At 39.9% G+C, this 123,922-nt stretch overlaps 8 protein-coding genes across 9 annotated transcripts; 6 read left to right on the plus strand and 2 right to left on the minus strand.

The window, feature by feature from the left end:
• Nucleotides 1-6,694: 6,694 nt before the first annotated feature.
• On the plus strand, nucleotides 6,695-7,894 carry chst6 (carbohydrate sulfotransferase 6). The gene has a single exon (XM_053319538.1). The coding sequence runs from the start codon at nucleotides 6,695-6,697 to the stop codon at nucleotides 7,892-7,894; it is 1,200 nt and encodes a 399-aa protein (XP_053175513.1).
• Nucleotides 7,895-15,431: 7,537 nt separating this feature from the next.
• Nucleotides 15,432-42,298, plus strand: spire2 (spire-type actin nucleation factor 2). The gene is made up of 15 exons (XM_053319961.1): nucleotides 15,432-15,795; nucleotides 23,858-23,901; nucleotides 24,254-24,640; nucleotides 26,679-26,759; nucleotides 26,870-27,034; nucleotides 27,997-28,083; nucleotides 28,979-29,096; nucleotides 30,530-30,696; nucleotides 32,590-32,812; nucleotides 35,670-35,797; nucleotides 37,380-37,517; nucleotides 37,661-37,728; nucleotides 38,493-38,520; nucleotides 39,073-39,170; nucleotides 41,905-42,298. The coding sequence occupies exons 1-15, from the start codon at nucleotides 15,498-15,500 to the stop codon at nucleotides 42,296-42,298; spliced, it is 2,424 nt and encodes an 807-aa protein (XP_053175936.1). The 5' UTR covers nucleotides 15,432-15,497.
• Nucleotides 42,299-46,841: 4,543 nt separating this feature from the next.
• sntb2 (syntrophin, beta 2) lies at nucleotides 46,842-77,578 on the plus strand. 2 transcript variants are annotated; one of them, XM_053318617.1, is made up of 7 exons: nucleotides 46,842-47,780; nucleotides 66,277-66,499; nucleotides 67,169-67,373; nucleotides 70,776-70,918; nucleotides 71,433-71,635; nucleotides 73,907-74,097; nucleotides 74,843-77,578. In XM_053318617.1, exons 1-7 carry the CDS (start codon nucleotides 47,048-47,050, stop codon nucleotides 74,933-74,935), a joined length of 1,791 nt encoding a protein of 596 aa, XP_053174592.1. In that variant the 5' UTR covers nucleotides 46,842-47,047; the 3' UTR covers nucleotides 74,936-77,578. The 2 variants fall into 2 exon arrangements, with proteins under 2 accessions (XP_053174592.1, XP_053174593.1); XM_053318618.1 differs by having other exon boundaries at nucleotides 71,433-71,629.
• A 533-nt stretch (nucleotides 77,579-78,111) lies between these two features.
• Nucleotides 78,112-84,829, plus strand: vps4a (vacuolar protein sorting 4 homolog A). The gene is made up of 11 exons (XM_053318619.1): nucleotides 78,112-78,308; nucleotides 78,815-78,926; nucleotides 79,025-79,169; nucleotides 79,270-79,331; nucleotides 79,450-79,569; nucleotides 80,031-80,187; nucleotides 80,335-80,483; nucleotides 80,608-80,689; nucleotides 82,275-82,494; nucleotides 82,602-82,742; nucleotides 83,809-84,829. Exons 1-11 carry the CDS (start codon nucleotides 78,288-78,290, stop codon nucleotides 83,908-83,910), a joined length of 1,311 nt encoding a protein of 436 aa, XP_053174594.1. The 5' UTR covers nucleotides 78,112-78,287; the 3' UTR covers nucleotides 83,911-84,829.
• A 2,170-nt stretch (nucleotides 84,830-86,999) lies between these two features.
• Nucleotides 87,000-92,848, minus strand: cdk10 (cyclin-dependent kinase 10). The gene is made up of 13 exons (XM_053318633.1): nucleotides 92,696-92,848; nucleotides 91,785-91,857; nucleotides 91,612-91,683; nucleotides 91,313-91,415; nucleotides 90,903-90,984; nucleotides 90,639-90,706; nucleotides 89,562-89,614; nucleotides 89,075-89,144; nucleotides 88,742-88,801; nucleotides 88,500-88,623; nucleotides 87,888-88,027; nucleotides 87,737-87,789; nucleotides 87,000-87,638 (listed from the first exon to the last, which is right to left on the minus strand). Exons 1-13 carry the CDS (start codon nucleotides 92,783-92,785, stop codon nucleotides 87,544-87,546), a joined length of 1,083 nt encoding a protein of 360 aa, XP_053174608.1. The 5' UTR covers nucleotides 92,786-92,848; the 3' UTR covers nucleotides 87,000-87,543.
• Nucleotides 92,849-97,691: 4,843 nt separating this feature from the next.
• Nucleotides 97,692-100,000, minus strand: LOC128359469 (charged multivesicular body protein 4b-like). Its single transcript, XM_053319962.1, has 5 exons — nucleotides 99,817-100,000; nucleotides 98,450-98,546; nucleotides 98,143-98,260; nucleotides 97,927-98,053; nucleotides 97,692-97,762 (listed from the first exon to the last, which is right to left on the minus strand). The coding sequence occupies exons 1-5, from the start codon at nucleotides 99,998-100,000 to the stop codon at nucleotides 97,692-97,694; spliced, it is 597 nt and encodes a 198-aa protein (XP_053175937.1).
• An 861-nt stretch (nucleotides 100,001-100,861) lies between these two features.
• chmp1a (charged multivesicular body protein 1A) lies at nucleotides 100,862-110,214 on the plus strand. The gene is made up of 7 exons (XM_053318637.1): nucleotides 100,862-100,977; nucleotides 102,337-102,356; nucleotides 102,451-102,528; nucleotides 106,339-106,485; nucleotides 106,670-106,798; nucleotides 106,992-107,185; nucleotides 109,996-110,214. The coding sequence occupies exons 1-7, from the start codon at nucleotides 100,971-100,973 to the stop codon at nucleotides 110,015-110,017; spliced, it is 597 nt and encodes a 198-aa protein (XP_053174612.1). The 5' UTR covers nucleotides 100,862-100,970; the 3' UTR covers nucleotides 110,018-110,214.
• A 5,877-nt stretch (nucleotides 110,215-116,091) lies between these two features.
• On the plus strand, nucleotides 116,092-118,235 carry slc10a3 (solute carrier family 10 member 3). The gene has a single exon (XM_053318630.1). It carries the CDS (start codon nucleotides 116,446-116,448, stop codon nucleotides 117,859-117,861), a length of 1,416 nt encoding a protein of 471 aa, XP_053174605.1. The 5' UTR covers nucleotides 116,092-116,445; the 3' UTR covers nucleotides 117,862-118,235.
• The last annotated feature ends 5,687 nt before the right edge of the window (nucleotides 118,236-123,922 follow it).

The raw sequence follows: 123,922 nt of genomic DNA on the forward strand, positions 1-123,922 counted from the left end.
GGGACACTGTCAGCCCGCCCACCAGCCTCCTCTCTGTCTCTGACCACCAGCCCCCGCCCAGCCCACTGCATACACTGCCATTCAGCAAGCAGAGCCTCTGGCCACGTCTCAAAACTCCGCACCGCCGGGCAGACTGTGGAGGTAACCGAGCAGCTGCGGACCGACGGCAGAGGAGCACCGCCGGGTGTGGGAGGATAGAGAGCACCGCGCACCGGCTCCGTGCCAGCCAGCACGACCCGAAGGTAAGATATTCCTGCTACATGTTTTGGAAAGAAAATAAACTCCTAAACAATCACCACAGTGTTCAGGCTTTTCCTCTTCGGCCAGGACCGTTTTTCTTCTGTTCACGTTGGTTGGTGATTCGTGTTGTTAGTTTCCGTGGGGCCGGTGGAGAGGAGCCAGCGGGCACATTTTGGGACAACGCATCAATAAATTCGTCTACAAAAAAAAAAATACAGACATGCAAGTGAATTAGTGTGCTGTTTTGGTACTACAACCTCGCCTAAGCCCAAGTTTCATTCGGTTTCAAATAGTTTAACAGCACTGAGCCCCCCATGTAGACACAGGGGGCTTCAAAACCCCTCATGAATCCCGTTTAGTACGGTTTCAGACGGTAAAAATGAACCCAATAAATAGTTTTCTATAGCTATATTTCCCAACTGAAATTATTTTTAATCATTACACAATTCAATGATAGCCTACCAAGTACTCCTGGAGTGTGCCAGTGTGAAGCTGGAATAGAGCCTGTAAAGGAGGACAGGGTCATGCAGGTAATGTCAGCAGACGGCTCAGGATCAAGATATTGTTATATTGTATCATAATACATCAAATTCATGTAAAATCACATTTAATACTCACATTGATACTGAATGCATTATATTCCACTGTTAAGTATTTTTGTACATCAGGCAAGATTTTGTCATCAAAATTGAAATAAGTGCATTGCTCAGCCCCAGTGACATATACCTGGCCTATAGATAACACTGTAGTTACATGTTACTGACATGAAATGACTACATGATTCTAGAGCTGCAACATTAGTCCATTAATTAATTAGTTGTGCCAACTGTTTTTATTATTGATTATCATCATTTTCTAAAATAAAAATATCCAAATTCTCTAATTCTAGTTTCTCAAATGTGATTATTTTCAGATTTCTTTAGTCCTCTGTTTCTTTTTGTGTAGTGTACTTTTGGTGGGAACAGGAGAGGACATTAGAGGGCGTCTCCTTGAGCTTTAGGAACAACATTTTTCACCATTTTCTGACATTTTCTGGACCAAACAACTAATCTAATCAACTTACCTTTAGCTGAAAATAAGTAATTCCCTGTCAAAAGGGCTTGTTGTACCATGATTTCATATAATCAGTACGCTTTTTTATTACTACACTGTGAGATGTTTAGCACACTTAAATAAAGACAGCTTTCAATCAGTTTGAGGATTCAGCTGTTGGAGGTTGTTGTTGAAGAAGACTGCCTGGCTGAGTGGTTTATTTATCCTCTGACACACTGCTGACACGCATGGCTGCTCCACACAGCTGCACAAAATCCTTAAACAACCCTGAGAAGCTTGTTGGGTTAAAATATTCCTTTATGCAGACAGCTGAGCACAACAATCAGTTTTTTTGGTATCTGCATCTCAAAATAAGCAGAACAACAAAAGCTTGGATGATAAACTTTATACAGATGCAACATGCTCTTCTATCCTCCAGGGTGATATTTGTAACCTCACTATTTTTTTACCTTGAAATTTTTTTACCCCCATTGACTCAAATAGACATTTTTTTCACCGCCAATTTGAAAGTTGCTCATTGCTGCTAACCACAACTATTGTCATAATGTAGATAGCCACTTATCTCACCACATGGACGTTCTGTTACCAGATTAAAACATCACAATGTGGAGACACCCCAACCGTCAGATATGGACAGTGTGCAGTCTGTACATGTAGTACAGTCATAAATTTCAGGCTGCATAGAAAAGCACATGGTCCCATAAAGCATAGAGCACATGGTAACAACAGCACAAATCTATGGAGGCTTCAGGTGAAATACCAGAGCTGGTTTTTATTTATTTTCATTAGGCACAATTAAAAACCAGTGGAGACAGCAGGAGGGTTAAAAGCTAGGGAGTAGAAGTTGGTTCTTAGATGATTCTTTAAAGTCTTGATAGTGGAGGAGAATTGGATAGGGAAGAGAATTCATACATTTCATGAACTTCCTTCTACCTTCATGGTGGATTTAAAGGTACTCTTGTTAATGATAAAGAGGACCCATATACTGCGTGCTACATTTGCATTCTTTATGACACTATAGGTTTTAGAGGATGTTGGTATTCATTTATATTTGGCCATGCTGGCAGTTTTACATGTCAGTGATCACAGTCATGCTCATGTTCGTACACACAGATGTGTACTGTGTCCCATTTGTAACAATGGACAACAGTGGGACCAAAGGGGGAAACTGCAGGCTGTCATGGGCAAATAGAGTTAATTTAACAGCAGCAGCATTAGTGAGAATGGGAGGCGCTCCTCTGCTGCAGCCCAACATGTCACATGTATATGAAGCTGATGTAACTGTTCAGTTCTGCTGTGTTGTGCAACATTAATCCTGGAGTGTATTTTGATTTACTTTAATTTCCTCCTGCTGGGCAGACTGTTAAACAATCCAACATGGTTTAGATTTAAGGGAAAGAAAAAAGTAATTTCAAACCGCCTATTACCTGAATCCAGTCCCAGTGGATTACAGCCACACCCTCGTAAAGAAATCCACTGATGAGGACTAGAACTGTCCCGCTGTAGACCAGAGACAGAGCCAGAAGTCTGAGATGCCGACTGGCTGGAGCACTTTAAAATATAACAGCATCAGTGTATTGAAAGCCAAGAAATCAGTAATTCAGGATGCTTTTTTTTGTGTGGATACTTTTGACCTGATTTTGAGTGTGTTGTAATCTCTGCCTCCTAAAGCTATGATGTGAGATGCAGTAAAGTTAAACAACTGTGACTGAGTGAAAAAAACCACTCCGTTGGTCCAAGCAGGAAAGTTAGAAAGTCGTTCCAAAAAGTAAGTGCAGGCCTCAGGATTCACTGAATTTGCCTCTTTGTTTGCGTCTTTCTTTTCCATAATTTTAATGTGATATAAAGCTTTATGAGATTTGGTATAAATGGTAGAAATTGTTTAGGTATGTAATAAGACTGGAAGATTTATTACAAAATGACCCCCAGCTTTAGAAGGTATAGTAAGGGTGGATCATATACAGTAAAATTGCCAGTGGATCATCTGTTTGGAGATGAGAGGATGTGATAAGATGAAACCTTAATGACGACCTAACAGTATGTGTTTTATTCTGCATAGGAGAGGCAGGACTCAATGATGGGGGAGAGGCGAGTAAAGAGAGAGGAGGAGGGATCTGTCATGAAGTCTGTTGTTTACCTTTGTTTCCTGAGGGTCTGAAGGTGAGGAGCTCATGTCGGGGCTTGTTTAATAAGCACAACAGATTATGGCTCGCTTGCTTGGATCACTTCAGCAATGATCTCGGTCTCCCACTTGAGGTTTTAGAAGGACAGTCCTCTACAGCACTATGTCACTTTCTTCCTTTTGCAGTGAATTCATTTAGAGGCCAGAGAAGCTTGTTGGGTTAGTATTTCTGTAGATAGACAGCCAAGCACGACAAGAAGCTTCTGCATCTCAAAATAAGAAGAACAATAAAAGCTTTAAGAACAATCTTTATAGAGATGCAATATGCTATCCTGCAGGTAGATATTTGTAAACCCCCCCCCCCCAATTGACCAAAATATACATTTTTTCACCTTTAGTCCTTGTTGCTGCTAACCACCACTATCATGGTGATGTAGACAGCCACTTATCTCCACACATTTGCGATGAATTCATGAAGAGGCTGAGATTGACCACTGAGTAGGCATTTTGGGTGTCTCTGCTTCTTATCTAATTCTAAAAGAATTTCTGTTTCAGTAGAGTCATGTCCTCCAGTGATGGTCAAAAAGCTCTTTCCACCCTGAAAAACCTATGGCCTATAAAGTTTGAACTTATAGAAAAAAACACTGAGAATGTAAAGCAGTAACTGCATCACTGCAGACTAGATATGGATAAAACATCAAAGCATGGGAACATCATGATTAGATTATTCTTGACTATAAATTTTCTTTCTGTGACGCACACGCTCAGCTGCATCCACGCTCATGCGCTCGTCTCCTTTCCACATGTGCCACATGTGGATGGAGAGCCTTTGGGTTTAATTCTGTACTTGGGGTTCTTCAGGCTCATTCTCTTCAGCTCACATGCATGTTATGACGTGATCAAGCTCATTCACATAAACTCTGGGGGTAATTAAAAATAAATAAATAAGATAAATTAAAGAATTAAGAATTTAAAAAAAAATACATTGAAATGCTCAAAATATTAATATTTATATATATTATATTAACCATGTTATCTAAACATTTTAAAAGCATAATATGAAAACATATTAAGGGAATAAAAAACAATATATGCACATAAACTTGAAAAGCTCATTTTAAACCCATGCATTCACACTGTCCTGTGTCAGCTCAAAGAGATGATTGAGATAAGAAATGATGTGTATTATTTAAAAAACAATTTCCCAATCTCAGTGCTATCAATCTTCAACTCCTGAAACTCCTCCCCACCTGCATCACTGCCTCCCATCTTTTTGTCAATGCCTCCAAACCATACAACATATAAACCAACATAATGATAGGTATCCATTAATCATTAATACAGATAAAGGAAGCTAATCAAAAGGGCTTTATTTAAACTAATGGACTTTGTTCACATTACAGGATATTACAAATACTCTGTAAGAAGACCGCAACTCCTTTCAGGTATTAGTAAGAAATTAACAGATGAAAACATTCCACATATTGGGAATGTGTTTTATAACCAGAAGAACAAAGTCAAGCCTAAAGCTTAGAGTATTTGCCGTTGCATTGCATTGCACAAGTGTGATAGAGTCAACATGTAGGCTCTATAGTCACCTTTCCCTTTGTCCCATATCCTCCTTCCTTCTCTTAGAGTATCTACTTAGTATTACCTGCAGATGAAGCCCTTTCATGGCTGAAGTGCAATTTCTATACAAACTGAGTGATATATTTCTGCAAAGAATGTCATGTGCCAGGAATTGGTCATATGCAAACATGGACCAAACCTACTTTCGAAAAACGAATGTAATCTATACGTTTGTGTGTGACTGTGTGAGTGTGTTGATGTTTAGGAAGTTCATACAGTAGGTGGCACCTGATGATGGTAGAGAATGAAGAAAGATACTGCTGACAAAAGCTAAGCTCATAACGTATCATCTTAAAGCTGATGTGTAATGTCAGTAAAGCAAATACTGTTGAAAAGGGCCAGGCTGCAGGGTTAGCAGCAATTAAGAGTCAGCAGTGACCTCCAACTGCATTGCTTCTGTCCTATATCTATAGTACTCCACTCACCATTATCCCCCTGGTGTTTTCTGGGAGGACATTACCAAAAATAACACAGTTGACGAGCTGATCACTTTCCCACTGATGCAGCAGAGGTTTCTCTTGTCCCACACGCAGGATGGTGGGCCTGCGTCTCTTAGTATAACATCAGTTAACGGAGGCTTGACTTCAACTGATTTGTGCTTTTTGACTTCCTTTAAAGTCAGAACTTAACTAAAACTTGGCAGCAGACCCACCATTGAACCCAAAGTTGCACTCTTATTGACAGAGGTTTTTGGTAACACATTAGATTAGTGTCTTAATATAGGCTATGGTTCTGGCCAATACTTCTGAAGCATTTTCCCCCTATGTCCTTATCTATCTATATGCTTTCAAAATGTACACCACCAATTTAACATTGCTCTCTTTAATGTTGGACTCACTTCAACAGAACCAGAGATATCTTCTTTTTAATGCATTCTATCTCAAAACCTTAAACCTACATTGCCCACAATGCAACTCAACTGCAGACGGTTGGATAATCAGGTGTGTTACAGTGCATTCACACATATAGATACAAAGTAGTTGGCAGCCTCTTGGCTCTCATAAATATGTAGCTCTGTCTGTTGTATTGAGCACATATTCCACATACTGAAGACAGTTGTCCTCTGATGAAGGCAGTGTACAAATGAACCCAACAATGTCGACAATTTCTTTCGTCCTAGATACATTCATGACACCTGACTTTGAATTACTGGGGATGAATATAATTATGAATTTAATTTACTTTAAAACTCAAAGAAAGGGGTAATGGAGATTTTGATTTTGTTGATCTGTAGACGGTCAGCAATGTGGATTGTTTCTTGTACAAACAGCATTTTCATTAATGTTGTGTCTTTTTTTTTTCCTCTGTTTTATCAACTTTTAATCTAATTTGTGAGGCAGGTGCTCTAATGATTTGGATACTACTCTTTTAGGATAAAATTGGTCTCATTTGCTAAGCAGTGCTTTCCAAGGAAGACTGTACATTTTGGAAACAAGAATTTTGTGTTCAACATATCAATGTCTCTCTCTCTCTCTCTCTCTCTCTCTCTCTCTCTCTCTCTCTCTCTCTCTCTCTCTCTCCTTCCAATTAACCCTCTTATTCACATTCACTGTTCTGTCTTTCCTGCAGCAGAGGCAACACAGCTCCACAGGGGACAAAGAAGAGAAAGATACACATCTAGCACCATAGAGCTACCGGTGATCCACAGCCATGATGCCCCGTTGCAGAGTGAACCTCAGCACCATGATCTTCCTGGTGATCCTGCAGGGGGCAGCAGTGGTGCTGTTCTGCGGCTGGTATGTCCAGCTCAGCCCCTGCGGCTCCGCCCCCTCTAATGGCAAAGTTCACGTGCTGTTGTTGTCGTCGTGGCGATCAGGCTCATCGTTCCTGGGTCAGGTGTTCAATCAACACCCATCTGTCTTCTATCTTATGGAGCCCGCTTGGCATGTGTGGACCAAACTGCAGAAGCCCAGTGCGAGAGCAGTCCGAATGGCTGTGAGGGATCTATTACGTAGCGTATTCCAGTGTGATTTCACAGTGATGGAGGCCTACCTGCCAGAGCACCACAACGTGTCTTCCTTGTTCATGTGGAGTCACAGTCGAGCACTGTGCTCACCCCCAGCGTGCCCTCTCACACCACGCATCAAGTTCAGCAACCAGACTCACTGCTTGCTGGCGTGTGACTCTAGGGGCCTCGTGGGGGTGGAGGAGGCGTGTGGTACTTACAGTCACGTGGTGTTGAAAGAAGTTCGATTTTTTGAACTTGAATCTCTTTACCCGCTCTTGCAAGACCCAAGCCTAGACCTTCGTATCATCCATCTGGTTCGAGACCCACGGGCTGTCATGCGGTCCAGAGAGGAGTCAGCCAAAGCTTTCGTCAGTGATAATGCGGTCGTCTTGGAGCAGAGGAGCATTCCAGCAGCTGAGGTCCAGTATCAAGTCATGCAGGAGATCTGCCGTAGCCATGTGCGCATCAATGAGAGGGCCATACTGAAGCCCCCTCCCTTTCTAAAAGGCCGCTACAAAATGGTCCGCTATGAGGATGTGGCGCGAAACCCACTTGGGGAAATAACTGCCATGTATGACTTTGTAGGTCTGGACATGACCAAACAGCTGGAGGAATGGATCTACAAGACGACCCATGGAAAAGGTAAAGGCACCAGGAAAGAGGCCTTCAAAATCACTTCACGAAACGCTGCTGATGTCTCCCAGGCTTGGCGTACCTCGCTGCCATACAACAAAGTTAAGCGTATCCAGGAAGTGTGTAAGGGGGCTATGTCATTGCTCGGGTACAGGACAGTTAACAGTGAAAAAGAGCAAAAGAGACTTGACATAGATCTGCTGGTGCCACGCGAACCTTATCAGTTCAGTTGGTTACCAGCCAAAACAGAACATCCCAGTAAAAGTTAAAACATAAATGACAGAGACAATATCACAGAGACACTACTGTGGGCTGAAGTCTATATTCTATTCAGGCTTTATTGGCTGTATTAGTCTTTAGTGAGTGCTATCACAGGCTGATTCCTCAACTCAGGGAACATTGGCCTGATGTACAGGGTTAAAGCATAGATTCATGACTAATACACACCACACACTCAGTGACAGGGTGTAAGTGTGAAATTGACCATTCTTCACCTGATGTTCAGGGCTGCATATCACACCACTCTTATTGGCAAAACTCAGTCTTTACACCTAACATGCGTTGCAAAGTACCTGTGAATCTACCACAACCTAAATTTGCATGACCACACATTCAATAATTGGATGAAAACATAAGGAAGCTGATGATGACATGGTCCGGACAAACAGACAAAAGCACTGCACAGTTACTTTCTACTTTGTGTGCACAGTTTATGAATTTTGTGGACCTGGGTTTTACAGTGTAAGGAGTCTAGTGCTGACAGGTAGACAGAATATAGTCAGCGCATGCCACAGCACATGTTTCAGTCTGAAACATCAGTGTGTAATGATCAGCTATTACCAGAGAACTGATGCAAATTCCCTCCATTTGAATCCACATTGCTTTAAACCGGGCATCGTGCCAGTGTCCCCTGAAGGCTGGTTTGATCCCAACAGAAGACTGTTGAATAGTGACACGGTATGGCCAGTCTGAGGCCAGTATCGTCACTGAAACAGGATGCTAGTTGATGTTATACGGGGAGGACAGGAAGCATGCTTACATTGTTAGCCAAAATACTGCCGTGGTTTCACTTCTGGCTTTATGTGCGGAATTTGAATCAGTGAAACAACACTTGTGTATTGCTGAACTAGGCAGAAATACACAAAGTGGATCCACAACTAGAAACTACAACCACCAAGGCTGCGCCGATATATCTTATGTTCCCAAATTAATTTCAGCTGTCTGTATGGTCACTGTTTAAAATTATATAATGCACCCGACAAGAAGTGACATGAGAACTGAAGGTCAAATGTGATGGTTGCACCTCTATCTCATTACCCTTCTACTTGTGTTTAGGCATCTGAAATACATGATTGCTGTTCAGTGGCCGCATTAAGATGTTTACTTAAACTGGCTAACTATAACTATAACTGCTTCCTGGAATCCCCCATTTATTTATGTTTGTTTACATGAAATGCTCTCTTTTTTATTGATTGATTAATAACTGATTAATTTTATTTTTCGTACACTAAATGGCTAGTGTTTTGAGTAGAATACGTTTGACAGTGATTAAAGATCAAAGCATGTAGTCAATAGTAGAATGTTAAATCATGTTGATTTACATCTTCAGAACCTAATTTATAAAGACAAATTAACTACAGTTAGTAGTTAGTATTCAGAATTTCTTAGTGCTTTCTGTCAATATTGATCAATTATAAGTCTATAGAGAAAATGTCAAGCATCAAGGCAGTTTCCCTTTAATTTGTCACATTATGAGCGTCAATTATTGTTTTTCATGTGGAGCAGAACTGCTTAGACAATATATATTTTCTTTTAGGACATTTTAGGAAACCTGGGCTGTGTCCTAGTTGCACATTACAACAGTATATATGAAGAATACATTACTATGTTGCACTGCAGAATGTTGGGGCCCCATCATTGAGGGTTCTTTCTGCTCAAAGGCCCCTGTATAGTAGATCTGGCCATGCAGTTGGCAATTAGTATACAAACCATTAATGATTTTTATACATTTGTCAGTTTTGTAAAGCTGCTGCAACAATCCATATTTTATAATACCAATGGATCAAACTCTTATGTGTAATATGAAAGGGGCTGTTCATAGAGACAAACCCACAGAGACTTATGCAGATCCCTCAGATTTATGTGGCATTTTAGGATCTTTCAGGTCCTTTAGTTAGATAACACAGGTATGAGAAAGAGAAAGCAAGATGTTTTTTTTCCAAGGAAGAAAATTTGTTTTTGTTTCCACACTTTCCATTTTAATGACTAAATTTATTCCAGTCATCAGTTGCTCCTCAGTTTTTGAGTCCATCGAACCTACACTCATAAAACAAGCAACTTTGGTGGGCACGTATACAGCTACGTGTATGTTCGTGCTATCCCTTTTTTAATAGACAACTGATTTCACATTCAAATCCTTGATAAAACTGGTTTTGTGGTATGGAGCTGGGACACGGTGCCGGTTTAGCTTTAGCGGTGCAGGAAATTAAAAACAGCTTGTCTTTGGGGAGGAGCCACAGAGCAGCTAGCATGGCAAAATGTACAATGTGACTCTAATAAGAAAAGAGCGTCTAAAGGAAAATTCCACCCTAAAGGACTGTTCAAACATAGCTCATCAGAAATATAATACCACCAATATCCTGAAATGAAATGTGTAAGGTGGATTATTCCATTAGTGTCATTGCCGTTTGTTCAATTTAACACCAGCACTTGAATTGACATAGTCAGTTATGGTGATAGGGTCCTGTTGAAGTTAAATTATTAGGTTGACATGTCACAGTATGCTTTAAAAGAGAAACTGTCAGTAAGAGTTAACATTGCAGAAGATGAGAATCTGTGTTGCTGAGCTCTGTGTGTCTGCCAGAGACTTCTGCAGCATGTGGAACAGAGTGTTCACTGAGTACATTATGTTCTGTCAGTGTGTGTGTGTGTGTGTGTGTGTGTGTGTGTGTGTGTGTGTGTGTGTGTGTGTGTGTGTGTATGTGTGTGTGTGCGTGTGTTTGAGGGAAAGTGCATAAATACAAATGTATATGGATTTCCAGACAGAGCATTATATTGCATGCTGTCCTTGTCAGGTATTCCACTCTTTTGCATTAATGTGTGTTTGTAGCTCCCACAAAAGTGTTCAAAAGAGAGAAATGAACTGAGCACTGTGTTCTTCTATCAGTGTCTAACAGCAGTCTTAGAGTTATTTGTTTGATATAAATCATCATAGAGAGGGTTTTCCATCTCTGCTCCTCATCACTCACTTTTTATCCACATTGATATATCACCAGTAATAAAAAGCAAAAATATGAATAAATATTCCTACATTACCTATAAATTGATCAAATAAAAAAAACAACGGAACATTTTTTGATGATTATAATAGATTTCATTCCACATAAAGGACCATACTGGTGTTTTTGCATGTTTGATCCCATTTGCTGCAAATCACACACTTTTCAAATGGAATTTTTAATGTTTTTTTTCTACATTGAAGGCAATTGTCTCCCTATATGTGCTTTGATTGTTTTAAAGTTACATTCTTACAGGATGATCTACCCCACCATTGTCACCATGCAACGATAATGAAAGATAATAATATGATTGTAATATTATTTACAGTATTTCTCTGTTATGGAACAAGTGTTAAGTTCATTTTGATACTGCAGCAGCTGCCCAGAAGGAGACAAAACAGACAATCAGATGTTTTGGAAAATGAGAAGTCTGTGATTTGTAATATAATGGTGTAAAGGAGTTGTCCCCACCCCCAGCTTGAGATCCCTCCAGGGGGTGTTCGACACATATGTGTATGTTTTTGGAGGGGTGGAGGTTTCTTTAATTTCCTCAAACAATCTGAGAAAAAAAAGAGTACTAATTTTTTTCACAACTCAGATATTACACAACAAAATCAACAGTGAATCACTTTAACGGGTACAACTTGTACGAACACCAATATGATCATTTCACTTATGGACTGCGGCACTGAGGAATGATGAAATAACACCAGTGATTAGATTTTTTCTGCTCTGTGATGCTTCAGCCACAATAGGACAAGTTTCCCAAAAGTTGCCACTGATTTCATAAAGTGCCTGAACATGTAACTCTACGTGTCCCTATACAATGTGAACGATAAGAAACACTTTATTGTCGTGTTTAAACAACATTTTGTGCCTTTTCTATTAGACTTGATGCTATTTTAGTTTGTATGCAGAGCCAGCTGACAGTGTCGGTGCCTGACGGAGGGTTAGCTGACAGACCTGTTCTCGTATTTATCTGAAAATGATTTATGAAGCAGAAACTTTATGGTACTAATGACTGCAATAAATATTTACATGAAACCTTTGCCTGTTTTTATTCTGTTGCCCTTAACTGAAATATGTTTTTTTACTGACCCCTCAGTCCTGTAAAGATGACATTAGTTTCTCATGTTAGTATAATTTACATCAGAGCACCATCTGCTGTCTGAATCCAGTAAATACTGCTTACTAGAATCATAACAGGATTGTACTAGTGAGCAGGCACACTGATGAAATAGTTAATACTGGGGATGGATCATTTAAGAAAGCTTTTATATACTAAGTAAGTTATTACATTCTTTATAATTGGATTATATTGAAATATTACATTTAACAGTCGATCATTTCCTTCTAAGTAACTTTTTTAGTTTTAGCTCAGTATGCTTCAGGAGAAAATATTGTACCTTTTTATTCCACTATATTTATCTGACAGATTAAAGTCCCCTTCCACCCTACACTTCCAAAATTTAAAAAACCAAAACACTGATGTGGAAACTTGAAGCCTGAAAATGGAGTTCACAGTGAAGCAGATCTAGCAGTGAATCTTTATAAAAATGAGTAATAATTGCATATTTATAGATTCATAATAACATTGCTATATTAATAATAATACCTCAGTATTTTACACATTTTAAATGCTTGATGTTTACTTGTAACTGTATTATATATTGTGTGGTATTGAAACTTACTCAACGATTCAAGGATGTGAATACCTCTTCCACCACTAAGCACTGCTTGTGTAATATATAGGCTAAGTCATAGTGGTATGCCATAGTTAAAAAAAACCCCTGTGTAGTTATACTTGATGACAATGTAGCTCTCTACTATTCCAAAGAGAAAGACCACTGAACCAAACTGTCTGTGGGTGTGTATGTTAAGCGGGTGTAGCTGATGGATGGTTGGATTGCACACATATGGATGATTAAGACAACGTCAGCAGAAAAGCTCCACAGAGACTGTTGTATCTCAGACAGCTTAACACACACTCTTCCAACAGTTTCACTAACAGTACAGTTGCACAGCTGCATATTGTCACTCTGAACCACCGCACACCACTTTGCATGACAATGAGGCAGTTCCAATCATAACTCATCTATCCCACCCTGTTCACCATCCATTTCCAGCTGTGCCCCCTGGGTGGCGCTTTTCTACTGCTGACAAAACAGCTGTGAATTCTGCCTCTTGATTCGTTGTCCTTGCATCTTACACTGTGACACATGCAGCTCCTCAGAATATTGTAATTATAATTCACTGTGTCAGTAGGCCTATGTTATGTCTGCCTATATGTTGACCAGCTGACACAATGCAGTGAGCATTTTCCCCATGCTATACTGAAAACAATATCCCCTATTATTATTATTACAAAATGTGCAACTGAACTTGGGATATATTATTTAAAAACAAATAACTGCAGGTGAAACTGGAGCAAACAGACACTCAGAACAAAACAGGAAATTAGTTGTTTGTTCCTTCAAAATAGAATCTCTCATTAACAATTGGACTATGAAGGGTTTTGGACTTTTACATGATGTCGAAATGGTCTCTGAGATTTCTATGGGGTCTTGGCAGATGCAAAAAAAATTGGTAATATTCACTTTATTAAAATGTTCATTCTAAAAATTCGATGAGAAAACTTGTCAATTCCTGAACTGATCACATAAAACCATTTTTTTTTGTTTTCCTTGCTTGTGTTTTGCAGCTTCAGGAATCCAATGCATGTGCATTCTCTAAGACTGTGAGTATGTGCTCTTGTTCATCAGTGGTGGTTGCGCCATAACTTGCCCATTATGCAGATGTAATGTACACACAGACAATGATGCTGTTGAATGCAGAGCAGAACATCTGGGACTAATGGCGGATCTCCCAGCAGCTCACATTTATGAGAAAGAAGCTGAATGCTAAATGTCTTCTTTCTCTACAAGGCCAGACCTTCTTTTTTTCTTTTTGCCTAAAGCAGTGACATTTAAAGATAAAGAATGTCAGATTCCACATTAAACACAGTGTGAAATTGCCTGTAATTAAATTGAATAGATTCCTAAAATCCCTGAAACAACACTGAGCCTCCTCATCTTGTAGGGACCACTTAGCTAGTGATGCATTCAGGGACACTGTCATCCAGGATTTGGCAGTTTATAGCTAATAAACATTCAGACAGAAAATAAACTGACCAGATGATAAGCAATAAGAGAACATGGATATTGTGAAAAGAATAACATGAATTTTGTAATTTCTTTTAATAAACTCTTGACTGCTGACGGCTTACTGTCAGAGTGTCAATGAATTCTCAGAGGAAGCAACAAATAAACCTAAGGCAACCTTAAAGGAAACAGTTTATTTTGGGAAATGGCCAGCAGTAATGTAAATGCTATTTGTAGATAATAAGCTATAACATGCAGAAGTGTTGGTGTGGCTAATAACTGATGAGGTACATGTGTTTTTAAAGCACTTTATACATAAACTATTAATGTTAATATGAAATGTTTGGAGAGCCTGGTAGTATACAGGCTCTCAGGTGTGTTAAATGTACTCTGTGTAAATGCATTTTATTACATGTTGCAAACATGCTGCTTCAGCAAATACGTTTTTATTTTGAAAGATGTGTAAGGAAATGTCTCTTTATTCTTGTTTGACATTGATATCCAAGCCTGTGAGGAGGAGAAAAGTAAGATAACTGTAGGCTTACACTCATCTCTCACCACCAACACTGCCTTTAAACACTGAAATGAGTCTATAACATGCCATTACATTACATAGTTGGAAGAAGCTCCTCTCCTCCTCTCTCACCGGCCGCTCTATAACATTTAACCGCAGAGCCAATCCGCGCCTTCATTTGCTGATGGAGCTCCACGCTGACTCAAGTTAGCCAGAATTAACCACACCGTGGCCGGAAGTTAAGTAATTTAATTTCAAGATAAAGCCCAAGAAGGCCAGTTGAAACCAAATGTTCAGTCTTTGGGAATACAACATATTGAAGAAGAATATAAATGATGAGACTGTTCAGAAATAATACATGCATATTGCAGTCCAACATTTTCTCTTAGACGTATTTAACACAGAAAACATACAAATGACCCAAAGATGTAAGATGTTACAAGATGTGTGAATAATAAGAGCGATGTAGGCTGGTATAAAGACGCAAATGGAGGTAAAAACTGCAACAAAATGAAACCTAGCAGTCCTCTGCTGCTGGGCTGCTGGGCTCCAGCAGCAGGGAGATCAACGCCTTGCTCAGGAGCACCTCGGTAATTAATGGAGAGAAACATTCAGTCACATTAAAACAGATGGTTTTATTGATTGGTTTATAGAACATCCTGGAAAATGATCACAAGGCGTTTTAGCTGTCGGGCAGTTTAATTATTCACATTGCGTTAAAAAGCTGCCATATGTTGGTTAATAGTTTTATTGTTGCGAGCTCAGACCGGATGTGGTGTGTTCACTGTGGCCGCTTTGCCGCTGTTGTGGTAACGAGGTGCAGCTGCGGCAGCTGAGTCGAGGTGTGCGGACAGGAGACTGGGCCGGACAGCAGACAGCGGATAGCATCAATGGCCCCGGTGCCTACGGAGTGAAGAATGGGCTCCACGGCGTCGCAGCCATGGCCAGATCCACCAACAGAAGCGCCGAGGAAGGGGAATCACGGGTGAGCGCTCCCGCGGACCGCGGAGAGGCGCGGGACCTGGCGGAGCCCCGGGAACTGTCTCTAGAGGAGGTGCTGAAGTCCTACGAGCAGCCCATCAACGAGGAGCAGGCATGGGCGGTGTGCTACCAGTGCTGCAGGGGGCTGAGGGTGCCCCGCCCGCCGGCCGGGACGTCCAGTTGGGTGAAGGACCCGTCCTCCATCCTCCTGCACAGGGACGGGACTGTGTCATTGGAGCCGCAGCGCCGACACAGTGGTAGGACAGCTAACTTCCTCACAGCAGGTCGTTGTTTAGAATCACTCACACAAAACTTCGATGTGAAAAAGTTCAATCTAAAGATATGGCTTTGATATGCGAAGTAAGTAAGCTCATATATCTTACTTAACATTGCGTTTAAAACCTTATGGCCCCCTCTTCCATTCGGCGTTAATTATAGTCAACAAATCGGCACTCAGATTTAAGAGAAATTAGACTTTTTTAATTGCTCCACCTGATTCCCGCCGTCTCCTTGTAGCAGGAGACTCTACAGTGTGCGGGCCGTGTGAACCACTGAAAATGTTAATTGTTCCTAAAATACACCCTGCTCGGCTGATAATGTGATAACGAAATGTAAGGATATCTCTTTATTCCTGTTTTATAAAGCAGACACATTGAACAATAAACAGTGGCACTTTAAATTGTATGAATTCCAGGCGGAGTTTGGTGCACAGAATCATCCTATTTACAGCAGAGAAAAAGGACGCATCTGTCCCGCACAGCACAATATTCCTGGCTAGTCGACGGAGTCAGATTCAGACTGCTAGTTGCTGTTTTGTCCCACTCTCGATGCCAACAAGGATGACTTGTATTATGCCGGTAACTGATTAATTATTCATAGAAGCACAGCTTCACCCAAGCATCCCTCTTGCAAACACTCTTTTTTGGAGACTTCAAAGAGTGGAGAGAAACTCAAAGGATTTTATGCAGTCCTCTGGTTGATTCACACCCCCCCAGCCCTCTTCCGAAATTAGCGTGTACCTGCATAATGTCCTCCTAATATAGCTATAAACAGTGTTTATGTGTTCACTGCAGGCTGGGCTAAACAAACCTGCTCCAGGAGTCTGACAAAGACCAAACTTAATTTAAGAAAAAAGTTGATCTGTATGTAGTAGCCAGTGATGATCATACATGGCTGCTTTGCCACTTCACATTTCTTCATAAATCCTATATTCCACGTTTTAATTTAAAGCTCTTAAGTCATGTTTTGTAGGCTACTATGGGTTGCTGCACCTTTTCCAGGAAGTCTCATATATTGTACTGCCAGAATATTGGAATTCAGGGGGATTTCCTTGTGTTGAATCTCTGCCAAGTGTTATCAAAGCTCTGCAATAAAAGAGGAAGTCCCAGCTCTTTTTGTCACAACACTTGTAACACTTGTGAAGCACCTGTCAAGGAATCTAACAGGAAAAGTTTATGGTTTGTTTCCAGGATACGTTGACGCATGTCGCTTAGCAACAGAATGGCATCTATCTTAAAACATTATTAGTTTGTTATTAGGTAATGCTCTGTTAAACCCTAGACTCACACTTTAAAATGATCCCCAGGGAGTTGATGTTTGAAGTGCTCCACCATGTGCAGCAAAGATTAAAATAATGGATAAACTGCAACGTTCAACCATTCAACAGTTGCAAATACAAACGCATCATCATTAATTCTCAGTTGTTGTTGAGGAGATGTTCAGCTTTCATTAACAGAGATGTCTCTCGTCACAGCCTGCGTTGGTTTACACTCAGCTTATCCATCAGTAAACATAGTCAAAATCCCTTAACCAGCATGAAGTGAGTCTAGTAAAGTGAGTCTGCCAACAATATTAACACAGCTACTCGACTAGAGGGCCATTCATCATTAAGTGGGTAAATTCACCCCCAGAAACAGCATGCTAGTTTTAGAAAACAGGAATCAGACGATTGATACTGAACAATAATATGTGGCACTTTTCCAAGCTCGTATCAATATGAATTCCAGTGCACAGAAATAGCATTAAAAAGCAGTCACGGATAAGTTATAAAAAGTCACACAAATTTAAAATAAAAGGCAGTTACAAATCAAACCATATATATAGTAAAATCAAATAAAACACTATATGAAATAGTACAGAGATGATTATTTCAGTTTGAACATAAGCTTAGAAATGTACAAAGACTATCGATCATTCAGTCATCACATTGTCGTTGGGATCTGAGACTAATGTTGAGAATTTTCCCCATTTCAATGATTACTTTTTTCCTTTTTAAACAACTGTATACTGAAACAGCAGACAGGGCACAAAATGTAAAGGAAGAGTAAAAAAAAAAAATAGTAAAAAGAAGAATAAAAAGGTTTTAGGCTTAGATCAGTGAGTGAGACTACAGCTGCTCTGTAAACACAATGACAAGCTGATTGTGTGTAGGTGAAAAACACTACTCCATCCTGAGGATATAAACATGTATGGTAACATTAGTATTCACAGCAGGTCGCCCCGACAGTCTGAGGTGACTTTCTGTTTCCTGTCAATCTAAACCTTAACAACCTGCAGAGGAGGGAAGTTAATGCGACTCCAAATATGAGCTGAGACTGAAGCTGCAGCACACAGCATTTTAATGTAAACATACACCCCATGTATCAGTCTGAGTCACTGAGTGCGACTGCAACAGTGAGGAGCATCCTGGATGGAGCCTGGTTACTAAATTGAATTCTGGCGTGTAAAAGCAAAGACTTTAAACCTTGGGTTAGGAGCAGCAGCAACAGCTCTGCTTTCATTTCCCTGCGTCTTTAGTCTCCTCTCAGGTGAAACATGACAGCCCGTCCCTGTTTGTAAACACAACAGCCTATGTGTGCAGTTTACTGACGTCGCTGGTATCAGCTGTTTCAGGTCCACTCCTACTTCACTGAACAAGTCTGACCTGATCCAGCAATAATACTCACACGCAATCATGTACATGCTGGAATAAACTCATTTAATGCAGAAATGTAATTTTCTCACTAGATCAGATGTGTTCAGGAACCAGCTGTAAACTGGTTAACGTGACTTCCTCAGTTAATACTCAGTGATGCACCATGTTGGGTGTAGTTTGACAATTTTGGTGGCAAATCCCTTTTTTTTGACTCAATATGTTTTGGCTGGTTAAATAGCTAAAGCTTGTAAAGTGTTTTTTGTGCAGTATCTATATATTGATGGAAGCTCTGTGGAGATTTCTTATTATAATAATAGGTTGTTTATCCTTGTGATGTACAAATGTGATGAACCCATTTCCTCCCTTGTTAAACATTTGCAAAGCTGATTTTTAAATCCTGCATTGTTTGCATTCACGTTTACTAGCTTGACCTTTTCTTATTCTCTGCCTTTGTTTGTGCATTGCTGCGTTTGTTAAGGCACTTTACCGCCACCTGGAGCTCACAGTGTGAAATGATTGGTTGGACTGTGCATCACGTCCCCGCATGCTTGTCCTGTGCGTATGTGTGTCCTCGTATCCTCCCAAACAAGACAGGGACCCACATATAAAAAAAAAATAATTGTAGTTTTTGAAGCCGCATTAACTTTTTTTTTGGCCACTTGGGGGCAGCAGAACAGGCTGCAAACACAACATTGACATATTGTCAACTTATAAAGTTCTTATGATGAACTTGTTTGCAGATGATTTACTGTTTACAACTCCAGCTATTACCAGAGAGCAACATTAGCTGCTGGTACCAGAAAACAGTGTTTCTCCTGAACACCTAATGATTATTAGTCCAATATTAATCTTTTAGCTGTGAAATGATCCACTATCATCATCACTTAGTTGCTACTTCATCTGTCTTTTGTCAGATGCTGGGTATATAACATACACTTTATTAAGGCTTTTTTTTCTTTAGCTGAAAACAGCTGCCTGCTGTTAGTAAAACAACACTGAAGAAAACATTCAAAGTGAATCAAAACATGAAAGTTGCAGGATGTAAAACCAAAATGATTAGCTAAAAGAGGCTAAAGAGCTTCGTAGAGCTGAGGGGAACTGCAGTTAGATGATAATTCTTTGTAAGTTCATCTTTATAAGTGACTTTTGACATTACACAGTAGTTTAATTGATAGATAACGCAAAAATATTTATTAGCTCCAGAGTTAAGTACAGGAACAACCAACACTTTAATGATATTGAACAATGACTTATAGAATCTGTTCTTAAAACATGTCAAATAAATACCAGGGTAAAACTATTGAGAAAATGTCTGAGAAGCCATCTGCCTTTCAAACAACCTCTGAAACTTCGGCCTATTCCTGCTTTGGTTGAGCTTCAATTCATTCTGTCAAAGTTGGTAACAAGAAAATGTTTTGATCTCGTGTTTGTTGACAAAAATAAGGTCTAGACCTGGTTCTAATTTTTACCCAACTTTCTTCACCAATAACAAATGTCAGCTTTTGGCATTTGTCAATTTTCTTGATACTCTGGGCTGAAGACACATTCCAGTCACTACCAAAAAAAGTGAAGAGGTTCGTACACAGCCCAGATGAAGAGACAACACTTTTTTGTAAACCTGAGGATTGGGACTGTGACGTATGTCATACTGTATTGCAGCACTGTCCTTATGTGAGTCAGAGACGCTTTAATAGCACAGTACCTTCTGCCTCATTAATAGATTTATGACTAAGTGGGTCTAATGGAGATCATATTGTCCCTCGTAAAACCTGATTGTGCTCCCATACTCCAAAGTGCTCAGTTTGAATGTTTGTATGAGCTGCTGAAAAGCTCCTGATTGTTCATGTAAAACACCTGCAGTAACTCAGGCCGAGATGAAGCTCCTCACAGTTCCTGTTTGAAAGCTGCACAGAGCTATAATAGGGTAAGCCTAAAGGGTGATCTACTGAGTGCACGTCAGGCCAGCAGGAAATCAGTCCAGATAAAAAACCTTGCATCATCCCATCACCTCGCTCACTGATATGAAAGATACTCAGAGATTACGCACTGTTGAAACCTGAGACCCCCCCCCCCCGCCCCCCTCCCCGAAAATGTGATTTGCAAGGTTTTCACATGACAGCATCTTTCTGCTCCCCAAGAGATCATTGCACATTTGTACCATGCATAGACGCTTTGAGGCAGTCACAGAGAACACACAGCTCAAAATCTGAATGCTCCTCCTGATTTTATTAAAATATACATGATCTCAGAGAGAGGGTTTTTTTAGTGTTTTCAGTTGACTGTTGCTCTACTGCAATCAATCAATCACAACAAAAGTTATCTCAAGGCACAATAAATGCAGTCATTATAATTCAAAAAGTGACAAAGGTCAACTCTAGCTTGACACGCAGGTGAAAGGTGTGTGTTGACGTGTGTGTTTGGAAGGTAAAAGGTCATTTCAGGTGACAACTGTGGATGTTCTTTCTGTCTCCCTGATTCATTTATAACTGGCCCTGCTCTTACTAGCCCAGTTCTTCCCTCTCTGTCACTTTGTGGTTTCTTTGAGTTTAGTCTCTCAGACCCTATTTCCATGGCAACGGATGGCAAAGTCCATCTTGGGAGAGAATGCGTAGTAGTGTGAGTGTATATCAGGAAATATTTTCCATCATTAGTCAAACTATCAAAGTATGTGTGACTTGAAATAATGAGAAGATACAGTGAAAGGGAGTGTGTGTCTGTGTGTGTGTGTGTGTGTGTGTGTGTGTGTGTGTGTGTGTGTGTGTGTGTGTGTGTGTGTGTGTGCGTGTGTGTGTGTGTGTGTGTGCGTGTGTGTGTGTGTGTGTTTGTGTGTGTGCATGGTGTGAGAAAGATAGCATTAATTCAGTCAAACAATTCACAAAACCGGTTGGCTAGGAGACATCCATAGCAACCACTGCAGCATCAGTCAGCATGCCATGTTGAACAGTTAGTTGGTTGCTTGGTGTAAAAGTATGAAGTTGTTTGCCATGAGATTTTGTGCACACATTTCAAGCTGCAGCGATTAGTCAGTTAATCAGTTAATCAATCTACAAAAAAATTGCCAATAGTTTGATCATGATAAATCATTTTGAGTCATTTCCAAAGAAAAAAATGTCAACATTCTCTGATTGTGACATGAGAATGTGAATATTTTCTGATGTTTTTAGTCCTCTGTGACAGTACACTGAATATTTTTGGGTTGTTGGTTCGGGACAAAAGAGGACATCACTTTCAGCTTTGAATGACATTTTCCACCATTTTCTGACGTTTTCTAGACCAAAGGACATAATGATGAATCAAGAAAATAACAACAAATCAATAGATTATGAACATAATTGTTAGCAGGATAAATCATAGAGACGTTGGTGGTCTCCTGACTTTGTGGGCCTGAGTGAAATGTCTAGATTAATGTGCCCATTAAAATGAACTGTAATAACTGCCATCACCCTGACTTTATCCAGCAACACCAATTGGTTAAAATTTCAAATTTCCCAATACCTTGATTTACCTGCAAAACTTAAAACATTCCCATCAGCCTCTGTTTTACTGTTATTTTTTATTTTTTTAAGTCACAATCCTTTTGTATCCTTGCAGAGAGGTACAGTGTCACCCAACTGTCCTTTTCACATTTAGCTATAAAATACGACACATCCATGAGATTTGCTAGGAAGTTTTGGTTGCATTGTGGGTATTGCAAATTGGTGTAAAGTAGACCCAGTAACCCAAACAATTAAAGGAATTGAGGTGTAATTTGAAAGATATATCCCTAAAAATAATGGTTTATTTGAAACTCTAATGTAACATCCTTTTCCCTGTCCATATGGTTAAATGGGGTGCCTTCCAAGATTTAAGCCTGAGGGCTCTGTGAAGTGTTTTGGAGGCAGATTCCTCTCTTTCTTTTTGTGTTTACTGACTCATATCTTTGGGAAACTGGCGGAGGTATCATTGGTTACACTGTGTGACCCTGGCTGAGCATTATTCCAACCTGTCTGACAGGTTTGCAGAGGTTCATGTTATCATACAACTCCTGTGGGAAGGGCATCATAATAGAGTTTCGTAGCCCTCCGTCAGTGTCAGTTGCTGCCTTTTGTTGCACATTGAAGCAGCAGTCTGTGTTCGCATGGGAAACAGAGTGAAGCCCTGCTGTCTGGCGTTCAGGTCCTGCTCTCAGCACTTTGTTGTTGACAGGAGAGGATGCGGTGGCAGGCTGACCTCCCCCCATCACCACATCCAGACCTGCACTCCCCACTTTTCATCCTTTTTTTTTTCTGCTGACCTCCCTCATCTGTCTCTCTTTTCTCTCTCTTCCCTGATGTTTTCGCCGTTTTCTCTCTCTCTCATCTCCTGCTTCTCCTGTCCGTCCATTGTCCTATTTCTCTGCAGTGAGAGCTGCTGATCGAGGAGTTTCAGGCCTCTCGGGTGTCATTCCTGACATCTGAGCCGGGAGAAAGAGCTTTTTTACTCTCTCTCTCTCTCTCGCTCTCGCTCTCTCTCTCTCTCTCTGTCTCTCTCTCTGTCTCTGTCTCTCTCTCTCTCTCTCTCTCTCTCTCTCTCTCTCTCTCTCTCTCTCACTCACACACACACACACACACACATACACTTACACAGGTCCACAAACCTAGCTGCCACACAATAATACATGATCAAGTTATGACTGCGGAACATGCAGAGGAACACATTAGATTTAATGAGTGGAACATTAAAAACAGGCAGACTTAATCTTTATTATTGCCATTAAGTTCACAGGATGACTATTAGTGAGGGGTTTTTTCAGCTGAATTGATGATTCAACATTCTGTTAAACATGCAGAAATCTTCAGTTGTGTTGAAAAGTGCCCACAGTAACATTAATAAGTCATATCTTTCTATATCTCCAGACACAAGAAGCGACAAATCAAAATGAATGTTGTATAAATCACTCTTTCTAAAATCACTGCAGAGTGTTATATGAAAAATAAGAGAAGCAGAAACCCAGAATAGTACCTGTTGTGGGATGTAAAAATTCACATATTCATATTAAGTTGAACCAATTCTTTTATTTGTCCTTGAAATCTGGGAGTCATTTATGCTTTTAGTAGGCCCAAATTAGGGCAGAGTCCTTTGTTTATAGTTAATGTGATCACATTAGAAATACTCACATTTGGCACAAAATATACTGCTGATCATAAAGTAAGATGTACTATATATAGTTCAATACATATAATTACTTCTGTCTCTTTTCCATTTGTAGGTTTTTCAAATTGTATTTGAAGTTATCTGTAACTACTTTTTATGTAATCATTGTGTGTTTACTTTACTCTGTCTGTGTTTTGATTCAAATGACATGCTGTCTCTAAGAAAGAGTCAATTCATGCAGGTTTAAGTAAAATGTGTCCTGATTGGCTGTGTGTCTTCTCTTGTCTCTTCAGATGACACTGATGGGCATCCTCTTCCATCTCCTCCAGAGTGTCAGGTGAGGACTTTGATGACTTTCAACTAACCTAAAAAAATATATATATTCTTTTTAAATATGGAACATCTTCCTCTTGTCATAGTGATATGTCAAATGAATGCTCCTCTGACAGTGTGTCTTTACTGTTCTCTGGTTTTATGTTGTGTTAAAGTAAACAAGTGAGTTGTTAGAGGGAAATGCTCAAAACAGATCATCTGACCTCTTAAAGCCTAGTGTTCAGGACCATTATTCAGTACTTTTACCTGGTACTGTATGTATGTACCTGCATCCATTTGTGTCTGCAGGTGTAATTCAGGTGAATTTCTACAAGTCTTTTTATTCCTACTTGGTTTTGTTTGTTCTACTCATCCAGCTGGTCCAGTCGCTGGGCGTGGCCATCTACCGAGCACTGGACTGGGGGCTGGACGACACCGAGGAGCGGGAGCTGAGCCCACAGCTGGAGCGCCTCATTGAACGCATGGCTGGGGGGGACCACGGCAGAGATGGAGACAGGACCTCTGGTAACGGCACAAACGATGAAGGCTACAGTGGACAGGAAGAGGAGGAGGAGGAGGAAGACCAGGGGCAGGGGGGAGCGATAAGGCCCGTGTGCACATTCCGACAGGTGATGGCTCTGTGCGCGTCTCGGCTTGCCAACCCAAGGCTGGCTCCGGAGCACTACCAAGCTGTGTGCAGGGCTCTGTTTGTAGAGACTCTGGAGCTGCAGACCTTCCTCATCAAGATCAAAGATGCTAAGGAGGTATGTTGGCTGGTCATGTGACCGTCATGGCAACAGGGCTTCACTTTTATAACTATGTAGCTGGGAATGTTTGTGTAATAAACATGGGAACACATGGCCTGCTTTTTATTTACTTCAGTGGATTCATTGCTTATGCCTCAAGAGGTTTGCACCTAGTTGTCTGCACTCTGAATTTGAAATGCTTATAAACCCACTCCATTAATATTCCTGTTGACAAGCTACAGAGCAGACACTGATAAATGACTGAAGATGCCGCCTCCAGTTTTCTTCCAGTGCTCAACCTCAAATCCTCACTTCTGTTGTGTTGCCACAGTGCTCTAACCCTGTAGCATGGTACATTATGCAGAATCAATGTGGTGCAAAGTGTTCTTGCAGATGGAAGAAACAGCGTCGTCAAACTGATGTAGTTACTAAGATTTGAATGCTCCACGTTAATTCATCTTAATGTGAAAATGAGCTTATTTGAGTTAAAGGAGCAGTCCAGGAGCAATTTGACATCACATTTTAATCAGGTGGGGGACTCACAGGAGGCGGAAAAAAAGAGGACGGTTAAAAAAAGAATAGTCAAAATGGATGCAGCAGGGCCCAAATTATTACAACTTTTAGTCCAAAGGATGTGGCAAGCTCCAGAAACACTAGATCCTTGACTTTTCATTAGACTTCCACTGCGTGGTATTTTTCCCTTTTGTGAAGTTTTCTGTTGAAATTTAAATTCACAAGCATAATGCAAAAAAACTGATGACATCATCAGGGTTATTTTCTCTGAACTCACAGAGTACAGAAGTACACACGATATTACACAGCTGTTTTCATAGATTAAGTAGGACTCTTTGTCACTCTTTGTGATTAGTAAACCAATATTTATGTGTGTGAAATTAGTAGTGTGCACCTAAAGGGTAATTCTGGATTATTATCTGTTTGGTCATGTGTGTCAGTGTATGCGAGCGTGTATCTGTTGGAAGCTAATACTACTGTACCAATCAGCCTAATGTTTTTTGTACACATTTATGACTGTTTGCTCAAGGACCTCTTGTGGTTGCAGTTATTCACAATTGTGAAAAATATACTTTATAAAATAATTTTTTTACCACCACTGACTGCTAACTCCTCATTCCTCTTAACTAGCCAGTAGGGAGCGCTGCGCAAGTGATCAACAACTGCAGCAAAATGCATTTCTGGCTAAAAGCAAGTCTGCTGCAGGTCATATTTTGGCCTTTGTCTTGGCTCAATAACTGACATCCATAAAACAACTTTGGTCTCATCTTGAACTGTAGCATCTGCAGATTAATTCCATTCCTGATATATTATGATCCACTAACATTAGGAGGGATGCAAGATGAATAAATCTGCATTTTTGCTAGTTTCGCCTCCATCTTGACTGTAAGGGAGATGGGAGGGACAACTGAGTGAGAGTCTGGGAAGATAAAGCATGAGCAGTGAGACAGTTTTTTATCAAACTCCCAGTTTAGTCAATTGTATTTGGAAGAGAAAATGAGGGCAAACTTGTTGTAAACATTCATCATAGTTTACAGACCTAATCCCTGGTTTAACACTTTGACCTACTCTACTTAAGAAGGAAAGGCTTATTGTTATTGACAGCTTGTGTTTCTTGTTGTAGCATGATGATGAATGAATGGTTTATTTTGGTCATACATTATAAGAAACCAAACTTAACAATTTGTGTGGGTATGTAACTGTGGAAACATCACTGTACATCCATTTCACACAATCAAATACACACAGTCAATGATCAATAACCAAGAATATCAGCAGTACAAAAAAGGAGAAAAAAAAGAAATGTGCTCCTAATTCTTTTAAACTTTAATCATTTTCTACATCATAATCCTTAATTATTTTACACTTTTTGAAACTCAACAGAGAATTACATGATTTCTGAGACCACTCCATAGTTTGAAACACATTTACATTGATTTTCACTTTACATGTTTAAAGGAATTATAATTTCCTTCTCTTGATTTAAAAAAAAAAAAGTCATTAAAAGACGGTAAAAATGTTCTCCCCCTTTTTTATTGCACAGTTGCTGAAGAAGATCACAACAGAGGAAACAGTGGAGGACAAGTCTACAGCCGAGCTGGACGCCCTGAAACACCGAGACTGGGTGAGACGGCGTGACAGGGAGGACAATACAAACAGTGTGTCTGACCGAAAGCGTTGTGGTGTCTAACCCATACAGATGTGTGTTGTTGTCGTTGTCGTTGTCCATCCCAGGCACGTCTGTGGGTGCAGCTGATGAAGGAGCTCAGGCAGGGAGTGAAGCTGAAGAAGGTGCAGGAGCAGCCGTTCAACCCACTGCCCACCGAGTTCAGCCTCACGCCGTTTGAGATGCTGATGCAGGACATCCGAGCACGCAAGTTCCAGCTACGCAAAGTCATGGTGAGACACAAGACTTAGTAGTACGGTTTTGGTAACAGGAACATTAAGAAGTGAACATTTGAAATCCACAGCATTAAAACTGTCAGCCGTAAACTGGTTTAAGAAAGTCTTAATGTTAATTATTTGCACGTGAAATATTATACGGCAGTGGCAGCTCACGTATAAGCACTTGACATGAAAGTGAGGCGGCATTTGAAGAGTAACAGATGAAAGCAGCTCAAATGAGACAGAGATAAGCAGATGAAAAAACAGCAGAGGTATAAACCGCTGAAAGTAGTTGAATCAAAACACCCAGGATCCTGTAAACCATGAAATCTTCCCTTCTTTTTTCTGAAATCTTAATCCTGCCAAAAACAACACTGTGATCATTGCTCGTCTTGGCATGAGCGACGCCGTGACTCATGTTTGTCTTCTTAAAGACCTTGAATCTCCCATTCTTTTTCCCTGACAATGCACTTCCACCATATATGCGCATAGGCTCTTTTTCCAGGAGAAATGGTATGTAGCGGGTGTGCATGTGGCCTGTGAGTTTCACCTTGAGGCCTTCTCCACAGGCAGATGCATAATTCAGCCTCAGACCACAAATATTAATGAAGGCTTCTCCACGCCGTCTGTTGTTCTGGCAGCAGCCACAAATCATCGCCAGAAATCATCACTTGGATTACAGAGATTGTGTATTCATTATGATTGCGTTTTTACGACTGGACATGTAGTGTTTGAACATCAGAAATATTTTATGTAATTAGGTGTAATATATCTAGTGCTGTATGGTAATCATATCATATTAGGAGTATTGTATAGATTTGTGTGTGGTTTTATTGTTGTTTTCTTTTCTATATTCCATGGAGTCCTGTACTCTAAAATATTCCAAGAGCCAAGAGTTACTATATACTGCACCACCCACAGCAAATGCTTTACAGACACAGTGCTACAGATGGTTTTGTTGCTCCCGTCTTTCCCAGGTGGACGGTGACATTCCTACCCGAGTCAAGAGAAACGCCCACGAACTGATCCTGGATTTCATCAGGTCAAGACCTCCACTCAAACCAGTGAGTGTTGCTTTATCTTGTAAAGTTCACAGCAGCCATGTGGAGGAGGGTATCTACAGGAGTGTCTTTTTTTTTTATTATTTATTTCTGGCTGCTACTAGTTAGAATAAATGTTACGACTTCAGTAAAATAGATACTGTAAAAGTCCATGTCTTGTCTTGTGAAAAACTACATTCTGTATCAATCTTTCTTTTTTTAATGAGCTGATATTTTGAGGGCTAACAGCTAACGTGCCAACATCATTTGAAATGATCAGTCACCTTCAAAATAAAAGCAGTGCAGTTGTACACTTACTTACAAGTACACTTATTTACATTTGATTCCTTATTTCCCATTGACCTCACGCATATGACCCCAATCTCACTGTCTGATCATAGAGCTGTTTCAGGTACCTTTTCATTAACACTTGTCCCGTTGGCGTTTCAACACTACTTTACTTTAGAGCAACACTTTCATACAAGAACTTGAGGCTGAACTAAATGAATTGATCAATTTATTAACAGTACATCAGTAGACGTCCCGAGTGTTATGGGAGTTTAAGGTTTAAAGCTTGTATTAGAAACAAAATCATATCTTTTGCATCAAATCTTAAAAAAGCTAGAAAACATTGTATTGAATCTCTGGAAACGGAAGTTGCTGCACTAGAACAAAGCATGGTAATAATATTTCATCTGAAAGCATTCACAAGCAACAAAATTTATTGGATCAACTTAATGGCCTATTAAGACAGGAAGCAGAATTCATTGTTCAGCGTACTAGGCAGAACCACTATATGAACAATGGGCAACGTGGCCACCTGGATCCTCTTGAGTTAAGGACCAGTTCTAGTTCTCTCTCTCATCTACTTTTTCATAAGTATTAATGAGTTTTGGTGATTCCCCCCCCTCCTTATTAGGTCGCAGAGCGCAGCCTCCCCCCTCCTCCACCGCAGCAGCCGTCCCTCCACGACCGGGTCCTGGCTGAGATCAAGCAGGAGAGGAAGCTCAGGCCCGTGGTCCTGCCCAGCTGCAGACGTAAGGGGACAATCACTCACCACAAGCTGTTTCCTTACTGCTGCATACCTAAATTAAAGCCACACACCACAGGTCACATTGACTCTTGTCTGTCAGTGCTGAGAAATCATAATACTGAATGTAAAATACCGTAATGAAAACAGAAACAATAACCCTCAATATTAACCCTTTTTCATTTAACGCTGACGTAAAATGATGATGTCTGGCATTATGTTGATATTAAGTGAAGTCAAAGATCTACTGACTGCTTAGGACTAAACTGCCTTGAAAGACGCTGCATGGCTCTCAATGTGATCCATGCTACACTGTCACTGCGCTATCCAAAAAATACTGAAGGTGAATGGACGACCCACTCTGCCTAATAATGACTTCAGGGCTGTAGTCTGCACGCTCTGTACCATAGCCTGTGAGGGTCATTCTACAGTTAAGTGATGCGTACAAGTTTGTCAGCTGTAGTGTCTAACAAGAGTATTTTTCCATTGTGAGCTACAGTATATGTGGAGGTGGTGTTGTATTTCATAAATATTGACCAGCTATTTACAGATCAAGGTCAATTCAGCGTGTTACAGGATAAAGGAGCCTCATTTTGTAGACAGGCTGAATGAAAAAATACAGTGATTGTTTTGTTTTAAGCTGCTGCTGGTAAGTTGTGACAATGAGGGGTCTCTGGAAATGGGTTAGTGCCATTATTATAGCAACATGCACAGTACAGTGGTTGGAGGAACTGAAAGTAGACATCCCCTCATTTTAGTTGGCCTTGAATATATGATCTGGTGTGTAGGTCACAGTAGTGGAGCAGGTGGACCCAAATGGGGAGAGCAAAGCAGGCAGGAAAAAAGGTCTTTATTCAGGACAGAACAGACAAGATTACTGGTCAAGGACTTTACTGAAAACTGACCTTAAATACACAAGATGTAATTAGGTGAAACACTTGAGGAAATCAGCTAGTTACAGGAAATAAAGATAACAAAAAGACAAATATAGTTCAATATAAAATGGTAAACTAAGACATCAAACTCAAACAAAGAAAGTGTAAGTAAGTCAATTTAGTGGTATCTAGTAGTGAGGTTGCAGATTACAACCAACTGAATAGCCATTCCCCTTCCAAGTGTGTAGGAGAACCCTAACCCTAACACTTACTAGAGTCACTCTTTGGTTTGTCCATTCTGGGCTACTATAGAAACATGGTGGTGCAATATGGCGGCCTTCATGTAAGAGGACCCACTTCTTATATAAATAAAAAGGGCTCATTGTAAGGTAACGGAAACACAAAGATTCTTATTTTCATGGGATTATACATTAATTAACATACTTCTAAATATTATATTCCATTTGTGACAAGTCGGTCACGTTAAATTCTACACACTAGACCTTTAAGAGGCTAGCCAGCTATTTGTTCCCTGAAAGTGTTTCTTTGATCTCTCTCCCCTCAGCATTTGGCTCTATGCCCTGCCTGGCTCAGACGTGTCCTTGTAATGTCAAATCTACTTCGTGCATTGACCTGTCCATGTCGGAGCCTTGCCCCCGGCCACCGTCCCGCCCTCGCGTCCTGCTCAAGGCCCCAACCCTGGCTGAGATGGAGGAGATGAACATATCTGAGGTGAGGCAAGACACTGAGAGGTTAAGAGGGATGAGAGATAAAAACTGTTGGAGTTACTGTTGCCATCTGTGAGTGCTGTCACAGGAGCACATGTTTTGTTTCACAGCATAAGTAGGTTAAATGCCTGTCTGGTGAAAAGTGAGTCAGTGATTAGGATGAATCTCTTTTGCACAAAGACTCAATAATGTGGGGAAACTGAATTTGTCCCCCTTCCTTTGCTGCTGTGCATTTTTATCAAACATCAAAACTTGACAATGTGTTTCTATTTTACTCTTCAGAGTTTAAAAATATACCCTCACTGGCCCAAAGGGGGTGCTAGCTGCAGGTCAAAACTGACAGTAAAATCTTTACTGTTGCCTTCTCAATGACTTCTATTCTTTTTTTTCACTTCAGTTTTGCAGTCTGTAGTGTTTCTCAGTTGGAAGTGAAATAAGCCAAATTTAGGTGAGAACGGCCACACGTTTATACTTTGCTTTTTCTTTGTTCCCTTTCTTCTACTTTGCTGCTACGTTGCAGCAAATGTTTTTGTAGAAGTCTTACAGAACACACAGTAGTTTAAGCTTCCTTTGTGGTCACATGAAGGCTCTGTGCATCCAGTAGTAATGCCCTGACCTGTGGAGCAGTATGAACCCTCTGTCCAGCAGCACAGATAGTTAATACATACTGTAATGTACTGTATCCCATCTGCCACTTCAAAATGAACACATTTAAAGCTGATTAATTTTTTTCTGCCAGCATTTCTTGGAGGCACAGCTGCCAAATAAGGGATTCTAGATGTTGCTAGTCAAAAGTTTGGACACACTTTCTCATTCAAGTTAAAGAGTGTTTTCTTTTGACTGCTGCTGTATGTACAGTAATCCAACTGTCCTCCTTTGAATTCTTGTGTTTTTGAGGTTTCAGAGGCAAAAAGTGAGTTATTCTTTGTTTAGCAATCCAAGCATTCTTTGGCCTTATGAAGTTGAGTATTTATGTGCCCGCAGTCTAAAGTACCAATATAAAAATACACAGTACAGTTTCAGTCATTCACTAGTTCCAACTTCTCAAATCTCAGGATTCACTGCTTTTATTCATCATCGTGAAAGTTGTGATAAGGATTTTTCAGCATTTTCTGACATAATATCAAAGTTTATAATATAATTATACTTGCAGGAACTGATATTTTTGGCCACTTGAAGCAGTGGAAATAAGCTATAAGCCCAACATTAACATTGTATCACCTTAAAAAGCTGCTATGGTGAATTTGTTAGCAAACAGTTGCTTATTTACACATCCAGTAGTAATTGAGCATTAGCATTAATTTGGAGCTGTGTGGAGTTTTTTCACTGAAAACATCTGACTGCTGTGTCTGGAAACAGGGTTGATGAGAGTGGTGAGAATGAACCAAAACAGTTACATTTCAGGCCATAAAACCAAAATGAATGAGCTTAAAGAAGCTAAAAAAAATGAGGATAATAACCCCTCTTTCACAATACACAGAATCATTTGACCGTTGTTAACATAGCAAACCCTGCTAAATTTATTTTTCACTGCAACTACGTTAATGATATTGATGTTTGAAATCTCCCATGACCTGGTGAGCGGCCCCAAGGAGGGTTCTGACCATAATGTTGGGAAACTTTGAGATGAGCTGAGAACCCAAATTACAACACAATTCAGTTGAAGTCCAGGTGATCGAATCTCACTTACCTTCCAAGTTCAATCTAACTAAACTGTATGAGAGTCAAATATTTAACTCTGATCTTGAGTCGTCTTCTTTTTTTCTCTTCACCATGACTTTATTGTCCTCCTTCACCTTCAATCTCCTCCTAATGTTGCCCTCTTCCCTACCTCTTCATGATCCCGCTTTCCTTTTTCCATTTCCTCCTCCACTCCACCCTCCTCTTCACCTTTCAGGAAGAGGAATCCCCAGACAGCGCGGAGCTGAGGAGGGCAGAGAGCTCCCCTACGCCTCTGAAAAGAGATCGATCCTTCTCGGAGCACGACCTGGCCTTGCTCCGCGGGGAGATGCTTCCTTCATTCTCTGAGTCAGCCCAGCTGGGCGGGGCAGTCAGGCTGAGGGGCGAGAGGCCGCGGTCCAGGACGCTGACAGGCGCCGGGCCACCTCCTTATCACAGAGGTTAGCACATAAATATAGAGTGATAATCCTTGGCCATGATTCTTCAGTTTATTAATGGGCCCTTTGTTCTGTATGATCTTTTGTGACTTTAAGATCAAAAGCTGATTGTGGAATTTTCTTGACACAAAATGTATAGAAATTTAGTCCAAACTGATTCTGATTGCTTCACACATTCATTAAATCTGGAAACTACAGAACTTGCCGCTATCAAGGCTGCACATTCATCAGAATTATGTTTTTACTTTCTTTACTTATCTGCATATACATTTGAGCATCTTTAGACAAATTGCCATCATTTTTTGGAGGGGAATCATTTCGTCCAAATCAGCTAAATTTAGTTGCATTTGCACAATATTGGGGTCAAATTGGGGTCACATTTATGTTGAAGCGCTGAAAGTTTTACAATAAAAATCTGAATGGCAGAAGGTGGGAGTGGAAGTCAGGCTGTATAGATATAGTATAGATTGTATAGTATAGATCATTGAGAAGCAGTCAAGGAAAACCTCTTTTTTTGGTCTATGACAAGGGTGCCCAATTCTTGGATTGCAGTCCACCAGTTGATAACAAAGCCTTATGCTGGTAGATCGCGTGTCATTTAAAAAAACAAAAAACAAAACTGCTGCAACTACAAACTATTTCATGTCTATAAAAGGAATGAGAAAGAACTTTGAGAGACTGCTTATGTGACTAATATTGGTGTTATCTCACGCCTAATTGGCAGATAAGCTATTAAAGCTGTTGTTGTTATATAGCCCCCTCACAGTTGGTAGATCATTTATAGCTGGTCAAAATTCAAAGTAGCTCACAAGCCAAAAATGTCTGGGCACCCCTGCTCTATATGAGCTAATTACATTCATTTGGCATTGATATTTTTGTCTGATGCAGCTTACAGCAAGTGCATTCAACCTCAGAGGGGAACAAATATAAAAAATAAACAAAATCTAATGACTTGTTACTTGACCCCTGACACAACTTTCCACCACATTTATTATTACATTGTTTATTAGTTGTTGGGTCTTTTTAATGAAAAAACATGGAAGGCTAAACAGTCTATTTGAGGAGATAAGCTGTAATCAATACTCAAGTCATTTTTTTAAAGCTTGCTGGATTGCAGCATGTTTTGTTTCATTTTCATTCAACTAGTAACCTGTATATTATAGCATCTTTCTTGCATCTACACGGCTACGTTAACATTCAGGAGTCTGTGAATTACTCATCCTAAACAAACAAATTTCTCCGGTTAGATCCTATTTTTTTCTGACTGAAAGGAAGACGGGTTAATGAGATCAGCTGCTGTAGCATTTGCTTGCAACGAAAAGCCTGCAGACTTTTGGGCCTGCAGCGGCAGATGTTTCCCACCTGCTGCAGTTGTAGCTCTCATCCCAAAGAGGGAGACACAGCGTCAGTCATTCTGCAGGATGTCATATCTACAGTCTATATATTTATCATCATGTATGGATCAGTGGAACCAGAGATTTGTATAACTTACAGACAATCTGCCAAGCTCCTGAAAAGATCAGATCATCAATGCAGCAGCAACTAAAAGTCTCATTTCAAAGTTTCCAACTCTTGTGCTTTGAGGCCTGGAAGGAAAGCAGTTACTAGGAAGTGAAAACAAAACCCAACAACTACTTACCTCTATTGCTAAATATGGAAAATAAGCACTTTCTATTCCCTTTGTAATTATAGAAGTTGATTCAGTGTAATGTTTTCGATGGTTTCGGTTCAACCTTCAAGGCGATGAAATGATTACCTCGGAGTAGAAACTTTATATCCCCACTGCTTCCAATCTGTCCTCAGATATACCTCAAGCATTTAAACTCATTAAATGACCATTACCTCACTGAAATAAGAGCACACTCACATGCCAGCCCCTCGTGGTAAAGTCCTCACAGTCCTTGCTTGACAGAGGCTTGAAGTCCTCACAGTCCTTGCTTGACAGAGGCTTGACAGGGATTACATCTGCTGTGAAACTGCTCAGTAGTGTGATGGATTCTAATCAAATCTGTAGATGTGCTGATAAAGTTAAAGTCAGTGAAGGAGGAGGAGGTGGAGGGAGCTAATGGCTTTGAATAGTGTGGCAGCCCCGAGGAGGATGCTATCCCTTTGATGGTCATGATTCATGCATCAGCCTCGCCATCTATATCCAGAGGTTTGAAAAATGATCGTGACTCCTGCTCCCTCTGTGTCTTGATGGCTTCAAGCCGCCACTGCATGCCACAAGCCTGAGACAAGGCCGAGCAGCAGCCAGATGGAGATTTATTATGTAGTACACAACGCCACCAACAGGGGGGCTCTCCGGCCTCAACAGCCCGAGTGTGAGGATGTAAGCCTGTAAGCCCCCGGCTGTCATGAGCAGCTGATCCAAATTATATGTACTGATGATGTTTACCGGCCATCCTCCCAGCCCGTTTGCTTTCCATTAGAGCCAAATTGACACCTTCCATTTGCAGGATCGAAGAGGCACCCAGTTTCAGCTGTGTGTTTGTAACCCCCCCCCACACACACACACACACACACACACACCCTCCGCGAGCCTCTTCTGAGCTCCTCTTCTAAGCCAGACCTCTCACTGTGATCTAAGTTACAGATGTAGCAGCATGGGCCCAATCACTCCCCTGGAATCAGATTAATAATACATGACAGTGTTGGCGTCAATCAGCAAACATCCTGAAGGACTGAGATCTGAGACGCAACTGAATGAAAGAGGCTGATGTGTAATTTATGGACTTGTTAGACCATGATTTGTGGCTTTCTTTCATTCACTCTCTTCTGTCCTCATTTGATTCAGTTGTATCTAGTTCCCTCCTAAAGAAACTCTCATTCTTTCATTTTTCATCCATGCCACTCTCCCCAGCCTCCTTCCCAGTTCATGGCTGGGTGCCACCCTCTCCCGGCCGCCTGTCTCTGAGTTCAGTTGACGAGACCACGGAGGGATCCGAAACGATATCCAGCTCCAGAGCTGGAGACGAGCACCAGTGGATGGTGAGTGGGACTTACAGCTGGCAGCACAGATGGCCCACCGCTAAAAGACTTCACGTGAAGTCTCAGCGGCCCCACTGTTAATGGAAATGTACTACAAAAAATTCATTGTTGAAATACAATAAATATAAAATTCACTTTAAAATCTACTCTAATCAATATTTTTGTATTAACAGTAGCACAAATGATGATTTGTAATGTGTTAAGATTAGTTACAAACACACAAATCATTCACCTCATCTCTACAGAGAGTTTTAGCATCTTTCAGCTCGTTGTTTTGGTTTTATGACTCGCAACTATCATCATTTCAAGCTAGCAGCTAACTGGTGAATACAGGTCAGCATTTAGCTGCTAAAGACAGACTAAACAAAGCTAACAGGAGAGTGAATATTAGGTCATATTAATCAGTTGGTCATAAACATTGCTCCAAATGAATGCTAATATCGGCGAGTTGTGAAAATAAACAGTTTAGCCATGTCAGCTAAAAGGTGATAAGTACTGTGTGCCAACATTGTTGTTTCTGCTGCCTCCAAAACATTCAGAGCAAAATACTTTATTATGGGGACATTATTTTATTATTATTTTCTTGTAGTGTGGTATGAAAGAGGATTTTTCACTTTGATGGGCTTCAGAGTTGAATCAGATTGTATTAACTGCAAAGAAAATGAAAAAGTGTAGTGTTTTACATGATGAAGAGACGGCAGTGGAGTAATTATAACGATTCTAGATAAAAGCAAGGCAAATGTGCCTCAAGTGATGTTTTCATCCTCTTTGTTGGTTTTTGTTACAGTGAGCAGCAGAGACTCTGAGGATGTGAGGGTTCTACAGGGACATTATATCAACCTAGAAATCACTGGATAGTCCATAAACACATTATTTATACACAAGAACAAAAACCTTAACACGTTTCCTAAAACTACCTGGAAGCCAGAGCACAGATGTGGACTCTTTTCTTATTTCCAGTTCAAACTGTGGCTGCAGCTTTTATGTGTAGGCACTAATTGGTTAATAGAATTTTTTGGGCAGACCTGTGATCAGTACATTGAAGTAGTCGAGCCTACTTTAGATAAAAGCACGCACCGGCTTTTCTACATCTGTGAAAGAAAGAAAAAAGCTGACCTTGGCAATGTTCTTAAAATGATAGAAGGCTGTTTTATACATAATGAATTCAAACCCTCAGCCTTCAGAAGTGAAATCTTCCCTCACGTACATTTATTTCTTTGAGGTGGTAATCAGCAATGAGTTTGGCTTCTGAGCACTGAATACATTTGGTGAATGCATTCACCAAATCAGAAGGAGAGATGTTAAGATGGATTTTGTATTTAATTTTTCTTGTGTTGGCTAGGTGTAAGGCTGACGTTTTTCGAGTCAGAGTTTGATATTGAAGTACAACCAAGCAGCAAATGAAGAATATTTCACCTGTAGTAGATGTGAATGGTACATTAAAGCAGTAATACTGCAAATGTCAGTGATAGCACAAAATGATAACTCGTAATTACCCAGAATGTCAGACTGTTCAGTATTTAGTAATAGTAGTAAGCAGGCGTAGGTTTCACTCTTCTGTTCTGCTGTCGGCTGTGTTCAGGAGGAGTTCAGTCACCCCGTGGAGAGTCTCGCCTTAACGGTGGACGAGGTCATCAACGTGCGCCGAGTCTTGGTCAAAGCAGAGATGGAGAAGTTTCTTCAGAGCAAAGAACTCTACAACAACCTGAAGAGAGGCAAGGTAAAGAAGAGCAAGCTCTTTGTCATGGCTGTTACTGAGCATGAGTGTGGTGTGTTTAAATCAACTCAGTAACTCTGAGTGTGTGTGTGTGTGTGTGTGTGTGTGTGTGTGTGTGTGTGTGTGTGTGTGTGTGTGTGCCTCAGGTTTGCTGCTGCTGCAGAGTGAAATTCCCTCTCTTCTCTTGGCCATCTACCTGCTTACTGTGCAAAAGGTATCAAAGCAAACTTTCGTCTCACTCATTAGGAATCTGTTTACTCCACATGCCATATTTATCTTTCACTTTTACCTTATGTTTGTTGCAGTCTCTTCGAAGTGCCTTCATACATTCATTTATTCAACCAAATGTTTGCTTATTTATTTTCTGTAAATGTTATTTCATAACATATATTGCTGTTATTTATGTATTTGTTAGCCCTAAAGTAGTCACATTTAAATGATGGAATCATGTGTTGGGATGTTACTCCCCCAGCCTCTTCATTTCTTGTTGAATATCTTTTAATACAATCATTAAACATTTGTATATACTTCCAAAACTAGCATTAAAGGAACAGTCCAATTTATTAGAATTTTATTTCATTACAACTTGAAAGATTTTTGTAGTTTTCTCCATTATTTCCAGCAGTTATGAAAATATTGTACAAAGTAATGCAGAGATCTGGGAACATGGCAGCATCACTACATCAAAAAAGGGCACCAAACACGAGCAGGTAGTAAACAAACCAACAGTTTATCCAGATTATCTAAAACCACTGTATTTGTTTGTAAAACTGACAGTGAGTGCCTGAGAAATGTCAGTGATAATCCCTCATCACACAGGAAAACTCTGAGCATTACTACATTATCTGACACAAGACATACTGTATTTACCAACAGTTTATTATAGTTTATCTATAATTTGTAGTTAATTACAGTTAATCTGCCACCACAGATTTGATTGTATTACAGTTTTATCACAGTCATGTCTTCCTCTCACAGGTCCGTCTGCGGCTCCTGCAGTGCAAAGGTAACTAATGTAGTCTTGCTTATATTTTGGAATGCTGCTTATTTGGCTCACTCTTTAATTTATAAGGAATTACTACAATACTAATATATTAAAAACATATGCATTATGTTAACAGTTAATTCAAGTGGCTGCTGTTTCTGTTGACGTTACTTCTTTTGTTGCTTTTGGTTTTTTGTTGCCTCAGTCCCAGGTCGTGTTGGATGTGTGGTTCTGTGCTCTATAGGTTTGAGATTTGGGCTGTTTGGACATTGTTGTGTCTATTTGTGTTGTTTTTTTCATGTGTTTAGCACTGTTGTCTGTTTATTAGTTTAGCGTGACTCCTTCTGTGTTGTGGAACATTACTAATTTGTCTTAAGATTGTGCATTTGTTCCACTTACATCTAGTTCATGTGTAGTAGTGTGTGCTGAGTCTTGGTTATTTGGTGTGTAAATGTGGAGTCTGTAGTGTTTGTGTGTTTGCATCTATCGGCCGTACTTGCACACCCAATAACTCCCCACCAATGCCGTGACAACGGAGTTCATTTTCTCCTCATGTGTCTTGCTGGTCTCCAGATGAAGATCCCTTCAAAGAAGATGGCCCATATTCCTGTGTACACTGTGGGCTTCCACAGCACTCCAAAGAGTCATGGACACAAAAGCCAAGTGTATAAGTGAGTCTGTTTCTGTTTGACTGTAGAGACGCCAGAGACACTGTGATTCATAATATATGAGAAGACAAAGTCTGAATTATAATAACAGATTTTTACACAAACAACCTCATAAACCAAGAATATTATGATAAGATAATCCTTTATTAGTCCCACAGTGGGGAAAATTACAGTATTGCAGCAGTGGATAGCAAAAATAGAAAGAGCATCAATAAAAAGAATAAAGGGCTATAAATAATAAGTAAGTACACAAGCAAGACAAACAGTAGTAAAAGATATAGTCAAAAATATTTCCATTATGAACAAGAGTAATATTGGTGTTGTCAGAATGAGGATATTCCAATGATAATGATATGTCTGTGGTAACCAGTAAGAAGGTTATTATGCAACAGTGATTTAAAAAAAAAAGTTTTAAGTTTGCCTTAAAAAGTTAAAACAGGTATGCAACTGTTGCTCAAATCTCTTTCATGAAGATACAATTACTAAAAACCACATCAAATCATCATGTGTGTTTTAACATGAATCCACCATTGACGCTTTATTAACATATAGACAGCCAAGACACTAAATAATGACTGTTGACGACACTACATAAAATCCCAGGCTGAGAAGAAAAATCAACCTTTTCCTGAACCGTCTACCACCCTGTAATATATATGCAGCCCGTCACAAGATAAAATAGTTGAGAATTAGTCCACAGCTACTGGCCAGATCATGAAATTAGCTATGGATATTCATGCTCTCCAGGAGATTATCTGAATGTTTACAGTGTCCACATGACCATCACTGAATGAAAAATTGCACTTGAAATATCACAAACCCAATTCACTTCAGCCCTACTAACCCTAACCCTCAGCTTTACCTCCAAGTGAGGTAAAGCCGACATTTGGATGGATACTTAGCGTGTGACACAGTGCCAGTTCTTGTGGTTCTTTCAACCAATCACTGCAGAGTTAAACCCAAGGACAAACACACACCTCAGGTTAAGAACACAGGTTAAAGTTATTTAAGTCTGCCCCTCCCTAAAGCCACTGACTGCTAACCTTTTCCAAGCTAAGCAGAAGCAGCCTCTGTGCTTACCTCGACCAATCACAGATTGCCTACTCAATCCAATCACCAGCATCTAGCCCGCCCCTCCCCTCCCCATCCTTTTGTTATATAATCAGTGCAGCGCCTCTTCCGAGGCCTCTAAGCAGCCATTATGTAATAATTACCCAGCTGTCATTAATATCCTCACTCCTTGTGCCTGTGTGGAGACAGACATTCAAGTGAGGGCCAGAGATGGACAGATAGAAGGGTGGAGCGAGAGAGCTTCACAGTAAGAGAAAGAGAGAGACAGAAAGAGAGAGGGAGAGCGTGTGCTGGCATGGTGCTCCACTGTCTCACACCTGTCATCACTACCCGACTGTGCAGTGATAAGGATAGAAATAGTAGGTTTTATAACAGTGAATGTTAGTGTTATTTTAATCAGAAAAGCCGACCTTAATCTTTTCGTTAGTGTCTCCACCCCACTGCTGCTTGTCTTTTTTTTATTGTTACACAATTCATCCTGTCATGTTTATATTTGATTCATTTTAAATGGGTTAGGGTTAGGTTAGCTTAGAAAGACAAACAAGATCAATTCTAGCTTCTTTTTTTTTTTAGACCCTCACTGTTTTACTGCGGGAAATGGGTTATGTGTCTGTTTATGTCTTTGGAATATTAATCAGTTGATAATACATTTTTAAATACTGCCATAACACATTTTTACAAGAATGTTGCATACAAGACACAATTAGCTTAATGAGCTTGTGGGTACAGAAAAAAAAGACAGAACAAAGACGACAGCTGCAAATGAGAAAGAAATAACGTGAAGAAAAGGTTGGTATAATTTGCAGTTTTTTTCAATCTGAATCTAGTGCAGGAATGGTGGACTCCACCACTACCAATAAAAAACATTTTACAGAGACATCATTACTTAATGAAAAATACTGATCATGAATAGCCATTACATACCATTGAATACCATTTCATGAAAATATGAAGGATTTTCACGTATGCTGACAATTATGTCATTATTTGATTAAAGGTTGAGATTTGCAGTACTGTTACAAAAAGCAAGATTGTTCCTTTCTGTAGGTCATAATATAAAATGTTGCTTATGACTAGGCCTATCACAATAATTACATTACCAACTTATTGTACAATAATGTACTTATCAACATCATCATGTCTATATGGACTTATCGTATGACCTTGATCATTTTTTTGACCTCAATATTGCCACACTTCACATTAGCAGCTAAGAGGCTATTCATGTCACATTGGCTAATCCAATCTCATCCTTCCACCACCATTGCATTATTATGCTGTAATATTATCATTATATCAGTGGTATAAAATGATCTTCAAATGACAATAATATTGTTTATCGCAATTATTTCTGTGACAATATATTGTACAACAAAATTAGTTATCATGACTGGTCTACATATAATATGAAATGTAGTGTTTTGAGGAGTAAACAGCGATGAGAATACACTATTTATTTGAACAACAATTTATGCTTTGAGAACTTTGCTGCAGTGATTCTATTAATAATATTAGATCATCAGAAGTTTTTTTCTGAGACTTGAAAAAGCAACTTAGTGAGATTTATGAATTTATACACTGATGTGAATAAAAAAGAAGAGGAAACTTCTTGGTGCATCAACCTGTAACCTCCCATCCCTCCCATCCCTCCCTGTCCCTCCTACAGGTCCCTGCGCACTCTGTCCCGCCGCTCAGTGGAGGAGGAGTTCCCCCACCTGTACGCACATGGCTGCACGCTCCGAGACATCTGCGCCGAATGCAGCAAATTCGTCGCCGATGTCATTTCGTCCAGCCGCCGGAGCCTGGACATCCTCAACAACACTCCCAAGAGGGAGGCCAAAGCTGCTGCCGCCGCCACCGCCACCGCCACCTCCACCGCCGCTCAGAGACCACAGCTGCAACGTCAGTCCAACCTCGAGACTTTCCCTGCACCTCACCCGCAGTCACAGGGTCACCCCCAGCTCCCACCACAGTCCTATCATCAACAGCGGCTTCACATGTCATCACCCTCCCTTTCACCACAGCTTCATGCCAAGGCGATCCACAGTGAGAACCAATGAATCGACTGCCTGACACTGACACACACAAACACACACACACACACACTCCTTATTGAAGCCGTGCTGCTCCTGTGGTGCACTGTCTGCACGCACACAGAAAAAAAGTAGGGTTCTTCAAGGATTCTAATGGTCTAATGTACAGTATTGACTCAAAAAGCCATGTGATAGTTTCAAATAAGACTAGATAGTAAATCAGAATACTAGCAGCTAACCCTAACCATACTTTAACGTTGTTTAAATGTTGCTGGTTTGGAGCATTAAATGCATCATAAAGTGATTATGCTATGATACAGTATATAAATCTTAAACTAAAGCTTTACTGAACCCTTTTTTAGTAAGAATCAAGAGATGCTAAACCACCGCCTCTTCTTCCACCCATCATCCAGATCCCAACCACATCATCTTCCATATGTTACCTGCACACACAACACACACACACACACACACTGTCACTCATGCATAGAGCCCGGCTCCTCCCACTCCACCCTCCAGTCTCTGTTAAGGTTTGAGCAGGATCTGCCTTACCTGCCGCACCATGACTTCACTCCACCTGACACACACATAGCTGGTAGGGAGACAAAACATGGGAGCAGAGGGCAAGACACTATAGAGGAAAGGTGGAGGTGGGCGGTTGTAGTTTTAGGGGTGTAAATGCCACGCAGCAGAGTCAACATATAACCCTTTCATTTTAGCTCTCTGTGGTTGCCTTGTTTTGTTTTCTTTGTTTTTTGTCATGAATGTAACTTAGAGACACAGAAAACAGAATTGTAAAATTATAAAGCTTAATAAAAATGTATTTTTTATCATTTAAAAAAAAGGGGGATTCATAATGAGCGGCTGCTGCATAGCGAGGCCTCATTTGCATTTTTAGACACGCTTGAAAAGTCCCCACGTACAGTCGGACGAGGTACGACAGCGGCGACACTGTGAATGTAACGGGGTGAAGCTGCAGACTGCAACTTTCAAACTGACGCAGCATGATGATGATGACGATGATGATGATGATGTGAAGCGAGCAGATGATACTCCCGCCTCTCTCACACTCCCCATGGACGCTTTGCAATCTGCTCTGGTTTTGTAAACACTAAGTTAAACCTCAACTGCAATAAAATCGAACGACAAACACGACAAGCTACGTCTGTGAGTTTTACTGTCCTGATCTGTTGCTGTGCATCACCACAGAACAGCTTCAGCAGCCACACAGCTTCATAAATATACATAATATGTATATTTCAGGGAGTCAGAGGTTTGTGTATCCTTGGAAGTAAAACCCTGTTTTTTAATATGCATGAGTAATAACAAATAGACCTATTCTAGAAAGCTCATGAATCATTTTTACTGACACAACATTTTAAACTACTAATGCTAACAAGCTATTTCAGGATCAACTTGTGATTGGTTAAACAAAGCAAATGAGTTGACTATAAGTTGACTGTATACATGTCCTTCATTTGAACCAGTATCACATCTTTACATTAATCAGCTTTCCAGTTCTTCATCAGAGAACCAGACAAATTATTGATCTCAAATTCCCAAATTCTGTATGAGGCATTTCCTGGCTGGACCATAACTGTCTGTAAAATCTGTCTGAAAACTGTCCAATTCATTTCTAATTCAAGACAAGAAATCTTAAATCTTTCCAAAGTGAGTTCGGCTTTTTAAGGTCGATGTTTCTACAAGTTATGAGGGGAATACAGAATGGTTGTTGTGGTTTGACATAGTTTGGAAAGTACTTCTTTCTTGAAGGTCATTAAGCACTCCCATGTCTCTTTATTAAGTACAGAGCTGGAGATAGGAGGTGCTTAGCTTAGCTTAGCTTAGCGTAAAGGCTGGAAGTGCCTGGCTCAGTCCAAAGTTCAAAAAATACACCAACAGACACCTCGAAAGCTCACAAATTAACTTGTTATATCTCGTTTGTTTAATGCATGCACAAACAGGAATGTGGTGGGGGCGGGTGGAGCGGGTGGGGGTGGGGGTGGAGGGGTGTTATGCTCAAATTAAGTGGAGAGATGTGGAATGACATGCAACAAAGGTCTACACACAGCCAGATGCTAACCAGAGTTTGTGGTTTAACTGGGAATTACTAGCTGTAACTATCTCTTGATGAACAACAGTGGAGAACAGTGATTTCTCAGTGATGTCGTCATCAGGTGGTTACCAGGCAACCACACGCTGGATTGATCTATAAACCATTAATGGTCTACAACACCATATAACCCTGCAACCCCCCTCCATAAACTATGAACTGTCACTTTTAAACTTCTGTTTGTGTAAAAATTAAATGAGATACAAGTGAGCTTTCAAGTTTGAGTTTGGGATCTCTCTTTTTTTTTATTTAAGTATTGTAACAAGGAAACGAGTCAGGTTCTCCCAAATACACAGAGCAGTTTATTAGGTACATCTATAGCTCAAACTAACACCCTGCATTAATCCTGCCTTTTTAAAGTTCGGTTTTTAGTTGGAAAATGTTTCAGAAAGGTTAGGATTTAACTTCATAATCATTCTAAAAGTTAAAGCTGTTGACGTGTTTCTAATATTTACTCTATATTTTTTTCTTTTCACTCATTTTGGCATCCATCTCTCTGTATTTGGACCAAGTATTTCCAACGTGCAGCTCGCAGAAGGACGAGCTCTTCTCATAGAAGATTAATAGAGGAGAATCGACTGCTTGGTAATAAAGCTCACAGCTGTGTCTCTGCCACAGCTCTGCATGTGGTAAAGAGTAAAGGCAGCAGGGAGCAGGAACCCATGTCATGACTCTGTTGGTGGCACACATGAAGGAGTGGATCTGTGCTAAAAGAGTAGAAATAAGTCAGATATATAACTACTAAACTACATCAAGAAAATCTGAATCAAGAGTTGGTGATACATTTTATTAAATGCAAGAACTTTGCTGTTAAATCAAAAGGATTAAGCCCTGTGCTTTATACTGTATTGACACATATCATTTCAACAAGTCACTTCTTGCAATTTCTATAGGCTGATTTTAAAAGGCCTCAGGCAACACTTCTGTTATTAGCTCTTATGTTTTACTTAGAGATCTTTACATCAGAGGCTTTATTTTTCTGTGACCATAACACAATTGTTCTGTGACTAAATAAATTGGTTGTGATCAGAAGTGAAATAGCCTATAACATGGCACCAACTTGGTTCAGTTCAGAGTTAATAAAGCAGATACTAAATGGGATTGTATACATGGAGTATGGAGCATATTAGTGAGTGTTAGGGTTAGGGTTAGGTAGGGTGCCTGGTGAGACTTTGACTCATCAACAGAGCACTTCTATTAACTGCCTGTTGATGAGAGAGCCATTACAACCCCCAGAAGATGAAAACAAAGTTCATAGTAGGCAGCGGTATCCATTAATAGATTCAACACACTGAGTGAATTTAAGAAGGCTTTGTCTCAGTCAGTGCGTCTATAATGCCTCTGTGAAGACCCGCCTCTGTTATCATCATGAATAAATAATCTACAGGTCTACTTGTCTATTGGCTGACTCTGTCATCCGGCTCTGAATCCACTCTTCACACGGATAAACCGCATTAAGCCAACCGGAATGAGATACACCGAAACAGGAAGTGGAGTGATTGTGCTTCCAAAACGAAAGCATAAAATAATATTAAACTTTCACTTTTTATTTGTTCTGATGCGCACTTTAAATTTCACCAGGCTGCCATTTTCTTTATTACTAATGGTTCCAATATTCTCTTATCTCACCCTCTGCTGAGGATTACAGAGTTGCACATAGAATAGTATATGATGCATCTGAATAGCCCAAGATATTGTAATATAAATGTTGATATGTAATATATAATTATCATTTGAATGTCATATCTTGAATCTCTTCCCTGGTTGAAATCTTATCTCATCTCAAACTTAACTGATGAGTTTTTTGGAAGAATGATGGATTACTCACTGGGTACATTATAACTACCCCTGGGGCCCCAGACCTTCAGGGACAACAGAAGCTCCATGTTCAAATAGTGGTATTTGGTTGGGGAGGGTTAGGGTTTGTTATAATTATAATTGCACATTTTTGAAAACTGCATGCACCACTGAAACATATTTTAAACTCAAGACAACATCTGCTTTGTCTCCTATTCTTAGGGTTTTAGAAGACTTTTATCTTTTTATGTTGTGCTCACATGGTGCATTTTACTGAATAAATCTGTTCTTAACCATGTTACCATAAACTAGGTACTAATAGCCTACATATAATGCATAGAGAGTGAGGATCAATGGGGGCTCACAGCTTATGTTACTCCGGGGGACCTGGCTGAATCACGTCTTTTTACTAATTGGCAGATGATGCAGGTGAAGAAACATAATGCTTTTTACATGTCTCCATTAGTAAGTACATAATCTCTGAGTAATCCATTGTCAGCAGCTGTTATGATTTTGGCTAAAAATACATTTCGTGTTCTTTGATTTTACTCTGAAAGATTTGGCCGGAAGTTTGCCGGTTGTATTCTTGCTAACTTTCCGGTGGAAGTGGGACAGCTTTAGAGCTTGAACTCAACAACAAGCCTCTCTCAGGCTGGCCCATCACTGCCAGGAGTCCTTTTCTTCTCCTCTGCCTCTCTCTGTTTTCCTCTTGCTCTCCCTGCAGCCTCACAGTGAGTGAGTGGGTGTGTCGATGCGGGCCAGTGCAGCCTAGTCGCTGCTTGTGCGCACTCTGAAAAAGAGGAAAAAAGTTGATGATGAGTTTAGTGTGAGAGCGGCCCGCCTCGGAGCAGGCTCACCGTCCAGGAATGGCAGTGTGGACCCGAGCGGACAAAAACGGTCAGTTGGACCTTCTCCTCCGGGACCGATGGATCCGAGTGGCCGCTGAGCTCACCCGAGAAACGCTGACTTTAACGGCAGAGGCGGAGGCAACCGGACAGGGGGGCAACCACTGGGATTACAACAACTCCTCGGCGGGCCTGCGGAATGGCATGTCGAACGGAAACGACCCGGGACCAGGTCCGGGGACCCCTGGCCGGGGTCCGTCTGCGGGTCAGGAGCAACTACAGAACCAGAACCACGGGGGGCGGGGGGGACGCAGCGGAAGCCCGGGGCGAGGTGGTGGCAGTCGGGGTCAATACGACGGCAACTACGGTCTAAACAGCTCCGGAAAGTACCCGAATAACGGCACAAACTCAGACTTTGGAAGCCCCGGCTCCAGCTACGGGAGCCCCGGGTCCAGCTTCAGCTCGAGACAGGGCGACTGTCCGGTTAGTCTGGACGGCTCCTCGGAGGCGGTGAGGAAGGTCCGAGTTGTCAAACAGGAGTCTGGCGGGCTGGGGATAAGTATCAAGGGGGGGCGCGAGAACCGGATGCCCATCCTCATTTCAAAGATCTTCCCCGGGCTCGCCGCGGACCAGAGCCGGGCTCTGCGGGTGGGCGACGCGATTCTGTCGGTGAACGGGAACGACCTCCGGGAGGCGACGCACGACCTGGCGGTGCAGGCGCTAAAGAAGGCGGGCAAAGAAGTGACGCTGGAGGGTAAGTTGGCCGACTCTACAGCGGGGATTTGCATAGGCCGAGATTAGACTCGCGTGTTCCCGCTGCACACCTATGTGAAGCACCTCCGCTGGCGTGGGTTAGGAAAGTTCAAGTTCTTACTTCTTACTTCTTATACTACGTACAAACACACACAGAAACTGAGTCAAACTGAACTTAAAGTATCAAGCAGAGACTAAAACTCTAAGTAGGGTACATTAGGGTAATGTGGGACACTTTTTGCAATTCTGACTTGTTTACCTTATTTACATATGAATCCACTACAATATATTAACACCTTTTATCATTATGAAATCCCTTGTTAAATCAGAAGACAATTTATATATTGCACTCAAAAGGAACATGGCACTTCTATTTCCCTACTGTAGATTTAGTAATGTAGGACACTAGTTTTAAGGCTTAGAAATACTTTGATTTATACAAAGCAACCTGCCAAAACTTTCTGAAATGTGTGTATCCATAGTTTTTAGATTTTAAAAAATCTAGCAGTCTGTATGTTCATTTGTCATTTTAAACAATTTAATTTACCCAGTATGCATATACTAGTTAGCTTTAAAATAATTGAATAGAAAAAGAGATAAATGCACTGGAGCTGCTGTTTGAGCTTGTATTAAACATTAAGTCACCAGTTACGTTGTCCCTACATGAATAAGTACCACATTATATTAAATACAGGAATAGCTTAAAGTGAACTCTTAAGTTAATTGGTGCTGCTGTTACACTAACAGGATAATGCATCCATCAGCACACCACCTTTGGCTCCTTTTAAAGAAGAGCAGCAGGATGCACATTTCCATTCCTAACGCATGGTCAACTTAGTCCACACACGCTCAAATAATCATTTATAAGAGCGGACACACTGACATAAACAAACATGCTCACATTTTCAGTTGATCTATGACCAGAGGCGGAGGAGCGGGGATTAAATGATATCAACAGAACAGAAAGCCTTTGATTAGTATAAACAGGAAAGTAACCACAGACGGGGTTCCATTCAGACTTACATACATTAGCTCTGTATATTTGAGTGAGGGCTGCTAAAGATAAAAGGTCACTGTAAACATGAGCAGATGAGATTTGTCCCTTGATACTATCAAGGAGAGACAGAGTGAAAGAAAAAGTGAAACAAATGATGACAAATTAGCTGTTGGGAAATGACTATGTTGCAACTGCAAATAAGTAGAATATAACCTCTATCTCTATATGATCACATAGTAATAAAAGTTGTATTTACTGCATATTAAGGATGACTATCATACTATGCATCATATATCTACTAGTATATCATCAGTTTATTTGTTATAACCAAAATCAGGTTTAAGAATGAACATATATATTATCCAGTAAGTTACAATTTATGCAGCTTATAGGGCTGACTGGAATTAACATTATAGTGATATTTTTTCTACAAGTTTGTAAAATACAGTATTGTAGTATTTTTTTTCAATAAACCACTCAATGAGCTCAAATTGGTGCTTTCTTAAAAAGTTTAAAGCTGTAGTCATGCTATGTTTTAGTAGAAGTGAATCAAATGACTATGTGTCTAAGTGAAAAGGGTTGATAGTAGAGACAATGTGCTGTTCCACTGAGCTTTGACCTTTTATTAGCTAATGTTTTTGATTCAAAGCACATTTATTCTGGGTCAGTCATAGCACTCCGACCAACCTCGAAACTCCTCAAAAAGACGTTACAAGCTAGCTGCAGAAGAAAGTAGAGCTCGACCGATATATTAAGTCAGCAGATATTATAGGCCGATATTAGCATGGATGTATCGGTATTGGCGTATATATGTTGAACCAAAAGAATTTCAGATTCGTATTTGTCACGCGGACAGAATATCAGCTCTGAATGAACGCTAATGTTACGCTGTGTCTGTCGAACGTGAAAGTAAACTATTGTTTGCTAATTCTTTAGCCATAACAACTTTAGACCTAGTTTTATGGTGGTGGCTGTTATGTTAGCTTGTTTTCATGTTTTTCCCCTCAGTGGTTTAAAATTGATTGATGTGTCTTTAATCAATTTTCCAACTGTGTTTGTGTGGTTGTACACTTACAAAATGCTAAATTGTGCTTTCTGATATGGGTAGGAGAATATCTGACATTGGTTTTTGTCTTCAAGAGTCATTATTGGTGTATCTAAAGTGTGTTGAATTGACATTAGCAGGTCTGTGCAAGGTTATAGAAGGTATGGTGGTGGTGTTAAGGCTACTAAACTTAAGTTGGAGTATACATACACAAAGTGAAAAGCACATAGATTGAGGTAGCATACTGCATATACTGACTCATTGTGGGACTGAATAGATCTCCATGGAGATGAGTTCAGATCCTCAACGGCGCTAATGTAGAACAAGTCAATCTTTGGAAAAGTGGAAAAAAGAGTGAATTGGAGGAAGTGAGGCAACAGAGCCCTTGGGGTTCGGAAACTTCAGGCCAGGAGCAGCTAAATGCAGTGTTTAATGGTTTGGAATGAACGCTGGATGAATACTGACGAGAATAAATTGTAGGAACTAATCAATGTGTGACACATTTTCACTGCTTTAACAAGTCAAAATGAGGCCTGTGTTGCACCTCTCAGAGTAAACTAAGGTAAAACATGACAGACTCTTGTTTAAACTCTGTTTTGGCTAATTGAATGAGAATCAACAATTTTTACCCCAAATATTGCGTTTTCACAGTTGGATGCTTGGCTTATGACTTTTTACAATGTAATACAGTAGAATTGCTTTTGTCCAACAGGGAAATAAGTACAATTTCCAAACCGCTGCTGGAAATCGGCCTATTGCAGCCAACATGAGTATAAAACACATTTCCATCCACCCTGAGGTTCGGCCAAGAGGATGTGCCGCCTGCTGCTACATTATACAGTTCAGACACGGACCTCTGTGTGGAAGAATGTGTCAGCTGCCTGTCACTGTGGCAGTGAGCTGTGTTGTTTGTGGACCGGCTCTTCCTCCTCTGTCTCTGCAGGGCTCCCACCGCTCTGTGAAAGAAACGGCAGTCAGTCAGAACGAGGCTTGAGTTTCCAGACTGCTGTGCCGTGTACACAACACATAAACCCCCAGATATTCTCACAATTAGCTTAGGTGCCCCACATTCCTGACCTCCGCTTACATGTGCGTATTTAGGGCAAAGGTCAACTCCAGCGGCTCCGGCTGGGATGATTCATGCTGGTGCACACTTGCAGCACACTTTCAGTGTTTTTTATTCCTGGTTTGAATGGGGGAAGAGAGCAGACACACATCAGAGAAAGTGATTGATGCAATAGAGGAGAACTAGACTATTAGAAGCATGTTTCCTATCCAGCATGACCACTTAAATAAAAAAAATGCCTTTTGGTTTCTTTAAATCAATAAAATACTAGTATACTCTGCACAAAGGTAATTGAAGAAAATTGAATGTTATTTTAGGCTGATTAAATCTTACTTATTCTTCTCCAAGATAAATAATCTTGTCAAGCCCTGTTTGTACAAGATTAATGAAACTGTTATAAGATATTCAGGCCGTTCTAATAAATCAGAATCTTAGCTTTGTAAATACAAACCTAGATGACATTGCTTATTTCAAGCGGCATTAATCAATATTTTTATATTAACAATTGGCTCAAATTTCTGTATAATGTGAATATAGTTTTTAGCCTATTGTTTGATTGTTTGCAAACTCTTTTCAAATGGAGATTGTATCCAGTTTTCAGCAGATAAACACACTGTGAGTTACACTAAGTACCGAGAATCAAATGACAGACAGAACGTTAGCAACGAGCTAACGTTGGCAACGAGCTAACGTTGGCAACAAGCTTCTTTTTAGTGGATTAAGATTCAGATATTTTTTCGCTAGTTTGCGGAGACCAAAACTGAGCTAAAAGAAGAGTGAATATTGGACTTGGACACCAGGTTGAGAGAAACACAGCTGAAAATAAACTCTAATGTTGCACCATGTCTGCTGGATGTGCAAACATCTGACTTTGCTTCAGCTAATCAAGCTAATTGAATGTTGCCCTCATTGACAGATTATCTTTTCATGGCTAGCTAAATTCTCTACTTTATACAGTATTTTTCATTGATGTCATTAAGTCAGTTATTGAATCCTAGTTAAAATCTTCGAACCAAGTGAAAAAAGAATCAGGATAGCATCACCTGTTTTTAATATGAACTTGTTTCGAGATTTTCTCCTTCTTCTTCTTCAAATGCAGCAATACGCTTCATTCTCTTCTGTTTTATTTCTCTTGGAAGAAAAGTAGTTTGATTTGGGATAAAATCACGTTGTGACAGATAATATTTCTAAAGGTGATCTTGATTTTTCTCGTTTTTTTTTTTGAATGAATAAATGAATTAACTCTTCTCAAACCATCTGATTTTGTCCCAGTAACACATGACATACACCCAGACATGACAAGCTGTTGGTTAATGCCCCTACCACCCTCCCCAGCTGACTGACAGACATAATATCCCATATGTCCTAATGATTAGTGGAACTGCTGCAGCCCCTTGTGTCTTATTGGGTTAGCCTGCTGGTCGCTGGAAGGAGACGCAGGATGAGCCCTTTGTGTGGGTAATTGGAGGAATAAAAACAGCACATACCAGACACAGGGGCCATTGATGAAACGGGGACAGCCCTGACGAGGAACAGTTCTTTTCTTTTGTTCTGGGGCCAAAGCTAGCCGACCATCCGTTTCACTGTGTTGCTCGCTGTCCTCACGGGGAGAGATCTGCCACGGAGCATGAATCTGCACAGCCTGAAATAGGCCATGCCAGTTTGTCAGCTCTGTCTCATTATGAACTCCACGGCCTGTAATGTCCCTCTGTAGAAATGTCTCCAGTTATCAAGCAGCAGTTTTCATTGAACATGTGGAATGTCACAAAAACTGAAATATGGAGTAGGTCTGTTTGCATTAGTTGGGCACACATGGAAATAATTGGCTTTTTAAAATATTCACTTTCGCATTTACAGTTTAGAGAAACACCAGACTTTCACAGGTCTAGAAAAGTTCAAGCGCACATTATTTAGTCAAATTCAATAAAAACAATGAGCTGCACTAATCCTCTTTTTAAACAATATTAAAGACAATATTAGACAATTTGTAAAAATTAGACATTTAGTCAAAATAAGTTGAAATGACACTAATTTTAACAACTTTGGGACACAGATTTTGTATGTGGTACAATATATCTGGAGGTGTTCTTTAAGAATGTGTAAGATGACTATAAGTAATGTGAAAGAAATCACTCATTTTAGCACCTTTCAGCTCACTGTTTTGGTCTTCCTGCGCAGTGTTTCGGATGAGCAGCTGATTTTGGTGTAATTTGAGCATTACTGTGGTGAATTGTGGTCATCATCATGCTCCGTTAGTTGCTGTCACAGGCTGTCTCGTCTTCATCTTGTATTGTCACTGTGGAGAAATGTCCGACCTCCATCAGAGCAGATTTTCTTTGGGGAAATCTTGTATTATAAAGCCTAACTATTCCCACCAACCCTCACTTTGTGGAAGAGAGCGGGATCATTCTTTTATGTGTAACAACACATCAACATAACTGTCACTTATGAAAATAATGATATCTACTACCCGATCCAGATATCTGAGTCAGTATCGGACTGATATGACAGATATCAGCTGTTACAGCAGTAAAGATAAAAAGATAACTTCCACTACTGATACAATATGAGTCATTATGATAGTATCTGACAGGAACAACACCCTGTTTTATCTTTTGCTGTGGTCACTGGCTATATGTAAATATATTTGCAGCAGTGCTGAGATAATTAGTTTACAACAGAAAATTAATTGAAATCCATTTTTATTTCATTTCAGTCATGATTGAATTCATTTATCAACAATAACATATTGAGAATCAAACAAAACAAGCAGTTTGAAGACATCTCCTTCATGGTGGGTTTTACTGTTACTATTGTTTAACACTTTATAGACTAAAGGATTAATAAAAAAAAACCCAGATATTGTAATAATGATAGATATGATAGCTGCATCTCTATTTTGAACCGTTAAACTGTAAAATAGAAAAGCAATACTTTACATACAAAGATAAAGTCTGCACAACCATCTGCACTTTCTCTGCTAGGTTTGCGTCATCCGTCTTAAAATGGCCTCCAAACTATAATTGGCCTGTTGACTTTGTGTGTAAGGTCTGTTGACCCGAGTCCCAGCATCCTGTCAGGGAGCAGGGAGGTTAGTAGTCCCTCTCCTGTGATCATCTTACACGACTCACCTGGCTTGTAAAGCTGCACCGCTGCACACACTAATGCTGAATACAGAAAATCTGCCTTACATGACAGGAAGACTTTTTTTTGTATTTTTAGCCTCTGTTTGTAAGCACAGTAGTGGCATAGGAGCTGACAGGAAGCAGGTAGAGAGAGAGGGGAATGACCTGCAGCAAAGGTCCCTTACCGGATTCAAACCAGGGACGCTACGATTATGTGGCACGCACTTTAACCGCTCGACTACCCAAGCACTCCGGAAGACATTTGTAATCTGTATCATACTACTACAACACAGAATGATGAATGTGATTATTTTTGTCTGTAATCTGCTTTATCCTCTGCAGAAAGATGGCACACATATACAAACACACTTCCAGGTTGTACACTGAAAACACTGAATATTATCTAAATACCACTGAATATTAGCAAGCTGACCTATGTAACTTCATGAGTGTTGCAATGTGCTGTTGCAGATGAACACCTTTATGTGTTTACACATGGACAGCATGATTTCCCTAAGGTGAAACCTCTGATCCTGGTTAGAGGATAACAGAAAGAGGAGGCGGGAGGGCGCAGGTGTGACTCTTTGTCAGAGGAAACATGGGAATTCTTTTTCTTGTTGTGATCTGTGTGTGTGTGTGTGTGTGCGTGAGCTAGTCTGTCCATTATGGTATTATGGTTATGTTATTATCTGCATGTCTTGTGCGTTATACGTGGCATCATTTCTTTTCTGTGAATATAATGTGCTGTTAATAAACAGTGTACATTATTTGAACCATTAACAGGGGAAAGAAATATATATTATGGTCTGTTGTAATCTTTAACGTTAATCTTACCTGTCCAGCAGAAAGCAGGCAACTTTGGCGTCAGTCTGCTAACATTTCTCTCTCATAAGAGATTTCCATCTGGGAAAGCAGCACAGATGTTTATCCTTGTTTTGTTGCATCATCTGTCCCGATTTCATTTAGCCTCTTCCTGTTTACGTTTTTTTGAGGAAGACGATTTCTGATTCCTGTGATTTTTCTTGTAATGAATAATAAGTATGATCTTGCATTCCTTCTCACAATACAAACTGTTCAACTCGCTCCTCTTCTTCTTCTTCATCTTCATCAAGTTTGAAAACATGAAAAGTAATCTGTAGAGCCAGTGTTAGGTTTGTCCATTCTGGGCAACTGTAGAAACATGGCAGTGCAACATGGCTGCCTCCGTGGAAGGCAACCCCCTCTTTCTGTAGATGTAGAGTGCTCATTCTCAGGTAATGAAAACACAACAGCTCATGTTTCAGATGACTAAACACTGATTAAAACATACTTATGAATATAATATTCCATTTTTACTAAGTCTTTCTATATACTACACACAATTTAGTAATGCCTATTTTTGGCTAAGCCAGTTTATGAAATACTTAACATCAAGTGAATTCATTACATTGATGTAAAAATCCAGTAAATCCAATATTACCATTAAATAGTCATGTTGGCTGGCATGCAACATTGCAACCAGAGAGCATATTGAAAAGATGTCAACATGTACAGTGGGGAGAACAACTATTTGATACACTGCCAATTTTGCAGGTTTTTCCACTTACAAAGCATGTAGAGGTCTGTAATTTTATCATAGGTACACTTCAACTATGAGAGACCGAATCTAAAACAAAAATCCAGAAAATCACATTGTATGATTTTTAAATAATTAATTTGCATTTTATTGCATGACATAAGTATTTGATCACCTACCAACCAGTAAGAATTCAGGCTCTCACAGACCTGTTAGGTTTGCTTTAAGAAGCCCTCCTGTTCTCCACTCATTACCTGTATTAACTGCACCTGTTTGAACTCATTACCTGTATAGAAGACCCCTGTCCACACACTCAATCAAACAGACTCCAACCTCTCCACAATGGCCAAGACCAGAGAGCTGTGTAAGGACATCAGGGATAAAATTGGGGCTCCATGCAAGATCTCACCTCGTGGGGCATCAATGATCATGAGGAAGGTGAGGGATTAGCCCAGAACTACTGGCAGGAACTGGTCAATGACCTGAAGAGAGCTGGGACCACAGTCTCAAAGAAAACCATTAGTAACACACTACGCCGTCATGGATTAAAATCCTGCAGCACACGCAAGGTCCCCCTGCTCAAGCCAGCGCAGGTCCAGGCCTGTCTGAAATTTGCCAATGACCATCCGGATGATCCAGAGGAGGAATGGGAGAAGGTCATGTGGTCTGATGAGATGAAAATAGAGCTTTTTCTAAACTCCACTCTTGGAGGAAGAAGAAGGATGAGTACAACCCCAAGAACACCATCCCAACCGTGAAGCATGGAGGTGGAAACATCATTCTTTGGGGATGCTTTTCTGCAAAGGGGACAGGGCGACTGCACCGTATTGAGGGGAGGATGGGTGGGGCCATGTATCGCGATATCTTGGCCAACAACCTCCTTCCCTCAGTAAGAGCATTGAAGATGGGTCGTGGCTGGGTCTTCCAGCATGACAACGACCCGAAACAGACAGCCAGGGCAACTAAGGAGTGGCTCCGTAAGAAGCATCTCAAGGTCCTGGAGTGGCCTAGCCAGTCTCCAGACCTGAACCCAATAGAAAGTCTTTGGAGGGAGCTGAAAGTCCGTATTGCCCAGCAACAGCCCCAAAACCTGAAGGATCTGGAGAAGATCTGTATGGAGGAGTGGGCCAAAATCCCAGCTGCAGTGTGTGCAAACCTGGTCAAGAACTACAGGAAACGTCTGATCTCTGTAATTGCAAACAAAGATTTCTGTACCAAATATTAAGTTCGGTTTTTCTGATGTATCAGAGTCTCTCACAGTTGAAGAGTACCTATGATAAAAATGACAGACTTCTACATGCTTTGTAAGTGGAAAACCTGCAAAATCGGCAGTGTATCAAATACTTGTTCTCCCCACTGTATCTGTGGAAAGAAAAAGTGTCTGTGTAGGTGTGTTGTTTCCAGCATGCACAAAATACCAAAGTTCAAATCTAGTTCTCGGTCCACAGTAGCACTTCAGACGTGTGATGCATGTGAGAAATGATTGTGAAATAGATGTAAGGTGACACGCTGTTTTTTTAATGCAGAGTGACTCTGCTAACAATGCTTGCTGACACCTCATGTCAGACTGAATATCATTAATGGAGAAGCTGCTCTGGTCTCACTCACAACTCGCTGTGCATTAGGAAACAGCTCTAGTGTTTAAATTACGTTAGTGCTGCATTTTAAACCTCACAGTGCTGTTGAATGAGCTGCAGTCTTGTAACACTGAAAGCAGCTGGCATCAAAAGCCTTGGCCAGTTTCCTTTGCTTGTTTACTTTTTATTTGAAAAGGAAATCTTTTCTAAATGAAATCTGTATTTTATTTAGTCACAGGTCTTTATTTAGCCCTGATGCACTTAGCTGTTTGGCAAACATGAGAGAAATGAAAAGGAAAAAAAAGGTGAAGGGACCTGTACACAAACGCTCCAACTGCACAGATGATTTCACTTATTTTAGCTGAGCTTGATTGACAGCTACTTCACCCTCTGGTTAGATTTGGTAGACATTGTTGCACTTGTTAGGGTGAAACTTTTTATGGTCCTATAATTTATAGTAGGGTCATATAATTTATAGTGCACTAAAACAACACACACACACACTTATGTATGTATGTATGTATGTATGTATATATCTCAAACTTGAATTAAGAAAAAGGGTCAAATGTACATAAAATGCTGCCAGTATAATCTAAAAAAAAAATCGGCACATATCAGACAACATATCCACCCATACCGATATCTGTGATAAGTCAATATCGGGTGATAATATCGGCTGACCAATATATCAGTTGGACTCTAATTTATCGTATAAATGTTATACTCGTATCATTATTTGTCCACTATATCAGTGACTACTGACCTTCAACCTGATCAGAGGTCTTATCAGTCAAGAAAAATGGCTGAGTTAACAACATTACCGGCCTGTTTAATTCAGATTTTTCTTTTTTTTAAATGATCAAATCTGATCTTTTTGTGTTGATGTTTCACATTCAATTATGGTCCTGAAAGGCCACGCATGCACAGATTTCACTGAAATGGGAGCCGCATGTGTACAAAAACAACCAAACCAATGACAACAAACCCTACACACAAACCGCTCAGTTAGCTGAGGTTGCCTCCCTTGATGTCCCTTGTCCTTTTATTGGGCTGTGACACCGTGACACAGACTGATGACGACAGGCTATATGTACAAAGAAGTGAAGTAAGATGTTTTAAAAAACAACCCAAATAACCTGACAGTAGTTTGGACTGTGGCAAGCCTTTGAAACATGCTTATATTCACCAAACTAAGCTATTGTAGACTACAGTTCAGGTATCAGTAATGGTATTGTATTGGCACAGATGTTAAAGACTGTTCAAACAATACCCAGTACTCATGTAATATGGTGCAGTAGACTTTTTCACAGCATATGTGACTGCAGGAAAAGCACAGGTGTAAATAATAAAATGAATGATCACTGAATTCCATTAAGTTGCTTCGGATTCAGAGTCCTGGTGTTGTTCAGGCTGACTCACTGTCACATCTTAACGGGACACTTGAAAGGAACAGAGCCATCGTTAACATTATTAGTAACACCTGCTGTGCTTTTCCTGCTATGATAAGTCAACATATATGATTTAAAATTGACTATTGGTGACAATAAACAATGCTAAAAAATGAACACTGACCTTACCGTCTGGCTCTGAAGAAGTCAGACATGTAAATATAAAGTAATAGTATGAATTTGGTTAAACCATAAGTAAATCCCTGTTAAATAAGAGCTGCTGTGGATTATAACACAACTTAAATTACAATATCCGCTCATAAATTCTGAACAGTGATTGAAAAAAAGTCATGTACATCCATGCTTTTGTGACTGCACATGTGTGTGTACTACCCCACCGCTATTTTATACACACACACACACACACTCACACACACACACTCACACACGGTCTCCGTTGGGGCTGTATTCTGACACATTGTTCTCATTATGTTTCTGGCAGAAAGCAACTTTGGAGGGAAGAGGAGAAAAGTAAGAGGGACTGGACAGGATTAGGAAAGAGGTAGAGAGGCACGACTTTATGAGAGGTGTGGGACAAAGGAAAGGGAAGGATGAAGGAGTTGAGAGATGGAGGACTGTAGATGAGGAAGGAGGGAGGGAAGAGAACAGTGAGCAGGAGGAGAGCAGTGGAAGAATGAGAGAGAGAAGCGAGTGAGGAGAGAGAAACAGGCCAAACCACAGGGGAATTTCTGGCCAGTTTTTGGGGAAAAACACAGAGGCCGGGGTATGACTGCCTGACTCGCTGCTCTGTAAGCTATTATTTCGGCCATACCATAAGATGATTACTTTGTGTGTGTGTGTGTGTGTGTGTGTGTGTGTGTGTGTGTGTGTGTGTGTGTGTGGTGAAATAGAAGAGAAGAGGGCGGTTTGTAGGCAGATAGCTTTAAGGGTAGCTCTGCACCACAACTATCGCCACAACCAAAATATGTGTTGAGTCAGACTCTTGTGCTCCTCTTCTACTTGTCCTCTTCTTTTTTTTCTTGTTTCTGTCTTCTTCCATGTTTTCCTCTTTCTCTCTGTTGTAGCGGGCAGTGAAATATGAAGGAAGGCAGATGAGCTGGCCTCATGGGACAGTGGTTGGCATCTCTGGGGAAATCTCCCCTACACACACATGAATGTAGATGGATACACAGAAGCATGCAAACACACACATACACACACACACACACACACACACACACACACACACACACACACACACACACACACACGTGAAACGAGTTGGTAGTCCTCTGTGTACAGGCCTAATTAGAAGCAGAAGTGGAGCTGAGTGACGGGCCCGACAGTACTAATGAGTTATTTTAACAGCAAAAAGGAAAGACAGAGGGATGGACAGACTGACAAACGGACATGCATTGCAAGCAAAAAGCAGTAAATTTGTCTGTAATGATGGAAAGGGGGAAAAAGCAGTTTATCTGAGGAAGATAGACTGTAGAGAGAAAGAGATATTTGTTCTGGCAAGAAGAACAGGAGAAAAATGTAGCTCAGAAAAAAGGAAAAAACTAATCGATGCCACTATAAACAGCCTATGAGGATCTACTGGAATTTCACATATTGCTGCAATTATTGTACTGAAACTCAATACTTAGTAAGTACTGGAGTTCTGACTAAAATGTGAGAGTATTGAAAACGGTACTGAACCAGAACTGAAAGCTGGCTGGTGAGATTCATCATTTTTAGGTTGTAAGAGTTGATGAATTCTACCAGGTAATTTAACTTTTATTTATTTTTTATTTTTTATCAGACAAATTATTAATCAAAATAGTATTTTTCTATCTATCTGGAGGGGATCTTTACATCATAGTTTACCAATGTCAGACTGTATTTCACTCAGGGCTTACATACCTCTTGTTTTTTTAGATTCATTTTAACACGCATCACAATACTAACCCTCTAGTTGTCTTCCCTTCGACCATGCAACTTTTGTCCTCCCAGCTCAAAAATGACCCTGTTTGGTTTGGTTGTTTATAAAGCATAAGGTATAAATTATTACCACAGGTTTTACACATTTACCACACCAGCGCTATGGGATAGCAATTTTAGTTGGTTTATCCAGACCAAAATATGTCATCATATTTGATAGTTAATTACCATTCAAGATTTAATGGCAATCCATTTAATAGGTGTAGAATGTATTTTCCTTACTTTTGTGATCTCCTGACTTTTCCTCTAGTAAAACATAAGGTTGACTTTTTTTTGTGTGTGTGTGTGAAATGTCTTGATCACCACTTGATGGATTGTATGAAATTTGTATGTCTGGGCTGATAGTAAATGTAACCATGCTAACACACCTATAACCTGCTAAACATCAGAATGTTAGCACTGGCAAAAGTACCACTGTGGGTGTAAACCCTTAGACTTGTTAGAGATTCATCACAATCAATTTGTAACTTGGTGTTTTCCTTAAATTGGTCAGTCCTGCCTTTCGGTATCTGTTTAAAATGATATCCATCCCCTATTGTTGGGTTCATATTAAATAATTATATTTTATATGTACACACCAGCAGGACTCATACTGCATCACGCATGAGTCACCATCTTGCACCCATATAGCTGACAAAAGTAACAATGAGGCAACAGTGGAGCAGGTAGGGTCGGCAGGATGGATGAACCCCATTGTAGTGTTTGTAGCATCTCAGCTGTGAGAAAGGGCTTTATCCCATAACGATGGATTTGATTTCTGTGGCTACATCAAAGACCACAACTGTTCCCAGCCCTTTCATTTAGACACAAAAAAGCAAAAAATGAATAGAAGCAGATGTACAGCAGCCACACTGCCAACAAATTACACAACAGAACATTCATATGCTACACTGCAACAGAGTTTTTCCCCTAACGACATCCAAGAAGTCTTGCTTGTGAAATTATTGACAGCAAAATCTGAAAGCTATGGCAAGAACTTAATTATACACAGAGCAAAACTACAAAACCAATGAGTGTTTGTCATATTTCACACGTCTTCACGTTAGAACCACACAGTGTTGCTATCTCTTCTTCTCTCAGTCATATCAGTCTTTCAGTAATGTCTTCTCTTCAGTCACAGAAAACAAAATATCTGCTTTGGAGTTGTGGCGTCAATTTCGGTTATTTTTTCTTTCGACACACTGACATTCATTAACCAGTAACTGGTTAATTTTTACAACAGTTGTGATTCATCAGTTGGTGGTCAGGGCCAGCTTGTCTGCCTGAGTAACACTTTTCAGAATTTAAGTGTATGAGCGACTCATACTATTCAGCCATTCTAGACAAATTTTGGACAATTTTGTGTAAAGAACTTCTATAAATACGGTGTTTAGTTGGTATACGTTGCTTTCGTATCCTTATTAAGGGCTTTGTCCTTTGGTGATCATCAGGTCACAGTATCCCATAAACATCAAACATCAACAATTACAAGAGATAACTACGTGCAGACTTGCCACATAAAGCCGGTGCTCACTCATAATTCTGGTTAAGTGGTGCTTTCACTTTTCCTAACTTCCTGCTAGTTCTGAGAAGTCGATTGTTTACATATCGTTTGCTATCATAACTGATTGTAGGGCTGAATCTGATGAGCATGAACACATACTGTCTGAATACACATACATACATATATATTCCTACCCTCCTTTTCCATCTTCACACTTATCAGTTTGGGAAGTTCATTTTACTGCACTGGTGTCCCCCAGGGCTCCATACTGGTTCCCTTACATTACTTGCTGTGTCATCACTTCCCAAAACCTTTTTTCTTCTCTGCCTGCAGATTATACTGATCTGTATCTTTTATCTTAGGGTAATGTTGCGTTCGTTTTGCCTCGGAAGTTGGAAGTTAGAGCTGGGAATGACATCACGACCCAGTTTGAATTGTTCTAGTGCAAGAAGTCAGAAAAGCAGTTGTGGCCAGGTTAGCTATTGGTAGCAAAACCAGTTGATAAAAATACATTTTGCTGTATTTTGCACATACAAACAGTGTCCACAGTGCTGTGTGTATGACTGATTTTATGAAACACAAATAAGACAAAAGTGCTAATAAAGAGGATATTACTACAACTTTCACACTGTTGATGCGCAGGGCTTATGTCTTGGATTTTGAGGTCGTAACTGGTGAGGTTTGTCCGTCCATCTGAGTCAGAAATCTTACTTCAGGGGGTATTCCAATTGAAATTGCTGACTGGGAACTGGGAAAAGTAACAGTTTAAAGATGAACTTCAACTCAGTGTTCTCTGGTTGAGCTATTGAGCTAAACTATGCAATGGTCACTGTTTCTGATCTACTTCATATTTCTACATATATTTGGCTTTTTTATAGTGGAAATTCTTGTCTTTTATTGGTCGATATATATGTGAAAATAAATTGGAAAGGACCATACTGTCTGCTTCCTGGACTATCAATTATCTTTGTTCTGCAAGGCAAACACTTTCCTGTATACCTCACTGTTCTACTGGGCCCTACTAAGATGTAAAGAAGAAAACTAATCATATCAGACAAGATTTCCCTGTAGTTTAGTTCAGTAGTCATTTGTAGCAGTGTTTCTGTGGTGATTTTACTGGCTCTGGCAAAGGAAGATGACATTGCCGTTCTAAAATTGTGCCTACTAAGCTCTGATTTGCTTGGTTGTTTTTACAACTGTAGAAACCGGCGTCCACGAGCAGGACACCAGATCTGTTTTGTATCGCTGAACAAATCTAAAATGTTGGCAGTGATTCAGTGGTCTGGAACAAGGTTAGAATTTTTGGACAGTAGTCTCTAGTTTCAACTTTGAATTTCCATAAAACACATCCAACTTGTTTTACATAGTGTGTATTAGTCAGTATTAGTTGTACAGGTTCATGAAAGTACTAATAGTATTATTGATGACGTTGTTAGCAGAATTATTACTTATTGCCAATAATGTGTAATATTAAAAAACCAAACCAGCTGCTGCAGCACTGCCAACAGGGGGCTTTGGCGCCACAGTTCAGCGATACTCAGATTGATATTCAGTGAGCTGTTCATGTGGTATTGAAAATATAAAGATGTACAACCACGGAGAGCCCTGGGTCTGCGGCCGGAAAATATCTCAGCTGAACATCTTTGCACAAAATCAGATGATTAGTCTGAAAGTAGGGCTTTGCAGCGGAGCCTTCTTCCCTACATATGACTGTCAGACATAAACATGGGCAGTCAGGAATGCTCACTCTCACTTACTTACTCTAAACCACTTGCGTATGCAGAAATGTGCCCCAGCCATGTTGGTAGGGGTGGTGTGGTTAAGAGGGCCGGTGAAACGAGGCTCCATTTCTTGGCTCATTGCCTCAGCCTTACTACCAGCACCGCCCTTCTCTATGAGTCATACATAGCGTAATGTAAACACAAGAATGTATGGACTCATGCACTGTGCAGCTCTCTCTGCTTTTATGGCAGAGAGTTCATTTTAAAATCGTAGACAAACTTGCCCCTGCAGACTTTATCTTACATTTTTCCAGCTCTCATTTCTCATGTAGACACACACACACACATACACACCTTCGCAAACCTAATATCTCAGTCTCCATTCAAGAATGACCTCACCTCTTGAGAGCCTCGTCTCAGGTTTCAGACAGAGCAGACCAAACCAATAGCCCAGCATAGATTTTCTTTTTCTTGTATTCACCACACACACACACACACACATGCATACAGTGTAGCCCATTTAATGGCACAAATAGACCAAGAGAGCATGTACTGAAGAGAATACTGAGGAGATAAAGTAGGAACGTGCAAGAGAGGATAAAAGAGTGGAAGAGCAAGCGAGTGCATGTGACCAAATTTGGAAAGTGAATCCCTCACATTGGAGCAAAAGCCATTCTTTTACAAACAGCAGACCTGCCAAGCACACAGCCGTACAGCCAAGTCAACTCTTGTTTTTCTAAGATAATTTCACACAGAGGACCATTATGTCCTTTTAAGACAAACTGAAAGATGGCAGAAACTGTTTACGTTCCAGATTCTTGGCTGCAATATGATCAGTGTCCTTTTTCATTTGGATAACATGCTGTTTGAGTAATTAGGTATGTTTAAACTCTAGGCTGGACAAACACGAGACAAACTCTCCTTCCTTCCCATTCCACATAAATTTACTAGCTGAACGTTGAAAGAATCAAACCGCAGTTTTTCTCCATTCATGTTTGAAAAGTTGAACACTAACTGGGCCCATAAGTGTATTTAAAAGCAGATTAAATGCTGACTTCTTTCAGAAAGTTCCAGAGTGTTTCCTTATGGCCTGGTTTATAGCCCCACCATATATCCTGAGTGACTGGGTGTTATTGGGTGGAATCCCACAGATGGTCAAACTATCAACACAGTATTTGCTGTAGATCTGTTGATATTCAACAGCTGTCTCCCTTTGGATTAGGCTACGGTTTGCTTTACCATACAGAAATTGGATGTGATTACTCTATTATGATAAGAAGGGATATTAGTTTTAGTTGCATATTGTAAAAGCATCTAAATTTGGCTAAATAGAAACAAGATGTTATTGTGACTAGGGTGTTAGTCCTTATTAAAAACATTTTAAAGAAGTTTAGAATTTAAATTAATTAGGTTGAAACCTTGACTGTTTCCAATGCAGACCTTCAACGAATTATATTTTTCCTCAGTGGTCAATCTTTTTGACTATAAACTACATAAAAGAACAAGTGAAAAAAGCCAATCACAATTTCCAAGATGTTGTCTTCAGATGTCTTGTTTTGTCTCCACTGCTTCAAAATCAGAAAATAAACACAAATGAACACAATAAATAGATAAAACATTTAATTGGTTGTCAAAATTGTCATTTCTCACATTAGGATTACTTTATTTTTAGTTTCATGTTGGTGATACTACACCTTGCAAGTACAGTAAGGTTTAGTAAATGGGGTTTCTGGCTGCCAGCATTATTCATTTAAAGCTACACTAATCAATAGTTTTGTATTTGTAACATGAAAGGAGTCATTTGAGTTATCATAACGGGTGCAGTTAGCCTCTTTGCTACAGAGCATTTTAGCATCTTTCAGCTCATTGTTTTGATGTTACAGCAACAACTTTACTGTTTAGTTCAGTCACATTATACTCATCAACCTAATTTCCAGCAGCAACAAGCAAATGTTTTCAGCAAAAAGAAAGCTCATATAAACCCATTGTTAGCTCCAACCTAACACCAAACAACAGAAAGGATAGTTAGCAACTAGCTGGTGAACATCAACTAGCTAGTGGAGCATTTAACAGCTAAAGAAACAGGAAGGTTTAATAAAAAGTAGATTTAAGAGTTGACTTATATTTGTCAAATGGACAGAAATATGACTTCATATGAATGCTAATGTTGCTCAGTGTCTACTGGATGTGTAAATAGGCAAGTGTTTGCTAGCATGTTTGCCACAACAACTTAAAAAGATGATAATATGTCATTGTTGTGTTTAAAACTCTTTTCACTGCCCCCAAGGTGGAAAAAAAGCTATTAATGCTGCTTTAAATTGAAGCCAAAATGAATTATATTTAAATTTCACCGTCCAAAAAACCAAAAAGTAAAGAAAAGAGAGTGACTATATAATCTATGTGTTGCGAAAAGCCTCTAAAATAGCAAGTGGACCATGGACAGTGTAGTAGTACCTTAGTGCCACTCAATCAGACCACCTTGAATTGGGCCTACGATTATACCAGGATCATGCCAGTTCATGTTTTTTTTGTCCTCTCTTCTTGTGTCCCTCCACAGTGAAGTACATCCGCGAGGTTTCCCCGCTCTTCAAGAAGCCGTCCCTGGTGGCTGACCTGCCGTGGGACGGCATCCGCCCACAGTCGCCCAGCTACAGCGGCAGCGAGGACTCCGGGTCCCCCAAACATAGCAGCTCCTCCTCCTCCTCCAAAGACAGGAAGGTCATCAGCCTGAAGATGTGCTTCATCAGCAGGAACCTCACAATGCCAGATCTGGAGAACAGGTCTGATATGAGACTCCTCAATGTTTATGTGCTGGGAGAAAAATAGCTGAGTACGTGGGAGTTTAGGTGTGGTTGGGTGTGTGTGTGTGTGGTAATTCTGGGTCTAACTTCTGTTCATTTGATTGGAATGTTTGTTCTGTGAGAAAAAATGAGCATGTCAAAAAATGCTCTTTGTGGTTGTGGGTATTTGATACATCTAAAGAACGACTTAGGGATAAATACAGAAAATATTACAGTTAATGACAGTATCACAAAACCACGGTATGATAAATTCCACTTCATCACCTTTACAACACAAGTGGGCGACATTAAATTGCCTCAAAGCAGTGTGTCAACCTCTTATATTGTGGACACGTCTGTGGTTTACTTCAGTTCCTCTATGTAACTTCACTTTGGTTAGAGTTTCAATATGCTGTCATTATTTTCCCAGCCGTTCTCAAAGACACAATAAATAATTTATCACATTTTTAATCAGTGGCTCTGCAGTTTGAACGCAGGCTGTTTGACTTTGGAGCTTCGTGAGTTGTCTGAGGTTACATTGAAAGAAGTGCTGACAGCCAGAACTGTTGTATGTTGACCTATGTGCTTTTTAAAATTTGATCTTTTCCCTTTGTGTCAATGCATACGATCAGCTGATAACCGTTTATACATATCCTTCCTCTCATTCAGACTGTTGGAGCTCCATTCTCCAGACGGCCAGCACACAGTCGTGCTACGTTGTAAAGATGGCCCCACCGCCAATTCCTGGTTCACTGCCATCCACACCAACATTGCTGCCCTCCTGCCACAGACCCTGGCTCACATCAATTCCTACATGGGGGCGTCGGCTTCCACGCACCCCCACCTCAAACACATCGGGTGGTTGGCTGAACAGGTATTTTCAGCCCTGTTTAGTTTAATAGCTTATTCATGTGATAATCCCTTTCACTTCCTCTGGGTTAACTGATCATCTTTAAGTATTAAACTCTCAGTATCACAGGATGAAGACAAGAATAATATTTTAGTGATTATGATAATAATACATGCTTGTTTAGCACAAACAGTGGAGGCACGAGGGGAAACTGCTACAACAGCTGCAACAGCCTTCCAACAGCTGCAAGACTGTCCGTTGCACCATGTGTTTTTAGCTGGAAGGCTATTCATTGAAAACAACAACTAGGGTTAGGTTACAGTAGATGGTTTACATCTTTGGATGTGATTGCATGTTTGGCAAAATTCTAACGAAATCATGTCAAATCTTTTTTATCTCTCCTTGCTATTTTTAACCAGCAATGAACAAAACAGACTGTGAGATTTGCAGAGCAACTGAGCGATATGTCCTCTCCAGTGAAACATTCCACTGTAGTTTATTGTGTTATGACAGTACTGAAATCTAGCAGCCCATCTATATGAGGTCAGAACTTTTGAAATGTTGCATGCAGAAAGTCTCCAAAGCAAAGTCGTTCCTAAAACCAGATTTTTACATTTCAAATTCTACACTCTTCCATGCTGTAAAGTGTCAATAAGGCATCTTTTGGGCTTGGGTTTCTGTTTAACAATAAAAATCTCATTTAAAATTAAAACTGCAAGCAGCCTCTCGCATGTTGGGTTGCAGCGAAATCGTATGAGGCGTGGAAATGGCAAAAAACAACGCCAAAATCGCAAATTTGAATCAAAATGGCCAACTTCCTGCTGGACTTAGGGTATGCCTCCAAGATACTTTTTTGTGGGATTGGAGAGTGGGAACTACACTTCTGTAAAAACACAGACTACCATTATGAAACGGGACAGAGTTATTAACCTTTAATTCCAAATAAGCAGCGCTACTCTCTTCTATAGTCTCCACTCAGCATGTGCACAGTGACATGAATAGCCTACTGTATCAATATTGAGGTCAAAAAGATGATCAAGGTCATGTCCATGTATCATACATTAAGTCCATATGTACATGATGATGTCAATAATTACATAGTTGATAATCTATTTATTGTGACAGGCCTATGCACCGCTTGGTGCTTGGACCCTAAATATAAATGAAATTGTTGTAAATTCGATTTTAAGATTCGACACATATCAGAGTAGATATACAGTGCATTTTCAGGTCTGATAGATATTCAGTTGTTCTCTAAAGGAAATGGTAGCAGAGTTTTTTTTCAGTTTAGTATGCTCAGTACCTCAAACATACAGGCTGTAATATCTGCTCTAACGTCATAACTGCAGCAGCACACAGGAAGAGAGTGTTTTCCTGATTTAACCATAGCTCTATATTTAAATCTGCCAACTGAGAAGTGTAACAGGGGTAAGTCTCAGTTCCACATCCAGGAACAAGATACTCTGAATGATATCTTTTAACGTTGATGAAGTGTTCATTCATCCATTCACAGTCATGTTTTAACGTCTGGACTCCTGGCGCTTGTTTATCTCCAACTGGGCTAAAACAGGAAACACCAATGGCAGTTTCCGTTGCATTACACTATTTCCTGTAGAGCCCACCTACTCGGCCACAGAAACACACACAAAAACAAGTCACTGCTTTTCACTGTAACTCCACCAGCACTCTAGTCACCATGACTCAAACGTAACCACCTATTTTTTTTACCACATCCCTATCATAAAGTGAAGTCGGACCGTCAGGGTGAGCTACTTACAGTAACTCATCTGCAGCTGTACACAGTCATATCTGCACAGACACACCTGTGCACTGACAAATCTGCATCACTGCACCTACACATTATCAGATTACACCATTATGACTGTTAGGGCTGCAACAATTAGTCGATTCATTGATTAGTTGCTATTAAATTCATCGCCAAGACCTTCTTTTCAAGGAGTGGCTAGAATCATTAATAAAGAACACATCCTATGAAATAATGTTAGCAAAAGCACAGAGTGAGACTAAAGATATAATTAATAGGTAGGACAATTCGGAATAAAAACAAATCAATCAATCTTTATTTATATAGTGCCAAATCACAACAAAAGTCATCTCAAGGCACTTTTGAGATAGAGCAGGTCTAGACTGTAGTCTTTAATTTACTTTAAAGAGACCCAGCATTCCCTCATGAGCAGTGCTTGGCTACAGCGGCAAGGAAAAACTTCCCTTTAATGGGAAGAAACTTCAAGCAGAACCAGGCTCTAGGTGGGCGGCCATCTGCCTTGACTGGTTTGGACAGAAAGAGGGAGAGAGAGAGGGAGAGGGAGACAAGGAGAAATAAAGGGAAGAGGGAGAGAGAGGCACAGAGACAAAACAGTTAGTCAGTATTATAAAATAATTAATTGGTATTTGCCCCTTTTTGGATCTTGAACCTGTGTATCTGTGGACATCCTTTTATGATATTGGCCACCATATGTACAGTATCTCACAAAAGTCAGTACACCCCTCACATTTTTGCAAATATTTTATTATATCTTTTCATGGGACAACACTATAGAAATGAAACTTTGATATAAGTGTACAGCTTGTATAGCTTATAGATTTACTGTTAAATTGTATCAAAGTTTCATTTCTACAGTGTTGTCCCAAGAAAAGATATAATAAAATATTTGCAAAAATGTGAGGGGTGTACTGACTTTTGTGAGATACTGTATTTTCTACATTGTGCATTATATGTACAAAAAGGAGCACTGCATGTATAGAGCATGGACACATTTTAAAGGGGCCCCCTTGTATTTTTTGTAACAATGTTATATATCAAGGCAATGTTTGTTTTTCCTCCTTTCTTTTTCTTTTCCCTTATGTAAAAAATCCTTCCCAGCTATTTTGATAATCTATTCATCATTTTGAGTCATTTTTCGAGCGAACATTTTTTCCACATTTTCCGATTCCAACTTCTAAAATGTGAATATTGTCTGGTTTAATGAGTCTACCATGACAGTAAATATCTTTTGGGTTGTGGATCGTTCTGGACAAAACTAAGACATTTGAAGACGTCACCTTACTCTCTGTGAAACACTGATTGACATTTTTCTTCATTTTATGTCATTTAATGCACCAAAAAATTAAAGATTATCAACAGATGAATCGATAATGAGAATGGACAGTTATGGTAATAATGGCTGCTGCAAAATGACATGTGACAAAGTTTTAAGAGACAAACCTCAATGATACTGCTGACAACTCGAGCTAACATGAGCTCTTTTACACGCTCGCTAGCTGCTCACCACCATACCTGAAATCTGTCTTGAAATGTTCAATATAAATCCACACAGTTTTCCAAAATTGTTTTCCCCACTGTATACCTGTAATCTTTCAAAATACTGCTCAGCGCTGATGTTTCCTCCCAACTTTCTCCTTCAGGTCCAGCTGGAAGGTGGACGGCAGCAGTACAGGCCGGTGGTCATGGCGCTGACAGAGAAGGACATCCTGCTGTTTGAATCGGTGCCATGGAGCAGAGAGTCCTGGTCCATGCCTCTGCTCACACATCCACTGCTAGCCACAAGGTAAAGAGATAAAGGAATACATTAGAAAACATGCACATAATAGCACTCCTTCTGTAAATCATAAAATAGTCCAAGTCGTATTACAATGATTTGTTTTTTAATTCAATAGGATTTTATGTGCAACGCATCAGTAAATATTGAACAGCATATCAGCTGAAGGTCAAAAGGAACTGCTCTGGTACTTTCCATTTACTGTCAACGTGATCAACAAACTGTCTAAAATATGGGAAGTACCTGAATGTTGAGAGTTGAGAAAAATCTTTTAAGGGAAGTGGTAACCTATTTAGTGGAAGAAGAGAGGTTTGTTGAACAAATCTTAAACTGTGACAAAGGTCTTCAGCAGGGAAACAACTGTGACAGAAAAAAACAAGACAAAAGAAGAACAAAAAAAAATGTTAACATCCAGTTCATAGTGCAGACATTAAATGCAGTAGTCAAGGTTGAAGTGGAAGTAGGGAGAATTCATGTAAGTTGTCCTTGAGTATGTGAAACATGTCTGCGTGTCTCCCTCTAGGCTCGTTCACTCTGGTAGCGCCCGGGGGTCTCCTGCTCAGGGTTCAGACCTGGTGTTTGCCACTCGGACGGGCACGGGCCGAGGCATCGAGTCCCACATCTTCCGCGTGGAGACCCACTGGGATCTGTCGTCGTGGACGCGAGCCCTAGTGCAGGGTGCACACGCCGCCGCTGAGCTCATCAAAGAAGTCTCCATCGGTGAGTGTGAGTGTATGAAAAAAAAAACAGGTGGGTTATTCAGTAGTGAGAGTTTGAACACAGTAGCAGAATTCACTGCGGAGAGTGAGTATTTCTATTGTTGAAACTTTTTGAACTTTTTTCTAATAGTTACTTAAATCAATTCTTACATTGAGTTGCTATTGTTGCTGAAAGTGGCTGTAATCAGTATTCATACAGTATATTAAACACATATAAACACACGAGTAATTATTAACTGACTCTGCAGCTACTCTTTGCTCTACAGAGGTTTTTAACATCTTTCAGCTCACTTTGTTGTTTTTTTTTGGGCCCATAACATTACTGTTTTGGTTCAGTTTGATTGTTCTTTTCAAAACTCTAAAAACCCACCGTACATTACTCTCTCAGCAGCAAACAGCAGACACAATAAGCTAATGAACATAATGGAGCATTTATCAGCTAAAGAGCCAGATATGCTTCCCTGCAATTAGTGTAGATTAAAACAAATTTAAAAGGAGAGTGAATATTGGACTTAGATTAGTCAGCTGGACACAAACACGGGTCAAAATGAATGTTGCTTTGTGTCTGCTGGACATGTAAATAAAAACTGATGAAAAGGTGATAATAGGTCAATTTTGTGTTTGCAGCTTGATTTTGCTGCATCAGAGCGACCAAAAAATCCAATAATACAGGTTTAAGTAAAGGATCGTAATACTTCTACTACCACTGATGATATCTAACCAGTTCAAGCAACCAATCATGTCCATTACCTTAAACTGATCATACTGTCATTAGACTACAGATATACACCATGAGCCAAAATGAGAAAGGAAATACATGCATATGCTTTATAGAAAGATTGCAATTGGTACAGCTACAGTTATCAAGGTACATCTGATCATCTATCATGATATATAGAACATCACTAGTGTTGATTTTTTTGGTCGCCAGGAAAGGGCTCATTATGCAAATCAACACAACCAAACCACAGACTGCAACCTAAAAAAAAAACATGTTTGTTTCATAAATGCTGTTTGCAGTTTGTGTCAGCACACACAGGTTAGCAGCTGCGTGGTACAGTGAGTAAGCGGAGGATGTGGGTTCACCTTTGTACATGGAATCATTATACCTAGAAGTAAAATCAAGTGAAGTTTTCAAGAGAAAATATTTGGTCATGAATTAAACCGCTGACACCACATTGTGTTGTGTTTTCTTATAATCCCAGGTAAACACAGATAAATCCTCACTAAGAAGAAGACCACCTGTAGGACAGTTTCAATAGGTTATCAGTATTTACTAATAACACATGCTGTAGATATCAATTAATCAAACTTTATTTAAATGATGATGAAATGATTTAAATGATTAATTTAGAGAAAAGGTTTAAATATAGATTGTTAGAGGGAGGGAGGAGTTAGAAGAAAAATAGATTAAAAAGACAAAAGTAAAATGAAATAAAATAGTTTAATAAAAACTAGACTAAAAACTAGGTCATAAAAAGAGATTAAAGAGACAAAAGAAACATGAATAAAATAAAAAATAGAATATAGAGACTAGAAATAATTCTTAATCTAAAGCCAGACTGAACGGGTAGAGCAGTTCAGCTTCTTAACTACAATCCTTCACAAACTGCCATCCACATATGAAGGCATTTATATGTATATCGGCCCTTTTTTAAAATGTCACAGCACTTTCACTGTGACAACAGTATCTTGACAGCGAGCGGTTCACTAGCAGAGTGCAGTGGATCAGAAAGAGAGCAGCTCTGTTCAGGAAATGCAGAAGTTGGAGCCAGGAGAGGAGAATGTTTCCACTCAGTGCAGAACAATAGTTGGCTGCCGGAACAGAACTGGAAAGCCTCAACCTCTTTTTTTTTTTTTTTTTTTCCCCTCTTCTTCTTCTCCTACTTCTTCTTCTTCCCTGACCTGCTGCTACACAACCACACAGTTGTGCAGGAACATTCAGGCCATTCAGGTTACAGGAGTACACATGGAAATGCTTTCATATCAAATCACCTCACAGTGAAAGCTGCACCAAGCGGCTTATATATAAAAGATACACTTGTTTTTCGGCTGCAACTGAGAGGAACATCCCATCCAGTTTAATGTGGATGTTGCAGATTAATAACAGTTAAATTACCAACATGTATGTCAGACATTATGTAGAAGAATTTAGTGGTGATATGACTGTATATATGCAGTACACATATTACTTACTCTCCTACTCTACTTTCTCACCCCCGCTCATCCAGACACTTTTCTATTCTGAAGCTCTTTCCTCTTTCCTCCTCTCTTCCAGGCTGCACGTTGAACAGACAAGACGTTCGGCTGACGCTGCACTATGAGAAGGGCTTCACTGTGACAAGAGAACCAGCCGACCCAGCAGGGGGCGCCGTGCTGTTCAGATACCCCTATGAGAAGCTCAAAATGTCAGCAGATGATGGAATACGCAACCTTTATCTTGACTTTGGGGGTCCAGAAGGAGAAATGGTATGTTGTGAGCATTAAAACACACACACACACACACACCACCCTTATTCATGTGGTTGCTCAGTTTTTTAATGTGCAAGATAACTTATTTCAATGACATCAGAGAGCCTAAAAGAGAACAGATGCTTAGGCCTTAGGTCACAATAACTACTTTTGTCGAACAATATATTGTCTCAAAAATAATCGCGATGCACAATATTGTCATTTGAAGACCATTGTATAGCACTGATATATATATACACACACACACACACACACACACACACACACACACACACACACAAACACACCACTATAATGATAATATAATAACATAATAATGTAACGGGCGTGGGGAGTGGGATTCAAGAGTCTATACATCCATAGTCATTGTGGCTTACCTCTTTTCCTGAACTTTTAAAGATTTGGTAGCAAACAATAAAAGATGTAGCAAAAGGTATAGCATAACATTAGTCATATTTTAACATTTAGTGAACTGAAACATTTGGATTAAAGCTGCTATGTGTAGAATCTTGTGATTATTCTTAATTCATCTTCGTTTGTCTTGAGATTTTAGATCATCTCAGTTCATTTCAGTGTCTGAGGGTATTTTTAATTCTACCCCTAGAGGGCACCAAAGATAGAATTTTTCTAATCCTACACAGTGGGCACTGGGCAGAGATGACAGGACGGTACCTCTCTTGCCTCTATCTCTATATTGCGTTCTTTCCTTCTTCTAACTTCGTCCCTCCCTCCATCCGTTCAGGTATTTGACCTCCACTCGGGTCCAAAGCCGGTGGTGTTCGTTCTCCACTCCTTCCTGTCAGCCAAGCTCACCCGTATGGGCCTGCTGACGTGAAATAACCAACAGCGGCGTGGACGAGAGGTCACCAACGGGCTCAGGCACAGCGGGGAGAGGGGGTAGACACTCCCAGAATGCTGATAATGGGAGTTCATTTTTAATTTCACTTTTTTTTTTGCAATCTCTCCATTCACAGCTGCAGTTAGGCCTGAGGTGTCGCCACAGGGACGATTTAACCCACAAGTCGTTTTGTTGATTGTCTCAAAAACGCGCCTTCTCTTCCGACTTCTCCTTTGCATCTTAACATTGTTTTATTTGTAAGGTCAGGGGAAAGCAAGTGGCACTTTGCTTGAAGCCTTGAGGTGTTTAGTAGACAGTTACAATGTAATAATATATGAAAAATAGCTATTAACGATCTCATAACATTCCATGTGATAATGTATTAATCATTGTAATTACTGTTAAAAAAACATCACCAGTGCACTTCAAGTAAAGTTTTACTGAAAAATGTAAAGGAGAGGAGGATTTTTTTAGGCAATTAATACACAGCCAAGCACAGATTGGTGAACGCTCCCTGTTTTCACTCTATGCCTATCATTCCATGACAGCCTTTCAATGTACTTTGGGCTCTTCTTATGTACTTCTTTGTCTTTATCTGTCGACACACGAGAGAAAGAAGCAGTTTTAGAGTCAGAATGCAGTTAACTGAGCAGAGATTGTGTGACTGAAGACAAGAAATTTGTATACGTGTGTGTGTGTGCGGTGTGTGTGTGTGTCTCAATACTACATGCTCCTGTTGGCTTGATAGTGTGCCTGCTGTCTGCCAGACTCACCTTTTAGCACATGATCCCAAACTACTGTTGTAATCAGGATCGCCAACTGTGCCTTTCTACATGTAGTTAGAGACACTCTTTGTAACATTTCCTTTTTTTATTTCCCACACAATAAGAGAATTTTAAGCTTTTGACATGCACAAGCAATAGTATTACTCTTATAGTGTAAACTATGTTATGTTGTGTTTTTTTTAAAGTGTATTACGCATGATAGCATGACTTCCTGACATTGAACTCAAAATGAACTCTGTATCAGATGATGATATATATATATATATGACATGACTGTGTGTTACCTCCTTTCCTTCACCGACACTACCACATCGTCTCAATGTCGCCATCGTTCCATTCCACTTTGCTTGAGATTACTTGTCTCTTGTTACCATCCTTGAAGAACATGTCCTAAACTCTGGCCAGAGACTGTTAAACAGCCTTTTTACAAGGCGGAACATCACATCACAGAAGTACTAATATAGTTTAATAATTTGAACAGTAATGGTCAAACATTTCTGAGCTTCTACAAATGCCTGCATTAGAGAATGTAACAGTACAGTTGATTATGATCTTGATTATGATCTCTACCTCTTGTAAGAAAGTGTGATAAAATAATCTTATTCAAGTGCCAATGACTAGCTATTTTCAGAGCTTTCTAAGCTTTCAAAGCTACTAAGTGGACCTTGAGAAAAGATTATTTTGTCAAACGACTATTCCCCAGGTTGAAAATCAACTTCTGCGCTTCTAAGAATTTGTTCATTAGAGCTACAATCACATTGCAGAAGATCTCTCTTTTAATGTAATTTAAAAAACAATTTTCTCACCCAGTTCGCACTCATCTTTAAGTACAATACCCATAATCTAGGTTTTGTTTATTGGTTTTTTTTGGGTTTTTTTGTTGAATTTAAGTTGGCCTCCCTTTCATTCATCTGTTCAGTCTGGTGCCTGTATTGAGATGTCAATGAGTTCAACATGACTGTAATTAACAAACTTTCATAACCTTCAGTTGGTTCATGGTACATGTTTCTAAAGTAACCCTTCAGTAGGGCCACTGTGTTCTTTTGGACCTCAGACAATGTACCATTGTGTCCGCTGACCGTGCAACACAGGAAAACAAGATAACCCTTCTGTCCTCGGATAACTAAACACAGTTGCCCATTTGAATGACCTTTATTCTATTTTGGACTCTGATATCCTTGTGGTTGTTTGAACAACATTTTTTTTGCTTTTATATTAAAGTGAAAATGTACAACTATATAGTTTTTATAGCCATGTACCTCTTTTTAAAGTTATGGTAAATAAATGACTGTTTAAAAGGAGAGGCAGACCTTGATTTTCTTAAAACATCATGTGTACATGGGAGGTTGGACTTATATACCCTGAAACAGTTGAAGCAATGGTGATTTCACAAAAATTTTCATGTAATGTGTTTCCTGTTTCTGTTACCCACTGCACAGACCTGATTGTCTCAAGTTGGTCAACCTTCACCATGCTATAGGCCGTCCTTCTGTGAGCCTAATGCACTAACCTTCAAACCCCCTTAAACCTGTGAATGTACACCTCTTCTCTTCATCCAGGTGATTTTTTTTTTCAAATATCCTTTTGTCTTTATGTCCTAAAATTGTGTCCTGACATCCTGTCTATGCAAAGCAATGCTTCTAAGAGGGGGGTTTTGAACCAAAGGTAATATCTGTGGCAGCTTGCGTCCAACACAATCATTAAACTGAAAAGTCACAAGAGGATTAAGTGCTGCTGCATAAACCTGTCATATGCAAAGTATTTTAGACGTCCTATCGAGATCCAGTATACAATGTATGATAGCAATGTAATAATCTCAAATGTAAATACCTACCAATAAAACTGTTACAAATGACATACGTTTGTGTGTGGTTTATTGTGAGACTTTGCTTTATATCATATATAATAGCTAATATTTGCTTGGTTTTGGTTCACTTATGCTTGTTTTCCTCAACGTTAGTGTACAGCTGTTCTGTATTTAGTGTATATTCATGTTTTATTGTGAGTTATGTTTTTCAAACAAAGGGGTACTTCTAAAGTAGCACCACTAGGTGGCAGCAACAACAACCACAATAAGTCACCTGCTCTGTTGTTTTCATTCGTCAAGTTGCCAGTTTTAGCTATTCTGACCGGAAAACATCAATACATGTCAAATTTAAATGGTTTATTGTACTTATAACGTTATGTCAGCGACCAAAAAATATATAAAATTGATTCAGTGGAGAATCCATCGTCAACACATCTCCTGTCAGCTGATGGATCATGGCTGTATAAAGAGAGGAGTGGTAGATACGTGGTGCTATTGTTCATACCGGTTCGTATTTTGAAGGGTACCGCCGGAAGTTGTGCTGCGTGTTGTGTGTTGTTACTGCGGGTCTATTGGGTCGAAGCAGAGCTGTCATCTTCGCTAGCTCTTGTGTTAGCCAGCGTTTTGTCATGTCAAGAGTGACCTGCCACTTCACAACGCAGGACAGCTAACGTAACGGGAGCTTTTCTTCACACAGCCATAGCCGGGGAGGTGTAGAGGACAGAAACCTGTGCGGAGAGCTGAAGAGTGAGATGAAATGACAACGTCAACATTACAGGTAGGCTAAAGCTAACTAGCGACAGCTGTGTGTACACTGAGCTAAAAATGTCCTTAAAAATCATATCATTCCATACAACTAACACTAATGCACCACCGTAACAAATAATATATGAATAATAGTATTTGCTCATTCTCATGACTGCTGTAAATGTGTATATTGATTGTAACGGGCATCAGCCGCTGTCTCACCGTTACTTAGCTGGGCTGTGCCCGCTGCTCACACAACACTTCACTAAACAAAGATTTACGGCATGGACATATTTACCGTGGGCTTCGGCCTAACAGAGAGCACTGTGAATTTTCTAGTAGAAGTAAAGAAACTCACAGTATTCCCCGTTTAATGACATGTTGGTTACATAATTGAGGCATTGTTTTGATTGAAACTCCAGTGTAGAGACGGATGACAGGCACATGTGTACATTCCCTGCCTCTAATACTCCGTCTCCACCCCCAGCTCATCATACAACACACCCCTCTAACATTACGTCCGTGCATCTTTTACAGAAAGCGATTGATCTTGTGACCAAAGCCACAGAGGAAGACAAGGCAAAGAACTATGAAGAGGCATTGCGCCTTTACCAGCATGCTGTGGAATATTTCCTACATGCCATCAAATGTGAGTACTGCAACCTGACAGACAGTTGAACCGCATTACACCCTCCTTACTGGTTCAATCATTAGTGGGTTTCATTTCAAATCTTGTTTTTCCTCCAGATGAGGCCCACAGTGACAAGGCAAAGGAAAGCATACGAGCAAAGTGTATGCAGTACCTGGACAGAGCGGAGAAACTCAAGGACTACTTGAAGAATAAAGACAAACAGGGCAAGAAGCCCGTGAAGGAGGCACAGAGCAATGACAAGTATGCAGTCACTCTTGTGCTCTGTTAGAAGTGTCCGACTCTAAAGCAGGCTTAATTATAACCTCAACCTCTTTGTGTTTTTTGCATGTGTCTCGTCTAGGAGTGACAGTGACAGCGAGGGTGAGAATCCAGAGAAGAAGAAACTGCAGGAGCAACTTATGGGTGAGTGAGGTGTGCATGGTATGCATGCTAGTATTGTTGTCATCAAGTGTTTCTTCGCTCTGCCTTTTGATGGTGCTGTTTCCAGTCTTAATCACAGTTGGTCTATCTGTGTGTGCAGGTGCTATTGTAATGGAGAAGCCCAATGTCAGGTGGAACGATGTGGCTGGACTGGAGGGAGCCAAGGAGGCTCTGAAGGAAGCCGTCATCCTACCCATCAAATTTCCTCACCTCTTTACAGGTATTATTGTGGTATTTTCTTAAAAGGAAAAAGGAAGGAGAGAGCTCCTTCCTTTTTTTAATAAAAACCATAAGCAATACATGTAAAAACGCTTTAACATTGTTTTGGGCTGAAAACTATGTACTGTACTGTAAATTTCAGTTCATTTCAGTTCAGACTTTATTGTGCTTTTATTGAACATTTCTCTGGTTCCAGCTTCTCAAATGTGAAGATTTGATACATTTATTTGTCTGTTCAATGCTAAAGCTAAGCTAGCCTCCTCTGGCTCAGTTTTTTTTAAAAAGACTTATCTTTTTAGGACTTATACATGATCTTACTGTTCCGAAACATCCTTTTGAAATTGCAACTATGCAATTATAATAGTAGTTGTACTGCTACTCCCTTAGTAAAAGCTTATTGTTTGACTGTAGTGAATGTTATCAGCCTCTCTTCATGTTACTTCTGGGTCTCTGTGTTCTCAGGCAAGCGGACTCCGTGGAGAGGCATCCTGCTGTTTGGTCCTCCGGGGACGGGGAAGTCGTACCTGGCCAAGGCTGTGGCCACCGAGGCCAACAACTCCACCTTCTTCTCTGTCTCCTCCTCAGACCTCATGTCCAAGTGGCTGGGAGAGAGTGAGAAGTACGTGTTTAGTCTGATCCTATTCTAGAGAGAGAAAGACCAGAATAAAGCTCCGAGCGAGTAACAGAGTATCAGAAGAGTTTGGGAGGATGTTGCAGTGAAGCATCAGCTAATTTTCTCCTTCTCTCCCCCTGCGTTTTTCTCCAGGCTGGTGAAGAACCTGTTCGACCTGGCCCGCCAACACAAACCCTCCATCATCTTCATCGACGAGGTGGACTCGCTGTGCGGCTCCAGGAACGAGAACGAGAGCGAGGCCGCCCGCCGCATCAAGACAGAGTTCCTGGTACAGATGCAGGGTGAGTCTGAAGGAATCTGAGAGCATTCAAACTGATCCACTGTCAGTGAAAAATAAATATACACAGTAGTAGAGCAGGGAAAGCGGGAAGTGCTCATTTTGACTGAAGCTCTCTGGTTTTATAGGTGTGGGAAACAACAACGATGGCATCTTGGTGCTGGGAGCCACTAACATCCCGTGGGTGCTGGACGCTGCCATCCGCAGAAGGTCAGAGGTCACCTGAATACTCCACTACAATGGCTCTGTCTTTTGGGGGCATTTTTTCCTTTATGGGATAGAGGATAGTGAAGTAGAGCAGGGGCTACTTTGTTAAATTTCACAAAGGTTATTCTGATTACATAATATGAACTCTGGAGTGAAACACACAGCTTGTGTCTGTGTTGCATCAGTGGAAGCCTGAGGCACACGTCATATTTCTCTGAAATTCAGAAAGGACCATGTGTGCTATTATCAAACAGAAATGAAGGAGCGTTTCAATCAGAGGCAGAGAAGCAACATTTTAATTCTTTTAACTCTGGTGGTTTGTTACACAGAACCATGTGAGAAGTCTTCCATGGAGAATGTTTGGAAAAAGGTAGAAACTTTGGCAGGTGATTGGATGAACCATCTGTCTATCACCGTCTATCATCGCCTTTCCTTGTGAGGCAGCTGGATTCTTGGTGCTGATTGGTCAGAACCGCTGCTGGTTCAGTTACATGCTCATAACTTGATGCCTGACAAGTTAAATTCTTGCAAGGTAACAGGGATGCTACTCTAAACCTGGTTCTGAAGTGGAACCAGTTTTAAATTTGTAAGAAGCTGGTGATTGGTTCTATTATCAAGAAGAGATTAGCAGAGCATTAATCTGGTTTTGATGTTATTTATGGTCGCTGTGCAGCCTTTCCTCTCTGTCTCCGTCTGTGTCAGTGTTTGCCTGAGGGTGGGGCTCCTCCACACACACACACACATACACATGTAATACACACACACACACACAGAGCAGAGAAAGTGAAATTTGAAACCTTAAATCTAATATAATGAATGCAATAAAACCTTTGCAAGTAAAAAGTCAACTAGATTAATTAATCTACACATGTTCAGTGAGCACACATCTGCACACATCTGTTATGTTCACAGTCTCCCAGCCACAGCACTTTTGTTAAGCTAACAGGCTAACTGTATGAAGCCTACCTGATTAGCCTTATAGCCATGTATCTTAAAATGAGTCAAATTCATCCTCTTAAATATATTTTAAATATGTATTTATATTTATTTGTTTGTATATAGAGTTTATGTAGTGACTTTGCATTGCTGATGCCACTCAACAAACAATATTTTGTTATATATAAATATCAAGTTATAACCCTTTGATTACTTTTGAGTGTCAAGAAGAGTAGAGATATTGACATGATATGGTTGTCATGACAACAGTGTCATGTTCTGCCCCATAATGGCTTTAAAGGGTTAAACTTTACTTTATTTAGATCTAATGTAAGATGAAGGGTTTTTTAATAGAGGTATGGTTCAACTCCACATTTTAGGTTGAGGCAGATGAAATGTGTGAAACAAACCAAGTACTGCTTGCGTAGTTTGACTAAAAACAGATGAATTGTTCAGTTGTTACTGAACATATAAATACATGTTCAGACAGATATGGTTCCTCTTTCTTAAACTTACTTTGTTTGGTCTTAAAGTTTGGTCCAGGTAGCTTTCCTTCGCTCTTAACGGTTGTCTGGTGGAAACCTTTTGGCTCACTTTTTCTATAAATGTTTCAAGCAGCTGCTGAATTAGTGTTTCCTCTGCTGTGTGTCAGGTTTGAGAAGCGTATCTACATCCCTCTGCCGGAAGAGCCGGCTCGGGCCCAGATGTTCCGCCTGCACCTTGGCAACACGCCGCACAGCCTGAGCGAGCCTGACCTGCGGCAGCTCGCCCGCAAAACGGACGGCTACTCTGGCGCCGACATCAGCATCATTGTCCGGGACGCGCTCATGCAGCCAGTGAGGAAGGTCCAGTCGGCCACACACTTCAAAAAGGTGGAGGCAAAAAAAAGATCAGTCTTTAAAATCTTTAGTTTTTTAAACGACTGTTTGAACAAATTAAATTAAATCACCTTTGTACTTTTTGTTTTATTCTCCTGCAGATTCGTGGCCCATCCCGCAGCAACAACCAGGTGATTGTGGACGACCTCTTGACCCCTTGTTCCCCTGGAGACCCCGCAGCCATAGAGATGACATGGATAGACGTGCCTAGTGATAAACTACTTGAGCCCATAGTGTGCATGGTGAGACACATACACACACACACGCACACACATCTCTGAACAATACAGGAATGTGAGAGCATCCTTATCAAGCGGACTACACAGGGAGCTTCTGTCAGACCCTCATATGATTAAGTCTTTTTTTTTCACAGCAGACATTTTGACTAAAATTACTAGAATTAATAGTAATGGTTACGATGGCTCTGTTTATTTCTTCAGTTGGATGAATCACATTAATCTACAGGAGAGGAAAAACTGTGAGAGGAAAAAGAATTGAAATCGCGCACGTACATATGAGCAGGATTTGTGACATCAAGAGTAGTTTGGAGCCAATCTCAGTCCAGTATTCAATTTACACAAGTGTGATGTGGAAAGCTGAAGCCCCCCAGTGAACAAACACTGAGAATGGACTTTAGAGTAAAACAGGAGAAATCTTCAATCAATCACAACAAAAGTCATCTGAGGGCACTTTGCACATTCCATTTTAGTCTATATATATATATATATATATATATTGTATTGAACTTTTTTTGTGGAATTATTATTACCCCAACAGATTATTATCCTAAGTAGAGTATTTTATATTCATCTTTAACATATTTTGGGAAGATCTTTAAACTTTATCACCCTGTAAAATCTGTTATCACTCATGCAATGTAAATGTTCCTGCAATTATTATATACTTTAATAGTCATAAATAGACACTGCACCATTTGAACCATTCTGGAAAGATGCTGCAGTTTAAAGTTAGGGACTAAATCAGATAATTCTACACTCTAAAGTGAATTAATGAATTTAATTTCAAGCTGCAATCCACCAATTATTATTATACAACCTCAACAGTTGTTTCATTTATGGGGTTAACTCATGGATAGAAAACCCCCTAAAATATGGGATTAGTGTTATTTTTTTTATTACTATTATATTACTGGAGCATTATTTTAGTTTGGGTAAATAACTCAATCCACCGCTGCTAGATCAAGGTAACCCAGTACTGTACTGGGTCCATTTTTTTTAACCCTGATGTTTAATGTGTGGATACAATAAATAAAGCCTGATTCTGTTTCTCTCTTTTTTCCACTTACAGTCGGACATGCTGCGCTCTCTGTCCACCACCCGGCCCACAGTCAACACTGAAGACCTGCTGAAGGTCAAGAAGTTCACAGAGGACTTTGGGATGGAGGGCTGAGACACAGAGCCCCACCTCATCTCACCCTCATCTCACCCTGCTCCGATTCTACCAGAAGGGTCAAAACTGCTCCCAATTACACCCATCTCTCCCCCTCTCCTCCCTCACTACCGCTGTACCATCCTGTAGGCTTTCATTTCTCAACTGGTCCACTGTCTTTCATGGATTTCTAAATAAACGACTGGAGTGTCAGAACACCAACAAATAGAGAGAGAGAGAGCGAAGGGGGGAGGGGTGTGAGATAATGGTTCTTTCTTTTAATCATCCAGTCTGCTATTTTTGAATCCTTAGAGGATGTTGACCAAAACGCTACAATAGAAAAAAAAACTTTGGTGTGAATTGGTAGTTGGACATTAGAGCCAATGTCTTTCCCCCATTTCAGACAACGTTCCGTTAAAAGAAAAAAAAAAAAGCAGCCACTATAATCACTACAAGAACTTCTCATCTAACCCGCATTGACACGAGGAAAGAAGCATCTGAGTCTAAATGCGAACAAGGTTTGTCCCTCTGAGCCCGATCCTGTCTCTGACTGAAGTACCCTACATTTTGTTGCCATCGTGAACTTTTGCTTTTTGTTTGGAATCACGATGAAGGACGGTGACGTTTCGAAGAAGAATCAAAAGAAGAAGTTGTTCATTCTCCTGCCAGACATGAGTGTGTGAATGCATCTAAGTGTTTTTATTCAACTTGTGTGTCTTAATGTAAATGTCATACACTGAGAGCCCTGTTACTTTATTTGATGGAGAGTTGCATTCATTGGTCATGGCTGCTTCAGTGTCCCTCTGTAGCTGTGTATGTGTGTGTATATGTGTGTGTGTGTGTGTGTGTGTGCGCGTGTGTGTGTGTGCGTGTGTGTGCATCAGGCATGTACCCCTGCTAGCAGCAGTCTGACTGAAGCGTCATTGTTTAATCACTAAGGAGACGTGCTTGATTGATGGTCAAACGCCACATTTATGCTCCATCCATAAATTTATGGTCAATGTCATTGCAAGGTCCATTTAGTAACTGTTCTGGAACTTTTGGCCATATCACATGATCTTCATCTGGAGGATATTGACATGTCATTTTTAAAACTTTTTATCTTATCGGCCATTTCAAAATTATTTTTAACTGTAAAAAACAGCATTTTAAAAAATCTCAGAGTGAGGTCAGAGTAGTTGCTGTTCTGGAGCTTTGTATTATGCCACAAGGTCTTCATCACTTCAGCTTTTATGTCAAAATGAGACAAAAAATATAAGGACAATTCCATCTGCTGATGAAGATCATGTGATATGGTCTTAAAGCTTCAGAACAGCTACTAAATGGACCTCTTGGGTGAAATAAGTTTTCTGAATTGTCCTGATAGAACTTTCAGCTCTTGTTGCTCATTTGAAATGAAGTCAAATGAGTTTCTGCACTGCATTTCCTAGACATCACCTGTGTGTCTGTCAGAGAGTCGTACCGTGATGTCTCTCTCGGTTGGTTTTTCTATCATTTTCTGCTCAAATATTTTTCTTCTGGGTGTCAAGGAAAATCAATCAAGCACATTTCTTAAAAGAAATAAGCTCGTTTTTTTGTTTTTGCCCTGGCGTACATCGTTCCAACAGTGTTACAAAACTATTTATACAACTTATTTGACCACACTTGACATGTAACTGGACTGACTATAATAGATATAGTATGTTTACACTTGAAGTATTTCTTTTTTGTTGATATTTCATGATGGAGCTCCAGTGCAAGTTTTTTTTCCTGTTATTGAAAGGCTAAAGTTCCACTACTGAGGCAGACACTACATGTATTTCATTACTGCCTGCTCAGGGCCGGCTTTCTGTTAACACCTTCGAGCTTCAGCAGCAGTTGTTCTGTGGAAACTGGTGCGTTGCTGGCTATCAAGAAGCAGGATCACACAGGTAGTCAGAGATTTGAAGATCAAACTGTGTTGCAACTCTCTGACCTCTCACTATCACACTAGGATCACAGGCTTGTCTGACAGTGATGGACTTCTTGTGATAGCTCAGTGCTAGTATCGCTCTGCGTGCGTGCGTGCGTGTGTGTGTGTGTGTAGGTACTGTACATGCTGGTTCAGTGGGAGGTCAGTTATTAACGTCCCTATAAGGGGACCTAACCTGCCGCTGGCTGTGTATCCATTGCTACTAATTTAAGCTGAATTAATAAAAACTGACATTTCAGTGGTTTGATATTTTTTTATTACGTTCATCAGCTGGTAGTTTAAACATGTTCAGAAGCTCGACAGCAACAGTGCAAATATCCATCCCTGTGAGGTAAATATGAGCCATTATTCCAGTTCTACCAGTTAAAACCAACTCTGTGATTTCTACAAGTGAGGCCACTCAAACTGAGGCTTTACAGCTAAGCATGAGTCAGCATTTTACCTCAAGGACACTTTGACAGGATACAGCTGGTTATCTACACACACAGTGATGGTTGAAGGGGTCAAACCTGTGACCTTTTACCTTCAGGGCAGCTTCACAAGGCTATGACGTGACCATGAAGTGTATACAAAGTAACATGGAGGCAAAACTCATATTATTTATATTTAGCTCATACTCACCTCTTCACAGGTTAACTGCTGAGATGTTTGGATCAAAACTCAGCAGTTCAGCAGAAACTATTCACTCAAAGTGAGACCAGTGCTCACCACAAAACTACAGTACATGATGCTTCTGTGCTGTTGTCAAGGCAACTCTGTCCTCATCACTTTCACCTTGCTAGCCATGCTAGTTGCATGGCTCTATGCTTGGCAATGTCTGTCCACCACTTTGGTCCAGACTTAATTATCTCAACTATTTCATAGATTGTCCAGATGTTTTGAGCAGATAGTGATCCTCAGAGGAGGAATCCTACTTGACTGGTGATCCTCTGACTCTCCCTCTAGTGCCAACAGCAGGTCAAACTTTTTATTTATCTTCTTTATCTCAATACCTGCCTGATGGATTGGCATTTAGCTTCCAAGAGGATGAATCCTAACAACTGTGGTAATCCCTTCACTTTTTATGTAGTACCAACATCATGTAAGAATTCTAATTTGTCCAATATTTGGATTTACCAGCACACACTTGCTTAAGTAACAACGGTACCATCAGCCTCAGGCCATTGAGAAACATTCATTAGAAACAAATCTAGTCTTGGACTAGATTTATTTCTAATGAATATTTCCACTGAATCTTGTCTTTAGTCAAGGACTAGTTTTAATCTCTGTCTGAGAAACTGGACTTAAACCTGCTAAATATTAGCATGTTAGTAATGTCATTGTGAGCATGCTAGCATTTAGCTCATTGTGGAGCCTCACGGAGCTGCTAGCATGACTATAGACTCTAGTATACAGACCTTGGCAGCAACATGAATATTGAGAAACTTCTAGAAACTGGTACAAAATTATGAAAAGCAATGTATCTACACAGATTTTGTAATTAAAACCTTTTTAAATAATAATGTTCATATGCAGTGGTCATACTTGAGTCCAGCAGGGTGTTAATCTCCACCCTTCACAGTAAAACCTCCTCATGAGTGGATCCATGCTGCCACTGTATGCAGTGTGAAAAGAAAGCAGAGTTTACCCCGTCTGACTGCACATTACTAAGAATGTCACTTCCGCTCGTGTTGGAGTCAAATGTACTCTCATCAGCACCTTCATCACACTTTGCTCCGTTTGGAGTGGCTCTCAAGGGGAGGAGCAGCCCGTTTGTTGCGGTGGTGGGGGAAGGTTGGCATCAGCTCCGGTTCACAGGCTGCACACAAGGGAGCAGAGACACAAGATTAATGACTGACATCAGACAGCAGGGAGGACAGCTGACACATCCAGAATCGGTTTCATCAGTCTACTCACGCAGTGGTTTCTCTTTAAAGTAGGAACTCTCCAAACTGTCTTTGGCGGTAGCTCTGAATGAAGGATAAAGACAAGAATCAGTTATTGAATCAGAGGATTCTAGAGAAAGAAAGTTCACCCTCAGTGTGTATGTGGTGTGTGTGTGGTGTACCTGCGCTGTGGGTTGTACATGAAGAGCAGGTTGAGCAATCTGTGTCCGGCATCAGACAGCCAGGTGAATTTATTCTTCAGGTTGTTGTACGGCTGCTTCCTCAGACTGTACTGACCAATGAGGGGCAGCCTGGTGAAACCCTGAGGGACACACACAAACACACACATTAATCTCTCAGATTCAGTTCACATAAAGGCTTAAGTTAATGATGACTTAATGTACTACTATTTACATATTTAAAAAAAGCAGGAGGTGTTGCTTGAACTGAAATTGTTATAACTGTGGTGAATAACAAGTTATACAAAAATAAGCTTTATAATATGTGCAATATTAGTTATTTGGGTAATAATATAATAACAAACATTTTTATTAACTAATCTAAATTTTCTGATATTGAATAGGCAGCATATATTCTATCTCACCGGGGAATGAGCTACTAGAACCAATCATCTGCCACACACATATATAGACTTATAGATTTTTGCAGTGTTCAATATCCAAGATACTAAAATGTTGGCATTATTCCTTTAACATGACCACATTCCAACATTTATCTTCACTGTGTAGAGTTGGAAGTTTATTCTACAGATATATTCAGAACTGGAGTCTTACCGGCCAGATGTTCTCGTTGGGTGTTCCCAGCAGCTGGACTATCAGGTCCACTTGCTGGATCTCGGAGGTTCCGGGCAGTAGAGGTTTGTGGGCCAGGAGCTCAGCCAGGATACAGCCCACCGCCCTGTGACGCAAACATCATGACGAGCTTGATTAAGGTGATAATTCAGTGTGAAGGTGCAGAATTGTGCTGACTTCATGAACAGCAGGTTTAGAAGTGTGTATGCGTGTGTGTTCCTTACCACATATCCAGTGCTGTAGTCTGGGTCTTGCTCCCTAGGAGGAGCTCTGGAGCTCTGTACCTACAGACCGACAGACGTGTGAAATAAGGACAAGGAGCACATATCATGACAGAGACCCAATAAGCACAAGGAAATAAAGCTAATGATGGAGGACGACTGAGAGGGATTAAACAGATTAGATTCCACTGAAGCAACGTAAGCAACACAAGGGTTATCTGCAGCACACACACACACACACACACAGACGCACACACACACACGCACACACACAATTACATGTGGGCTAAAGGGGCATTAACATTAACTTGGCTCCAAGGCCCAGAAAACACTCACCACAGCGTCACTACTCTGGGCGTCATGGGCTGCTGGGGGATGCCATACATCCGGGCTAACCCAAAATCAGCTGTATACAAAGAGGGGGTGTTAGAGAAGGGGGGGCACACAAATAGAAGACATCATTTCAACTATATTCACTATGTATAGACAAACAATTATTTAAGTTATCTGTTAATAACTTATCTTATTAATTGATTAATAATTTAGTTTATAAATCAAAAAGCAGTAGTGTCTCCAGCCGTGCTAGCAGCTCTGTGAGGCTGTACTTCAGTGCCAACAATGCCAGATGCATTTTTGTAAAGCCTTGAGAGAAGGTTTTAGGGTGTAAAATATCAGACTGGAAGAAGAAGAAAAAGATCTAAGGTAAAGTGATATTAAAGGATATGAGAAGATATTCTAAGACAGGGAATCAAAGGTCAGTGGTGGTGATGTAATTATGGTAAAAGCTACAGTGGTGGTTATGGTAACAGTGATGATGACTCACCGATCTTAACGCAGCCTTTGTCTGTCATCAGCAGATTAGACACCTTCAGGTCCCTAACAACAAGATTGAGGAGATTAATGAGCCAGCTACCAGAAGAGAAAATGCTGTCTACCTCATCTACCGGCCACACATTTGCAGAGCTGAACACTGAATTTAAACTTTGTCACATATTTTCTAGTGGTAGATTTATTCAAGCTCAGTCGAGTTGGATGATGAGCGCCTATCAACATCTTTATGTCATTCCTCATGATTTGTTGGGGATATTAAATAATTCAAATAATCCCTCGAGTAATTCAGCTGCAATGAAGAATTATTTTAATTTTCAATCTTTTCCTCATTAATCATTTGGTCTGAAAACCCCACAAATCACAATTTCACAGAGTCCAAGATTATGTCATCAAATATCTTGTCACATCTGTCAATATATCCAGTTTGCTATAATGAAAAAAAAACAGCTAATTGTCACAACTGATTAATTTTCTGGCAATTAACGGTTTCATTTTTTTTTTACAGAACTGTGAATATTCTGCACTTTAAAAATATCTTGGCTCATGATCCCAAATACGCAGTTTTCTATGTTTAAATGGAACAAAGATCATCTCTCTGTACGTCAAAGTGTCTGTTCCTTCATCATGAACTATTGAACTGTTCTCGAATTTCCATTTGCGTTAGCCCGAGTGAGTCACAACAGACGTGCTTAGCTCATTTTTATTACCTTTGCTTCTCAGCATTAGACGCCCCTGCACCTTAGGAAACCAGATCAATCAATCAACTTAATCCAACTGCTTGACTTAATGGCCCCACCTATATATATACCTGGCATCAACATAAATCTCAGGTGATCCAATCACAAATGGACAGTTGAGACACATTTCCTGTTCATGGGATGTTCCAACTGTTCAGATTACTCCAACCAGAAAACATCTGTGCTCCTCTTCATTCTTTCAACTATATATCAAAACAACCTCCACGTCCTGCATTGCAAACTTATTTTTACTGTTACTGTAAGTTATCCCGAGAAATCAGAAACACACAAAGCAGACTGGTCAGACATTAAAGTAAAGGTCCAGCACTAACCGGTGTATGATGAAGTTGTGATGGAGATACTCTAAACCTCGGAGCAACTGAAGGATAATACACTTCACCTGGAAAAAGAGGGAGGGAATTATTACACTGCAGACACCTGATCATGAAGAAAACACCATCTTCACACTTCTATGCCAGCACAATTGCAATTAAACAGTGAGGTGTTCAACTAAAGCCGGATTATATGAGAGAATATGAATGATTAAGACAATGTAATATGAAACAGTTTCATTTTGGGACTTGACTCTGTCCTACCTGAGCCTCAGAGAATGGTGTTTGCATGTTTTCCAGCAGGCTGGCCAGATCCTGTTCACAGTAACTCATCACCAGAAACAGACTGAACAGGACACACACACACACACACACACACACACACACACACACAAAATTAGACAGAGAAAGTTATTGTTTGTTCTTGGGTTGTGTTGCGCTAAATGTTTCTGTCCAGCAGTGGCATTTTGATTCATTTGGGGCTGTGACTAATGATTTTGTTTTTATATATAAATGAATCAACTGATTGTTTTTTGATTCATTGCTTAACTGTTTATCCATAAAGCATTCAAATGAAAAAAAAAATCAGTTTACAATGTGAGAAAAATGTTGGAAAATGTTCTACTTTTCCTCTTCATAAGGACTAGAAGTGTTGGTTTTACGATGTTTGTTACCTCTCCAGCTGGGTGCCCACGACCACCTCCTTCAGCTCCACTATGTTGGGATGTCTCAGTCTCAGCAGCAGGGTGATCTCTCTGAGACTACTGATAGGGACCCCTGACAGACAGAGACCAGGGCATCAGCAAATACACTGGCTTCTCAAGATCATTCTATCAATTAAACTACAGAAACAACACACAAACGAACACACACACACACGCGCGCGCGCACACACACACACACACGCGTGCACGCGCACACACACACACACACACACACACACCACTACTACTTCTACTTGCAGTAGCCTTACCATCTTTCTCTTTGTCCATCCGGACCTTCTTAAGTGCAACAATTTCATCAGACTTGGTGTCGCGAGCTCGATCTGTATTAAGAACAGGAGACGGTTCATCTTTTAAGAAACTGATGTGTTATTTGATGTCCTGCTCAAACCCATCCGTACTCTCTCCAACATTTATGACTTACAAACAATGCCGTAGGTTCCTTCTCCTATACGATTGAGTTTCTCGAACTCCCTGACGCTTCTGCAGCTCCCAAACTGTAAAAGGGTGAAAATATAAGGAGCTGGTACAGCAGTTCTTTTCACTTCAGTGATGCAGCATGTGTGTCTCCAGCAGAAGGTAACAAGACTTGCATTTTAACACACCATTTTCACACACCAAACAGTGCAATTGGCTCAGTTATAATAGGCCTATCCTGGGTGAGAGGATTCCCAAACAAATCACCTGCTGTCTGGGTTAGTTTTTTTAATGTGTTTTTAATGTGGTTGTCCAATTCTCTATCCAAGTCATTAAGAAGATCCTTCCCATCTCTACCATCCATCCCAGGTGACGTAGACTCGGCATTAACATGTAGGCTTAAGTGTTGAAGCCAGTAATGAGATTGTCTGCTGCTGGAGACAATGACAGTGAAGTGAACATGAAGTGGGCCACACAGCTGACTGAATAATTACTTTTACACAGTGTGCACACAGGCAGTAAGCATAGATAGCCTGAGTCTGATACGTAAACAACAGGGGGACTCTTAGCTGGAGACGATGCCAAACTCCATTTATACAAACTGCAATTATTAGTGAACATTTGCGACGTAATGTCCTTGCTACCATCATTATTATGCCATTACTGTTATTATGCTGTTTTAAATGAGCTAAAGTTACGACGTGAGATTAACCATTAGCTTGTTAATGTTGAAAATGTAATGTTGCTTGCGATGCCGACGTCTTCACTAGCACATCTATATTTGTCATTAATGTGAATTGTTTATCTATGAGTGAAATACCGTCGTTGGTCAGCAGACAGATATAAAACTAGCAGAGTTTTGAACGGAGTTTGGCGTCAGTGTCTCCGGTTAGGGAGCTATGGCGTTACTTCTCTTACCCTGTCGTTTTGAGGCACTGTGAATGTTTTATTATTCTTAATGGACTTGAGCTTTATTGGGTCCGGTTCATCCTCTCCTACGTTGTCCATTCTTTCACTTCAGAGTGTTTTTCAGCGACAGAAACACAGGAGAAACGAAGAGAAACAAGCCGGTATCCGTCGCACATTTACCTCCACACACAGCGGATGGTGTGACGTCATCAAAAGGCCAACCGAGCGCTTTCCCGGAGTTTGGCCTGAGATACAAGTCCATGTGAATCATTTTCTGGTAAACTGTAATAAAATGGGAATTTAAAAGGGTAAATAATATTATGTCAGTCCTCGTTTGTATGTAGTTGCACTAGAGACAGCACACTCACTCATGTAATAGGCCTATAATAGCCTAGGAATATTGCACAAATTAGACATATCCTGTCTCAAAATGATGCTGAAAAACTAGTCCATGCATTTGTTACTTCTAGGCTGGACTACTGTAATTCATTATTATCAGGCTGTCCTAATAAGTCTCTAAAGACTCTCCAGCTGGTCCAGAATGCAGCTGCTCGTGTCCTGACAAAAACTAGAAAGAAAGATCATATTACTCCTATTTTGGCTTCACTGCATTGGCTTCCCATACAATTCAGAATAGAATTCAAAATCCTTCTCCTCACCTTCAAAGCTCTCAATGATCAGGCTCCATCATATCTCAAAGCTGATAGTACCTTATGTACCTACTAGAACACTGCGCTCCCATCATACAGGCTTACTTGTGGTTCCTAGTATCTCTAAAAGTAGAACAGGAGGCTGAGCCTTCAGCTATCAGGCTCCTCTCCTGTGGAACCATCTTCCAGATTTGGTCCGGGGGGCAGACACCCTCCCTACATTTAAGAGTAGGCTTAAAACTTTCCTTTTTGATAAAGCTTATAGTTAGGGCTCTTAGAGCTCTTAGCTTATCCATTAACATTCATGTACTATTAATGCATTCAATAACTTAGACTTCTTCCCTGGAGTTGTCTGTGCTTTCTCGTCTCACAGGTAATCTGGGCCTGTAGACGTCCAGAAAATCAATGTTGATTTTCATTGTGCTTCTCTCTCCTATCCTTCCTCTCTCACTCTCCCCTCTCTACCCCAACCAGTCAAGGCAGATGGCCTTTCTTTTGACTTATGAATTGATGTCAAATTAAAATTCTGAGCAACTGTTTTAGATTTATTATGATTATAAATGATGGTGATCAGCTTTGATAGAAGGAAGGGCTACAACCTCATCTCACTTTCTTTCTTATAACATAAAATAGTTCAAATGAGCTCCAATACTTCAGTGCACTTTTTACTGTACACATTACCTACAAAATAAGGAATGTGGCAAATATATTATATATTATCATAATATATTATATATTATGGTAAATAAACCCATCACTACATACAGTAATTTAAAATGTGTTACACTTTGACAATGTACAATATGTAGCATTAATAGCTGTAATATGTGAAGGCTATGATAAAATGACAGTCAAAAGTGATATTTTGCATTACTACTTAGTATTAATTTTACTGCTAATTCTAACGCATTTTTAATAAAATAAATTTAAAATAACTATAGTAGCCTACTTCCATCACTGTTCTCTTCATATCCGTGGTAAACTTTGAAATTAGAGTTTCTGAGTTTTTGCTTTAAATGTACTCTTTACTTGATTCTGGACTTACCATCCGTGGCTGGACATGTTAAGTCATTACTTGCTCGTTACTTTCTTGCCCACGACAAAAGGCGTTGAAGAAGGCTTTTGCTCTTTGGCAGCCTCAGCTATAGTTATGGTGCATGGTGAGGCGTAGACGTCTTCTCGTGATGGAGCTGTGACGAGGATGACGGGTAGACGTGGAGAAGAGTCAGTTGAATCTGAGCACTCAGTGATGGACGGTGGTGGTGGTGGTGGTGGTGTTGGGGGCTTCTCTGTAACTGAGCGGAATAAAGTGACTCTTTAAATAAAAACGTCAAGTATATTGGTAAAATCTTAGTCCACATACTCATAACTCAATACAACAGCTTCTTTGCTTTTGGGGGGATTTACAGTAAAAAGTCACAAACCCCCAAAAATGTAAAGTCCCTTTCTTGATTAAAGATGTGATTTGATTCAGTGTGGCTTCACTTGTATACACATTCATCTGCTGAAGGAGGACATTTCCTCTGAGCACACCTTAAATCTTAGTTTAAGGCGTTTATAAAAAGCCTTATTTGTGACATCACAACTAGTTTGGAGCCAATCGAGGGGCCAGTAAACAGCTTACACAAGCAGACATTTTATATCAAACAGTAAAACTTGGCCTGGGAATAACCTCCAGCTGAGCTGAGATAAACTTAGTGACCGGAGGATTTCTAGGAGCATGTGTGTGTGTGTGTGTGTGTGTGTGTGTGTGTGTGTGTGTGTCTGCAAGTGTAGAGACACAAAGAGCAGCAGCACGTTTTAAATTGGATTGCGCTAATTTCTTAAGAGTGTTAGGCCTGTGTGTACATTATACTAATAGTACTTGATACTAGATAGAGCACCAATCATTACCAGTGACGAACAACACCTGTTACCTACATTCAGCTGTTTCTTAGAAATACTCTCCATACTGTTTAACACAATAAAAACTACATGGTTTATATATTAATGCTAATGAGCATTAATAAATGCAGGTTGTCATATATATATATATATATTATTTTTATTTTTATTTTTAAATACACACAATTATCCAAACAAGAAAATAAGAAGTGCAGCTTTTTTAAAGATATGCCCCAAAATGATGGACTATTCTACCTAAAGCTAGCTATAAGAGACAGCAGACAGCTGAAAACATATTTATTTAACCTAGCTTTTAATTATTCTCTTTTAAACCTGTTTTTACTAAATGTAATTTTACAAATGTTATTTTTATCTGTACATTTGTCGTTGTTTTAATGCATTTTTGTTTTTCTCTGTAAAGTACCTTGAGCTACATCCTTTGACTGAAAGGTGCCCTATAAATAAAGTTTATTATTATTATTAGGTCTACTATTACCCCTCAAGATCTCACAACAGTATAGTTATGGCAAACATGAAATAGGTGAATATGTAGCTATTTTCTGTCAAATAAGGTGATGCTGAACAAGTAACAAAGCTACAAAAGTTAACATGCTGGCAGGTCAGTATACACAATCATACCCTCAGTGCAGCAGAAATCACAGGTTTTCAATGAGTTGATAATGTCGTTGACATGTTTGAGGCCATTTTGAGCTCCTGCGTAGTTTATTCTTACCTGGTTGTTCCTCCTGACTTGCTCCAGACCCCATTAGGCAGTCCATACATGTCCACACAGGCTACGAGAGATGCATAGTTTGGTCAGTCTGTGCTATACAACACAGGAACAGTCTGTATGAGACAGTGGTTGTTCTATGCCAACTGCTTTCACCAATCCTCCTCTCCCCCTGACTATCCCCGTCACTGTGTCTGTCTGGCTCACATACACTAATCCTGTTCACTTCTAAGCAGTACAGTACAGGATTTAAACTAGGGGTAATTAGTAAAAAGTATGTTGACTATTCGGGGGAGACTACATGATGACATCTGAACTGGAATACAAAGAACAAATTAAACAAAAACAGTTATTAGGCTGAGGGTTCATAGTGTTTGTTTGGTTTCTGAGTTCCAGTGTCTTTTCTTCCATTGTTCTGAGTTAGGAAGGAGCTCCTACATGAACATTTCTCCTTTTTTTAACTGTATTGAACAGCATATACAAACAACCAGTCATTGTAGTAGATGAAAATGTCTTTATTTTTCAGAAAGGTGTTGCTGATGTCATCAATGGTGTCATCACTGTCGCTCCTTTCCAGGTAACCAATCAGTTATTAGATGAGTCGTAGATAATAATAATATATGGACACACATCTTTTAGTCTTGTCTGAATTATCTAGTTAACTTTAATCATTATGGAAGGTAGTATAAGACAATCATTTCAGTTTACAGTGATCGTATCAGTTTGGCAACCTCCACTAGCTGAAAATATCTATTTTTACAGATTTACCCATGAGCATCATTTCCTGAAACTAAATATGTTGGAATAAGAGGATAAAATTAGCAGCTGTGTCAAATGTTTTTAAATCAGTCAAATTCATTCAGATTGACTGTTGAAAGAGCTCCACAAATCTTTTAATAACATTTAGTCGTTAGTGTTGATTGATGCTACACACCAAGTTTGGGCATGACTGTAATAACAGAAATGAAAAGAAAATACTGATTTCAGGATCACAGGAAATACACAGGAGCTAAACCTTAGCTGTAGTTCTTCTGTGTTTTCTCTACTCAGTCTGATCTGACTGTATACAGTAGACTGAGGTATAATCACACATAGGCAACACAGTTGTAAATTGTATATTTTTAAACAAATGCCCAAAAGTAATTACAGAGGTCAAAGCAATCAAATGCTATTGAGTACTAACACTTTGGGCATGGTGCTTATGATGTACTTTGACTACTCAAACATTGTGTGTATAAATCATTGTCTCCTGCTTCATGCTGTTATTAGATAATAGTTTATTTAACATAACTTAATATAAAACAATATGAGGATGAACAGTTTTACATAAAGCATTGAAAGGGACCTCTCGGTTACAGCAAAGATCATATATAAAAAAAATTAGTAATAGATCAAATAATAAAAGCAACTGGTGAGGAGGCTTTTAAAGTGGACAATGCATGTAGCCACATATAAAAAGTGCAGTTAAATATGTGTCAGGGACAGATCTGTGAGGATTTACCGTCATGAAAAACTCCTGTCATCAAGTAATGTTAATAATATCGTAATTATAGTGTTATAAAAACGATAATAATAATAATAATAATAATAATAATAATAATAATAAGGGCTTTCACTGAATGCTCTTTTACACTGAGGTTTCTGTAAAGAGAATATAAACACAAACATTCATAAACAGTAACCTATGTTACAATGTTTATTTCATCCAGGCCACTTCTTTCTCTAACATCAGCGTGTGTGTTTACAGGGGTTCATTAGCCCAGCGCCGCAGATGATCTAAAGCATCCTCAATCTCCTCTTCCTCCGACATGGCTGTGGAGATGAAAAGACAAAAAACTGTGAGACATGGATTGGTAGATACTATGTCATTGTGTTTTTAGCTCCTATCAGCGGCTTTTTAACTTGTTCCTGCTAGCATGTGAATCATGTGTCGTCAGTCGTGATCCACTGCTTACTTTGTACCAGATGGTTCTTACCAGGCTGGGAAGGTGATGCCGTGGATGGCACTCTAGGAGAAGGGAGCCGCTCCTCCATTTTGTCATTGTCAAAGATGCTCTCATCCAGATTCCTCACCAGCCTCTCCAGCTCGGCCTGCAGCTCGTTCTGAAGACACACGCATACAGAGAGCAACAGGCTCATAGCTCATAGCATCTGACCAAGAACACCAAAAGTGATAAGAAATTTTCCTGCACCTCATCAAACTCCACTCCAAAGCTGGCAGATGTGTAGAGGGTGTCTGACACTTCTCGGGCCCCTTCATGCTCCTCTGTGATGTCTTTAATCAGGTCGTTCACCTTGCTGAGAATGTCCCTGAAAACAACAGCCGGGACAAAGATCAGTCTAACTGTTTTACCAAAAAAGATATTCTAACATTTGCTGTGAGATCAAAGACATCCACATACATTCACTCAGCTCAGTTAGAACACATTACAACTTGTATGTAAAATCTTATGTTATCTATAATAATCGCTGAAGCTCCTATTCTTTTTGACCTCTTACATGTATTCATGAGCCGACCTCATAGCCTTCACAGCACAGTCGATGTGCTTGACATTTTTCTCGTACCTCTTCTTTTTTCTCAGTGCCTGCAAAGCCACTAGGAGGAGAACACAGTGAGATACAGACAGACAGACAGACAGACAGACAGACAGACAGACAGACAGACAGACAGCATCATATCTGGCCAACTCCATCATCCTACCATCACATGGGTTAAATAATAATGGCACGCTCCATTTGTACTCGGAAGTCAGAATTTGAGACGAATAATGCTAATGCTCAGCAATAGATTAGATAAATGTTAGACTATTCATTTAACATAATTTACTGTTGCTAGAGTTTTGATTTTAGACCTTTCTTTACAGCTGAATTTTTTGACTTGTCATAGCAGGAAGAATAGGTGTAACTAGTAACAATAATGATGTTTCAGCTCCATTAAGAGTAACATGAAGTCATTATATTTAGCCTTAGTGTACAATACCAGAAACCTTAAACGGGAGAATCAGTGGGATGAAGTTGTTATTAATGTGTACAGTTGGGGGATATGATGATGATACTATTGATACTGTCATATCCAACCCTTTCATATCTCTTGAAGTATTGGACAAATTCACACCATGTTGTACATCAGTGAGCAAGATTCATTTCAGGAAATACTTAATTGTAATCAATATGATGAAATATCCTGATTTGGATACTGGATTAGCCAAAAACTGTCACTTCTGTCTGTTTATTTTTATCCATGGAGTTTTTCCAATTGGTTTTCCAGAAAATGTACTATACCATGATATACAATATCTTGTTATTGTTATTTTAAAAATGACATATACTGAGATAGAGGGTTTCATCCATATAACCCATAATATAATGCAATATATAATATAATATTTATATTGCACATTGCAATTTAGAGTCCTTATACATTACTAATGCTTTATTTGTGTCTTAAATTTAAATGTTTGTTATGCCTCAGGAAGTGCTATCTAAATGTGTCATATTGTTGTCTGACTCTCAACTGACCAAGACATCAAATGTGGCCTCAGAGACATTCAAAGAGGGGTTTTTTTTATCATTCTTTTAAAAAAGTATATATCAAACCATTGGCTACAACACTGAATAGAAATCATGAATGTGTTTTCTTAAACACATTTTAAGGCATGCTATTCATTTACGTGACTGCTAATAAGTTTTGGTTTAGCTTAAAATGGTTAGTTAGCTAACGTACTAAATTAGTAGACTGTTAGCTAGTTGACTCGGCTACCTTACTTACATAGTTAGCACATCATTAACACATAATTAACACTATAGTCAGGTATGTTTTATTGTTCATTAAGGACTCATTTAACACCTGACTTGGTTTAGCTCACCTCGTCTGTTTTTTCTGCTGTTTTTCTTGGCGCACAGCAGCTCCTGGTCAATCTTTCTCTTCAGAAAGTCTTTCTTCTTCAGCAGCAACTCCTCTGCGTCCTGAAGTTTCTCTGATTCGTCTTCTTCACACTTTTTCTTTCTGACCTTTTCTCCCCCACAGAACATCTTCGCAAATAGAGACATGTTTGTGATGAGCCTTGGAATGCTATTAAGTAGTTTGATATTTCCTGCCTGTAACCTGGTGACCACGTTCAAAGCTAAATAACAGGAGACCACTTGCCTTCACCTGACAGTAACATCACTTCATTGGGATTAATGATACTGTACTGTGTGTGTGTGTGTATTTCAATATTATTGTTTTTAATTACCTCTACATTTATATAGTTATATTAATATTAGTGACATTATTACAATAATATCTATATCCATAATATTATTACTATAATATAATATTATAAATAGTTACATAAATATTAGTAAAAGTCTTCTAATGTTACAGAAATCCATGTTATATTACTTTTAGTTTCTCAAAAAACGTTTCTATCACAACCAAAACAACATATGTTTAATGATAGCAGGCATGATAAGATACTGTATTCCTTTATTAGTCCCACAGTGGGGAAATTATTGCAGAAGCAAGTGGATGGCAAAAAATAAAATCAGCATCAATAGAAAGAATAAAGAGCAATGAATAAAAAGGAATAGTACTATACTATACTTTACTACTATAAAACGACAACAGTAGCCTAATAAAAAAAATAGGTACCATCATGTACAAAAGCAATATTGGTGTTGTATGATAGGATACTTGAGTTTGATCAAGTATTTTTTTTAATTTTTCATATACTACTACTACTACTACTAACAATAATAATAATAATAATAATAATAATAATGATAACAACAACAACAATGATAATAATAATAATAATAATAATAATAATAATAATAAGACAGTAGGTGGCGATGTTGCGGCGGCAGTGGGAGGCAACAAATGAAAACAGAAGCGAAGAAGAATTGTGTCACGTGACTTCTTGAAGACCAGGAAATACGGTGTCAGATTCACGGTTAGATCAAAACAAATAAAGACTAGCTTGTTAGGGAGCTCAGAGTTATATTTTCTGTCATCACCCGGAATCACATACGTCTTAACATGGATGGTAAGTCGTGATTTAACAACTAGGCAGTCCATGTTTGTAGCTGTCCCGCCGAACTTACGCCAGACAGCTAACATTAGCTGGTTAGCTTGCCTGTTACTGCCTGTAGCTGTCAGACCTGTTTTTATTTTCAGCTAATTCCTTTATCGTGTTTAACAGCTAGCTGTAGTTGCCATTAAACTTGTCCATTATTTTAATATGACATCTCGTCTTAACGCTGCCTGATACTGAGTCTTTCCTCAGCTGATTACTGTTGCATTAGCAATGTCTCACCACATTCATAACTTCATTAGTGTCGGCCCGACACAAGTAGACAACCCAGACCCCTCCCTGAGTCTGCCTGAAGCATTTTAACTTTAACTTACTCTAGCTTTTAGCACCAGGGGGTGACATGTACTGCTACCCAGTATTTATTTGCTGTCTGTTTGTATTGTTTTGTGTTTAACTGCATTTTCTTTTTTCTGCAACAATTAATCGATTAGCCACTAAATTAATCTCAAACTCTTTTGATAATTGATGCATCATTTTGAGTCAGACAAAAGTCTTTAAATTATCTGATTCCAGCTTCTTATTTGTGACTTGTGTTTTCTTTAATATTCAATGACAGTAGACTGAATATGTTTTGGTTAGACGAAACAAAACAGGACATGAAGGTATTACTTTTAATCATTTTTAGTGCAGTTTTGTGTAACAAAGTGCACATGGTTTCTCCTTAGTGTGGACATCACTTTAACTAAATAATGATTTTTTTTTCATTCTTCTTCAAATGTTCTATTTGAACATTTAGAGGCCTGGAGAGGCTCTAAATGTCACAAGATCAAAGGGGAAAAAATGAGAGAAAAGTAACTGAAATAATTGAAATTGTGATGGAAATGTAATATTTTGTCCTAGACAGGTGTGTCTGAAGATCTATAGAATCCCTTTACTTGTTTTTATCCATAAAAAATGATTATTTGAAATCCTTAAAATGACATCAACTCCTCTTCCTATATTGAAAAACTATGAATACACAGATATTTACCCTTTCAAAAGTTTAACCTCTGGATGCCAGAGGTCTCTTACTTCACTTATGTGTAAAACTAATAATGTGCAGAACATATTGTTGAGTGGGGGGTAATTTTATTCAAATTAGGGTTTATTCTTTAGGCAAGGTTTTTTTTTTTTTGCTGTAAAAACTCAGATGTCAGGAAAGATCCAAATCAGTTTGCCTGAAATTTCAACCATCAAAAAGCCAATGTTGCAGTATATAACATTTCCTGACACTGTATGTGTAAGCTGGTATATTGGTATGTTACAGTCAATTGTTCAGTTATACAACATAAACTCTATATATCTAATTCTGTCTTTCCTATCTCTCCACAGAAACACTTTTTCAGCTAAAGGTACGTGATGAAAATGTTGAATTGGTTTCATTTTGATATGAAAAAAAGTGGATGATTTATTCATTTCTTGAATGTCATTCTCTTTGGTTCACAGTTCACCTCCAAGCAGCTGGAGAGATTGGCCAAAAAGGCAGAGAAGGAGTCTGAAAAGGAGCAGGCCAAGGTCAAGAAGGTGAGGTACATGAATGGGAAGTAACTTGGATGAAAAAGTAAATGTGTGAATAAGAGGGTGTTTTAAGAAAAAAAGAAAAAGTAGTTTAACCAGCAGTACTCTTTCTGGCTCTCCATGTTCAGCACAGATGAAACAATGTCAAGCATCCACACGGTTCTTATCTATACTGTGAACATCTATCTGTCATCTTTTTCTTTCTTTGTTTTTATGAGGTGAAGCAGAATAATGTGTGACATGACCTTTGCAGTAGGCCTGTAGGAGAAAAATGTTTGGGTGTGGCTGATTGTAATTTTTCTTTCGTCTTAACTGTGACCATAAATAACTGTTATTTGCCTGAATGTGGTTAAATAAGCAGTGATTTGTAGAAATCACGTGATATTGAGCAGTAGATTCTCTCTCCCCATTCTATTTGCAGTTGCACACATTGGTCAGCAGGGGGTGTTATAGCTATAGCCTTGGTAGTTTACTGAAATTGATGTGTCACTTTTTCTATAATGACAAAATGCTTATAGAGGAAATATGCTTTTGTCATATGGATATTAGGTAGCTCTATATTTTTTATCACATGTTTGAAGGTCACAGAAGAGATATGCAGATGACCTGCAGATTTGGAACAATGGGGTTATAACACAGCCCATTCTTCATTATCTCAATAGCCAGAGATATTTCCCTGTTGAGTCACGATAGTCTTCACTGCCCATATCCTGTTCAACAGCTCACATGTATTTGAAATGAGAAGATATAAAAGTGCTGCTGCTGTTTGTTTTCATTGCTGTTGAAAATATTCAGATTATTACAGAGCTGCATTTTTTTTTTAGATCTACACACAATGAAATTACTACCAAAAAAAGACGGAAAAAACCCCAGTGAGATTAACTTTGTTTTGTGTATTTAAACAAACAAAAATAAAGCCATATATGTAATTGTAATGAAATTAGTAACACATACAGGCAGGGCCGGCCCGTGGCATAGGCAGTATAGGCAAATGCTAAGGGCGCCGTCCATCCAGGGGGCGCCACAAATGGGGGAAGAAAAAAAATGTAACTTCCACTATTCTTAAAACTACTTGGTATCATGTCTTAATATGAAGATAATAAGCCCACATTAATTTAACTGCATAGCAAAGCCTGTTAAATAGGAATACTAATAATAATAATGATGACACGTTACTTTCCTAAGACGCCCCCCCCCCCCCCACTAATTAGACTGTACCTGCTACCTGGGGGAGGATGGTCGTTTTTTAATGTGACCCCAAGGCAAGCTCGACAACAACATGTCAAAACGCCCTAAACTGTCTGGTGCCCAGGGGAGGAAAAAAAGAAAAGAAGAGGAGGAAAAACGAGACAAAGACAGAGGTAACGTTACAATAAAGATGATGTCATGACATTATTTGTGTGTTGCAGAACGACGATAACGACGTTAACCATTAGCATAACATGGTTTGTTGTTAAACTGTTAGTTTTAACGCCAGTTAATGTTATGGAAGAGCCTAAGTTGGAAAATAGTAATGTAACTACTCCCACCTTACTTCCCAGCAAGCACATTTTGGTTGAAAAGACGTCTATGGTAACCGGTGAAAAGACGTTGAAAATTGGTTGAAAAGTGAACGTTTTTTTACCGGCTATATGGAGACGTTTATTCAACTTTTACATAGAAAACATATTTACCGGGAATTGCTGTATAGAAAATTCCCAGCTTATTTAGTGTGCAGACATAGCCTATATAGTTTCATATTTATGATATTTTATTCAACATTAAATGCTTTGAAATTACGTTTTGTTTAGACGTCATTTCACCTCCTCTCATTTATAGAAAAAACGTCAAAATAATCAATAGAGCTACAACTGAGGTAATTATCAACCGACATCAAACTAATGTGTGTTTTGTGACACGTTGATGTTGTAACCGTTTTCAGACGATTGAAAAGACGTTCAGACCTCATATCAACCTGTTTTTAACCGGAAATCAAACGTTGAAATTACGGTTTGTGCTCGCTGGGTTTCCTCAGGGTAATGTGTAAATATTAGATCTATTCAGCATTTTTATTAACATCTGGTTAGCTAAGGTTTTCTTAGCTTGTAATAGTCAATCAAAATGCTATTCCTTTTCCACCCTTTTATTATAGTTGTAAGCCTAGCTGTATGTTGTGTTACAGTTCATATTGTCTAAAGTGTGTTTATAGTGTTAAACTTTACATCAGTGTTAAAGTGCACATCATTCATGTTATAGCATAACTTAGCATTCCCACATTCTATATTATACTGCAGTTTACTACTTCTTTGCATTCTGCTAATCAGCATTTTGTTGTAATGACAATAACATTGAATCTTATATAGTTTGCATATCAGAAAAAGTACATTGTATATTATACATGTACAGTATAGTGAACATCATGCATGTATCTCTTAGATTTTTCATTTATATTATTTCATTTCATTTTATTCTTGAAATCATATTAGCCTATGTATCATATCATATTTATTATTAGACTGGTGTCACATACTCCTCTTCTCTCTTCAGATGCACTGTTGAGGTTTCTCAGTCCCACCCCTGCAAATCTTGGGCCACCTCCAGCATCAAGCGCTCCTCCTGTTGCCTCCACCTCAGCAGCACCACCCAGAAGTGATGCAGCAGCATGTCACTTGTTTACACTTTTTATTTTGTGGGTATTTAAATCTTATACTTTATGTAAGCTATTTATATTATATTTCATATATTCATATCATATTTTTTTGTATTTCTTTCTAATTTGTTCTAAGTATTTTGATTGGGCAATTGCTTTCTTTAAATAAAAGAATGTCCAAGATAAAGCTATTCAGTTTCTTGTGAGTATGAACACCAGCAGTGGAATTTACTTCGATGCAAGGGGGGCGCCACCTAAAATCTTGCCTAGGGCGCCACATTGGTTAGGGCCGGGTCTGCATACAGGATTTTACCACCATGTGTTAAAAGCTGGTTAACAAGAGATGTTTACATATAAGAAGAGTTGAATTCGTTAGTTTAAAGTAATGGATAAAAAGTACATGAAAGGCTGAAATAGATAGCTAATGGTATAAATGATTATATATAAATGGCTAAAATAGACACTTATCTTAAAAGAAAGGAATACCAATACATGGTGAGAAGAGATAGCTAAAAGTAATGGACCAATGGTTTATCATATTATAGGTATATAACTAATAGGGTAATACTTGAAATAAACAGCTTAAAGGTTAAAACGTCCAGCTTCTGACATTCTAACAGGTAGCTGAAATTGAAAAGTCAGTAGTATCAAACATATTACAAGATCTAATCCAAATAACATTCACTTTAAAATAAAGTCAGAGAAACACATTGACAGGTGGTGTGAGTGAAGGGTTACTTGAGGTCATCTAAGAGGGGCTGTGGGGGGTACACCATACAAAAAGGTTAGAAAGCACTGGACAACATGGAGAACATGAAATAAAAATAAATGAGTTGATTAGTTGATATCGGTAGTTAGCGATTTTTCAAGAATAGACACTGAACCTTTACTAGAGAAAGCTTCATAATGCAGTTGTTTGCCTTTTTATTTCTTAATAATAAGATCACTTTGGGAACAGTGTATGTCATTATTTTTGACAGAGAGTAAAGAAGTTAAAACTATTCCTTGTATGAGTCTATATTGTTAATAATCATTCATTTCAGTCTGTCCGTGTAGACCAAAGATTAGGATTGTGAAACTTGACTTGTGTACACATGGAAGGTCATATTCACAGTTGAAATTGTAAAGTAAAGTTGAATTGGAGGTGTGTTTTTTAGCATTAACTGTGGTTTTTGTCTCGTTGCTAGGCTCTGACTCAGAAAAACGTGGAATGTGCCAGAGTTTACGCTGAGAACTCCATCCGGAAAAAAAATGAGGGTCTGAATTGGCTGCGCATGGCATCTCGAGTTGACGCGGTGGCCTCTAAAGTCCAGACTGCTGTCACAATGAAGGCGGTAAGTGAATGCGTCGAGTCAGCTTTCTAGTACATGCTGCCTCTTATTATACATGTACATCTCTTTAGCCAAAGGTTTATTGAGTCTGCTGGATTATAAAGCAACTATTTTCCCTAACCCTTTCCTGTATCACATCATTTCTTCTATTTTGTGTTTTATATATTCTTATATCTTTTTTTCCCAGGTGACCAAAAACATGGGCCAGGTGACAAAGGCCCTGGACAAAGCTCTGAACTCCATGGACCTCCAAAAGGTCTCTGCTGTCATGGATAAGTTTGAAACCCAAGTCCAGAACCTCGATGTGCACACTTCAGTAAGTGGCTGCACACTATGTGCATTCATACTTGTTTATGTGTTTTCATAAAGTGTTTTGGCCAAGTGTTAGGCGTACTCATCTTCTGTTATAGCTCTAATAAGGACTCAACAAGTCTCATCTGAGTTAAAGCCTTTTAGCGCTTTTTTCCTGTTGGATCCAATCTCAGTTGTCTCTCTCTCACCAACACCAGGTGATGGAGGACTCCATGAGCTCTGCAATGACACTGACCACACCTCAGGAGCAGGTGGATGACTTGATCCACCAAATAGCAGAGGAAAGTGGTCTGGAGGTTATGGACCAGCTCAATCAGTTGCCTGCAGGAGCCACTTCGGTGGGCGCAGAGAGCTCACGCAGTCACGATAAGGAGGACCAGCTGTCTAGACGGTAAGGAACAGTATTGGTACTAGTTAATATGTGAGAGATACTCAAACCGGGGTTATGCAATAGCTGTTTATCTGTCTTGTGTTTCCCTTTGCAAGACATCAAATCTCCCTGCTCTTTACCTGGTAAAACTCTAGTCATTCCCTGGCAGGATAACAAGTAGCACATGAACAGGCAGTGCTGCAATTAGAATAGAGCATGAGGTCAGTAAATTAGATTGCACTGTGAGCTGCTGCCCCCACAAACACACACACACACAACACTACTGTCATGGTTGGAAAATCAACAAGACAGATGCACTACCTTTAGCTCAAATAGAGAAACTCAAAGACAAAAGATTTTTCATTGTAAAATGATGAGTGGAAGGACCTGCAGTTTGGGAAGCAGCATGTTTTGATGGTGAACAATACTTTTCACTAGCTTTAAGTTTTAAGTAAAGCTGCCATCTTTATCTGAACAATAATGTCGAAAATCAAATTGCACAGATTTTACAATTAAATTAATCAAACAATTAGTTGAACATATCCATTACTTTAATTCTTAGTTGACCAAGAATTGAATATAATAATTGATAATAATCTTTATTTATATAGCACTTTTCAAAACAAATGTTACAAGGCCCTTCACAGGGCAATAAAACAGAACAGATTACAGAGTGGAGAGAGCAAGAATAACTACTAAAAACAGAACAGTGTTAAGGTTATTCAACAACCAATACAATTATAGCATATTAAAGAGACAATTACAGAGATCTAATAAGTGGAATAAAATCATTAAAAAAGAAAACAATTGGCAAAATCCTTAAAACACTGGTGGAAAGGGGAAAAAAATACAAAAATTGATGTTCACACAGAAAACATAAATATGTATAAAAGTATACACACAAATTTGAATAATGAATATTGAATAAACTAATTAGTCGATTATCAATATAGATCGACTAACTGATTAATCAACTAATTGTGTTACCCACCGAAAAGAATTGATGGGCACTTGTCACCATTTTCTTACATTTTACACACCAAGCCTTTAGGTAATGAAAAGAAATCACCTATTTTTACTATATCACAAACCTCAGGAAGACCCCCCCGCTTATAATGATTGTACTGTACAGTGATTTGTTGTCTGTTGTCTGTTGTGTTGCCATGGTGGTCTTTCTCTCCTAATCAGTAGCTATTTCTGGAAAACATAATTAGGACACTACGCAGAGACCAGCTTCCACACACCAATCTGTCAGTTCCTCATTTAGCAGGTGTTAAAATATGCAGCTGCTGTTGTTGTTATCTCGTTATCGACTGGCAGGATATCATGTAATGACGATGGAAGAAGGGGTTTTTGCTCTACTCATGTCAAAGCAGGCTTACGGACGTTATAACAGCCACTCCAACGACTATAGTTTAACACTGGACCCCAGGTGACTCCAGCGTCTCTAAGGATTGATGTTATAACAGCCAGAAGCACTAACGAACCAAATAGTATTAAGAGTGAAGAAGCCCATTGGTTGAGAGGGAAAGCATCCTCCACTATCTGCAACCCAGAAGTGTAGTAGCCCTTGATTCAGCCCTCCTTGGATAACCATGACCACTGAGAATCTTCAGACCTCAAGCACGCTGACAACTTAAAAGTCCACCACAGCGAATCTAATTAAATCATCAGCAGTAGATAATCTAGAGTAGCTGTAAATGTTTTTGATGTCTTCCACTGGTTTCACCTCCCACCTTGCTGCAGTGATGTAGCAGCATACGCCAGCAAGCATTGGTACACTTTGATGTCACCGTCGAGTGTGGTTAGCTTGTTACCAGACTCGTTTACACATTCAAATACGTTGAAAGTATAAGACTGTGCAGATAGAAGTTAACTACGACTCACAAGGTAACATAAACACAATAACTTAAACTTATAAGATCGTTACATTACTTTGGAGAGGGCTGTGTTTGTATGTTAAGTAATATTGAGAATATTGTTAAAATAAAAATTAGAAATTGGACTATGTACTTTGGGAACCAGTGGTTCTGCCCACGTCAACACAATCAACCAATCAGAACTTTGTATGTGTGATTAAGAATGGGAACGTCGTCTTCTATATGTATGGAAAATAACAATACAAGTTGTTGTATGCCAACTTTAAGAACACTGTCCTACTGATAGGTTAGTAGAGCATTAGTAGAATTAGAGAACAAAACAAAACAAAAACCCAACCACACCCACTACTATTGACTCAGGATCTGGTCAGAGGTGCAGCACACCCAAAGCTAGAGCTAGAGAGGGTAGGACGACATGACCTTTTAGCCTGGTCTTAAGTAACTCTGATTATCACAACTTTGAAATGATTCTTAGTGGGAGTTCAGAGAAAAATAACAAGACATTTGTAATTCATAGCCCCTCGTGTCTTTGTCTGTACTACCACTAGGAGTCACAAAAGTTATACATTTGAACCTGTTTTTTGACCTCTTCTTCTCACTTTAGCAAGCAGCTTTTTTATTATGATGTCAGCTGCCTAGACAATTTGACATCAAAAGTGTTTTTTAATGTTCATCAATTATTTAATTTGGTCATTTATATACATATGAATCAATGCAAATCATTCATTCAGGCGGGGGGGGGGCTTCTTTATATGTGCACCAGAAGTAGAATTTCGTTGGATGTTGTTGAGAACAAGAGAGCCACAGGGTTTTTGTTGTGTTGCTTCACAGTGCTGACTGCTGGGAAAAATGTACCTGAGTGCAATACACCTTTTTTCAAGGCTTTTATCTCTTTTTCACAAAAGCTCTACACAATTAAAACTCTCCCACATTTTTTCTACACAACTGCAGGTTGGCTGCTCTGCGGAACTGAGAGCTCGTCCAGAGAGAGGTGATGAAGCCTACGGCTGCGTGGAAGCAGACGAACTTAACGACGGCAACAGGAGCTGCCTGTGTTTCTATTGAACTGTTCGTACCGGGAGGACTTAATGAGACTATTGATTACCATCCCCTTGTTCTATAAATATACACACACACACATACACACACACACACACACACACACAGGATAGAAATATCACTCGAGAAGGCCACGGCCACCGATCTCCCTCTGGTTCACCTTCCCCACTTCGATCCATCTCTACTATCTTCCCCTCTAATTCCCAGTTGTATCTCATTTTACCATTTTCTTTTCTTTTTTTTTCCTCCCGTTTTTTTTTTCTTCCCATTTCTCCACCACCACCTCATCTTCACATGGTCCTTGGATATAGTCTTTATATAAAAAGAGACACATTTTACAAACTGTATAATGAAGAAAATGAAAAGGTAGAGTTTTAATAGGCAGTTATAATGATTATAAGGGAGTTGGGCGTCCCTGGCTCTTACTATGAGCAGGGTGGGGTAAAGATGTTTGGGTTTTTTTTTTTTTGTTCTTTGTTTTTGGGCTCTTGTCTTGTTATCCTTTTGAAATGGATTCTTCTGATTGGAGGAAGGAGCCAGATAGATTTGACAGGAGAGAAACGTAGTAAGACAATTGTCTATTTCTTTAAGTTTAAAATAGACAGTGACACTAACAGACATAATCTCCTTCCCTCATCAGTCATCCAGGTGACTACTTCATGACATCAATACAACGCTGTACACAACACAGGACAATCCTCAGACCTTTTTGTTTCTCAGTGTCAAAATGAATTATTTGTGTTTTTCTTTACTGTTATTCTGATATGTTTATTGATTATTATTCATGCCTGTATTCAGACTTCTTGCTTTTGAACGCCTTATTTGGGATGCAGGCGCTTGCATAGGTGCCCCCCCCCCCCCCCCCACGCCAGTGCCTGGAGAACAGTAGCGTAGAGAGTAAACAGCCGCAAAGTGAAGCTGAACTCCACAGACGACGGTCAGAACAAGGAATTTTCCATTCCTCCCCCACCCCTACCAGACCAGATTCAGATGTTTTTGTCACTGTCTTGCCAACTGCACTTCAACTCTGACTTTGAGTGCTAGCTCTGGTTGTCAGAGCGGTCATAGATGGGCGCTTGTTATCTCTTTTATCTGTAGTGTGAAGTTACCTGATATCTCGTGTCTGGATTTTGGGGTTGGGGGGGCACAACATTTTGAAGCCCCTGTCAGATATTTTTGTGGAAGCTTCTGACTCAAAATTACATGATCATATCCACCTGTCTCAGTCACATTCTGAATAATTTCAGTTCTAGTATGGATACACATGCTAGAATTCCTTTCACAAATTGGCAAGAATCAGTCACTCCTCTTGATTTACCTCCATAACCACAGTTGTGCAGTTTGGTAAATGCAGGACTTGAACTGAATGTGATATTTAAAAATGAGAATTAAACAAACATCCAGTGGAATTTAAATAATGTTTTTGAGTAAGATTGGTTCCTTTTCCCATTTTTATTCCCGACGTCTCTGTATGAGCCCTGCATTCAGTTGCCTATCGAGTGCTTTGACTGGTTTTGATGTTTCCTTCTTTAAAAGTTGGGTGGAGAGAGCAGGCAAACGGAGAAGCCAAACCTCAGCCTATGACAGAGCAGCTTCACCTTCGTTGATATGTCAAGTTTTTTTGTCCATTTTAACTAGGGAGGGTTTATTTATATTCAAGCTTCCGCAGACTTTGCAGCACTTTTGTTTTTGTATATTTATCTTGTGGAAATAAAACCTTGCCCTCTGACGCTATCTTTTGTGTGATGAGTGCTTGTAGACACGTTAATGTATGTGTTCGTGTTCATTCATATGTATGTACGAGGTTTCAAATTTCGAGCAACAGTATATGGCACTAAAAGCATGAAGACAAAGAAGCAGCAGTGAGGGCACAATCTTTTCTTAAAATGAAATCTACTTCTATTCATAGATTTCTCATGGTATCATTTACTTTGATGTCATCCCTACTTGCACATACAGACTGGTGACAAATTAAAGGAAAAAAACTGGCACATGTCTGAATGCTTGACCCTTACAATGAGGGGATCCAGTGACTGTGATGTGCTTTGGGGGGGGCATTTTGCTGGTATGGTTTGGGTTCACTTGTCCTTTTAGAGGGAAGGGTCACTGCAAATCAATAAAAAGCTGCTTTGAGTCATAACCTTTTATAATGAAACATTTCTATCCTGATGGGAGTGGTTTCTTCCAGGATGACAGCGCTCCATCCCCCATATCCATAGAGCAGGAAGGGGTCACTGAATGGATTGATTAGGATGAAAATGATATGCTATGGCCTTCATAGTCACCACATCTCAACCCAGCCGAACACCTATGGGAGATTTTTTGGAGTGATTTGTTAGACAGCGCTCTCCACCACCATCATCAAAATATCAAATGAGGGAATATCTTTTGGAAGAATGGTTTTATTAATATTAATGCAGAAACAACAGTTACCTTAACAAGTTTACAGTTCAAAGTGTCAAATAGTCTTAGGCTAGGTACTTCCACTGAGTTAAATATAGAAGAAGTCCATCTAAACCAGTATTCGGAGCCTTTTGAGAAAGCTCAATAGATATACAGTTCTTTTAGTAGTGGTCAGGCTACAAAACCAAACTGTAATAGAGAAACCAAACACAACGGAGCAAATTCTTTGTCTGAAGAAGGTAGGACTCATGTTGCACTTCACTGACTGATGTCATCTTACAGGATTTCAGGCTGTTGAGGTCACTATTACAGTCCCCTCTGAATGTCATTGGGGCCACCAAATGATACTTTGTGTTGTCCTAAATATATTTCAAAGACATCTTGAGGCCAGGGGCGTAGCTACCACTCTGGACACAAAGGTCAGGTGGTAGGTATTGTTTCTGTTGATGAGGGCACTTAACCAGCTGTCTACCTTCTCTAATTACACACTGTGGGGGTTTAAAGGCTGATTAGACAAACTCTTCAAAGCTGCTCTAAAAAAAAGTTCATATCAACAATTGTTCACATTGTAATGCAATGTGACAGCATTAAATAAAATAATAAAATGCCCAAACATTTAAATTTGTGAAAAACTTCACAGATTTTAATGGCTAGTCAGTTATTTCTTAAGGTGAGTTAATGCAAAGCTAAATGTCCCCCTTGTGTTATTTTGTGAATTTTACAGCTTGAGTGTTGTGTAGTCCATGTGGATAAAGCCCAGTGGTCATTTGCGGTATTGCAGCGAAAAATCCCCCTGAAGCCCAAAAAGCATTTTCCCATATAGACCACCTTTTTAAAATATTCTGTAAAACTGTACACAGGACAACTTGAACTGCAAACAAGGTCAATCATGACTCTTTCTATTATGAATTTTTGATCCATCGATCCATATTTGTAAAAGTTTCCTTGAGCTGAGAAAAGCAATTTAAAAATCTGTGACATCATCACAATGTAAACTCTATGGGCTAAGCTACAACTCGCAGGCGCTAGAACACCTATTAATTTTTGGTCCATTATCCATTATTATAATACATCCATGGCCCATACCAGCCACTGTACTGTGTTTGCAGACATTAGCTGTAGCTATAGCTAGCAACGTTTACATCTGACTGATCTCAGAAGTCACTAAGATCTCCAGTTCTTTATCCACTTTCTCTCATTATTCCTTTTATCTCTTATCTATGTTCACCAGGTGGACTCATGAAGCCTGAGGGTGGACACTCTGCCACGATTTGTGCTGCAGAAAGTGAGTTCATGCATATTCACATTCACTTTAATCTTTGCATTGGCCTGTGGTGGACTTTGAGCTCCTGACATCAGCATTTCTAGAATCCTGGCTACAGCCCTGCTGTGACACTCTGTTGCCAGGCCGTCCAGCCAAAGATAAACTTTGTGTGGACTGGTGCTAAACTGGCATTTGGGGACAATGCTCTTGGGGTTACTCATTATGGGTGCCTGTGATCTTATTTGTAACACAACGCAAGGCAGATCATAACCGCTGCTCCAAGTCCATGAATATTCACACAGACGCTCAAAACCAAAAACAGTCTGCTGTGTTCTCTGGGTAAACAGTTTGCATGACACACAGAAAACAGTCCTGTAATTTCTCACTGAGGCTATTACTTAGAAATGTGTGGGTGGAGATGGGTGAAGATGGAATTCTTTTTCACTCTTTCTCTGCATCCCTTTGTCTCTCCTGCTACCGCTCTTCTTTTCTGTTTGCGAAATAAGTCATGAGGTAAATTATCATACCATGGGTAAATAATTAGAAAGCCCGGGGACTGGAGTAGCACAAATGCCAGGCAGGAAATGTTCGTGCCTGGCAGCCCCATACAACTGGCTGTCACTCCACGAAATGTCAAAGAAGAGGCCAGAGCGATCACCCCAGCAGGTTGTCTTGGCGTGCGCTGAGTGTTTCCACTGAGGACTCCCCCGCCTTTTCTTTTTCTGGAAGCCTTGACTTAGCTGTGGTGACAGAAGGAGGACGCACAACTCATGAAAACACAATAGATGATGAACCCGTCCCATGACATACTTTTACACCGTGAACAGTTAGTATTCAGGATAAACCCGGATGGCGTTCTCACTGGAAATCAGTGACCTCGCTGACCCTCTGCTGGGGAGGTTATGAATTGAAAATGGCTTTTGAATATGTGAGTGACTCCCAGCAGGAGCTAGTGACTATATAAAGGGATGCTTACGGGGTTATGCTGACAGAATGGAGTTCCCCTTTAATGCTACGTTCCTGAGATGGGCGGCAGTGTCGGGTTTCCTGGTCGTGTCCGCTGTTTGTGTATGACAAATAAGCAATAGCCTACTTGGCAGCTAGACTGTAACTAGAGATTGGAGCTGAGGGAATGTGTTGATTTTCCTACGTGAGCATAATGAATCAGTGTCACTAGATACTATAGGGATTAAAGGTCAGGGGACAGAAACACAGAGTCAGGATTAAGTGGGCAACAGAGAAAGGTAATGCATGTTCCAGGTTGGTACAAGCTATGGAAAAAGACAGAGGATGAAAGAGAAATGAGGCAGCCAAACTGTAAGCACCAAACATTCCTCTGGTTGGCCTGAATTTAACGAGCTCTGCTTTATTAGCAACTCTATTATTTGTACCCCCCACCCACCTTCCCGTCACCCTCACAGTCCCCCTCACAGTGTTTCCTCACCGCCCCCCTCTTTCCCCCTCCTAGTGTTCCCTCTCACATGTGACCGCCCCTGTTTATTGGCTGAGGGACAAGGGAGAGCTGACGCTTTGGGCCGCCGATTGGATTAGTGACGGATTACGTCAAGTTAGTCAGAGTCACCCAGAAAAAGAAAGGAAGTGACGGCATTTAGCTTCAAAATTAAAGGCAGATGACAGATAAACAATAACGACATATTGAGACTGGTTGTCAAAATTGGGATTTTGTAGAAAAAAATATGAATTGATTAAGTGACCAATAAATAACTGAAAATATTTTTTAAATGAGTTTTAGCCCTAATACAGTGAATTGTCGAACAGTAATTAAAACCAGAAATCAGCACAGTGTAGCCATAGGAAATCTTATTTTTGGAGTTTGGAATCAAATGGAAAAAGTGAAAAGAAGCTGAATGATTTTTTAAAAGGTATGTAATATTACGTTTTATAATGTATTTGATGATCTCATGATTATGCCTTTCACATGCTTTTATGCATTCAATTATTTATTTCATAATGCCTTATTTATTAATTTTAAACAAAGTCAATTTTAAACTTTGGGTTTCCATGCATGACATTTTGGAGAGAAAAAATAAGAAGATGAGAAATGATATTTATTAACGATTTCAGTGTGGGGCTAACTTACAAACTAACTAACTAACTAACTCACTCACTCACTCACTCACTAACTTGTTATCTCGGAGTGAATTTCAAACTGTCACTAACGTGTCTAGTTTCCAGTCTAGATTTATTGTGGCATTTCCAGACCGGAAGTGTGATGTGTCTTGCGGCCAGCTTTATAGGAGCTGCTCCGAGCAAACGGCAGCTACGATGCTTTTAGTCTTCATCAACCGGGGAGACAATAACAACGGTAGACGAGGCGAGGCTTTGCTTTGCAGAGACGGACATCTTAGCATCGTGTAGAGAGAGAGAGAGGAGCCGTCGGAGACCTGTGTGAGTGTTTGTTGTGAGCCGGGGGCTGCTGGGCTCGGACAGGACGGGGCGGGGTAATGTTTAGGTTCCGGTATAAAGCTAGCGAAAAAATGGGAACCAGACGAGATGTGGAGCCGGCTGTCGACGCTGTCGTTTCATACCAGAGACTACAATGAGAAGTTTACCGTTGTGGTGTAACAGGGCGGCGGTGTAAGCGTGTGGGGAGGCCGCTGGCGGGGGAGAAGCGTGTCTCTGTGGCGCCCCTCCGCCCCCTGTCCGTCAATACGATGAGGACGCTATTTACATTCTGCTGTCTCCTCCTCATCACCGGCGGAGCACACCGGGCGTGGGCCACCGGAAACCTGACTATCGACAGCAGCAGCGACACCAACCAGACGGCCGCCAGCAGCAGCAGGTACATCAGAATCGGGGACGGGTCGTCGCAGGAATTTGAGTTTCCCGAAAACACCAACGGCGTGATTGTAATCTCTAGCCGCTACCGGAGCGCCGCGACTAGCAGGAAGGGCCGCCAGAGCTGGAAACAGACGGTGACAGTCCGCTCCCTGGACCCGGAGGTTCTCTCCATACTTAATGTAACGGACAGTGGACACGCAGGACCAGCTAAGAGCTACATAATCAGCATCCGCTCCGGGTTCCCAGGTAGGGCTCAGCTGCAGATCCAGTTGCTAGACCTGGACCAGGATTCTGTCCCGGTTCTAATCGAGGAGAGGACGGATTACTCCATCAAAGTGGCGCCAGGCAATGATGACCCGGCCACCCGACTCACCCAGTCGGGTGGCCTGTCCCATTTCTCTGAGAACCCTGTATTGTTTGCCTTGCTGCCCCTCATCTTCGTCAACAAGTGTGCCTTCGGGTGCAAGGTGGAGGTGGAGGTTCTGCGGGGTCTGCTGAAGAGCCCTGTGCCGCTGCTTCTTGGGGTGCTGGGTCAGTTCCTGGTGATGCCCTTTTATGCCTACTGTGTGTCCCGGCTGGCCGCACTGCCCAAAGCGCTCTCCCTGGGCCTGGTAATCACCTGCTCAGCCCCAGGCGGCGGGGGCGGCTACCTGTACAGCCTGCTGCTTGGAGGAGATGTGACCCTGGCTATCTCCATGACGCTGGTATCCACAGTGGTGGCGGCAGCAGCCATGCCTCTGTCGTCAGCTCTGTATGGGAGACTACTGGGTGTGCACGCCGCCCTGCATGTGCCATTTGTGAAGATCCTCGGTACCCTCCTGTTCATTGCCATCCCCATCTCACTGGGCATGCTGGTCAAGCTGCGGCTGCCAGCCCTCACTCGCGTCCTGCTAGCACTCATACGACCCTTCAGCTTCGTGCTCATTGTGGGTGGCATCTTCATGGCCTACCAAATGGGCGCGTCCATCCTGGCCAATGTTAAACCCCAGATTGTGGCAGTTGGGATGACGGTGCCTTTGTTGGGGCTGGTGGTCGGGGCTGTCCTGGGCAAACTGGTGGGCCTGGCCCCACCACAGAGGAAGACGGTCAGCATCGAGGTGGGCGTCCAGAACAGCCTGCTGGCTCTAGCAGTCATGCAGCTGTCCTTCCGCCGGATGGAGGCTGACTTCGCGTCCCAGGCACCCTTCATCGTGGCCCTCAGCAGCACCTCAGAGATGCTGCTCATCGTCCTGGGATACTTTGCCCAGAGGAGGTTGTGTGGGTCCGCCGTCCCCAGGAGTGACGCCTGATTGTAGCCACAGTTTTTGTTGTGAACTTTTTGAACGAATGAACGCTTTGAAACCTGTGGAAAAGCTAGCGTCCACAGTCTTGGCTACAAGACGCCCAACAATCACCAATCCAGTTGTCACTGTTGTTGTACACAGGACAGTGAACAGACTTTTTGTGGTTCTTTTTTGTTGTCGTTGTTTTCATATTTTTCATGAAAACCAAAGGCCTTTTACCCCCTCTGAGACCCCTTTTTTGTGTTTATTTTACAGTATGTACTTTTTAAAATCAGATTATACTGTGAGGTACTCGATGTAAATATTCCTAAGAAGAGAAATACCTATAAAAGAAAAGATATTTTTCTACCAGATTACTTTTTGTAATCAAAAAAAGCAAAGATTGATTTGTATCATGTTTACAAGAGGTCCATGTGTCTTAGCCCAGGGGGGTGGGGTTTTTGCGGGGGGTTGAAGTGGAATCGTTTGTGATTCAAAAGGGAACATGATGATGTTTTGAAAGTATTTGCTACTGATTGTGTTTCCTGGATCTGCGAATCCATGTACTTGAATATTTAGAGAGGACAAATGAAGAAAAAGTCAATAAAATTAAAAAAAACATTGTCAAAGCATAATTGAGTTTGTGAAGATGACTAACCGGTTTGTGCCAGCAGGCTGTTTGTTAAAGCAGAACTGTGGTTGCGTTTTCCCGGAATACAAACACGTGGTTGTTTGCACTTTAGTTACTGTTGGGTTTCAATTTAACACGCAGAGGTTAGAACTAACAGCTGTGACATAGATCATGGGATATTTTGTGGAGTAAAGTTACTGAATTTTCACTATTTCATGTAATAGGTCCTGATCTGTGACTGAGATCCTGTCAGGGAGGAAAAAAGGCCTCTGAAACTGTGTTCACACATACAGGAGAAACAAAACCCTCCAATGCAATACAATCACATGTATGCATTATTGAGTGGAACTAAATGCTACATGTGTTGCTTCCCATGTGTAGCTGTACAGATTGATTGGAGAAACTAGAGCGTGTCCATCATACAAGGCCACAGTGACTACACCACTTACAGAGGATCAGTTCACCATACAAAAAAAGACACAAGCAGAGCTCAGATGATTGACAGCAAATCAATGAGCACATGTTTTCATATTGAATTAATTAATTCAGTGAACATTGTCTGGTTCCTGTGTTTTAAATGTGAATCATAAAAAGGCATTTTAAGTATTTATTTGACATTTCATAGGCAAGATGGGGAATCCATTCAGTGAGAAAATAATCTACAGATTTAAAAATAATAAAAAATATTTATATCTTTATGTACTGAATTGTTTTACAGTAAATTAAACCAGGAATAGTATATAAAAGAGCTTCAATTAGGGCTGGACAATATCATGATACATCGCTATTGTGATCTAAGACTAGTTATCTTTATTTTTTGTTTTTCAGAATTAAACTCTCAAAACTGTTGTATTGAAGTTCAAAGTGGAAAATGTAGCATTTAGATTGGTGGCAGGAATTTCACTGGCAGTTATTTTTAAAAATGAAACCAAAACTAGAAGCAGTGCGTGACCATGTGCGTGACTCAACCTTTTGATACATTTAATTGTGCACTTACATCTTCACAGTAAGAGATACATTATGAATGTTGAAGTACTCTATTAGAGAGAGAGAGAGAGAGAGAGAGAGAGAAATAAAAAAAAACAAACACTGGGGGAAATGATTGTGAAGCTATGTGTGTTTAGGCTGATGTGTGTAGACTGCCTTCAGTTTAATAATGTACTAAACTTATTGTACAGAGGACAAAGTCTGGCTTTTATCGACTTTAGCGGTACAATGAACCCACCTATGTTGTCTTTAATTAGTGAGTTGAACTGTTGATGTTGGTGGTGGATGGCTCAAGGTTCAGAATAGTGCTTGGTGTTCAGAAACAACAGTCTCTTTTCTGTCAGAGAAACAGTGAGTGAAGGAAGAGGAAGGCATTTTTATGTAAAGGATGCATTTCCTGTTTACATGAGTCTCAAACAGCGGTCTTTCATGTGCTTTTATTAGCTCATTTTCGGATTGGGGGGGGGGGGGGGGTTGTAGTGGAAAACAAGAGTGTTCAGGCCTGCTGTTTTGGCCCAGCAGATTTGACTGAACTCTCAGGAATGTACACAGCTGTAAAGCCTCCAGGCTGAGCTGAGGTTTGTTTCTACAGCTACAGTGTCGGTGTGTTTCAGTCCCTCCTGCAGCCACATTACAGGGCAGGGGGAAGTCCAGCTCTACGCACTTCTCATAGTGAAACAGATATTGTAAGAAGTGTCACATCTGAGTCCTGACTCATTTCCGCATGTTCAAACATATAATCTTTTCCTGGGGCCATTACTGATTCTTGTTACTACAAGCAGAGGAAAAAGAAGGACTCAGATCTTTGACTTAAATACTAGTGTAGCCAAGCTGTAAGAAAGTAAAATAATTAACAAGCATTATCACCTAAATCTACTTAGAGTATCAAAAATGTTCATTAAAAAAGAATGACCCTTTTCATAGTGTGTCATAATGAATTATTATTAGCTATTACCATGTATGTTTTCTGGTCAAGGCAGAGCTATTTTTTTAACTTCATATGACTGCAAAAGAACCCAATTGACTTTATAATCATTTATTTGTTATTGAATCCTTTAAATATTCTTTTCATGAAAAAATAAGTGATGAGTGAGTAAGTGAATAAGTGAGTCTAGTTAGAGTGTTTCCACCTTTTTCCAATAGAAATCAATTGGTTTCAAGATTTTTTTAGGAATAAGTTTGAGCATCTTGAAATGAGAGAATATGATACAAATGTGATAATTTACTGAAAGCAGGCTGTTCATGAAGCATGTGGACATCAGTTGGGGCATTCTTTTTTTGACGTCCATAATCATCTGCCAAGAAACCAATAACTCCAGCTGTTGGATAAATGTGATGGGAGTAGAAAGTACATTTCCCTTTGAAATGTAGTGGAGAGGACGTGTAAAGTAGCTGAAAATGAAAATACCACCATGTAACTTTAGAATAGCCTATATACCTGTGGTAGGCAAATATAAATAGAATAGAAGTACCAATGAATATCACTATGTTACATCTAATTCTGCCCTCACACCAGGAGACACATAAAAACCTTGGTTGCATCACGCTATCTGAACAGTGCACGGTGCTAAAATTAACCTTCCAGGGATTAAATTTTCATGTGTGAATTGTAAAATGTTTTAAATCCACAACTCTAGCCTGTTGGACCAGAGCAAATTTTAAAGTACAAGACATTGGCAGCCTGTAAGTCAAACATAAATGAAGCAGCCCGCTGTTTATCATGTGTAAATAGCCAATATATAACCATTAAAGTATGTTTGTACTCTCCAAGTGCAACACAGAACATATTTTCATATTTATATATTGGAATATGAGTCATTTCTAGCTATGTGAGTATTTAAATAAGTTGTACTCCTCACTTAGTAGTTACCATTAAAATGAACACAACATATAGGCCTGTGTTTCCACCACACCAGTGAATAGCTCTCTCCCCATACACAATGAAAAAACCTGGAAAAACATTGTTAAACCTAATTGCTGATCCTGCTTTATATACAGCATTAGAGTGAGTTATTGTCCACTAGTTACTTTCAGGTGTCGCTGGGAATTCTAGCTTTCAGTTGGTGTAACCTGCTGTTTTCATGCTGGATATTATGTGACATAATTTGGCATCATGTGTTGGCACACACACACACACACACAGAAATCCTGCTGAGGGCCGTAAGTCCTTAATCAAAACTTTGCTTACCTACTCAGCCCTCGAGTGACAGCAGCTCTCTTATGATTCAGACAAGAGCTGCCACTGTAACTGAATGTGTGTGTGTGTGTGTGTGTGTGTGTGTGTGTGTGTGTGTGTGTGTGCGTGTGCGTGTGTGTTGAGGTGTCAGTGTGTTGTGTCTCCACTGGGGCTGACAGGCGATGATGCTCTGCCTTTGCTGGTAGGTTTGCACTCAGCCCTGTACATCAGCATTCCTGTTTATATTTCTATCCTGCACATTAGTGGCACAATAGGAAGAGAGAGGGGGCTCTTAAAAATTCATGAGGACACATCGCATTAAGTTTTCATGAGTTCCTTTCACCGGCTCCCGTGAGACGGTTTTGCTGCTGCTTGCCGCAATACAGTCGGTATACAGCCGGGAAGACCGGGAAATACTTGGGTGTCTGAGGGGAGACGCACTGGATGCACACTATACTGTGTTATAGGCCTATCCAATTATTAAATGTAAATACTGCATATAAAATCTAAATAAGGGGACTTAACTAAATTGGTATTTGACCTCTGACCTTCTTGCTAAAACATCTGGACTAAAATCTATATATTCGCAGCAATAACCTCTTAGCATGAACAATATGCTGTTTTTTTAAATTGTTAAAATGATCTACAACCTTAACCTTAACCTTAACATGGTAGTATGACAGTGAACGGGCCATGGGTGTCTGTATAATAAATACTTTTACAACAACAAGTTCGCATTCCTACTTCAGCTACATTTTCATTGTATTGTAGTATATTTGTAGTACTCTTAAAAAATTTGCAATTAAGCTGATCTACTAACGCTGCGTCTTTTAACTGTGCAAGATAGTACGCACTGTCCTTACCTTCGCCATAATGAATATGTAATATGGGGCGTTTCAACCCCAGTGTGCAAAATACAGGGAGGAGAAAATGCAAATATGTTATTTAGCACACACATTGTGATTTACATAACCTGAAGGTAATTTTTCTGACGCTAACTGCGTCCATAAATAACACCTTTGAAGGACAGGTATTAACTGGCTTGACTAGGCTTACTTAACATACCTGTGCTCATATTTTTGAAGTGGAACATTTTTACCCTCTTGCACTAGAACCTGATCACGTTTCATTTTGTGCTTGCAGCTTTCTGCTCGTCCAAACTCTCCATTAAGACATTTAAATACTGCTGTCTGTTTCCATGTACGCAGTTATTCTTAGTAGATCACCCTCAAAACTCACACAAACGAAACGCGCAATCTATAGCACTGTGCACGCAGTTTAGTACCCACTATTTGGGATCTTAGTAAATCAGGTCCTTAGTTTTGCTCATGCTAAGAATCTTAACGCAATTGAGAATCAGGATCTAATGTACAACAGTGACACGTATTGTCAAGTGGGGAAATAAACCACAATCTAAACTTCCTGTCAGGTCTCTCTGGTTCCTGTGTGCACAAAACCATTCAAAACATAGAGAAAAAAAAGAAAAAGGATCATGTTTTGAAGAACTTTCTGTATTGCTCCATTGTTATGTGTTGAATGAGGGGATGAAGTGAAATGCTTTGTTCTTCAAGTGAAAAAACATCACACAGAACCTGTCAAACTTGTTGAGGTCAATAAGCACAAATTGTCCTTAAGGAGATGCTGCAGGGAATGTATTTAACCTTTTCAAATACACACCGATACAGTTTAGCTGAGCAAACCTTGACAGTGACACCCTGTTCATATTTACACTGAAGAATAAGTAAAAAACAGCAGAGCATGTCAGGACAGGGCAATAATAATGAATGATATTCAACATAGAGATGAGGAGAGATGCTGCTGTGATGAAACAAGATCCAGTAAACTGATGCTGCTTTTCTCTTCAGTGGGGTTTGTAAGGAGAAGACCTACACAACTAGTTCAGCTTGGGTTTCAAAACTAGCTCTGTCTTAAATATAACTTCTGTTTACTTAGAGAGAGCTCACAAAATGTTGAACATCAAGTTCCCACAGAACTCCCTGTCCCTACAGGGTCTCATGGGAGTCATTTTTACAAAACTTCATACTGGTTTGTAAAAATAAAATGAATATTTAGGGTACTATTCACTGAGACAGTAGACAATTTTTTGATTTATTTGAATAAATCTCCTAAATCTTGAGTAATCGTGTAAAATATATATATATATATTTCACATATGTAGCAACTGTGAATAGTAAGTGTATAAAACACATAGTTGTGTAATTATTGCTGTAGTAGTAGAATGATGGCTGTGCTGTACCTCTTATTGAGTGGCTTTTACTTACCTCCAGTCAAGG

This window comes from Scomber japonicus, chromosome 5 (assembly GCF_027409825.1).
Source record: "Scomber japonicus isolate fScoJap1 chromosome 5, fScoJap1.pri, whole genome shotgun sequence".
Classification (NCBI taxonomy): Eukaryota; Metazoa; Chordata; class Actinopteri; order Scombriformes; family Scombridae; genus Scomber; species Scomber japonicus.

Coding starts and splice junctions, on each gene's coding strand:
- chst6 (XM_053319538.1), top strand. CDS start 6,695: ATGATGCCCCGTTGCAGAGTGAACCTCAGCACCATGATCTTCCTGGTG.
- sntb2 (XM_053318617.1), top strand. CDS start 47,048: ATGGCAGTGTGGACCCGAGCGGACAAAAACGGTCAGTTGGACCTTCTC. Junction 67,374..70,775: donor TCGGGTGGTTGGCTGAACAG/GTATTTTCAGCC, acceptor TTTCTCCTTCAG/GTCCAGCTGGAAGGTGGACG. Junction 71,636..73,906: donor AGAAGTCTCCATCGGTGAGT/GTGAGTGTATGA, acceptor CCTCTCTTCCAG/GCTGCACGTTGAACAGACAA.
- slc10a3 (XM_053318630.1), top strand. CDS start 116,446: ATGAGGACGCTATTTACATTCTGCTGTCTCCTCCTCATCACCGGCGGA.
- chmp1a (XM_053318637.1), top strand. Junction 102,357..102,450: donor AAACACTTTTTCAGCTAAAG/GTACGTGATGAA, acceptor TTTGGTTCACAG/TTCACCTCCAAGCAGCTGGA. Junction 107,186..109,995: donor GAGGACCAGCTGTCTAGACG/GTAAGGAACAGT, acceptor ACACAACTGCAG/GTTGGCTGCTCTGCGGAACT.
- vps4a (XM_053318619.1), top strand. CDS start 78,288: ATGACAACGTCAACATTACAG. Junction 79,170..79,269: donor GAGGCACAGAGCAATGACAA/GTATGCAGTCAC, acceptor TGTCTCGTCTAG/GAGTGACAGTGACAGCGAGG. Junction 79,570..80,030: donor ATTTCCTCACCTCTTTACAG/GTATTATTGTGG, acceptor CTGTGTTCTCAG/GCAAGCGGACTCCGTGGAGA.
- LOC128359469 (XM_053319962.1), bottom strand. CDS start 100,000: ATGTCTCTATTTGCGAAGATGTTCTGTGGGGGAGAAAAGGTCAGAAAG. Junction 98,261..98,449: donor AGGTCGGCTCATGAATACAT/GTAAGAGGTCAA, acceptor TGTTGTTTTCAG/GGACATTCTCAGCAAGGTGA. Junction 97,763..97,926: donor GGCATCACCTTCCCAGCCTG/GTAAGAACCATC, acceptor TCATCTCCACAG/CCATGTCGGAGGAAGAGGAG.
- cdk10 (XM_053318633.1), bottom strand. CDS start 92,785: ATGGACAACGTAGGAGAGGATGAACCGGACCCAATAAAGCTCAAGTCC. Junction 90,707..90,902: donor CACCATTCTCTGAGGCTCAG/GTAGGACAGAGT, acceptor CTCTTTTTCCAG/GTGAAGTGTATTATCCTTCA. Junction 88,624..88,741: donor ACTACAGCACTGGATATGTG/GTAAGGAACACA, acceptor TTTGCGTCACAG/GGCGGTGGGCTGTATCCTGG.
- spire2 (XM_053319961.1), top strand. CDS start 15,498: ATGGCCAGATCCACCAACAGAAGCGCCGAGGAAGGGGAATCACGGGTG. Junction 27,035..27,996: donor TCCAGCTACGCAAAGTCATG/GTGAGACACAAG, acceptor CGTCTTTCCCAG/GTGGACGGTGACATTCCTAC. Junction 28,084..28,978: donor CAAGACCTCCACTCAAACCA/GTGAGTGTTGCT, acceptor CCTCCTTATTAG/GTCGCAGAGCGCAGCCTCCC.